The sequence below is a fragment of the Oncorhynchus kisutch genome, linkage group LG6, assembly GCF_002021735.2.
Source record: "Oncorhynchus kisutch isolate 150728-3 linkage group LG6, Okis_V2, whole genome shotgun sequence".
NCBI classification, from domain to species: Eukaryota; Metazoa; Chordata; class Actinopteri; order Salmoniformes; family Salmonidae; genus Oncorhynchus; species Oncorhynchus kisutch.
In genome coordinates this window covers 12,629,689-12,750,171 of record NC_034179.2, presented here as the reverse complement: position 1 = coordinate 12,750,171, position 120,483 = coordinate 12,629,689, and the positions used below count along the sequence as shown (strand labels likewise).

At 42.8% G+C, this 120,483-nt stretch overlaps 4 protein-coding genes and 1 pseudogene across 6 annotated transcripts in view; 3 read left to right on the top strand and 2 right to left on the bottom strand.

Moving 5' to 3' along the window:
- Positions 1-7,819: 7,819 nt before the first annotated feature.
- LOC109892335 (tyrosine-protein kinase JAK2) lies at positions 7,820-75,587 on the top strand. The gene is made up of 24 exons (XM_020484809.2): positions 7,820-10,578; positions 34,874-35,101; positions 47,634-47,757; positions 48,502-48,613; positions 51,762-51,907; positions 53,018-53,309; positions 53,697-53,816; positions 54,081-54,238; positions 55,023-55,134; positions 55,353-55,539; positions 56,672-56,796; positions 57,920-58,054; positions 58,282-58,369; positions 59,550-59,677; positions 60,537-60,675; positions 60,974-61,125; positions 61,619-61,769; positions 62,055-62,188; positions 66,070-66,259; positions 67,909-68,033; positions 69,320-69,492; positions 69,687-69,798; positions 72,043-72,156; positions 72,229-75,587. The coding sequence occupies exons 1-24, from the start codon at positions 10,518-10,520 to the stop codon at positions 72,334-72,336; spliced, it is 3,414 nt and encodes a 1,137-aa protein (XP_020340398.2). The 5' UTR covers positions 7,820-10,517; the 3' UTR covers positions 72,337-75,587.
- Positions 75,588-76,942: 1,355 nt separating this feature from the next.
- On the bottom strand, positions 76,943-78,997 carry LOC109892039 (relaxin-3-like). The gene is made up of 2 exons (XM_020484459.2): positions 78,567-78,997; positions 76,943-77,791 (listed from the first exon to the last, which is right to left on the bottom strand). Exons 1-2 carry the CDS (start codon positions 78,742-78,744, stop codon positions 77,439-77,441), a joined length of 531 nt encoding a protein of 176 aa, XP_020340048.1. The 5' UTR covers positions 78,745-78,997; the 3' UTR covers positions 76,943-77,438.
- Positions 78,998-82,055: 3,058 nt separating this feature from the next.
- Positions 82,056-86,493, bottom strand: LOC109893629 (plasminogen receptor (KT)-like; annotated as a pseudogene).
- A 10,939-nt stretch (positions 86,494-97,432) lies between these two features.
- Positions 97,433-106,258, top strand: LOC109892334 (programmed cell death 1 ligand 1). The gene is made up of 6 exons (XM_020484808.2): positions 97,433-99,853; positions 100,862-100,921; positions 101,109-101,459; positions 101,686-101,964; positions 103,406-103,519; positions 104,635-106,258. The coding sequence occupies exons 2-6, from the start codon at positions 100,867-100,869 to the stop codon at positions 104,799-104,801; spliced, it is 966 nt and encodes a 321-aa protein (XP_020340397.1). The 5' UTR covers positions 97,433-99,853; positions 100,862-100,866; the 3' UTR covers positions 104,802-106,258.
- A 12,473-nt stretch (positions 106,259-118,731) lies between these two features.
- LOC109892333 (RAB6A-GEF complex partner protein 1) overlaps positions 118,732-120,483 on the top strand; it is a 99,662-nt gene continuing 97,910 nt past the window's right edge. For 2 of the 3 annotated variants that reach the window (XR_004210184.1, XM_031826206.1), the window contains exon 1: positions 118,733-119,399. Coding sequence is in view for 2 of the 3 variants with exons in the window: in XM_031826206.1 (XP_031682066.1) it covers positions 119,259-119,399 (141 nt within the window). In the remaining variant the exon portion in view is untranslated. Of the gene's footprint in view, positions 119,400-120,483 lie in introns of all 3 variants that reach the window. The other variant, XM_031826207.1, reaches the window with a different exon arrangement.

The window sequence follows — 120,483 nt, the reverse complement described above, 5'->3', positions numbered from 1 at the left end:
GGGCGCCAACCCAGACAGGATGACCACAACAGTGAATCAACCCACTCAGGTGACGCATGATTCAGTATTGCTCTGTTCAAGTAGACTGTGATGTTGCTGTAATCTGATAGGGGTGTCAATGGGCTGACTGTGAAGACTCTGAGAGACTCTGGGTTGAGGTCAATGATAAAGTAGTCTACAGTACTACTGCCAAGAGATAAGCTATAGGTGTACCTACTGTAGGAGTCCCCTCAAAGCCTAGCATTGACTATGTACATGCCCAGCGTGCGACAGAGCTGCAGGTGTTGTGACTCGTTTTTTTTGGTTATGTTGTTATAGTTGTGCCTAGGGGGGCACATGGGGAGGGAATGCTGTCACCTCCAGGTAGGTGTTTGTCCCCCTGTGTGCTGAGGGTGTCAGGTTCTTGTCCAGTTCTGGCATTTAGGTCGCCACAGTCTAGAACATATCCCTGGGCCTGGAAATGATTAATTCCCCCTCCAGGATGGAGAAGCTGTCTTCATTAAAGTATGGAGATTCTAGTTGTGTGATGATATAGGTAGCACACAGGAGGATATTTTTCTTTGTTGAGATCATTTCCTTTTGAATTTCTAGACACATGTAAAATGTTCCTGTTTCGATTAATTAGTTAGGCAGAGTTAGGTTTGCTTCATACCAAATTAGCATACCCCTGAGTCCCTTCCCTGTTTCACACCTGGCAGTTTGGTGGATGGTACTACCAGCTCTCTGTAACCTAGAGGGCAACCAGTGGATTCATCTCCTCTAGAGGTCGACCGATTAATCGGAATGGGCGATTAATTAGGGCCGATTTAAAGTTTTCATAACAATCGGAAATCTGTATTTTTGGGTGCCGATTTGACGATTTTTTTTTTGTGTGTGTTTTTTGTAAATAAAATATAAATGGATACCTTTATTTAACTAGGCAAGTCAGTTAAGAACACATTCTTATTTTCAATGATGGCCTAGGAACAGTGAGGTTAACTGCCGCGTTCAGGGGCAGAACGACATATTTTCACCTTGTCAGCTCGGGGGATCCAATCTTGCAACCTCACAGTTAACTAGTCCAACTCAATAACGACCTGCCTCTCTCTCGTTGCACTCCACAAGGAGACTGCCTTTTATGCGAATGCAGTAAGCCAAGGTCAGTTGCTAGCTAGCATTAAACTTATCTTATAAAAAACAATCAATCATAATCACTAGTTAACTACACATGGTTAATGATATTACTAGATATTATCTAGTGTGTCCTGCGTTGCATATAATCTGACTGAGCATACAAGTATCCAAGTATCTGACTGAGTGGTGGTAGGCGCGTAAACATTAATTCAAACAGCACTTTCGTGCGTTTTGCCAGCAGCTCTTCGTTGTGCGTCAAGCATTGTGCTGTTTATGATTTCAAGCCTATCAATTCCCGAGATGAGGCTGGTGTAACCGAAGTGAAATGGCTAGCTACTTAGCGCGCGCTAATAGCATTTCAAACATCACTCGCTCTGAGCCTGTGGTTGTTTCCCTTGCTCTGCATGGGTAACGCTGCTTCGATGGTGGCTGTTGTCATTGTGTTGCTGGTTCGAGCCCAGGGAGGAGCGAGGAGAGGGACGGAAGCTATACTGTTACACTGGCAATACTAAAGTGCCTATGTTTGTTTGTTTCTCCGTCCTGGTCCACCCAGGCCATAGGTGAGGTCAAGGATAGCAGGGTTCGGTACACGAATCGGGTTCTCGGTAGGTCCAGGTCCAAACGCCAACAGGTAAGTCCAAAACAATCTAGGTCATACACAGTAAATCCCGCCAATCTCTATTGTCTCTTTCTCTATTGTTCATAGATTCTTCCAGCACTCTCTCTCCCTCTTCCTGGTTTTTCTTGACCCTTTGTCTGTGGGTCGGCTCCACCTTCTGAGGGTTCCCATTGCTTCTGGGACTTGTAGTTTTGGCGGTCGGCCATGTTGTGATCTGTAGTTCTGACAGGGGTGGCCATTTTAGTGATCGGGCAGAGCCGTTTATTAGTTCTGCTCTCACATATCTGCCATTTATCACTCGACCCCCTTCTTTGCCACACTATAATAACTACAACCTAAAACTTCTTACCTGGGAATATTGAAGACTCATGTTAAAAGGAACCACCAGCTTTCACATGTTCTCATGTTCTGAGCAAGGAACTGAAACGTTAGCTTTCTTACATAGCACATATTGCACTTTTACTTTCTTCTCCAACACTTTGTTTTTGCATTATTTAAACCAAATTGAACATGTTTCATTATTTACTTGAGGCTAAATTGATTTTATTGATGTATTATATTAAGTTAAAATAAGTGTTCATTCAGTATTGTTGTAATTGTCATTATTACAAATAAATAAGTAAAAATCGTCCGATTAATCGGTATCGGCTTTTTTGGTCCTCCAATTACCGGTATCGGTGTTGAAAAATCATAATCGGTCGACCTCTAATCTCCTCTATACCATGTTTATTGTAGGATGACAATGTCTTTATTTCTAATTTCTTTGGTGAAGTCCAGGTTCCTGCTCTTTAGGCCAAAGGCAGATGACCTCAGTCCTGGGATTTTCCAGGATGAGATAGTGAAGGCTTTGTGTTCCTCCACAGTAAATGTGAGCAGAGCCTGCTAAGCATCTGATACATGTCTCTCTCTCTCTCTCTCTCTCTCTCTCTCTCTCTCTCTCTCTCTCTCTCTCTCTCTCTCTCTCTCTCTCTCTCTCTCTCTCTCTCTCTCTCTCTCTCTCTCTCTCTCTCTCTCTCTCTCTCTCTCTCTCTCCTCTCTCTCTCCTCTCTCCTCTCTCTCTCTCTCTCTCTCTCTCTCTCTCTCTCTCTCTCTCTCTCTCTCTCTCTCTCTCTCTCCTCTCTCTCTCTCTCTCTCTCTCTCTCTCTCTCTCTCTCTCTCTCTCTCTCTCTCCTCTCTCTCTCTCTCTCTCTCTCTCTCTCTCTCCTCTCTCTCTCTCTCTCTCTCTCTCTCTCTCTCTCTCTCTCTCTCTCTCTCTCTCTCTCTCTCTCTCTCTCTCTCTCTCTCTCTCTCTCTCTCTCTCTCTCTCTCTCTCTCTCTCTCTCTCTCTCTCTCTCTCTCTCTCTCTCTCTCTCTCTCTCTCTCTCTCTCTCTCTCTCTCTCTCTCTTGTTCCACAATATCATGTTTCAGTCTGTTCTTTGCATAGATTAAAGCTAGAGTCCTTAATTGAAACAATAACAAAGTGCACACCAAACCTCTGTTTTGGTAAAAGGCTGAGGAATGGGCTTGGAGAAATGTAGCCACTCTCAAATTTATAGCGAGAGCCATGGATATAAGGACTGATCAACCATGATATCAAAATTATAGTTTTAACCATGTTTTATACAGCCTTTGTTTACTTTTACGTTGTTTACAAAAGTTTGTGTAAAAACAACATATATTTCAGGTTCTGGTGGGGTATGACAGTTGAACTAAGCTCACAATGCTTTTATAAGTTACAGTGCCTTGCGAAAGTATTCGGCCCCCTTGAACTTTGCGACCTTTTGCCACATTTCAGGCTTCAAACATAAAGATATAAAACTGTATTTTTTTGTGAAGAATCAACAACAAGTGGGACACAATCATGAAGTGGAACGACATTTATTGGATATTTCTATTTTCTTTAACAAATCAAAAACTGAAAAATTGGACGTGCAAAATTATTCAGCCCCTTTACTTTCATTGCAGCAAACTCTCTCCAGAAGTTCAGTGAGGATCTCTGAATGATCCAATGTTGACCTAAATGACTAGTGATGATAAATACAATCCACCTGTGTGTAATCAAGTCTCCGTATAAATGCACATGCACTGTGATAGTCTCAGAGGTCCGTTAAAAGCGCAGAGAGCATCATGAAGAACAAGGAACACACCAGGCAGGTCCGAGATACTGTTGTGAAGAAGTTTAAAGCCGGATTTGGATACAAAAAGATTTCCTAAGCTTTAAACATCCCAAGGAGCACTGTGCAAGCGATAATATTGAAATGGAAGGAGTATCAGACCACTGCAAATCTACCAAGACCTGGCCGTCCCTCTAAACTTTCAGCTCATACAAGGAGAAGACTGATCAGAGATGCAGCCAAGAGGCCCATGATCACTCTGGATGAACTGCAGAGATCTACAGCTGAGGTGGGAGACTCTGTCCATAGGACAACAATCAGTCGTATATTGCACAAATCTGGACGTTATGGAAGAGAGGCAAGAAAGCCATTTCTTAAAGATATCCATAAAAAGTGTTGTTTAAAGTTTGCCACAAGCCACCTGGGAGACACACCAAACATGTGGAAGAAGGTGCTCTGGTCAGATGAAACCAAAATGGAACTTTTTGGCAACAATGCAAAATGTTATGTTTGGCGTAAAAGCAACACAGCTCATCACCCTGAACACATCATCCCCACTGTCAAACATGGTGGTGGCAGCATCATGGTTTGGGCCTGCTTTTCTTCAGCAGGGACAGGGAAGATGGTTAAAATTGATGGGAAGATGGATGGAGCCAAATACAGGACCATTCTGGAAGAAAACCTGATGGAGTCTGCAAAAGACCTAAGACTGGGACGGAGATTTGTCTTCCAACAAGACAATGATCCAAAACATAAAGCAAAATCTACAATGGAATGGTTCAAAAATAAACATATCCAGGTGTTAGAATGGCCAAGTCAAAGTCCAGACCTGAATCCAATCGAGAATCTGTGGAAAGAACAGAAAACTGCTGTTCACAAATGCTCTCCATCCAACCTCACTGAGCTCGAGCTGTTTTGCAAGGAGGAATGGGAAAAAATGTCAGTCTCTCGATGTGCAAAACCGATAGAGACATACCCCAAGCGACTTACAGCTGTAATCGCAGCAAAAGGTGGCGCTACAAAGTATTAACTTAAGGGGGCTGAATAATTTTGCACGCCCAATTTTTCAGTTTTTGATTTGTTAAAAAAGTTTGAAATATCCAATAAATGTCGTTCCACTTCATGATTGTGTCCCACTTGTTGTTGATTCTTCACAAAAAAATACAGTTTTATATCTTTATGTTTGAAGCCTGAAATGTGGCAAAAGATCGCAAAGTTCAAGGGGGCCGAATACTTTCGCAAGGCACTGTATATTCCTCAAGAATAAATGGGCAAATATCATTAATTTATAAGTTCAAAAAGTTATGTTGCAATGAAAGATTCTAACTTTAAGGCATACGTCAAATAATTGGATTTGGGCCAAGATGTGAGCACAAACACACCTTTGCTTTCCTGCCATTACTTGCTTACAGTGTATGTGTGTGTGTGTGTGTGTGTGTGTGTGTGTGTGTGTGTGTGTTTGTGCGTGCGTGCGTGAGTTTGTGTGTGTCTCCATCCCATCATTCATTCTAAGCCTATGATGAATAATGCCTCATTGAGCCAAGCATGTCTGGGCTGGATGGGTTTAGTCCACCAATGAATTCAAATGGGAAATAGCACAGTAGTACACTGTAGTCCTTGTCAGTCCACAGGGCACATGACTGACTACTGCTGGGAAGAGAGTGGAAATAGGAGGAGAGAGGAAACGCCACAAGGAAACTATCATGACCCTGGTTTCACAATCTGGCTCTGATACACACAGACACACCATTTTGACACTGGTTAATCGGTCCACAATCTGGCAAAGCTGTCTTCACGTATTTGGTTGCATGTCGGGGGGAAAACCACACACCAGAACAACCCACTAACAACAAGAAGGAATCTCTTTCATCCTTATGTTCACCTTGGTGGGCTGACTGGGAACAGTCTTTGCTGTGATCAAAATCAACTTAGTGTGGGGGAAGTTTGGTGTTGATGTGAGTTAGAGAGTCATAATGGTGTGTTGTCATGACATCCAACGGTGTGCTGATAGAGAGTCATAATGGTGTGTTGTCATGACATCCAACGGTGTGCTGATAGAGAGTCATAATGGTGTGCTGGTATCACAGAGGTGTTGGTTGTCTCCCTGGGTAAACCATTTGGGGCAGCAGTGTAGTCTAGTGGTTAGAGCATTGGACTAGTAACCGAAAGGTTGCAAGATCGAATCCCCGAGCTGACAAGGTACAAAATCTGTCGTTCTGCCCCTGAACAAGGCAGTTAACCCACTGTTCCTAGGCCGTCATTGAAAGTAAGAATTTGTTCTTAACTGACTTGCCTAGTTAAATAAAGGTAAACATTCAGTTTGACATAGGATTCAGGACAGTGTTTTATAGTGTAGTAGGGGTTATATTGTGTGGAATTAGGGTGGATGCGTGGGACATGATGTTGCTCCCATAGGATTCCCAGAAGTACTTTCTCCTTTAATGTGAAGTTTATATTTTGTGAAGCCGTGCAAGGTCGATTGCATATCAGACAGTGTGTTATTGTGTTATTGTGCTTTGGCCACTTGTGTAGTATGAGTGTGTGATGGTGCAAGGAAGTATATCGTTCCTTGTGAAAAATTATGTATATTGTTATTTATGATAAATGATGAGGTATATTGTTCTTTATGATAAATTATGAGGTATAGAGTGCCACAATATAAAACAATTTAGGTCTCTTACGATGAAATAACCATTTGCTCTTACGTTAAGGTGCTACACAAACAAACCACCTATTTTTCCTGTAACAAAGCCAACAAGTACATCGAAGTTTAACATTTTCTGTTCTGACAATCAGTCAAATGTAAGCGTGATCTTTGATCAATTTGTGCCAGATAGATAATGTCTATGTATAGCCTACTCCCATGTTAACATGGCATGACAATAATCATACAGTAGGACTTTGCAAAATTGCATAAACAGATCTAGGATCAGGCTAGCAAAATGTTGACTCTCTGCACTGTTCCATTCCGTCCCCTGGACTACACACTAGCTCAGTGGTACTCATTTGTGGCTCGCTGTGATTTTCCTGTTTTCCATTCGTAATACAATTTCAATTCAATGTGTTTAATGCAGGCCTGAATTACTTAATTGAATATATCTATTGTTCCCTGGACGGCAGATAGATGGCAGTATAGCACAGCTGTTGAACAGAAAGGCCTAAATAGAAAATTTGCCGAAATAGAACGCAACTGCTCTGTAACGGTCGTCGTATGAAGGTGAGGACCAAAGCGCAGCGTGGTAAGTGTTCATATCTTTTAATGAAGTAATAGAACACTTGAACAAAACAATAAACGACCAACGAACAGTCCCGTAAGGTGAATGACAAAAAAACAATAAACAGGAAAATAATCACCTACAACTCAAAAGTTGGCTCAAAACCAGGCTACCTAAATATGGTTCTCAATCAGGGACAACGATAAAACAGCTACCTCTGATTGAGAACCATACCAGGCCAAACACAGAAATCCCAAAACATAGAAAAGGGAACATAGACAACCAACCCAACTCACGCCCTGACCATACTAAAACAAAGACATAATAAAAGAACTAAGGTCAGAACGTGACATGCTCAGCTACAGCGATCGACACATATCGGTTTGCTAGCTAATTTTGCAGTCTTGTCGACATGAATCGATTTATTGTAAAAGGAAACGGAAATCTATTGACAAGGAAAATTAGGGGGAAGAGCTGGAGAACAACGTGACAGCTAAAAACGAACAACCACTGGAGAACCAGGAAAATCACAAAGATTGCGATGGGGAAATGCAGCTAGATAACGTAGCTAACATGGTTCTGGTGGCTAAGAGAAGAATACGGTCGATTCAAGAAGAACACAGAAAGTTCCAAGAGAAATGGACAGACAAGTATTTTTTTGTACTGCATGATGGGACTAGCTCACTTTATTTTATTTGCCAGAAGGCAGTAAAAAAAAAAATATATGCAAATTTAGAGCGACATTTCCAGTCACACCCTGCCTACATTGACGAAACATATCCACCACAAAGCAACCACAGAAACAACAACATAGCTCAACTCAAAAGGACAACAACAAATGATAAACAGATCTAGCACTGTTGCAGAGAAAAAGACTGAGGCAACATATGAGATTGCTTGGATACATGTGAGAAACAAGAAGGCCTTCACAGACGCGGAGATTGTAAAATATTTTTTGGGGGCCAAGAGACAAAATATTGTATGCTGATTTCACAAACAAGGAAGCTATTTTTTAAAAGCAAATTAAGGTACTGCAACTCTCAGACTCGACCATAACAAGACGCATAAAAATGTTGGTGAGGACATCAGTAAGCAACTGATTACTGACATACCCGTGGCGCCGTGTTTAAGTATTGCGCTTGACGAAAGCACTGATATAAGTTACATTGCGCAATTATGTTTTTGGGTCCGATTCCCTCAAAACGAGTCGTTCATAAAGGAACTTTTATGTTTACTGCCCCTTCAGGGACAAACATGAGGAGAGGATATTCTGAAAGCCCTTGTTACATTTTTTTGCTGATAATAATAATAATGACTGGTCAAATCTGGCATCTGTGTGACTGACGGCACCCAAACATGCGAGGGAAGGAGAAAGGACTCATAGGCCTGATGAGAAAGAGAGAGGATATTCCCCAATTTGCTACGTTTCATTGTATCATTCATCAGGAAGCTTGTGGCTAAACTCAAAGACTGTGACTTACAGAATGTGATGCAGCAAGTGGTGCGCGTGGTGAACATTATTATTGCGAGGGCACTGAATCACAGACAATTCCGCCAGTTGGTGGAGGAATACCAGACCTGATATTTCACAATGAGGTGAGATGGTTGTCTTGTGGCAGATATTTGGAGAGATTTCTCTCTCTCCTCCCTCAATTCTGTGAATTTGTTGCAAGCAAGGGGAGAAAGGAGCCAGAGCTGGATAATCCACAGTGGATATTCAAGATGGCTTTTTTTTAACTGACATCACCTGCCACCTGAACACAATGAGTCTCCAGCTCCAAGGGAAAGCTAAAACTCTGGGAAAAAATGCTGCATTTGGTCACAATATTTCAAAATAAAATCACCACACTGTTCATACCTGACAGTTTCCAAAAACTTAGCGCAGTCACCACATCCAACCCAGACATACAGCAACATTTGAGCTATGATGCATTTGTGCGTGATGAGTTGGAGTTGGAGTTTGAGTCAAAATTCAAGGATATCATGGAGTACAAGGAGTTTTAACTTCATTGAGAACCTCTTTCATGTGCCAGTGTTATCTCTGATCGCAGCCATCACCGTCCCCTGTCCTGACGTGCTGGAATAGAGTGAGATAGTGGAGCTGCAGGAAAATTACACATTACAAGGTGAACTAAGGTGTTACCCATTCATTGAGTCCTGTGTCAGATACAGTGTATCCATTTCTGAAGCAGTGTGTACCAAAGGAGACCATTTTTTGTCAGCACTTATTCATGTGAAGCAATATTTTGAACAATGAACAGACTGACCAATCCACACCTGAGTTGCCTCACAAGGATAGCAACAGACTATACATTTAGAATGAACTCAGTCAAGGAGCAGAAGGGGTATTTTCACTCACCAAACTACTGAGGTAACCCTTAATATCAATCAAATCTCATTTTTAAATCCCTTTTACATCTGTCAAAGTGCTGTACAGAAAACCAGCCTAGGTGTGGCCAGTCCTCTTCTGGCTGTGCCGGGTGGAGATTATGACAGTACATGGCCAAGATGTTCAAACGTTCATAGATGACCAGCAGTGTCAAATAATAACCACAGTGGTTGTAGAGGGTGCAACAGGTCAGCATCTTAGGAGTAAATGTCAGTTGGCTTTTCGTTGCCGAGCATTCAGAGTTAGAGACAGCAGGTGTGGTAGAGAGAGAGAAGGGACAAGGTAGCACATCCGGTGAACAGGTCATGGTTCCATAGCCGCAGGCAGAACAGTTGAAACTGGAGCAGCAGCACGACCAGGTGGACTGGGGACAGCAAGGAGTCATCAGGCCAGGTAGTCCTGAGGCATGGTCCCAGGGCTCAGGTCCTCGGAGAGGGGAGGGAGAGAATTATAGAGGGAGCATACTTAAATTCACACAGGACACCGGATAAGATGGGAGAAATACTCCAGATATAACAGACTGACCCTAGCCCCCTGACAAACTATTATATGTGATGTAGCCTATTTGATGTGTGTATGTATATATTTATGATTTGCTGTAGGTCAAATCAATTGCATGTGCTCGATATTTGCTCTCAATTGTTATTGGAAGATAAAGTACAACAAATTAAAGATATGTGCAACCCTCTGAATGATTCTCTCAACCCAAAGTGGCTCCCAGTCATTACACATACGTTTCCACTCCTCAGACTGCTGGACTGTTCTGTAGCTACACATATCGCACCCTTCCTTCTCCCTCCACAACAGTTTTCCAATGAAGTTTGCAATGACATTTCCACTTAAAATCGTCCTCTCCTCCTTTTCACAGTCGTCACGTCCGGTTCTCGTTGCACGAGCATTTCGAGTCTTCCAATGATCGGTCTATTGCGGCATTGCCTTGTCAGTTAGTTGACTATTACATTTCACAATCGAGGTATAGGCACGTTTAACGCCTTACTGGCTTTTAATGAATGTGACACGAAGGAGCCGAAATGAATGGTGAAGCACGCGGACTGTAACCTTAGCGGTCTTGATTTCTGCAAAAGTCATGTCATTCGGAACAGCGACAACCACGATATTCAAAACGTTAACTGTTGGGCAACATTCACGTAAGTAAACGCACAGCTGCTGTCAATCGCTTATCCGTTAGCTAGATAAATTAGCTGACCAGAAAACTAGTTTAGTCCTCTTCACTTGCTACAAAGAACTTGTACAGCAGGTGATTAGCATTAGCAAGTGAGGCTGTTTTCAGTACATTTTTTATTAAGGAATTTCAAGTAATAAAAGGGGATTTTATTTTCTATTTTCTTCAGTGATTCACTGTGACAGTCAGTCTCAGTATGAACTGCATGCAAGCACAAGTGCCGCCCACACACTTGTCAGTTTTCAAACAGAGGCGCAACATCCCGATACTTCTGGGGAAACGCATTGCGAAACTGAGAGACATTGGCTGGGTTTCCTAAAAGTATCGTTGTACTAAGATCATCCATCGAAACTAGAGACGATCTTAGTACTACGATGCTTTTGGGAAACCCAGCCCAGGGGTGTATTCATGACTGAAACCGTTTAATTACCAAACGAAGAGTCACCTCAGAGGTATAATAAGAACTGAAGAATGTTTCCAAGATGTCCAACAATTGTTTAAGGTAATCTACTCAGGTTTGCATACGCGGATAAACGTACAATCAATATCTGTGATGCATCCGATTTACAGTGCATTCGGAAAGTATTCATACCCCTAGACTTTTTCCACGTTACGTTAACCGATTTAATACATTTTAGAATAAGGCTTTCTCCAGTCTACACACCCACATTGACAAAGTTAAAACAGTTTTACAACTTTTTGCAAATGTATAAAAAAAAAGTATCACATTTACATACGTATTCAGGTAGTTATTAAAGTCTTGGGTATGACACTACAAGCTTGGTACACCTGTATTTGGGGAGTTTCTCCCATTCTTCTCTGCAGAAGAATGGGAGAAAGGTTGGATGGGGAGTATTGCTGCACAGCTATTTTCAGGCCTCCAGAGATTTTCGATCCGGTTCAAGTCCGGGCTGTGGCTGGGCCATTCAAGGACATTGAGACTTGTCCCGAAGCCACTCCTGCATTGTCTTGGCTGTGTGCTTAGGGTTGTTGTCCTGTTGAAAGGTGAACCTTCACCCCAGTCTGAGGTGCTGAGTGCAGGTTTTCATCAAGGAACTCTCAGTACTTTGCACTGTTCATCTTTGCCTTCCTTGATCCTGAGTAGTCTCCCAGTCCCTGCTGCTGAAAAATATCCCCACAGCATGACGCTGCCACCACCATGCTTCAACGTAGGGATGCTGCCAGGTTTCCTCCAGACATGATGCTTGGCATTCAGGCCAAATAGTTAAATCTTGGTATCATCAGACCAAATAATCTTGTCTCATATTCTGAGTCTTTAGGTGCCTTTTGGCAAAATCCAAGTGGGCTGTTGTGCCTTTTACTGAAGAGTGGCTTCCGTCTGGCCACTACCATAAAGGCCTGATTGGTGGAGTGCTGCAGAGATGGTTGTCCTTCTAGAAGATTCTCCCCAGAGGACGCTCTGGAGCTTTGTCAGAGTGACTATCGGGTTCTTGGTCACCTCCCTGGCCATGGCCCTTCTCCCCTGATTGCTCAGTTTGGCTGGGCAGACAGCTCTAGGAAGAGTCTTGGTGGTTCCAAACTTCTTCCATTTAAGATTGATGGAGGCCACTGTGTTCTTGGGGACCTTCAATGCTGCAGAAATGTCCCCAGATCTGTGCCTCGACACAATCCTGTCTCAGAGCTCTACAGAACATTCCTTTGACCTCATGGCTTGGTTTTTGCTCTGACATGCACTGTCAACTGTGGGACCTTATATAGACAGGTGTGTGTCTTTCCAAATCATGTCCAATCAAGCTGTAGAAACATCTCAAGGATGATCAATGGAAATATGATGCACCTGAGCTCAATTTCATGTCTCATAGCAAAGGTTTTGAATACTTATTTAAATAAGGTATTTCTGTTTTTCATTTTTAAAACATTTGCAAACATTTCTAACAACCAATTTTTTGCTTTTGTCATTATCGGGTATTGTGTGTAGATTGATGAGTGAAAAATGAATTATATCAATTTTTGAATAAGGTTGTAACGTGTCCTCTCTGGAGCATGAAATCAAGAATTCTGCTGGCTGACTACTGAGTAGCAACCTAGTGGTGCCAAAAGCCCTGAGCCTGGTTTCCTAAAAGCATCTTAAATATGCGCTATGCAGAACCGCCATTTACTAAAATTCTAGTAGTCTGCCTAATTTCTGATTTATGAGACAAAACAAGCAATTTTAGTGTCATTGTACAATCTAAACCGCTGTGACATTTTTTCCATAACCCCAAATATTGTATTTTCAGCTGTTTTTAAAGCTGGTGTACAAAACTGAAGTAAAATAAATTAAACTTAAGAACAGGACGCATAGGACAGATCTACCTTTTCTAGGACTTGAGTTTAATGAGATGGACATACAGTACCAGTCAAAAGATTGAACACCTTCTCACCCACTCCAGGGTTTTTCTTTATTTGGACTATTTTCTACATTGTAGAATAATAGTGACTACATCAAAACTATGAAATAACACATGGAATCATGTAGAAACCAAAAAAGTGTAAAACAAATCGAAATATATTTTATTTTAGATTCTTTAAAGTAGCCACCCTTTGCCTTGATGACGCTTTGCACACTCTTGGCATTCTCTGAACCAGCTTCACCTGGAATGCTTTTCCAACACTCTTGAAGGAGTTTCCACATATGCTGAGCACTTGTTGGCTGCTTTTCCTTCAGTCTGCGGTCCAACTCATTCCAAACAAGGTCGGGTGGTTGTGGAGGACAGGCCATCTCATGCAGAACTCCATCACTCTCCTTCTTAGTCAAATAGCCCTTACACAGCCTGGATGTGTGTTTTGGGTCATTGTCCTGTTGAAAAACAAATGATAGTGCCTCCTGAGTGGCAGTGGTCTAAGGCACTGCATCGCTGTGCCACTAGAGATTCTGGGTTTGAGTCCTGGTTCTTTCGCAGCCGGCCGTGACTGGGAGACCCACGGGGCGGCGCACATTTGGCTGCCCCATTTGTATTTCATATGCCTTTGACTATTGGATGTTCTTATAGGCACTATAGCATTGCCAGCCTAATCTCGGGAGTTGATAGGCTTGAAGTCATAAACAGCGCAATGCTTGATGCACAGCGATGAGCTGATGGCAAACGCAGGAAAGTGCTGTTTGAATGAATGCTCTGAGTCTGCTGCTGCCTACCATCGCTCAGACTGCTCTATGAAATATCAATTCATAGACTTAATTATAATAATAATAATAAACACAGAAATACGAGCCATAGGTCATTAATATGGTCAAATCCAGAAACTGTCATTTCAAAAACAAAACGTTTATTCTTTCAGTGAAATACGGAACCATGCCATATTTTTTGCGAACGGGTGGCATCTCTAAGTCTAAATATTGCTGTCACATTACCCAACCTTAAATGTTATGTCATAATTATGTAAAATTCTGGCAAATTAATTACGGTCTTTGTTAGCAAGAAATGGTCTTCGCACAGTTCGCAACGATCCAGGCAGCCCAAACTGCTGCATATACCCTGACTCTGCTTGCACAGAACGCAAGAGAAGTGACACAATTTCCCTAGTTAAAATAAATTCAAGTTAGCAGGCAATATTAACTAAATATGCAGGTTTAAAAATATATACTTCTGTGTACTGATTTTTAGAAAGGCGTTGATGTTTATGGTTAGGTACACATTGGTGCAACAGTGCTTTTTTTGCAAATGCGCTTGTTAAATCATCACCCGTTTGGCGAAGTAGGCTGTGATTCGATGATAACATGCACCACATAATAGTTGATTATTACTAGTTTAACTAGTGATTATGTTAAAGATGATGATACAACAATAAAAATGAAAAAACATGTTTTTTTTCATTGTATTATCTAAACCAGATCTATTGTGTAATATTCTCCTACATTCAATTCACATTTACACCAAACTTCAGAGTGTTTTCTTTCAAATGAAACCAAGAATATGCATATACTTGGTCCTCGGCCTGAGCTACAGACCGTTAGATTTAGGTATGTCTTCAGGCGGAAATTGAAAAAAGTAGGGGGGTAGCTGTAAGATTAATATGGCTGCGATCCCCATACAGGGACCAACATCAGGGGTGACTACTAAAAATACAACTTCGTAACATTAAACATTCTTGAAAATGCAAGTGTCTTACACCCTTCAAAAGATTAGAATCTTGGTAATCAAACTACGTTTTCCACTTTAAAATAGCTATTACAGAGAACAAATCCCATGCTTTTGTTTGAGAAGAGCAATCAACAACAGAAACATTTTCCGCCATGACAGTTTTTACACATTCACATCTGAAGGTAAAATTATGACTTACATTCTGATATCTTGCTCTTATTTCTCTTCCTGAGGGTCCCAGTGATCAAATGAAGTGCCGTTTTCCATTTTTATAGCCTAAATCAAAACATTTTGTAAACCGTTTGTGCCGTGAATTCCATCTCTATCAATTTTTTTACGGAGCATTCGACGTGATTCCCCCCTGTAAACCATCGTTTATCTAGTCATGGTTGGTTTCAGTGCATTCCTCTGGATGTTTGCAACACAGCCAAACAACATTGTTTTTTTGCTGGGAGTATTGACCGAAGTGAGCTGATTTGACAACAACGATAAATGACTACCTTACGCACCAATAATTTTAGCGACGCTTAATTGATTGACTATATTTCTGCCCAATGACCACTGATCTTCTTGAAATCTAGCTGGGTAGATAGCCAATGAGCTGAGGTAAACGCCAGTATGTAATGGTTTGGGGTTGGACCACAATTCCTTGTTTGTAATCGCACGCGCAGGGAACTCCATTCTCGTCTTGACGATCAGAGGAGTTGCTGTAAGGCTTTTTACTCGCAGCTGTATTTCGGAAAGGTAAATCAGGTAAAGCAAAGTCTAAAGTGAAAGTGAGAGATTTTTTTTGTTTGAGGAATCTTGGAGTGTTATGATTCAAACGAGCTGAGGAGCTGTTTCTGCAAGGACAGGACGTACTTCTGGACGGGTAAGTTTTTGTTTTTTTTGCTATGAAATGTGTGGTTTGTGTGTGTGTGTGTGTGTGTGTGTGTGTGTGTGTGTATATATATATAACAATGGCCGGAGTTGAATGGAACAGCACTTCACCTTAGGGACTGTTCCCTCTGCTCTATACAATACATATCTGTTTATTTTATGTGATGATAAAAGGCTCATACAATACACATTTTTTTAAATGTTTTCTTTCACAGTGATAGCGACTCCGACTGGGAGCCCTCGGTGCCAAGCTGCCTGCTCTACCTGTGCCCCCAGTGGTGTTCATATGCCACAGTTCATTACTGCAGGCATGACTGTGCCTCAGGGCCAAAAGGGCACAGCATGGAGGCGTCGTTGTGTTCTGTGTCGCATGAAATGCACCACTTGTTCAGTTTGCCTCTGCTTTACATCAGAAAGAGACTGCTATGGGACATGGCACAGGCAGCAAAATACTGTGACGAGGACTTCCAAGGGGTGTACTGTTTTTTTACATTTTTTTATATATATATTTATTTTCTAATATTTTGTAAAACATTTTTGTTGTTGTTTGTGTGTGTGTGTGTGTGTGTGTGTGTGTTAGAATTGCTTTTTGATGTGTTGTATATAGTTATTTGCACTGCTGTATATAGTTATAGGTCATTTCACCAATTCGGCCACTTGGGTACATTTGGGCAACTTGTGTGGGACACCTGGGTGACTTCATGCTAAATGTCATGTAGCTCACTTCAAGCCTATCAACTCCCGAGATTAGGCTGGTGTAACCGTAGTGAAATAACTAGCTAGTTAGCGGGTTGCGCGCTAATAGTGTCTCAAACGTCACTCGCTCTGAGACTTGGAGTAGTTGTTCCCCATGCACAGCAAGGGCTGCGGATTTGTGGAGTGATGGGTAACGCTGCTTCGAGGGTGGCTGTTGTCGTTGTGTTCCTGGTTCGAGCCCAGGGAGGAGCGAGGAGAGGGATGGAAGCTATACTGTTACACTGGCAATACTAAAGTGCCTATAAGAACATCCAATAGTCAAAGGTATATGAAATACAAATGGTATAGAGAGAAATAGTCGTGTAATTCCTATAATAACTACAACCTAAAACTTCTTACCTTGGAATATTGAAGAGTCATTTTAAAAGGAACCACCAGCTTTCATATGTTCTCATGTTCTGAGCAAGGAACTTAAACGTTAGCTTTCTTACATGGCACATATTGCACTTTTACTTTCCAATTTTTGCATTATCTAAACCAAATTAAACATGTTTCATTATTTATTTCAGGCTAAATTGGTTTTATTGATGTATTATATTAAGTTAAAATAAGTGTTCATTCAGTATTGTTGTAATTACAAATAAAATAAAAAATATCGTCCAATTAATTGGTATCGGATTTTTTGATCCTCCAATAATCGGTATCGGCGTTGAAAAATCATAATCGGTCGACCTCTAGTTTCTATGCAGGTGCATGTTTATCAATCATTGGAAGAAGCAATTTCATAAATTCATCAACATTTATTTTTACTGCTCTAATTATGTTGGTAACCAGTTTCTAATAACAATAAGCCACCTCGGGGGTTTGTGATATATGGCCAATATACCACAGTTAAGGGCTGTTAAGCACGACGCAACGCGGAGTCATACCCATGACTCTGTGTTTTGTCATACTCATGGTATACTGTGTTATAGCATTCAATGCTCGAACCACCCAGTTTATAAATATTTATATACTGTATATCACACCTTTTCAATGAGAATTTGGTCAGGTCGCCCGAGAAGTTACATATTGTAGTTTTAAGGCTATGTTCATTGTTAGCATCATTAAATCTCTGAGCTCCTTCCCAAAACCATTGTTACTAAAGTTGCTCGTTACTCCTAGAACAGCTAAGTATGTCGTTAAATGCTCCCCCCCCCCCCCCCCTTCCGCGTCACTTATCACAATCTCCACTAAACACAAAATCGAGATGTTTATCTGTTTTTCTGTGACCGCTGATAACTTCAGAATGAACGTGACTGACTACAAATACAGTTGCCCATTTATTTGTATAACAAGTGAAGGATATAAAGACACTTCCCATGAAAACCGCGATTACTGTGTTAAAAGATAAATACAGTATAGACTACAAAGACCTATATATTTGAATGATATTAAAATCAGTTTCATGTTAATTCAACTGAGTTTTATTTAGCTATTTGTATGCTACTCTGACATTTTTGCCTCGACATAGCCTATTTCATGATGTTTAACGTGCACAATGATGTGCCAAATCTTGATTTAGTACATTGTTATAGGGTAAATATTAGAATAAGCCGCCTCAACATTTGGTAAGATTGGAAAGGGAGAATGCTGATCTGAAAGCAGTGCTTGCACCTAGCAACATTGTTGAGGCACCTGTTGTCTACGTGGTATTTTGGGAAACGCATGTTACATCTTTGGCCGTTGTAGGAAAGATGCATCTTTAAAACACTCATAAGCCTAAGTTCCATTGCTATTGGAAAACTGCCCTAGTCTGCCCTAGAAAGCTGATGTAAATTACGATTGCAGAACGGCCCAAGACATTTTTGGCCCCTTGAAATATATATATATTTATTTATTTATTTATTTATTTATTTATTTATTTCTCTGAAAGATATAACAAAGATCAGGAAACACCATTTTTTTGGGACATGTATTTAACCTGTTATTTTTGTCCCTTAACAGTCTCCATATACAGTATCAGTTAAAAGTTTGGACACACCTACGTACTCATTCCAGGGTTTTTCTCTATTTTTACTATTTTCTACATTGTAGAATAATAGTGAAGACATCAAAACTATGAAATAACACATATTGAATCATGTAGTAACCAAAACAAGTGTTAAACAAATCAAAATATATTTTATATTTCAGATTCTTCAAAGTAGCCACCCTTTGGCTTGATGACAGCTTTGCACACTCTTGCCATTCTCTCAACCAGCTTCATGAGGTAGTCCCCTAGAATGCATTTCAATTAACAGGTGTGCATTGTTAAAAGTTCATTTGTGGAATTTCTTTCCTTAATACGTTTGAGCCAATCAATTGTTGTGACAAGGTAGAGGTGGTTTACAGACGATTGCCCTATTTGGTAAAAGACCAAGTCCATATTATGGCAAGAACAGCTCAAATAAGCAGAGAAAAATGACAGTCCATTACTTTAAGATATGAAGGTCAGTCAATCTGGAAAATGTCAAGAACTTTGAAAGTTTCTTCAAGGGCAGTCGCAAAAACCATCAAGCGCTATGATGAAACTGGCTCTCCTGAGGACCACCACAGGAAAGGAAGACCCAGAGTTACCTCTGCTGCAGAGGATAAGTTCATTAGAGTTACCAGCCTCAGAAATTGCAGCCCAAATAAATGCTTCAGAGTTCAAATAACAGACACATCTCAACATCAACTGTTCAGAGGAGACTGCGTGAATCAGGCCTTCAAGGTCAAATAGCTGAAAAGAAATCACTACTAAAGGGCACCAATAAGAAGAGACTTGCTTGAGCCAAGAAACACGAGCAATGGACATTAGACCAGTGGAAATGTTCTTTGGTCTGATTTTTGGTTCCAACCGCTGTGGTGTGAGTGAACGGATGATATCCGCATGTGTGGTTCCCACCGTGAAGCATGGAGGAGGAGGTGTGATGGTGTAGGGGTGCTTTGCTGGTGACACTGTCTGTGATTTATTTAGAATTCAAGACACACTTAACCAGCATAGCTACCACAGCATGCTGCAGCGATACGCCATCCCATCTGGTTTGGGCTTAGTCCCACTATCATTTGTTTTTCAACAAGACAATGACCCAACCCCCCTCCAGGCTGTGTAAGAGCTATTTGACCTAGAAGGAGAGTGATGGAGTGCTACATCAGGTGACCTGGCCTCCACAATCACCTAACCTCAACCCAATTGAGATGGTTTGGGATGAGTTGGATTGCAGACTGAGGTAAAAAATAAAAAATAAACTGCCAACAAGCATATGTGGGAACTCCAAGACTGTTGGAAAGTATTCCAGGTGAGGCTGGTTGAGAGAATGCCAAGAGTGTGCAAGCTGTCATCAAGGCAAACGGTGGCTCCTTTCAAGAATATCAAATATAAAAACTGTGTAACACTTTTTTTTGGTTACTACATGATTCCATATGTTATTTCATAGTTTTGATGACTTCACTACTAGCCAAATTGTATCTATGATCGTATGCGATGCATTTATTTTATTTTATTTTATATGTTCTATTTGTATCTGTAAATGTAAAAAATGATATCAAGCCACACCTGGCCATGATTACAGACACCTGTGTATCCTTTGACACTATATTAACTAGTGGCCGGCAGTGTTTGTCATTGTACCCTGATGAAGACAGCTTGTTTGTCGAAACGTTGGTTATTAGGTCATTCAATTATTGCACCTGAGCTCCTAGAGTGTGCGACTCTCCTTTTCTTTTTCAAGTGTTTTACTCCACTAGCCAGCATCTCTCCTAAACAGGTGTTCTACTCCGCTAGCCAGCACCTCTCCTTAACAGGTGTTCTACTCTGCTAGCCAGCACCTCTCCTTAACAAGTGTTCTACTCTGCTAGCCAGCAACTCTCCTTAACAGGTGTTCTACTCTGCTAGCCAGCACCTCGCCTTAACAGGTGTTCTACTCTGCTAGCCAGCACCTCGCCTTAACAGGTGTTTCTTTCGCCTCCAGATGCACCTGTGTAATGCTCATGCTGTTTAATCAGATTCTTGACATGCCACACCAGTCAGGTGGATGGATTATCTTGGCAAAGGAGAAATGCTCACTAACATGGATATAAACATTTTTTTTTACAACATTTGAGAGAAATAAGCTCTTTGTGTGTATGGGGAAAATTCTGTGATCTTTTATTTCAGCTCATGAAACACGGGACCAACACTTTACCTGTTGCCTTTATATTTTTGTTCAGTATATTTGCAGCTTTCAGTTTCTATGCAAGTATGATGATCAAGTGTCCACTCATTGGTCACTTCTCTCCTATACAGCACACAATACAACTAGTTGAGTGCCAGCCCTTCGTTTCTCTCACAGGACGTCTGATTGGCTTTGTTGGCTTGCGTCAGCCAGTATAGAGGACCCACAGTATTTGTTGGACGAAGCAAACTGGCTTAGCTGTGAGAGGATTATTCTGGGTAGCAGACCTGACAACCACAGGTCAACTCTGAGATGCTGCCTCTCTTGCATGGCAGAAGTAGCCTAATCAGTACAAGTCTCAAAGCCCCTTATCCCACGTCCCTTGCCTGAAAACTAGCATGCTGTCAATGTTCCTCTGCCATTATGCAGCATTATGTGGCTTCTCCTCACCTTCCCCCTATAGCTTCCTGTGTCTAGTATAGTATAGTGCCCACAAATTCAAATCTTGACCTCCAAGCCATTTCCACTGTTCTTTTTCAGTCTTCCCCTCTTCTCATGGACTGGTGGGTTCAATTCATTATCAGGTAGAAGAGAACCAGCAATAGTCTGGATGTCGAAGGGTAAGATCTGAATATCCCTGGCTGGTATGGTAGCTATACCCAGCCACCCCTCAACCTAACCATGGAACATTCTGTCAATGTTTCTCTGCCATAATGCCTTGTGATTGACCTGATTGTGGAGTTGGTAGGGGGCCTTGCTAGTTGCTACCACCTCACCCCTACTGCAGCCTGTGAAGAAGGGTGTCATCTTTACAACATCATGCTCATGAATTCCAGTGTCCAGTGGTAGAACTCTTGTGTGAATATGTCTCGGATGCAGTGCATGAGACTCCTTTTGACATTAGGTCGGTGACAGGACCGAGGACGGGAGCATTTGTAAGAGTTGTAGACCCATTAGAGTAGATATAGCAAGCCATGTGACATCAAGGCAGGGCAGCCTACAGGACATAGTCTGGCTGCAGTGATAGTGGTTGACCCCAGTTTCTCCCAAAGCCATGATAAGCCTGGAACAAGTAGGCTAACTCTCTCTGCCTGTGGGCCGATAACAGCAAAACACCATTGACAAACTAGGGGTGTGTGTGTGATCTAAACAAGTGAGGGGGGTGGTAGTTTAGAAGATTTTTCAGGGAGAACCCCATGCAGCATGTTTTTATTGTTTCACCAAAACAGAGACTGGAAGGAACACTGAGCTAGCCTAATTGGCATGGAGACTGTGGAAGGAACACTGAGCTAGCCTAATTTACATTGAGACTGTGGAAGGACCACTGAGCTAGCCTAATTTACATGGAGACTGTGGAAGGAACACTGAGCTAGCCTAATTTACATTGAGACTGTGGAAGGAACACTGAGCTAGCCTAATTTACATGGAGACTGTGGAAGGAACACTGAGCTAGCCTAATTTACATTGAGACTGTGGAAGGAACACTGAGCTAGCCTAATTTACATGGAGACTGTGGAAGGAACACTGAGCTAGCCTAATTTACATTGAGACTGTGGAAGGAACACTGAGCTAGCCTAATTTACATGGAGACTGTGGAAGGAACACTGAGCTAGTCTAATTGGCATGGAGACTGTGGAAGGAACACTGAGCTAGCCTAATTGGCATGGAGACTGCGGAAGGAACACTGAGCTAGCCTAATTGACATTGGCATGGAGACTGCGGAAGGAACACTGAGCTAGCCTAATTGACATTGGCATGGAGACTGCGGAAGGAACACTGAGCTAGCCTAATTGACATTGGCATGGAGACTGCGGAAGGAACACTGAGCTAGCCTAATTGACATTGGCATGGAGACTGCGGAAGGAACACTGAGCTAGCCTAATTGACATTGGCATGGAGACTGCGGAAGGAACACTGAGCTAGCCTAATTGGCATGGAGACTGTGGAATGAACACTGAGCTAGCATAATTGGCATGGAGACTGTGGAAGGAACACTGAGCTAGCCTAATTGACATTGGCATGGAGACTGTGGAAGGAACACTGAGCTAGCCTAATTGACATTGGCATGGAGACTGTGGAAGGAACACTGAGCTAGCCTAATTGACATTGGCATGGAGACTGTGGAAGGAACACTGAGCTAGCCTAATTGACATTGGCATGGAGACTGTGGAAGGAACACTGAGCTAGCCTAATTGACATTGGCATGGAGACTGTGGAAGGAACACTGAGCTAGCCTAATTGACATTGGCATGGAGACTGTGGAAGGAACACTGAGCTAGCCTAATTGACATTGGCATGGCTGTGCCCCAATGTCACCCTATTCCCAATAAGGCTCTTGTCAAAAAATATATAGGCGCTATATAGGGAATAGAGTGCCATTTGGGAGACACCCTTTGATTAACTCCACCCACCTTTAGGAGTTCAAACAGCTGTAGAAATATAGATTTTAGACTAGCTCAGATGATGACGTATGAGACTGAACAACAGCCGTGTGAAGTAGTGTCAGTTCACCTTTCAATTTTGCTTAACATAGAGGAAGGACATGTTCAGCTCTTTCTGGGCTACTGTCTACGTGACGGGAGCTGTGCATTCTGGACCTTTTTAAAGAGACGCAGGAGTTCTAATAGAGGAAGTGTCAAAGTGCTGCGTAAATAGTCACACTAAGGTTAAGGCAGTATATTTACATGCCAACCTACTTATGTTCATGTCTCCCCCCCCCCCCCCTTTTGTTCCCCTGCCGTCGTCGTCTGCAGGGACACCACAGTGCAGAAGTGAAGCACAATAACAAGCTGTGGTGTGACGCAGAGGGCCTGAAACATGTTTATGTGGACCTTGTTTAGCCTGTGTGGTTTGCATCTTTATGGTTATGAAACATAATGTCAGCAAGCATAACAGCAGTAAGCATAATGGCAGCAAGCACCCGAGTGCAATGAGTTTCATTTGATTTATTTAGCCAGGATAGTCCACTCAGTAACAATTGCCACTGTTTTCCAGGGAGTCCTGGGTTCCAATGAAAACATACAGATCATATAAAATGTGTATAGATATAAACACAACATACCCTGTAAGTAACTACAGCAAAAAAAAACACAGAACCTATCCAGGAGCACACAGAACCTATCCAGGAGCACACAGAACATACCCCAGGAGCACACAGAACATATCCAGGAGCACACAGAACATACCCCAGGAGCACACAGAACCTATCCAGGAGCACACAGAACATACCCCAGGAGCACACAGAACATACCCCAGGAGCACACAGAACCTACCCCAGGAGCACACAGAACCCACCCCAGGAGCACACAGAACATACCCCAGGAGCACACAGAACCTATCCAGGAGCACACAGAACCTATCCAGGAGCACACAGAACCTACCCCAGGAGCACACAGAACCTACCCCAGGAGCACACAGAACCTACCCCAGGAGCACACAGAACCTACCCCAGGAGCACACAGAACCTACCCCAGGAGCACACAGAACCTACCCCAGGAGCACACAGAACCTACCCCAGGAGCACACAGAACCTACCCCAGGAGCACACAGAACCTACCCCAGGAGCACACAGAACCTACCCCAGGAGCACACAGAACCTACCCCAGGAGCACACAGAACCCACCCCAGGAGCACACAGAACCCACCCCAGGAGCACACGGAACCTACCCAGGAGCATGTAGTCATCATCTTTACAGAAGAAGTCAGTGTAGCCTAGTTTCGATGCAGCAATAAAAGATGTATCACTGGCCTTCATTTGTCAAAGTTGCATGTCATGGAAATCCTTGAAGACTTTCTGAAATACATTGGGGCAAAAAAGTATTTAGTCAGCCACCAATTGTGCAAGTTCTCCCACTTAAAAAGATGAGAGAGGCCTGTAATTTTCAGCATAGGTACACCTCAACTATGACAGACAAAATGAGAAAAAAAATCCAGAAAATCACATTGTAGGATTTTTTAATGAATTTATTTGCAAATTATGGTGGAAAATAAGTATTTGGTCACCTACAAACAAGCAAGATTTCTGGCTCTCACAGACCTGTAACTTCTTCTTTAAGATGCTCCTCTGTCCTCCACTCATTACCTGTATTAATGGCACCTGTTTGAACTTGTAATCAGTATAAAAGACACCTGTCCACAACTTCAAACAGTCACACTCCAAACTCCACTATGGCCAAGACCAAAGAGCTGTCAAAGGACACCAGAAACAAAATTGACTGAATCTGCAATAGGTAAGCAGCTTGGTTTGAAGAAATCAACAATGGGAGCAATTATTAGGAAATGGAAGACATACAAGACCACTGATAATCTCCCTCAATCTGGGGCTCCAGATCTCACCCCGTGGGGTCAAAATGATCACAAGAACGGTGGGCAAAAATCCCAGAACCACACGGGGGGACCTAGTGAATGACCTGCAGAGAGCTGGGACCAAAGTAACAAAGCCTACCATCAGTAACACACTACGCCTCCAGGGACTCAAATCCTGCAGTGCCAGACGTGTCCCTCTGCTTAAGCCAGTACATGTCCAGGCCCGTCTGAAGTTTGCTAGAGAGCATTTGGATGATCCAGAAGAAGATTTGGAGAATGTCATATGGTCAGATGAAACCAAAATATAACTTTTTGGTAAAAACTCAACTCGTCGTGTTTGGAGGACAAAGAATGCTGAATTGCATCCAAAGAACAACATACCTACTATGAAGCATGGGGGTGGAAACATCATGCTTTGGGGCTGTTTTTCTGCAAAGGGACCAGGACGACTGATCCGTGTAAAGGAAAGAATGAATGGGGCCATGTATCGTGAGATTTTGAGTGAAAACCTCCTTACATCTGCAAGGGCATTGAAGTTGAAACGTGGCTGGGTCTTTCAGCATGACAACGATCCCAAACACACCGCCCGGGCAACGATGGAGTGGCTTTGTAAGAAGCATTTCAAGATCCTGGATTGGTCTAGCCAGTCTCCAGATCTCAACCCCATAGAAAATCTTTGGAGGGAGTTGAAAGTCCGTGTTGCCCAGCAACAGCCCCAAAACATCACTGCTCTAGAGGAGATCTGCATGGAGGAATGGGCCAAAATACCAGCAACAGTGTGTGAAAACCTTGTGAAGACTTACAGAAAACGTTTGACCTCTGTCATTGCCAACAAAGGGTATATAACAAAGTATTGAGAAACTTTTGTTATTGACCAAATACTTATTTTCCACCATAATTTGCAAATAAATTCATGAAAAATCCTACAATGTGATTTTCGAGAAAAAATTATCCTTTTGTCTGTCATAGTTGAAGTGTACCTATGATGAAAATTACAGGCCTCTCTCATCTTTTTAAGTGGGAGAACTTGCACAATTGGTGGCTGACTAAATAATGTTTTGCCCCACCGTATATATATTTTATAGGAGTGCCAATATCTGGGATGGAGGCAAGGGAGCCTAGCTTCTTATGGCAACGCTAACATGAAGACTGGCAGTTAGGTTTACAACACGACACACACTGGGCTGCAGTAGCACTGCCAAATTTCCCAAGTTGCCTACCTCTCTGTGTGCTGAGATATATATTTTTTGGACCCATGATACGGCATGTGTTGACAGCAGTAAATCCATTTAGGCCTACTTTTTCAAACCATATGACCTCAACTCATGTATAGGATGTGTACCCTTGGACTTTGTGTCAGTGCAAGGTAGACTGAATGTGTACTGTAGGCTTACAGCATACTAAGATCAAATATGAGCCAATCATTTTCTGGTTGCATAGCCTATATCATTCATACACTCGTCCTATACATGAATTGCACACAGTCTGTTGAGTTAGATCAGCATTTCAGATACGCGTCTATATCGGTTCATTCATACTTACAGTTTATTTCAGGTAATTTCATTCCGGACCATTCGAGATCCGTCACATAATTAATCTGGCCACATAACGGTACACCACTACAGGCTGAAGTTTTGTGGGAAAGTTTGAGAATCTAAGTTTTGTGTCTATAGGGCTAGGTCTTCTTTGAGAAAGACAATTGAGCTACAATATTTGAAACCAGGGGTCGTGTATCAAGCGTCTCAGAGTAGGAGTGCTGATCTAGGATGCTTCATGTAGGAGGCCCTTTTTTTAATGTCTTGGGTCACGTACTGTAAGAGGTTTAGCAGCAATGTAAGGTAATACAGTAGGGGGAGTGCTGCTCAGCGTGAGGTAATACAGTAGGGGGAGTGCTGCTCAGCGTCAGGTAATACAGTAGGGGGAGTGCTGCTCAGCGTCAGGTAATACAGTAGGGGGAGTGCTGCTCAGCGTCAGGTAATACAGTAGGGGGAGTGCTGCTCAGCGTCAGGTGATACAGTAGGGGGAGTGCTGCTCAGCGTCAGGTAATTCAGTAGGGGGAGTGCTGCTCAGCGTCAGGTAATACAGTAGGGGGAGTGCTGCTCAGCGTCAGGTAATACAGTAGGGGGAGTGCTGCTCAGCGTGAGGTAATACAGTAGGGGGAGTGCTGCTCAGCATCAGGTAATACAGTAGGGGGAGTGCTGCTCAGCGTCAGGTAATACAGTAGGGGGAGTGCTGCTCAACGTGAGGTAATACAGTAGGGGGAGTGCTGCTCAGCGTCAGGTAATACAGTAGGGGGAGTGCTGCTCAGCGTCAGGTGATACAGTAGGGGGAGTGCTGCTCAGCGTGAGGTGATACAGTAGGGGGAGTGCTGCTCAGCGTCAGGTAATACAGTAAGGGGAGTGCTGCTCAGCGTGAGGTAATACAGTAGGGGGAGTGCTGCTCAGCGTCAGGTAATACAGTAGGGGGATTGCTGCTCAGCGTCAGGTAATACAGTAGGGGGAGTGCTGCTCAGCGTGAGGTAATACAGTAGGGGGATTGCTGCTCAGCGTCAGGTAATACAGTAGGGGGAGTGTTGCTCAGCGTGAGGTAATACAGTAGGGGGAGTGCTGCTCAGTGTGAGGTAATACAGTAGTGGGAGTGCTGCTCAGCGTCAGGTAATACAGTAGGGGGACTGCTGCTCAGTGTGAGGTAATACAGTAGGGGGAGTGCTGCTCAGCGTGAGGTAATACAGTAGGGGGAGTGCTGCTCAGTGTGAGGTAATACAGTAGGGGGAGTGCTGCTCAGTGTGAGGTAATACAGTAGTGGGAGTGCTGCTCAGCGTCAGGTAATACAGTAGGGGGAGTGCTGCTCAGCGTGAGGTAATACAGTAGGGGGAGTGCTGCTCAGTGTGAGGTAATACAGTAGGGGGAGTGCTGCTCAGTGTGAGGTAATACAGTAGTGGGAGTGCTGCTCAGCGTCAGGTAATACAGTAGGTGCAGTGCTGCTCAGTGTGAGGTAATACAGTAGGGGGAGTGCTGCTCAGCGTGAGGTAATACAGTAGGGGGAGTGCTGCTCAGCGTGAGGTAATACAGTAGTGGGAGTGCTGCTCAGCGTGAGGTAATACAGTAGGGGGAGTGTTTATCAAATAGAATGTTTTATATGCTCTCCACACTCTCGTCCTCGCAAGAACGTAATTAAGAGAAAGTCGTCAGAGAATGCACTCTGAGCATAAGACTGTGAAGCACAGTAGTATGCATATTGAGAAGCACGCTCGGTGTCGATCTGTTAATGTGGAATTGCCCTTGTATAACTTACTGTATTTATTTAAGTACAACATATACTGTATGTATACTCACCTTTGTTCCCATGTCATACCTGGTTACGATGGGGGTAGACATCTATCTGATGTGTAAAGAGCAATTTGCACATTTCTTTACTGTTGCAGTGACCAGTTAGATGTTTCACATGGTGAAACAAAGATTATACAAAAATACAATTTTAAGACCCTGTAATTACACCAACAATTATGATATCCATAATGTATAATAACCATACTTTTATAATAAGATGTTTTGATAAAACAGTGATACAAAAGCAATCCAAGAGAGAGAGGAGATGAGGCAGAGTGTATCATCCACCAACTATATCAGAGTGACTATGCAAGCCTACCGTTTGACATGATTATACTGTCCCTCTGGTGCTGTTACTCATGCTATTTCCCAGTACTTTTCTATCCTTCAGCTTTAGGCTGACAACAGTTTACCTATGAATCATCAGGTTTCAATCTGAGGTAGGTAGGTGGTGGTTGCTGACTCAGCAAAGCTAAGCAGCATCAATCTGAGGAATGTGGGGGTCGTTGACTTAGCAAAGCAGCGTCCATCTTGCTACCTGCAGATAAATGTTTGATTCACTACATAGCATCTAGAAGTCATTGAGCAAATTCCAATGAGATGCCACTACAAACAGTACACCCTAATTAGGCTACATTTTAGTTTCTGGAAAATTCCCTGGACTGTTTATTTTTTTATTTATTCAGATCTCTATCTCCGCCTGAGGCTGTTTGCTCTTGCTCATGTCCATGGTGTAGGATAGACATAAAGTGCTTCCCTGACTTGCTATTTATCACAGATTAGGCATAATTCCAGATGTCTGCTGATGCTAAATGGACTTGTCAGGCCATCCCAGCAGTACTGTCTGAGCTCTGCCAGTCGAGGCCAGCTCACATGGGCCTGTCCCCTGCACTGTTCTGTACGAATCCCAGCTAGCCACCCTCCAAATCAGGCCTGTCGCTGAACAAAGACTCCAGACATATTGTAGTTTGCCATCCCAAGAGTAGCACTGTCAGCTTAGATATGATTACTGTACCCTCCCCTGCATTTTTTAAATTGATTTTACCTTTATTTAACTAGGCAAGTCAGTTTAGAAAAATTCTTATTTTCAATGACGGCCTAGGAACAGTGGGTTAACTGCCTGTTCAGGGGCAGAACGACAGATTTGTACCTTGTCAGCTCGGGGGTTTGAACTTGCAACCTTCCGGTTACTAGTCCAACTCTCTAACCACTAGGCTACCCTGCCCTTTAACCCATTCATTGTAGCAGGAAGACGAATGGACGACTCTTTCTGGTTTTGATTGGCCTTATGTGGTATAGACGCCCGCCTATACCACAGACGCCTATACCACAGACGCACACCACAGACGCACACCAAAGTACAATGGCACATTTTTACTGGAATGTTGGTATGATGACTTGCTCCTCATACATGCTAGTATTTAACCCCCCCCGCTCTTTTACACTGCTGCTACTCTTTGTTGTTATCATCTATGCATAGTCACTTTAATAACTCTACCTCCACTCTATACCTCAACTAACCGGTGCCCCCGCACATTGACTCTGTTACCAGTACCCCCTGTATATAGTCTCCACATTGACTCTGTACCAGTACCCCCCTGTATATAGTCTCCACATTGACTCTGTACCAGTACCCCCCTGTATATAGTCTCCACATTGACTCTGTACCAGTACCCCCCTGTATATAGTCTCCACATTGACTCTGTACCAGTACCCCCTGTATATAGCCTCCACATTGACTCTGTTACCAGTACCCCCTGTATATAGTCTCCACATTGACTCTGTACCAGTACCCCCCTGTATATAGTCTCCACATTGACTCTGTACCAGTACCCCCTGTATATAGCCTCCACATTGACTCTGTTACCAGTACCCCCTGTATATAGTCTCCACATTGACTCTGTACCGTAATACCCTGTATATAGCCTCCACATTGACTCTGTACCGGTACCCCCCTGTATATAGCCTCCACATTGACTCTGTACCGTAATACCCTGTATATAGCCTCCACATTGACTCTGTACCGGTACCCCCCTGTATATAGTCTCGCTATTGTTATTTTACTGCTGCTCTTTCATTACTTGTTACTTATATTTCTTATTCATATTTTTGTTAACTGCATCGTTGGTTCTGGGCTTCTGAGTAAGTATTTCACTGTAAGGTGAAATGTTGTATTCGGCGCATGTGACTAATAAAATAGGATTTGATTTAATCTAATGCTTTCAGAACACCCTGGAGTCAACTTTAACCTTTTAGTTTTCAGAACATCACCCGTCTCTAGCTGCTAACTCTGATTGAGGAACTAACTCTTTTTCCATTGAATACTGTCAACAGTCTTCAGGCATAACACTTGCATAGACAGTGATTCACATCCCTATCAACAAGTCAGGTCCTACAAGCCCTGGTTTGGCGCACCTTGACTACTGTTCAGTCGTGTGGTCAGGTGCCACAAAAAAGGACTTAGGTAAATTGCAATTGGCTTAGAATACGGCATCACGCCTGGCCCTTGGCTGTACATGGGGAGATAATATTAATCTCTCCTGGCTCAAAGTGGAGGATTGACTTCATCACTACTTTTATTTATGAGAGGTATTGACATGTTGAATGCACCGAGCTGTCTGTCTAAACTACTGGCACACAGTTCTGACACCCATGCATACCCCACAAGAGGTCTCGTCACAGTCCCCAAGTCCAGAACAGACTATGGGAGGCACATAGTACTACATAGAGCCATGACTACATGGAACTCTATTCCACCTATTCCGCCTGAGGGCACACAGTGTGTTGCGAAATCTGTGAATATATTGTAATGTTTTAAAATGGTATAAACTGCCTTAATTTTGCTGGACTCTAGGAAAGGTAGCAGCAGCTAATGTAATAAATACAAATATTGACATTGCAGGGATTTTTCTGTCATTGTAATCTTTGTGGGTGAAGTCCAAACATTGAAAGAATTTCAATAATGTGTGATGGACAAACACTTTCCAGTGTAAACCTAAGACTAAAAGAAAGTATGTAGAAAAAGATAATGGACCTATAAACAGTCCCTCCGGAAGTATTCAGACCCCTTGTCTTTGTCCACATTATGTTACCTTTACCTTATTCTAAAATGGATTAAATCATTTTTTTTATCCCTCATCAATCTATACACAATACCCTATAATAACAAACAGAAACAGGTTTTTAGAGATTTTTGCCAAAAAAATACAATAATAATAGTAACCCGGAAATATCACATTTCCGTAAGAATTCAGACCCTTAACTCAGTACTTTGTTGAAGCACCTTTAGCAGCGATTACAGCCTCATGTCTTCTTGGGTATGATGCTACATGCTTGGCATACCTGTATTTGGGGAGTTTCTCCCATTCTTCTCTGCAGATCCTCTCAAGCTCTGTAAGGTTGGTCTCTCCAGAGATGTTCAATCGGGTTCAAGTCTGGGGTCTGTCTGGGCCACTGAAGGACATTCGGAGACTTGTCCCGAAGCCACTCCTGCGTTATCTTGACTGTGTGCTTAGGGTCGTTGTCCTGTTGAAAGGTGAACCTTCACCCCAGTCTGAGGTGCTGAACGCAGGTTTTCATCAAGAATCTCTCTGTACTTTGCTCCGTTCATCTTTCCCTCCAATCCTGACTAGTCTCCTAGTCCCTGCCGTTGAAAAACATCCCCACAGCATGATGCTGCCACCACCATGCTTCACCGTAAGGATGGTGCCAGGATTCCTCCAGACGTGACGCTTGGCTTTCAGGCCAAAGTGTTCAATCTTGGTTTCATCAGACCAGAGAATCTTGTTGTAGAAGGATGATCAAAGGAAACAGGACCTGAGCTCAATTTTGAGTCTCATTGCAAAGGTTCTGAATAGTTCAGGTTTTTCTGTATTTTTTAATTTTTTATAAATGTGCAAAAATTTCTAAACCTGTTTTCGCTTTGTCATTATGGGGTATTGTTTTAGATTGAGGATTTGTTTTTATTTGATTCATTTTAGAATAAGGCTTTAAAGTAACATGGAAAAAGTCAAAGGGTCTGAATACTTTCTGAATGCAGTGTGTGTGTGTGTGTGTGTGTGTGTGTGTGTGTGTGTGTGTGTGTGTGTGTATATACAGTTGAAATCGGAAGTTGACATACACTTAGGTTGGAGTCATTAAAACTTGTTTTTCAACCACTCCACAAATTTCTTGTTAACAAACTATAGTTTTTGCAAGTCGGTTAGGACATCTACTTTGAGCATGACGCAAGTCATTTAAAAAAAATTATAATAATGATAATTATAGACAGATTATTTCACTTATAATTCACTGTATCACAATTCCAGTGGGTCAGAAGTTTACATACACTAATTTGACTGTGCCTTTAAACAGTTTAGAAGATTCCAGAAGTTGATGTCATGGCTTTAGAAGCTTCTGATAGGCTAATTGACATAATTTGAGTCAATTGGAAGTGTACCTGTGGATGTTTTTCAAGGTCTACCTTCAAACTCAGTGCCTCTTTGCTTGACATCATGGGAAAATTAAAAGAAATCAGCCAAGAACTCAGAAAATAAATTGTAGCCCTCCACAAGTCTGGTTCATCCTTGGGAGCATTTCCAAATGCCTGAAGGTACCCCGTTCATCTGTACAGACAATAGTACGCAAGTATAAACACCATGGGACCACGCCGCTGTCATATCGCTCAGGAAGGAGACGTGTTCTGTCTCCTAGAGATTAACGTCCTTTGGTGCGAAAAGTGCAAATCAATCCCAGAATAACAGCAAAGAACCATGTGAAGATGCTGGAGGAAACAGGTACAAAAGTATCTATATCCACAGTAAAACGAGTCCTATATCAACATAACCTGAAAGGCTGCTCAGCAAGGAAGAAGCCACTGCTCCAAAACCGCCATACAAAAGCCATACTATGGTTTGCAACTGCACATGGGGACAAAGATCGTACGTTTTTGAGAAATGTCCTCTGGTCTGATGAAACAGAAATAGAGCTGTTTGGCCATAATGACCATCGTTATGTTTGGAGGATAAAGAGGGAGGCTTGCAAGCCGAAGAACACCATCCCACCTGTGGGTGGCAGCATCATGTTGTGGGGGTGCTTTGCTGCAGGAAGGACTGGTGCATTTCACAAAATAGATGGCATCATGAAGAAAATTACGTGGATATATTGAAGCAACATCTCAAGACATCAGCCAGGAAGTTGAATCTTGGTCGCAAATGGGTCTTCCAAATGGACGATGACCCCAAGCATACTTCCAAAGTTGTGGCAAAATGGCTTAAGGACAACAAGGTCAAGGTATTGGAGTGTGCATCACAAACCCCTGACCTCAATCCTATATAACATTTGTGGGCAGAACTGAAAAAGCATGTGCGAGCAAGGAGGCCTACAAACCTGACTCCTTTACACCAGCTCTGTCAGGTGGAATGGGCCAAAATTCACCCAACTTATTGTGGGAAGCTTGTGGAAGGCTACCCAAAACATTTGACCCAAGTTAAACAATTTAAAGACAATGCTACCAAATACTAATTGAGTGTATGTAAACGTCTGACCCACTGGGAATGTGATGAAAGAAATAAAAGCTGAAATAAATCATTCTCTCTAGTATTATTTTGACATTTCACATTCTTAAAATAAAGTGGTTATCCTACCTGACCTTAGACAGAGAATTTCTACTAAGATTAAATGTCAGGAATTGTGAAAACTGAGATTAAATGTATTTGGCTGAGGTGTATGTAAACTTCCGACTTCAACTGTTCAAATATATATCTTTGAGAACTAACAATCAGCTAAGTAAAAGCTAGACAGGGAGAATTGAAAATTCAAAAAACAATGAATTTAGCGGTATTGATTTTATGTTTGTGCAAATTAGTTTTGAAACAGCAAAATGTCCTGTCAGATCCATCCCAGAATATGTGTACTGAAATATAAATGCAAAATGTAAAGTGTTGGTTTCATGAGCTGACATACAAGATTCCAGAAATGTTCCATAGGCACAAATAGCTTATTTCTCTCAAGTTTTGTGCAGTGATGTGTTTACATCCCTGTTAGTGAGCATTTCTCCTTTGCCAAGACAATCCATCCACCTGACAGGTGTGGCATGTCAAGAATCTGATTAAACAGCATGAGCATTTGCACAGGTGCATCTTCTGCTGGGACAATAAAAGCACACTCTGAACTGTTTTGTCAAACAACACAATGCCAAAGATGTTTTGAGGGAGTGTGCAATTGTTATGCGGACTCCAGGAATGTCCACCAGAGCTTTTGCCAGAGAGTTGTATGTTCATTTCTCCTCCGTAAGCCGCCTCCAGCGTCGGTTTAGAGAATGTGGCAGTACATCCAACCTGGCTTCACAACCGCAGACCATGTGTAACCACGCCAGCCCAGGACCTCTACATCTGGCTTCTTCACTTGCGGGATTGTCTGAAACCAGCCACCCCTTTTTTGTGTGGAAAAACTCATTCTGATTGGCTTAAAAATGTCTGTACATCGTCAAGATGGGAGTTCTCTAAAATCTAGCTGCGTCGACGGGCCGGTGTGACAGTGCCATTTGCCACACCCCCTGCCAAGCCCACCACCTAAGTCCCTTTTGGATCCAGAAAAAACCCTAGTTTGTAAATTCTATTCTCAGCATTGGCCATAACGAACTGTAAACAATGCAGAGCAGTTCATGTTTATAGCTCACTAATGACACGCGTCATAATCATGACACTCAACTGACTGCTGACTCGCCCCTCTGCCCCTCCCCCACCACCTCTTTCTCTCTCTCTCTCCCCATACTCTTTATCCTCCCTCCTCTTTCCTCCCCTCTACACCGTATTTCTCTCCCTTCCCTGCAGTGATGGACATGGAGTCTGCATTATGTCCCCCGTCCAATCAGAACGGCTGCATCCTGAACCCACTTCCTGTCTCCGAGACCAAACAGGAACAGGAATTAGCTCCACCTCCCTGTCTGAGGGTGCACCTGTACCACCTGGGCCAGGGCGGAGCCAACAGCCAAGACCTCACCTACCCGGCAGGGGACTATGTGGCTGAGGAGCTGTGCATCGATGCGGCCAAGGCATGCGGTGAGTGAGCCAGTTGGCTCAATGTTTTTCTGCTCCAAAGGAGATGATTTAATAAAGCATGAACAATGTTGAGTGGAATTAAAGCCATAAACAAGGACTGACACATACTGCATCGGGTTAGTAGGGCTTAGTTTGGGAACGAGATAATAGACATGCTATTTTCCCCTCTGTGCTTGTTTGAGGTATTAAAGTGTGGGCAGGTTTATGAGACTTTGCCGTTTTGTTCACTGTGCTCCCCTGTCTGACTTTTTAACTCTAAAGCATCTTCTCTGGCCTTTAACCAAACCACTTCAGCGCTTGTTTCGTTAGCCTTAACGTTTGGCTAAAACACTTTAGTGACTGTTTCGTTAGCCTTAACGTTTGGCTAAAACACTTTAGTGACTGTTTCGTTAGCCTTAACGTTTGGCTAAAACACTTTAGTGACTGTTTCGTTAGCCTTAACGTTTGGCTAAAACACTTTAGTGACTGTTTCGTTAGCCTTAACGTTTGGCTAAAACACTTTAGTGACTGTTTCGTTAGCCTTAACATTTGGCTAAAACACATTAGTGATTGTTTCTAGTGTCAATAGACTGTGAGTGGTTCGGGTTTATGCCAGATTCATTTAAAATGCTTCGGCTACAGCATAGGCCTACACCAGTAGCCAAACACACACACCCTCCCCACGCTTTTCCTTGTTTGTGGCTTCAGTGGCCTGGAGTGTCTGCTTGGTGATCCAGATCCACACACACCAGGGTTTCCGTTAGGGAAATGTGACGCCGGACAACGTGACCGGGAAGATTTTAATTTACCGGCCATTTGAGAAATGTACCGGACTCGTATGCATTGGGTGCGTTGCCCATTAGGGTGTCTACCCACGGTGGCCAGAATTACAGATCCCATTTAGGTTATGGTAATGCATCTTAACGGAACATGCAACTCCTGTAATGAAATGGGAAATAACATGCCATTTAAAAAATATATTTTTTTACCTTTATTTAACTAGGCAAGATCAGTTAAGAACAAATTCTTATTTTCAATGACGGCCTAGGAACAGTGGCGGCCTAGGAACTGCCTGTTCAGGGGCAGAACGACAGATTTGTACCTTGCCAGCTCGGGGGTTTGATCTTGCAACCTTCCGGTTACTAGTCCAACGCTCTAACCACTAGGCTATCCTGCTGCCCCCAAAACAGCACGCCACTCTCTCTCTCTACCGCACCTGCTATTTCGACCTCTGAATGCCCAGCTATGAAAAGCCAAGTGACATTTACTCCTGAGGTACTGACCTGTTGCACCTTCTACAACCAATGTGATTATTATTTGACCCTGCTGGGGATTATGAACGTTTGAACATCTTGGAGAACAATCTGGCCTTAATGACCATGTGTTGTTATAAATCTCCTAGGATTGTGACTAGGATTGTGCCTTTGGCTTCTGCACAACGAAACAAAGTTGATATGAAAACCAATGGAACAGGAGAGGAATGTCGCATGAGGAAGTCTTTCATAGGCCGCATGTCTAATTAGGCCCTAAAGTAAAAAAATATATTTATATAATTACTCCTGTGTATACATAAATAAATAAAATCATCCAAAATACTTCACCAGAGAGCATCACTTGGCCACAGAGGAATGGAGAATCATTAGCTTCTTTACAAAATGAGCTGTGGACTGTTTGAAATCACAAGCTCGTAGGCTGTGTCTATTTGGGAAGCCCACATGGCAATAGGCCTAGCTGATTTGCTGTCAGTGAAAAGCATCTAAAATATATTTTAAGATGGTGTCTTGAGTATAATTTTAAATGTTGAGACAAGATGGGGAGGGGTGTGTGGCGAAGAAAAAGGCACGTCTCTCAGCTACCCAGAATGCCCTCCGCTGTCTCCCGTCAATTCTTGCGCATTCATTGTTTCTTGTGAATTGTTTGCCCTTTGTTTGTTTGTCTATTCCCCATTACATATGGAACCAGTAATAAATGAACTATTAATCCCTGTCATTTGGTTACATACATTTCTGTTAATGCATTAGTCATTTACTGTTCTCATTCTTGCAGTGGAAACATTGTTTGCTGAGTTCGGGAAGCATAGAAATAGTGCACGTAGAACAGATCTACCGCTTCTTAGACTGGCTTTCAATGAGAGTGACAAATCTATAACTCATATTTTTATGTAAATTGAGTCGGGTCGCCCAAAAAGTTACATATTGCTACTTTAAGTATCTTTTCAAGATGTATAACTCACATTGTAAAGTGGTGGGTGATGGACTGATGGCCTGTCTAATGTTGACTACACTTGAATGGTGAATGGGAGGCGCGCTTCAGTTACCAAATAAAACCAGTAGCTCTTTTTAATTGTGGCCATGGAAACCGTTTTTAACAAGCGATTGCATTTTAGAATTGTTACGCGATGACTGGACTTATGAATTAACATGTTTTACTCCAGCAGTAACACGCAGAGGAGCTGCTGCAGAAACAGTGGTGGGCGAAGTACCAAATTATCATACTTAAGTGAAAGTAAAGATACCTTAATAGAAAATGACTCAAGTAAAAGTCACCCAGTAAAATGCTACTTGATTAAAAGTCTAAAAGTATTTGGTTTTACATGTACTTATATACAGTGCATTCGGAAAGTATTCAGACCCACATTTTGTTACGTTAGACTTATTCTAAAATGTATTAAATAAAAAAGAATCCTGAGCAATCTACACACAATACCCCATAGAAATGTTTGCAGATTAAAAAGAATAAACAGAATACCTTATTTACGTACTGTACCAGTCTAAAGTATGGACACACCTACTCATTCAAGGATTTTTCTTCATTTTTACTATTTTCTACATTGTAGAATAACAGTGAAGACATCAAAACTACAAAATAACACTCGCTCTCCTGAGGACCGCCACAGGAAAGGAAGACCCAGAGTTACCTCTGCTGCAGAGGATATGTTCATTAGAGTTACCAGCCTTAGAAATTGCAGCCCAAATAAATGCTTCAGAGTTAAAATAACAGGCACATCTCAACATCAACTGTTCAGGAGGACACTGTGTGAATCAGGCCTTCATGGTCAAATTGCTGAAAAGAAACCACTACTAAAGGACACCAATAAGAAGAAGAGACTTGCTTGAGCCAAGAAACACGAGCAATGGACATTGGACCGGTGGAAATCTGTCATATTAATATAGGCAACCTTTGATATAAGGTTAATGAAGTCAATGACTGGATAACATTAATATATTAGCCATTTCTGAGACTCACTTAGATAATTCATTTTATGATACAATTTTAGCAATAGAAGGATATAACAGCTATAGAAGAGAGAGAAATGCTTATGGAGGGGGAATTGCTGTATATATTCAGAGCCACATCCCTGTAATGCGTAAAGAAGATCTTATGTAATGTGTTATTGAAGTGTTGTGGTTGCAGGTTCACCTGGCACATCTAAAGCCTTTTATTTTGGGGTGTTGCTATAGGCAACATAGTGCTAACAGTCAGTATCTTAATAATGTGTGAAATGGTTGATTGTGTATGTGATGTAAACAGAGGTCTACTTTCATGGGGACCTGAAATATTGACTGGTTTTGATCAAGTTGTCCACTCAAGAGGAAGCTTCTCACTGTAACCTGGTTCAGGTTATTAATCAACCTACCAGGGTGTTTTCAAACACTACAGGAACAAGATCATCCACATGTACTGTTTAGATCACATGTTGACTAATACTGTAGAACTTTGTTCTAAAGCTGTATCCGTAACCATTGGATGCAGTGATCACAATATAGTGGCTATATGCAGGAAAGCCAAAGTTTCAACAGCTGGGCCTAAAATAGTGCAAAATATTTTGCTGTGACTTATGTAGATGGTGTTAAAAACATGTAGGTTCGATGTGATTTAATAAGGAGCCTCCAGACGCTGCTCTTGATGAATTTATGAAATTGCTTCTTCCAATTATTGATAAACATGCACCTGTTTTTAAAAAACGGACTGTTAGAGCTGTTCAGTCTCCTTGGATTGATGAGGAATTTAAAATCTGTATGGTTGAACGAGATGGGGCAAAAGTCTGGCTGCACATCTGTCTGGCTGACTTACTGCAAATTGAGAGAATATGTGACTAAATTCAACCCGAAAGAGGAAACTGTATTGTGAAACCAAGATCAATGATATATAAAGAATGATGGAAAAACATTTGAGTACTTTTTAAATGAAATTATGGGCAGAAAGACATTCAACTCAGATGGCTTATTCATCACAAAACCATTTGATGTTGACAATCATTTTTGTGATTACTTCATTGGCAAAGTGGGCAAATTTATGCAGGAAATGCTAACAACGAACAGTGAGCCACTGTATTTATGCATAAAAAATAAATTATGAAAGAAAAGCATTGCAAGTTTGAATTCTGTAAAGTTAGTGTGGGAGAGGTGGGAAAATGATTGTTATCGATCAATAATGACAAACCTCCTGGCTTTCACAACTTAGATGGAAAGCTACTGAGGAAGGTAGCTGACTCTATAGCCACTCCTACTGAGGATGGTAGCTGACTCTATAGCCACTCCTATCTGTCATATCTTTCATCTGAGTCTAGAGGAAAGTCTTTATCCTCAGGCCTGGAGGGAAGCCAAAGTCATTCCGCTACCCAAGAGTGGTAAAGCAGCCTTTACTGGTTCTAACAGCAGACATTTCAGCTTGCTGCCAGCTCTTAGCAAACTGTTGGAACAAATTGTTTCTCTCTGTAAACCTATTAGTATCAAACTTTCAGCATGCTTATAGAGAAGGACACAGCATTTGACACATTGACACACACGACTGATGATTGGTCGAAAGAAATTGATAAGAAGATGGTGGGAGCTGTACTGTTAGATTTCAGTGCAGCCTTTGATATTATTGACTATAACTTGTTGTTGAAAACACTCATGTGTTATGGATTTTCATCCTCTGTCATAGTGTTGGGGTTCGTTTCCTTGTTCCTTGTCAATCATGGGCTCATTGGTGAAATTAGCATTATGATTATCTTTAATTAAATAATTCAAAAACCTTTATTAATGCAATTGCAGACAGAAGTTGACAAACAGGAACATGACGCATGTTTCTGAGTAAGTTCTGCAAAATAGAAAAGGTCCCAAGTTGTTTTTTATTAAACCCGAAGTCCAGCCTTAGTGATGTCACTGCCTACATCATTACCTTTTACTCATGAGACCAAAACCATGCCTACACAGCTATATAAACAAGGCTTTTAGTGTTATCTAAAAGCTTAGCAGTAAATGTCCAAGTTGATTTATAGTGGAATGTCTGACTAATCTCTTATCTCTTAAACTCCCCTGCAGAGTTCTGTCTCACAGTCACACATTTCTCAGACAGTTTCTTCATGAGAGGCAGAGAACCTAGAAAAGTACTGTGGAACCATATTAAACCTCATATAATGTGTGTATATATTGTTAATCTGTAGTCTAGGACCCTATAAATGTAAGGAGGGAGGGGTCTTATAACCCCTCCCCTTATATTAATACAACATAAGCATAATCAATTATTATAATACATCAAACATTTGGTACAGCCCCTAGCGTGGATTCAGAGATATCTTTCTAATAGAACGTAAAGGGTTTTCTTTTAATGGAAGCTTTTCTAGGTAAAGTGTGGTGTACCGCAGGGCAGTTTTTTTTAGGCCCTGTACTCTTTTCTATTTTTACCAATTACCTGCCACTGGCATTAAACAAAGCATGTGTGTCCATGTATGCTGATGATTCAGCCACGTACATATCAGCAACCACAACTAATGAAGTCACTGAAACCCTTAACAAAGAGTTCCAGTCTGGTTTGGAATGGGTGGCCAGTAATAAACTGGTCCTGAACATCTCTAAAACTAAGAGCATTGACATTTGGTACAAATCATTCCCTAAGTTATAGACCTCAGCTGAATCTGGTACTGAATGTTGTGGCTGTTGAACAAGTTGAAGAGACTAAATTACTTGGTGTTACCTTAGATTATAAACTGTCATTGTCAAAACATATAGATTCAATGGTTGTAAAGCTGGGGAGAGGTCTGTCCGTAATAAAAATATGATCTGCTTTTTTGACACCACACTTCAAAAAGCAAGTCCTGCAGGCTCTAGTTTTGATTATTATTATTGATTATTGTCGAGTGCTGCAAGGAAAGCCATAGTTAAGCTGCAGCTGGTCAAGAACAGAGTGGCACGTCTTGTTCTTCAATGTAATCAAAGGGCTGATTTAAGTACTATACATGCCATTCTGTCTTGGCTAATGGTTGTGGAGAGACTGACTGCATCACTTCATCTTTTTGTAAGAAACAATGTATTGAAAATCCCAAATTGTTTGCGTAGTCAACTTACACACAGCTCTGACACACACACACACACACACACTTGGCCGACCAGACATGCCACCAGGGGTCTTTTCACAGTCCTCAAATCCAGAACAAATTCAAGAAAGGGTACAGTATTATATAGAGCCATTATTGCACGGAACTCCTTTTCCATATCATATTGTTCAAATTAAGAGCAAACCTGGTTTCAAAAAAGAGATAAAGCAAGACCTCCCAGCACAACACCTCTCTCCTATTTGACCTAGATAGTTTGTGTGTATGTATTGATACGTAGGCTATGTGTGCCTTAAACATTTTTTTATGTAGTTTTGTTTTTGTCTATTAATGTTTTGCATTATGTCATATTTTGTGTGGACCCCAGGAAGAGTTGCTGCTCTAATAGAAAAAAATACCCAAAAGTACATTTAATTGCTCAAATATACTTAAGTATCAAAAGTAAAAGTATAAATGATTTCAAATCAGACAGCAGAAGTTTTTTTTAACCAGATTGCCAGGGGCACACTTCAACACTGACATTATTTACAAACAAAGCATTTGTGTTTGAGTCCGCCAGGCCAGAGGCAATAGGGATGACCAGGGATGTTCTCTTGATAAGTGTGTAAATTGGACCATTTTCCTGTCCTGCTAAGTATTCAAAATGTAACTAGTACTTCTGTGTGTCAAGGAAAATGTAATGTTGACACCAAAGGGCCCAGACTCGATTTGTGACTGCTGTTGACACCAAAGGGCCCAGACTCCACCGCTCATCCAAATCCACGCAACGCCCATATCACAGACTGGCCCCAGCCTCCATCAGAACCAACATTGGCTCTGAACACAAGACTAGTGTCCGGCCTGACATTATTGTCTTGGTGTGATCCTGGACAACACCCAGTCATTCTCTGCAAACATCAAGGCATTGACTCTCCTACAGGTTTTTGCTCTACAACACCTGTAGAGTACTACCTTTCCTCACACAGAAAGCAGAGCAGGTTCCTATCCCAGACAAATTAAACAACTTCTTCGCTCGCTTTGAGGACAATACAGTGCCACTGACACGGCCCGCTTTCCAAAGCCTGTGGGCTCTCCTTCTCTTTGGCCAATGTGAGTAAAAAATGTAAACGTGTTAACCCTCACAATGCTGCAACCACAGAGACGATCTCCTGCCCTACAGGGCCTAAAGTGCATGCCGTTTGTTCTTATTGCCCCTACAACAAACATCAAACCATCCCTAACCCATAAAAGTAAACCTTTTCAGCGCAGACAGAAGCACGAGGAAGAGGTTTCAATGCGGAGGGAGTGTAATCCACACAAATATCTCCTCTGACCTCTTTCATTAGCACAGAGTCTGACTCAGGGTTACTTCTCTTGAGGGCTTTGTGGAACTACAACTCTAGTCATTGTTTACTGCAGACGGGGTTCTCATTTTGTCTTGACATAGACTGAGCCATTGTAGCGGTAAATGTAAACTGAGGTTGTGGGTTTGATGCTTGCTGGATATGGGACGCTGCAACACCCGTCCAATTAAGATGTAGAGGCATAGAACATCTGGCGCAGGCAAGCGAAGGGTTTATTTGGTATTCCGCACGTGTGTAACCAGCCTAGCCACCATGGCAGTAAATCAAGCTTCATATCCCCTTGGTATAGACCTGTTTTGTGACTAGGGTAATCTGGGCCTGGAGAGGCTGTACTCAGATTCATTAGACTAATTATTTGATAAATTAATTATTTGATTCGTCAAAGACTAACGCAGAAGTATTTGAGCATTGTGCTTCTTGGCAGAGTCGTGTGCAATGTTTGGCGGTAGGTAGCGAGTGGTGTACCTGAGTTGAAGCGCAGTCTGTTCTTCCGTTAGAGCAGAACCCGCCTACTTAGACCCATCTCTCTTTGATCAGTCTTAATGTCATTTTAAACAGTTATACAGTTGTTATGGTGGTTGTTTAACTAGATGTCCAACAGTCTGTGTATTTTTAGCTTTAAAACCTATTTGACACCTCCACTTGAAGAGGTCAGCTCATCTGTGCAAGAGGACAAATGTGTCAAACTGCTATCTGTTTGGCCCGGTTTACAGAGTAGTCAAAAAATAACTTATTTTCATTCCAAATTACCCTTTTTCAATTTTGCTTCAAAGTGTAAACATTGTTCTGTATCTGTCAGTTTAATCTGTAAAGTGTAAATATGCATCGAGATGTAGTTTAAAGAGAATATATTCTTAGTCCCAACTCGGAAAAGCCTTGATAGCAGTTTTGCTTGAATTTGTCTTGGAGCCACAGTCATGTAGTGTAGTTATGTTGAATATAGCCTACCACTGACCTGGGTGTTCATACACTGACCTCAGCAGGCTGTTGACTTGTTGATTTTTAGTTCTCTATGTCTCTATCTCTCTCAAACACACCCCAGAAGGTCTCTGATATGCACCCTGCAGCACTCTCTCTCTTGCACTCTAGCTCTCTTTCATTTACTCTCTCGCTTTCATTTTCTCTCTCTCTGGCTCTCTCTCTTTGGCTCTCTCTCTTTGGCTCTCTCTCTTTGGCTCTCTCTCTCTCTCAGGCGCTCTCAGATTATTTTTAATTGACTCCTCTCACTCCCTGTCCACCTATACCTTCTGATGTTTACCTACTCCACACTGCAGTGTAACTCGACATGCTGGAGTGATTATGTTGCCAAGTCAGAGTTATTATGTTACGAAGTTTAGAGAGACTGAGGTTATTCTGAGCACCTAAGGGAGAAGGCGACAACCATATAATTAGGTCTAGTAGAATGGGCAAAGCTCCTCAGACCACAGAAATTTGACGGATACACTCAATCTAGTACTTTTATCTATATGTGGACAATCAGCCCTTTGATGACTTGTATTCTATTCTTCCTCTTCCTCTGCTCCCCCAGGCTCTCCGTACAGGCAGAAAGTGGGGCTGGCTAGCTAACAAACTTACTAACCTCCAGCATGCAATACGCTCGCCTAGGCTTCTCTTCCTCTTGTCACACAGCACTCTATTCTCACTTCCGGTTTCTCTCATCTGCTGTCTGTCACACCCTCGTCTCATAGACGTTGTTGTTGTTTTTGAGGGCTTGGCCCAAAGGGGTATACTATTATTGAAACTAGATCTAGTCAGGGTTTTCTAAGACTGTCCAGCTCCCAGCTCAGGTTTCATCTGTACTACGACGGTGGATATTGCTTGTCCGCCTGCCGCTAACTCTAGTAGGCTTGTAACTGCACGTGGCTAGTCGAACTCCAAACTCTTCATTGTGACAATGTTGAAACATCAATCCATGGGCGAATCACTGGCACATTTTTTGGGGGCCGAAATAAAAATGAAAGGATGGGCATTTGACATGTTTTACTGTTAGGAGTACTCCCATGATTTAAAAAAGAACTGGGAAAAAAAAAAATCCCTGCAGAAGGATGTATACATACATACATACATACATACATACATACATACATACATACATACATACATACATACATACATACATACATACATACATACATACATACATACATACATACATACATACATACATACATACATACATACATACATACATACATGCATGCATGCATGCATGCATGCATGCATGCATGCATACACTCCCTTTCAAAAGTTTGGGTTCAGTTATAAATGTCCTTGTTTTTGAAAGAAAATCACATTTTCTGTCCATTTTTAAAATAACATCAAATTGATCAGAAATACAGTGTAGACATTGTAAATGGTTATTGTAGCTGGAAACGGCAGACTTTTTTTTTTTTATGGAATATTTACATAGGCGAACAGAGGCCCATTATCAGCAACCATCTCTCCTGTGTTCCAATGGTACGTTGTTAGCTATTCCAAGTTTATCATTTTAAAAGGCTAATTGATCATTAGAAACCCTTTTGCAATTATGTTAGCACAGCTGAAAACTGTTGTGCTGATTTAAAGAAGCAATACAACTAGCCTTTAGACGAGTTGAGTATCTGGAGCATCAGCATTTGTGGGCTCGATTACAGGCTCAAAATGTCCAGAGTCAAAGCACTTTCTTCTGAAACTCGTCAGTCTATTCTTGTTCTGAGAAATGAAGGCTATTCCATGTGAGAAATTGCCAAGAAACTGAAGATCTTGTACAACGCTGTGTGCTACTCCCTTCACAGAACAGCGCAAACCAGCTCTAACCAGAATAGAAAGAGGAGTGGGAGGCCCCGGTGTACATCTGAGCAAGAGGACAAGTACATTGTCTAGTTTGAGAAACAGACTCCTCACAACTTCTCAACTGGCAGCTTCATTAAATAGTACCCGCAAAACACCAGTCTCAATGTCAACAGTGAAGAGGTGACTCCGGGATGCTGGCCTTCTAGGCAGAGTTGCAAAGAAAAAGCCGTATCTCAGACTGGCTAATTAAAAGAAAAGATTAAGATGGGCAAGAACAGAGACACTGGATAGAGGAAGATTAGAAAAAAAAGTGTTATGGACAGACAAATCTAAGTTTGAGGTGTTTGGACCAGAAGGAACATTCGTGAGACGCAGAAAAAACAATTACCCAAAGAACAACTCCAAACTATGCAAGAACTATTTAGGGAAGAAGCAGTCCGCTGGTATTCTGTCTATAATGGAGTGACCAGCACAGTCACCGGATCTCAACCCTATTGAGCTGTTGTGGGAGCAGCTTGACTGTATGGTACCTAAGTAGTGCCAATCCAACTTGTGGGAGGTGCTTCAGGAAGCATGTGGTGAAATCTCTTCAGATTACCTCAACAAATTGACAACTAAAATGCCAAAGTCTGCAAGGCTGTAGTTGCAGCAAATTAAGGATTCTTTGACGAAAGGACACAGTTATTATTTCAATTAAAAATCATTGACTCTATTTCCTATTCATTTTGCAACTAATTTCACATATGTTTTCATGGAAAACAAGGACATTTCTAAGTGACCCGAAACTTTTGAAGGGTAGTGTAAATATATACATTTTAAATGTTTGTATATAACCAGGCAAGTTAGTTAAGAATAAATTCTTATTTGCAATGACGGCCTAGGAACAGTTGGATACCTGCCTTGTTCGTGGGCAGAACGACAGATTTTCACCTTGTCGAGCCACCAACCTTTTGGTTACTGGCCCAATGCTCTAACCACTAGGCTACCTGCTGCCCCTGTGGACACATTGCAGCCCGAAGCTATAGGCCTACATACGTGGGAAAAACATACATCTATTAATAACTTTAAAGCTGTTGAAATGGCTAGTGTGTTTAATGCTCTTTACAACGTTATTTCCATACTGAGAAGAGTGCCATTTCATACAGTAGGTGCCTTTTGGCCAGTTAATCAGATTTCACTCCCAGAGCCCAGACCAGACAACACAGCTGAGAGTGATTTCACTCCCAGAGCCCAGACCAGAGCACAGCAGATGTCACTCCAAGATTCCAGACTAGAGCACAGCTGACTGAGGCCCAATACTATCCACTGAAATGTCTCGCCTCAAGCTTAAAATCCTAAACTCTAAACCCTCACAACCCCAACCCTCTTACAGGGACCAGTTGACCATAACCACCTGTGTGTTTGTGCATGAATAGGAGTGCTGATCTAGGATTGGCTTTGCCTTAAAGGTCATAATGAGGAATGCTTTTCCAACAGTCTTGAAGGAGTTCCCACATATGCTAAGCACTTGTTGGCTGCTTTTCCTTCACTCAGCAGTCCAACTCATCTCAATTGGGTTGAGGTCAGGGGTTTGTGGAGGCCGTTGTCCTGTTGAAAAACAAATGATAATCCCACTAAGCGCAAACCAGATGGGATGGCGTATCGCTGAAGAATGCTGTGGTAGACATGCTGGTTAAGTGTGCCTTGAATTCTAAATAAATCACAGACTGTGTTACCAGCAAAGCACCATCACACCTCCTCCTCCATGCTTCACGGTGGGAAGTACACTTGCGAAGATCATCTGTTCACCTACTCTGCATCTCACATAGGACAGATTTCCACCAGTCTAATGTCCATTGCTCTGCCTCCCATTTCTGTAGGGTGAGACACCCCCTGGACAGGACGCTAGTCTATCGCAGGGCCTTACCCCCAATCCATCTCCTAAATACTAAAGTTCCAAGCATAGAGGCATCAGGTCCCAATTTTGGTGACTTTGGTATGACTTGACAGGGGATCAAATCCCCAACCTTCCAATCTCAGGGCTGACACACTAACCACAAGGATACATATGGCTCTGCTTATCCCTATGGATGTGTTTGGTGTCAATGTTGTTATTATTCTGTTCTCTCCTGTCTCCCAGGCCTGTCGCCGTTGTATTGCAGCCTGTTTGGCCTGATGAGGGAGAGCGACCGCATGTGGTTCCCACCCAATCACATCCTCAAACTCGACCAATCAGCAAATGACAGTCTCCTCTTCAGAGTGAGGTAGGATGTGGCGTGTGGTCAGGGGTCTAGTTTTTATTTTTCTGTTGAAAAGGAAACAATTAGATTGACTATTAAAAATATAAAGGAATTAAAGTGTGAAATATGCAATGCTGTTTAACTAAAGTGTCATTGTACGGTAGTAGTATTAGACACAATGTGCTTGTCTTTTATATAGTCCTCTTCTTTATCTTCTCTCCTCTTCCTGTTTCTTCTCCCTTTCTGTGTCCCCCCCCAGTGATAAAATAATTTATAAGGTTTATCTTAAACCATTAGGGATTAAAGGTTTTGTAGCATGGATAAGGAGTAATTAAAAATATTAAACGTAAGTCCGACTAGGTTAGACTGGGAGTGAGAGGAATGTGTGTATGCCTAAGAAAACACCTAGAAACAATTCAACTATGGTTGAACTGACCCGGCTATAACTCTGGGAACGTATGATTGTACCGGGAGTAACCCCTCCAGGTTTCCTTTTTCTGAAGGGACTGGAACTGTCAGCTGGGTAGTGATAAACAAAAATTCTAGAGAAGAAGATGGCTCTCCTAATGTTAGTGTGCATGTGTGTGCGTAGGTTAGAAGAATGTTATAAAAGGAACACCTTTGTATGTGAATGGGAGAGCTCTCGTGAATAAACATTTATTTGACTAATTGTGAGCTGGGAATTCTGTCTGTTTCATTTAAACCAGAACTTTACACACATTTAATTGAAAATGAAAAACATTGATAATAAAATTCTACATCACCCAGGTACTACTTCCCTGGCTGGTATGGAGGCTCCTGTTCCCACCGCTATGGGGTCAACAAGGGAATGGACAGCCCGGTGTTCGACGATAACGTCATGTCCTACCTCTTCGCTCAGGTTAGTCTTGGGCTATATTTTTTACCAGGCAAGTTTTCTTAGTCTTGTAGTGTGAAATTCAAGAGTGTAGGCGTGCTGATCTTGGATCAGCTTTGCCTTAAAGATCATAATGAATGAGCACGACTCTGAGTTGCTTTGTAAATGTGGGCTCTAGTCTGACATGTATGCTACAGACTCCGCTAAAATAGCCTACCTGTAAAGCCACCTTTCAGTAACCTGAGGTATTAAGTAACCTCATCCCCTGGCTCAATTGCTACAGAGAGAGAGCCAGCTGGTGAGACCAAATTGATTTTGCCAAGCAAAATCAATTTTGGGCAACTGGTTTCTATAAACCAATCACCAATCAACGAAGCTGTAAAGTCTGTGTGGTGTAAATAACTGCCTAATCTACCCGTGTGTGTGTGTGTGTGTGTGTCCGTACATATGCTGAAGAAAAGGGGAAGTGGTGTTGGGAGGGTGAGAGGCAGTGATGAAGGCTGTGGCTGGTAGGGTGTTTGTGTGCACGTGTGTGTGTTTTTAGAATGTCTGTGTGGACTGTGGTGTCCTTTTCAGTTTTTATCTTCACATTCACATTGTCACAAAACACACTGGGTGGGAGAGATTACCCTGTATACGTTAGTTACTATGTGAGGTCCTGCTGTCATTTTAAAGAGCAAGCCGCAATTGCTACATCCATTGATTGTTGAAGAATATAACTTCTAAATGCCTTATGAGCTTAGATCAACTGTAATACTCCATCAGAACCTGAAACACAAGCTTGTTTTACTTCAATATTTGTAAAGATTGAAAATGTAAACAAACACTGTATACAACTGCTTATAACTATAATGTTGATATTTTGGATGGTCAGTCCTTGCATCAATACCTCCGCTTATTAATTCAAGAGTGGTTCCATTTCTCCAGGCCCATCCCTCAGCTTTTTACCAAAACAGAGGCTGGGGTAGGATCCCTTAGTTTATTGTTTCAATGGTGGATGGCCCCTTTAAGTGTGTATTATAGAAAAATGGAGGCCCTGTGAGGAAAGCGGTGTTGACTTTATTCCACAGTTCTAAGAACTGAGGTACTTTGTTTCCATGTAAAAAAAAAGAAAGAAGTTTTCTTTAGTTTCTATTCTTGGAAATGTGGCTTATGTTCCTCAAGACATTCTGTCTACTGACGTGTTGTTTGTATAGCCGAGACCAATGTCTCCTGTGGTTTCACTTGATGTTTATCCCCAGAGAGAATAGAAGTTCAACTGGACTGGCCATAGTTCTAGAGCTCACACACACACTAAGATCCCTATCGCTTTTGGTGCAGAACAGAAAGTTGTTGAGCAAAACAATGAAAGAGGGAGTGTAATACTTCAGGAGTAGCTTGTGGAAACATGGCTGCATGTATCCCACGTACCATGTCAGGCTAGAAAAGGCAGGAAGACGAGGGATGCAGAGATGCAGGGTGTACGTGTTTGAGATGGACAACATTGTAGTCGGAATCACTGAACTGCAAATCTCCTTGCGTCTTAAATAGCATAACTAATCATTATGTAATGAAGTGGTTGTGCCTGCATCCTACCTTGGTTAAATGGACCTCCTCAAACACACAGGCAGTCTTTTCTCCCCAGTTAGGTTGTAACCCTGCCTGTGGGGACCTCTTCCTTAGCCAGCATGAACAGACAAAGTGTACATCCCAAATGGCACCCTATTCCCAATATAGTGCACTACTTTAGACCACGGCCATAGGGCTCTGGTGCACTACTTTAGACCACAGCCCATAGGGCTTTGGTGCACTACTTTAGACCACGGCCCATAGGGCTTTGATGCACTACTCTAGACCACGGCCCATAGGGCTCTGGTGCACTACTTTAGACCATGGCCCATAGGGCTTTGGTGCACTACTTTATACCAGTCTGGGACTAAGGTCTAGTTTCAACACTATATGGAGTCTGGAACACCTGACCCTAGGAAACAATGGGACTAAGGTCTAGTTTCAACACTATATGGAGTCTGGAACACCTGACCCTAGGCAACAATGGGACTAAGGTCTAGTTTCAACACTATATGGAGTCTGGAACACCTGACCCTAGGCAACAATGGGACTAAGGTGTAGTTTCAACACTAAATGGAGTCTGGAACACCCGACCCTAGGCAACAATGGGACTAAGGTCTAGTTTCAACACTATATGGAGTCTGGAACACCTGACCCTAGGCAACAATGGGACTAAGGTCTAGTTTCAACACTATATGGAGTCTGGAACACCTGACCCTAGGAAACAATGGGACTAAGGTCTAGTTTCAACACTATATGGAGTCTGGAACACCTGACCCTAGGCAACAATGGGACTAAGGTCTAGTTTCAACACTATATGGAGTCTGGAACACCCGACCCTAGGCAACAATGGGACTAAGGTGTAGTTTCAACACTATATGGAGTCTGGAACACCCGACCCTAGGCAACAATGGGACTAAGGTCTAGTTTCAACACTATATGGAGTTTGGAACACCCGACCCTAGGCAACAATGGGACTAAGGTCTAGTTTCAACACTATATGGAGTCTGGAACACCTGACCCTAGGCAACAATGGGACTAAGGTCTAGTTTCAACACTATATGGAGTCTGGAACACCTGACCCTAGGCAACAATGGGACTAAGGTCTAGTTTCAACACTAAATGGAGTCTGGAACACCCGACCCTAGGCAACAATGGGACTAAGGTCTAGTTTAAAAAAATAACCTCAGTGATCTCCATCTTGCTATTGTAGTGATTCAGTTATACTGTATGTAGGCATTGATGTAGGGACATAGTTCATCTATTCCACGGGTGCATCGTTGAACTGAGACCGTAGTCACTGTGTTGCCGAAGGTCCGATTTATTTAGACTACCCTATTTAGGGTGCCACTTGGGACATGCCCCAGAGACCGGGGCATGCCCCAGAGACCGGGGCATACCCCAGAGACCGGGGCATGCCACAGATAGGGGTGTGTACCAACTGCCTCATGCATTTAACAGACATGTGATATGTTCGGGGTGTCTGCTGCTGCTGTCTGTCATATGTTAACGTTACCAACCCTCCTCTCTCTTTCTCTCTACTCTCTCCCTCGCTCGTTTGCCTTGTTTGTTTTCACCTTATGGCACTTCTATCCACTACATCTCCCTCCCTCCCTCCTCTCAGTGGCGTAGTGACTTTGTGCATAGCTGGGTGATTATCCCAGTGGACCATGAGACCCAGGAGGAGTGTCTTGGCATGGCTGTGTTGGACATGATGAGGATGGCTAAGGAGAGTAGCCAGTCCCCTGTGGACATCTATAACGACACCAGGTGAGTAGGCTGGTAGGAGGAAGATGGCGCATGTTGAACCGAGAAGAAACTGTCAGAGCTGAAAACCGTTTGATCACAGAGCAATGTGTACACAACGGTCAAACCAGGTGGAATATATGGATATTGTAGTGGGAAATCATATCTGATATGTGTACACTACCGGTCAACAGTTTTAGAACACCTACTCATCAAAGGGTTTTTCTTTATTTTACTATTTTCTACATTGTAGAATAACAGTGAAGACGTCAACACTATGAAATAACACGTATGGAATCATGTAGTAACCAAAAAAGTGTTAAACAAATCACCTCACTCCACTCCACCCCCGCCTCACTCCACTCCACCCCCGCCTCACTCCACTCCACCCCCGCCTCACTCCACTCCACCCCCGCCTCACTCCACTCCACCCCCGCCTCACTCCACCCCCGCCTCACTCCACTCCACCCCCGCCTCACTCCGATCCAGCCCGCCTCACTCCACTCCACCCCCGCCTCACTCCAATCCACCCCAGCCCGCCTCACTCCAATCCACCCCAGCCCGCCTCACTCCAATCCACTCCAATCCACCCCAGCCCGCCTCACTCCAATCCACCCCAGCCCGCCTCACTCCACTCCACCCCCGCCTCACTCCACTCCACCCCAGCCCGCCTCACTCCACTCCACCCCCGCCTCACTCCACTCCACCCCCGCCTCACTCCACTCCACTCCACCCCCGCCTCACTCCACTCCACCCCCGCCTCACTCCACTCCACCCCCGCCTCACTCCGATCCACCCCAGCCCGCCTCACTCCACTCCACCCCCGCCTCACTCCAATCCACCCCAGCCCGCCTCACTCCACTCCACCCCCGCCTCACTCCAATCCACCCCAGCCCGCCTCACTCCACTCCACCCCCGCCTCACTCCAATCCACCCCAGCCCGCCTCACTCCACTCCACCCCCGCCTCACTCCACTCCACCCCCGCCCGCCTCACTCCAATCCACCCCAGCCCATGTTCTTAAAATCTGTATTGTGTTTGTTGTATCACATAATTCAGCTCTTTGCTGCTATTGATACTTGTATGTAATGGACCCAATTGTAACTAAACCAATTCTTTCACCTTCCCTCCCTAGCTATAAGTCGTTCCTACCCAAGGACATACGTGCCCATATCCAAGAGTACCACTTTGTGACCCGGAAGAGGATCCGCCATCGCTTCAGGAAGTTCATCCAGCAGTTCAGCCAGTGTAAAGCCACGGCTCGTGACCTCAAGCTCAAATACCTGGTGAACCTGGAGACGCTGCACCCAGCCTTCTATTCAGAGTGCTTCCGTGTCACTGAGTCCTTGGAAGGAGAGGTCACCATCGTCGTCACAGGAAACAACGGCATCCAGTGGTCCCGGGAGGAGGATAAGGAGGCAGACAAGGTAGGGGGGAGTAGTAGCGTTCTCTTCTCTATTCTTCTTTCACTCTCTCTTCCTTTTTATTCTTGTTCCTTGTTCTCCTCGTCTTTTTCTTTCCTATTTTTCCTTCTCGTCTTCTCCTTTTATCTTTCTATTTTCTGAAAGCACATATGACCTGTTGAGACAACCACAAAGGGGCTAGAGTTAGTCATGTGTTCAAATAGTCTCCTGTAATAATGTCATAGAGAGTTAGAGAAAGGATGTTTGAAACGGTTGTGCATTCAGGGTGGCTGCTACTACTCTCTCTCTCTCTCTCTCTCTTTCTCTCTCTCTCTCTCTCTCTCTCTCTCTCTCTCTCTCTCTCTCTCTCTCTCTCTCTCTCTCTCTCTCTCTCTCTCTCTCTCTCTATAGGGTTTCCAGACGTACTGTGATTTCCCTGAAGTTATTGACATCAGCATCAAACAAGCCAACAAGGAGGGCTCTATCGAGAGTCGCATTGTCACCATCAACAGACAGGACAGTCAGACTCTGGTACGATGATTCTGCTAACCTCATAACTCAGACAGGGACAAGGACATAATTTGTGTCTGAAATGACAAGCTATTTCCAATATAGTGCACTACTTTTGAGCAGGGCCATATGGCGAAGTGCACTTTGTAGGGGAACAGGGTGACATTTTAGACTCAGACCAGCTGTTATGCTAGATCAGAACAGGAACATGTCTCATGTATTATGTGTAACAGAGGACTGATCCACCCCTCCTCTTATCCTCCTCCATCTCTCTCTGCTACACAGGAGCTGGAGTTCCGTTCCCTGTCGGAGGCTCTGTCCTTTGTGTCTTTGGTGGATGGCTACTACCGGCTCATAGCCGACGCTCACCACTTCCTGTGTAAAGAGGTGGCGCCCCCTAGGCTGCTGGAGGCCATTCAGAGTTACTGCCATGGTCCAGTCTCGTAAGTCTAGACTAGGCACATATACTGTACAAACACAAGAACATCCACACACACATACACGTGTACTAGAGGTGTGTGGCTCAGCAGGTTTGTTCAACCGCCCGACCTATATGTGATAACATGACAATCTGAGGCCTGCACCCTAACCCGCTAATATCGAAAATGCACAACAGTTGGCTAGTCGGAGATGGCGTAGCGATTTGATATTATGACGTTTCTGTTTGTTTTGGACATCGGTTAGCGTTTTTTCGGCTGTTCGGACACACATTTTTCTGGAGGCAAGCCGAAGTTCGGGGTTGAAGTCTTGCGTCCCTTCGTCGGTGATTGGTCAACATTAGGAATTCTTCAATAAATTATGTGTTGTCATTCAACGAGAGACGACTCGTTTTCATATTTGGGGATTGGCGTGTAGGCTATTTGGGGATTGGCGTGTAGGCTATTTGGGGATTGGCGTGTAGGCTATTTGGGGATTGGCGTGTAGGCTATTTGGCGAACGTACTGTTAGGCTCTAAAGTTTAGGCTTAAACATTAATGACAGATAATCTAAAATAATTCCATGTAGCCTATAGATATAAATTGCACATTTATGCATTTTTAAAGGCATTGTCTTCTGTTTTTATTCAACCCGCTCTTCATCCACACAAATTGTCATGACCCTAAACCCGTTTGTCCCGCGGATATAACCCCGTCAACCCCCCCATCACTAACTTGTACATATACAAGCACATATATACGCACAGTACGACCATGACTGACCATATCTGTCCTGTCTCTCTATCCTCAGGATGGACTTTGCTATCGGTAAGCTGCGGCGGTCTGGGAATCACAAGGGTCTGTACATCCTCCGTAGCAGCCCTAAGGACTACAACAAATACTTCCTGTCCTTTGTAGTGGGCGTGAGTATAATACCATACAGGTTGTTGAAAGACATGGTGCTAAGTGTGTTTAGTCCAGACCCTTCAGTGTTTCCAGATCTGAACGGGTCTGGATAGGTATGCAGGCGTACTGGTGCAGCTTTCACCATATTGCTAACACCTTGCACATCTACAAACGTTGAAGGGTAAGGACCAATAGGGAGTGGTAGGGTGCATATCTGATCTGTGTCCCCCTGCAGTGTGACAGCCTAGTTGAGTACAAGCACTGCCAGATAGTGAAGACCGATCAGGGAGACTACATCCTCTCTGGGGCCACGAAGAGTTTTGCTTCTCTGAGGGAGCTGCTCCACCGCTACCAGAAGGAAGCTCTGCGCTCTGACGGACACATCTTCCAGTTCACCAAGTGCTGCCCGCCTAAAGCGAAAGGTAAGGAGGTCAGGGAATAAGGGTCATAGCTGTGTTTTGTGATTAAAACAATATCATAAACTGTGGGCTGACTCAGCTCTCCAGCCACACTCAACACTAAGTCTATATTCTCACAGTAGTTTGATTAACAATGTTGTCATGTTGTGTTGCTACCATGCTGTGTTGTCATGTGTTGCTGCCATGCTGTGTTGCTGTCTTAGGTCTCTCTTTATGTCGTGTTGTGTCTCTTGTCGTGATGGGTGTTTTGTCCTATATTTATTTACTGTATTTTTAATCCCAGGCCCCCGTCCCCGCAGGAGGCCTTTTGGTAGGCCGTCATTGTAAATAAGGATTTGTTCACAACTGACTTGCCTAGTTAACTATATAAAAAAGAATGCACTATTGTTTAAAAGGAGACATGGTGCTAAGTGTGTTTAGTCCAGACCCTTCAGGCAAATTCTTATTTTCAATGACGGCCTAGGAACAGTGGTTTAACTGCCTGTTCAGGGGCAGAAATGACAGATTTGTACCTTGTCAGCTCGGGGATTTGAACTTGCAACCTTTCGGTTACTAGTCCAACACTCTAACCACTAGGCTACGCTACCGCCCCGGGCAGTATTATAGTTCGAGCTCTTGTAAAATGATCATCATCTAGGTCATAACGTTCAAGAGGGTTTATTTTGGTCACGTATGTTCACCATGATGTTCAATTCCGTTGTCTATAGTCAAACACAACAGAAACACTTAGGTTACACGTACTGTACATAACATTATGTTGTGTCACATTCAGTCCCAGTCAAAAGTTTGGACACACCTACTCATTGAAGTGTTTTTATTTGTACTATTTTCTACATTGTATAATAATAGTGAAGACATCAAAACTATGAAATAACACATATGGGATCATGTTGTAACCAAAAAAGTGTTAAACAAATCAAAATATATTAGAGATTTTGCAAAGTAGCCACCCTTTGCCTTGTTGACAGCTTTGCACCCTCTGTTCAGGGTCTACCTAAGCTGTCCAACTTGTTTTTGTTTAGTGTTTAAAACCTTTTTTTGCTGCGGCCCTAATGAATACGACCTATAAAGAATACTACATGATGTACTCCTAACTCACTTAACGTCCTCATCTCTGTGTTCCCTGAATCTGCAGACAAGTCTAACCTGTTGGTGTGCCGCAGTAACCAGGGTGCTGAGGTTCCCCTGTCCCCCTCTCTGCACAGACACAACATCAGCCAGATGGTCTTCCACAAGATACGCAAGGAGGATCTTGTCATCGTAAGATTACCTCTCTGTCACTCACTCTCCTCCTCCTTCAGCCATGACTGAAAGGTCAGTTAACATCCATTCCAGACGACACCATTCTGTAAACTTCTGGCCCTTCTTTGGACACTGTGTTAACAACCCTCCAGACGACACCATTCTGTATACTTCTGGCCCTTCTTTGGACACTGTGTTAACTAACCTCCAGACGAGCTTCAATGCCATACAACTCTCCTTCCCTGGCCTCCAATTGCTCTTAAATACAAGTAAAACTAAATGCATGCTCTTCAACCGATCGTTACCTGCCCGCTCGTCCAACATCACTACTCTGGACGGTTCTGATTTAGAATATGTGGACAACTACAAATACCTAGGTGTCTGGTTAGAATGTAAACTCTGGTTAGATGTACATAGCCCATCTATAATTTAGCCCAAACAACTACCTCTCCCCCTACTGTATTTATTTATTTTGCTCCTTTGCACCCCATTATTTCTATCTCTACTTTGCACATTCTTCCACTGCAAATCTACCATTCCAGTGTTTCTAATTGCTATATTGTATTTACTTCGCCACCATGGCCTTTTTTTGCCTTTACCTCCCTTATCTCACCTCATTTGCTCACATTGTATATAGACGTATTTTTCTACTGTATTATTGACTGTGTGTTTGTTTTACTCCATGTGTAACTGTGTTGTTGTATGTGTCGAACTGCTTTGCTTTATCTTGGCCAGGTCGCAATTGTAAATGAGAACTTGTTCTGAACTTGCCTACCTGGTTAAATGAAGGTGAAATAAATAAATTAATTAACATTCTTATCATGGTGTAATGACCTCTTTCACCTGTGACCTCTTTCACCTGTGACACGGTCACATACACCTGCATGTACCTGCAGACATTGCCACTCACACACATGATAGAGGACTTCAATCAGAGACTGAATTGTTGCTCCTTAGCTGGTTCAGGTGAAATGGTGGCATCTCAACTATGACATGAATAATGTAGGTTAATAAAATATACATAGAAATAAACACTCACAAATACAATTTAAATAAGGGGCGGATGTGTTGGCATCATCACTACATGTTTTGGATGACCAGGGGAGAGGATCTCAGACCCGGTGTTCCCTGTGTGTTACAGAAAGACAGTCTGGGTCAGGGGACGTTTACTAAGATCTTCTGTGGCGTGAGGAAGGAGCTGGGAGACTATGGAGAGATTCACCAGATGGACGTCCTTGTTAAGATCCTGGATAAGGCTCACCGAAACTACTCTGAGGTTGGTCGAGAACCACTCCTCAACTCCAGCCAACAACATGTAGTGTTAAGGAGATGGACTTGGGAGTCTTTTTGCATTGGTTCTTGAAAGGGACATGACTCTTCCATTGCAGTCATTTTATTTAGCACAATGTTTTGCCAATTAATGTGTTCATTTTCTATGTTTGGTTACCTTTCCTACGATACAATATTTAACTGTCTGACGGCTCTTCTCTCTCTTCTCTCCAGTCGTTTTTTGAAGCCGCCAGTATGATGAGCCAGCTATCCCATAAGCACCTGCTCCTCACCTATGGCGTGTGTGTCTGCGGAGAGGAGAGTAAGTGACATTACCAAACTAAATTATACCTCTCACCATTTTACCTCTGTTAGCCTCCCTCTGTCTCCATCCCAACCTTTTCCTCTGTTAGCCTCCCTCTACCTCCATCCCAACCTTTTCCTCTGTTAGCCTCCCTCTACCTCCATCCCAACCTTTTCCTCTGTTAGCCTCCCTCTACCTCCATCCCAACCTTTTCCTCTGTTAGCCTCCCACTGTCTCCATCCCAACCTTTTCCTCTGTTAGCCTCCCTCTGTCTCCATCCTAACCTTTTCCTCTGTTAGCCTCCCTCTGTCTCCATCCTAACCTTTTCCTCTGTTAGCCTCCCTCTGTCTCCATCCCAACCTTTTCCTCTGTTAGCCTCCCACTGTCTCCATCCCAACCTTTTCCTCTGTTAGCCTCCCTCTGTCTCCATCCCAACCTTTTCCTCTGTTAGCCTCCCTCTGTCTCCATCCCAACCTTTTCCTCTGTTAGCCTCCCTCTGTCTCCATCCCAACCTTTTCCTCTGTTAGCCTCCCTCTGTCTCCATCCCAACCTTTTCCTCTGTTAGCCTCCCTCTGTCTCCATCCCAACCTTTTCCTCTGTTAGCCTCCCTCCATCCCAACCTTTTCCTCTGTTAGCCTCCCTCCATCCCAACCTTTTCCTCTGTTAGCCTCCCTCCATCCCAACCTTTTCCTCTGTTAGCCTCCCTCTGTCTCCATCCCAACCTTTTCCTCTGTTAGCGTCCCACTGTCTCCATCCCAACCTTTTCTTCTGTTAGCCTCCCACTGTCTCCATCCCAACCTTTTCCTCTGTTAGCCTCCCACTGTCTCCATCCCAACCTTTTCCTCTGTTAGCCTCCCTCTGTCTCCATCCCAACCTTTTCCTCTGTTAGCCTCCCACTGTCTCCATCCCAACCTTTTCCTCTGTTAGCCTCCCTCTGTCTCCATCCCAACCTTTTCCTCTGTTAGCCTCCCACTGTCTCCATCCCAACCTTTTCCTCTGTTAGCCTCCCACTGTCTCCATCCCAACCTTTTCCTCTGTTAGCCTCCCTCTGTCTCCATCCCAACCTTTTCCTCTGTTAGCCTCCCACTGTCTCCATCCCAACCTTTTCCTCTGTTAGCCTCTGTTAGCAGTTTTAAGCCCCTTTAGTAGATGTGCTACACTGGTCCAGCTGTAATTTGTTGAATTCTAACCCTTTCAGACATGATGGTGCAGGAATATGGGAAGTTTGGCTCCCTGGATACATACCTGAAGAAGAAGAAGAGCTCTGTGAACATCACCTGGAAGCTAGAGGTGGCCAAGCAGCTGGCCTGGGCTATGCATTACCTGGTAAGACCAATCAATCAATCCATCAATTAACCAATTACCTAGTAAAACACCCTAATCATAATAATCTGGAAGAAGCTCCATTCATAAGGCCCCACACGGTTCACTGATTGGATGCACTCCCTGAACAGTAAATGGTTTTGGAAAGAAGCCGTCTGCTATGTGTCCTGGGTGGTCTAATGGTCAGCGCTGCGGCCTACATCGCATATACCAGCGTTTTCATGGGTTCGAATCTGACCCAATTCTCATCTTTTTCCACCAATTGATCTTTTGGCCAATCAGATCAGCTCTTTTGCCAATAATTCGGCAAACGATCGGAATGGGCTGCCTGTGTTAAAGCAGCCTATGTGATGCACCCCCCCCCTTATCTTTCCCACTTTCTCTCTCCTCTTTCGCTCTCCTCTTTCTCTCTCCTCTTTCTCTCTCCTCTTTCGCTCTCCTCTTTCTCTCTCCTCTTTCTCTCTCCTCTTTCTCTCTCCTCTTTCTCTCTCCTCTTTCTCTCTCCTCTTTCTCTCTCCTCTTTCTCTCTCCTCTTTCTCTCTCCTCTTTCTCTCTCCTCTTTCGCTCTCCTCTTTCTCTCTCCTCTTTCTCTCTCCTCTTTCTCTCTCCTCTTTCTCTCTCCTCTTTCTCTCTCCTCTTTCTCTCTCCTCTTTCTCTCTCCTCTTTCTCTCTCCTCTTTCTCTCTCCTCTTTCTCTCTCCTCTTTCGCTCTCCTCTTTCTCTCTCCTCTTTCTCTCTCCTCTTTGTCCAATAAAACATATTAAATACAACTGAATCTGCTAAGTGGCAGATATCTCCGTAATGGTGTAACTTTTGTGTTCAATATGCCACTAATCAGTCCGCAATGTTCAATTTAATAACAGGAGGACAAGAGCCTGGTCCATGGGAACGTGTGTGCCAAGAACGTCCTGTTGATCCGAGAGGAGGACAGGAACACTGGGAACCCCCCCTTCATCAAACTGAGTGACCCTGGAATCAGCATCACTGTGCTGCCCAAAGATGGTGAGTACCAACCCTTGTATTAGTTATGACAAAGAGATACTGTACTAAGAAATTGTACTTTACTGAACTTTTGCATGTTGTTTTGCAATACTATGTGTAGACTGTTTGGCTTGGTTACACAGCGACACATGGTGCAAGGCGTTTTGGGGGGTTTGTTCCTAATGTTTTATACACTAAAACCATACAACGCACAAACAAACAAGAACAGCAGCTCAGGAAGTCAGGAAGGGAGTATATTTAATGTCTGTGTGCTCTATGTATTCCCATCCCATCGTCCTGTCATCCACTGTCCCTCCAGTCCTTGTGGAGCGCATCCCCTGGGTACCTCCAGAGTGTTTAGAGGAGGACAGACATCTGACTCTGACTACAGATAAGTGGGCCTTCGGCACCACTCTGTGGGAGATCTGTAGTGGAGGAGACAGACCACTCAGCACACTGGACTGCTCCAAGGTAAGGAGGTGCAATTAACACTTTTCATGGAATATTTATATTTTGCTATATATATATATTGATATATAATTCTAATATAATTTAATTTAGTTAGTAATGGTAAGCCTTGTGCGAGCCAGAACAGTCTATAGGGCAGGACTCCATCTCCTGTTTCTGTCTCTTTGTTGGTATAGCCACACTGTAAATTACAGCCAAATATCAAGGTGGTTCTTACAAGCAGGAAATTAAATCAAAGTCGAAGATGTCCAACCTGAGGGTTTTGTGCCTCAGTTTACTGGTATGTTATGTTATGTTTAGAGAGACATAGTTGATGTACTGTTCTCTTGTCTGGACACTGGGACTAAAACTGTCTTCTGACATTGTCTTCATCAGGTTATTTGTCTTTGTCTTGTTAAAAAAACACTATCCAACTGTCATGCACAGCATAATAATCCATTATTAGTAAGGTATTAAGAGTTCCTCTGTTTATAGTTGACGTTATTGTCCTCTGTAGAAACGTCTGTTCTATGAAGACCATCACCAGCTGCCTGCTCCTAAGTGGACAGAGCTGGCCAACCTGATCAACAGCTGTATGGACTATGAGCCGTCCAACAGACCCTCCTTCAGAGCTGTTATCAGAGACCTCAACAGCCTCTTCACACCTGGTCGGTCGTCTCCTCTCTTTTTAGTGCTCTGCAGACTGACAAACATGTCCTACTAGTCATTTCACTGATGCTGTTCCAGTGGCTCGGTGTGTTAAACCATGGCACTGCCAACGTCAGTTCCATTCTCGCATGGACTGCAACATATACTGAATGTAGGCTATTAGGTCACTGTCAGTGTTGACAGTTCTCTGACACTTTTGGGTAAAAATGTATGCTAGATTAGGATGTATGTATGTTTCGATTTATTTCCAGAAGGTGTTGATTGTGTCCTGTCTCCTGCTGCAGACTATGAGTTGCTGGTGGAGAGTGACATGGTGCCCAACAGGGCCAGAGGGTTTGGGTTCCCAGGGGCCTTTGAGAACCAAAACCCTGCTCAGTTTGAAGAGAGACATCTCATCTTCCTCAAGCAGCTGGGCAAGGTTAGACAACACACACGCCACTTTCTCACTCACTCTCTGTCTCTCACTCTCTGTCTCTCACTCTCTCTCTGTCTCTCACTCACTCTCTCTGTTTCTCACTCACTCTCTCTGTCACTCTCTGTCTCTCACTCACTCTCTGTTTCTCACTCACTCTGTCTCTCACTCACTCTCTGTCTCTCACTCACTCTCTGTCTCTCACTCACTCTCTGTCTCTCACTCACTCTCTGTCTCTCACTCACTCTCTGTCTCTCACTCACTCTCTGTCTCTCACTCACTCTCTGTCTCTCTGTCACTCTCTGTCTCTCACTCACTCTCTCTGTCTCTCACTCACTCTCTCTGTCTCTCACTCACTCTCTCTGTCTCTCACTCATTCTCTGTCTCTCACTCACTCTCTGTCTCTCTGTCACTCACTCACTCACTCACTCACTCACTCACTCACTCACTCACTCACTCACTCTCTCTGTCTCACTCACTCACTCTCTGTCTCTCACTCACCCTCTCTATTCAATTCAATTCAAGGGCTTTATTGGCATGGGGAACATATGTTAACGTTGATAGGGAAGCTGAGATTGGCATGGGGAACATATGTTAACGTTGATAGGGAAGCTGAGATTGGCATGGGGAACATATGTTAACGTTGATAGGGAAGCTGAGATTGGCATGGGGAACATATGTTAACGTTGATAGGGAAGCTGAGATTGGCATGGGGAACATATGTTAACGTTGATAGGGAAGCTGAGATTGGCATGGGGAACATATGTTAACGTTGATAGGGAAGCTGAGATTGGCATGGGGAACATATGTTAACGTTGATAGGGAAGCTGAGATTGGCATGGGGAACATATGTTAACGTTGATAGGGAAGCTGAGATTGGCATGGGGAACATATGTTAACGTTGATAGGGAAGCTGAGATTGGCATGGGGAACATATGTTAACGTTGATAGGGAAGCTGAGATTGGCATGGGGAACATATGTTAACGTTGATAGGGAAGCTGAGATTGGCATGGGGAACATATGTTAACGTTGATAGGGAAGCTGAGATTGGCATGGGGAACATATGTTAACGTTGATAGGGAAGCTGAGATTGGCATGGGGAACATATGTTAACGTTGATAGGGAAGCTGAGATTGGCATGGGGAACATATGTTAACGTTGATAGGGAAGCTGAGATTGGCATGGGGAACATATGTTAACGTTGATAGGGAAGCTGAGATTGGCATGGGGAACATATGTTAACGTTGATAGGGAAGCTGAGATTGGCATGGGGAACATATGTTAACGTTGATAGGGAAGCTGAGATTGGCATGGGGAACATATGTTAACGTTGATAGGGAAGCTGAGATTGGCATGGGGAACATATGTTAACGTTGATAGGGAAGCTGAGATTGGCATGGGGAACATATGTTAACGTTGATAGGGAAGCTGAGATTGGCATGGGGAACATATGTTAACGTTGATAGGGAAGCTGAGATTGGCATGGGGAACATATGTTAACGTTGATAGGGAAGCTGAGATTGGCATGGGGAACATATGTTAACGTTGATAGGGAAGCTGAGATTGGCATGGGGAACATATGTTAACGTTGATAGGGAAGCTGAGATTGGCATGGGGAACATATGTTAACGTTGATAGGGAAGCTGAGATTGGCATGGGGAACATATGTTAACGTTGATAGGGAAGCTGAGATTGGCATGGGGAACATATGTTAACGTTGATAGGGAAGCTGAGATTGGCATGGGGAACATATGTTAACGTTGATAGGGAAGCTGAGATTGGCATGGGGAACATATGTTAACGTTGATAGGGAAGCTGAGATTGGCATGGGGAACATATGTTAACGTTGATAGGGAAGCTGAGATTGGCATGGGGAACATATGTTAACGTTGATAGGGAAGCTGAGATTGGCATGGGGAACATATGTTAACGTTGATAGGGAAGCTGAGATTGGCATGGGGAACATATGTTAACGTTGATAGGGAAGCTGAGATTGGCATGGGGAACATATGTTAACGTTGATAGGGAAGCTGAGATTGGCATGGGGAACATATGTTAACGTTGATAGGGAAGCTGAGATTGGCATGGGGAACATATGTTAACGTTGATAGGGAAGCTGAGATTGGCATGGGGAACATATGTTAACGTTGATAGGGAAGCTGAGATTGGCATGGGGAACATATGTTAACGTTGATAGGGAAGCTGAGATTGGCATGGGGAACATATGTTAACGTTGATAGGGAAGCTGAGATTGGCATGGGGAACATATGTTAACGTTGATAGGGAAGCTGAGATTGGCATGGGGAACATATGTTAACGTTGATAGGGAAGCTGAGATTGGCATGGGGAACATATGTTAACGTTGATAGGGAAGCTGAGATTGGCATGGGGAACATATGTTAACGTTGATAGGGAAGCTGAGATTGGCATGGGGAACATATGTTAACGTTGATAGGGAAGCTGAGATTGGCATGGGGAACATATGTTAACGTTGATAGGGAAGCTGAGATTGGCATGGGGAACATATGTTAACGTTGATAGGGAAGCTGAGATTGGCATGGGGAACATATGTTAACGTTGATAGGGAAGCTGAGATTGGCATGGGGAACATATGTTAACGTTGATAGGGAAGCTGAGATTGGCATGGGGAACATATGTTAACGTTGATAGGGAAGCTGAGATTGGCATGGGGAACATATGTTAACGTTGATAGGGAAGCTGAGATTGGCATGGGGAACATATGTTAACGTTGATAGGGAAGCTGAGATTGGCATGGGGAACATATGTTAACGTTGATAGGGAAGCTGAGATTGGCATGGGGAACATATGTTAACGTTGATAGGGAAGCTGAGATTGGCATGGGGAACATATGTTAACGTTGATAGGGAAGCTGAGATTGGCATGGGGAACATATGTTAACGTTGATAGGGAAGCTGAGATTGGCATGGGGAACATATGTTAACGTTGATAGGGAAGCTGAGATTGGCATGGGGAACATATGTTAACGTTGATAGGGAAGCTGAGATTGGCATGGGGAACATATGTTAACGTTGATAGGGAAGCTGAGATTGGCATGGGGAACATATGTTAACGTTGATAGGGAAGCTGAGATTGGCATGGGGAACATATGTTAACGTTGATAGGGAAGCTGAGATTGGCATGGGGAACATATGTTAACGTTGATAGGGAAGCTGAGATTGGCATGGGGAACATATGTTAACGTTGATAGGGAAGCTGAGATTGGCATGGGGAACATATGTTAACGTTGATAGGGAGGCTGAGATTGGCATGGGGAACATATGTTAACGTTGATAGGGAAGCTGAGATTGGCATGGGGAACATATGTTAACGTTGATAGGGAAGCTGAGATTGGCATGGGGAACATATGTTAACGTTGATAGGGAAGCTGAGATTGGCATGGGGAACATATGTTAACGTTGCCAAAGCAAGTGAAGCAGATAATAAACAATAGTAAAATAAACAAAAATGAACAGTAAACATTACACTCACAGAAGTTCCCAAAGAATAAAGACATTACAAATGTCATATATATATATATACACAGCGTTGTAACTATGTACAAATGGTTAAAGTACAAAAGGGAAAATAAATAACCCATATTTATGCTTGTATTTACAATGGTGTTTGTCCTTCACTGGTTGACCTTTTCTTGTGGTAACAGGTCACAAATGTTGCTGCTGTGATGTCACACTGTGGTATTTTGCTCAGTAGATATGGGAGTCGCTCTGTCACTATTTTTCTCTCTTTTCACTCCCTCTGCACATTTTACTCTCTCTAACTCCCTCCCTCTCCACACTTTTTATTCCCCCTCTCTCTCTAACTCATTCTCTCTCTCCCTCTCTCTCTCTCTCTCTCTCTCTCTCAGGGTAACTTTGGCAGTGTGGAGATGTGTAGGTATGACCCTCTGCAGGATAACACTGGGGAGGTTGTGGCAGTCAAGAAGCTGCAGCACAGCACAGCAGAACACCTCCGAGACTTTGAACGGGAGATAGAGATCCTCAAGTCCCTTCAGCATGACAACATCGTCAAGTACAAGGGAGTGTGTTACAGTGCGGGTGAGATTTACCATCATCATAACTAGAGAAACTTAAATCACCAAAGCAGGGATTGGCCCCTTTTCTCCCATTTTCACCTAAAATGATATACCCAAATCTAACTGGCTCCGGACCTGAACCAAGGACATGCATTTTCTTGGTACCATTTGAAAGGAAACACTTTGAAGTTTGTGGAAATATATATATTTTTTAACCTTTATTTAACTAGGCAAGTCAGTTAAGAACAATTTCTTATTTTCAATGACGGCCTAGTGGGTTAACTGCCTTGTTCAGGGGCAGAACAACAGATTTGTACCTTGTCAGCTTGGGGATTTGAACTTGCAACCTTCTGGTTGCTAGTCCAACACTCTAACCACTAGGCTACCCTGCCGCCTCTACACTCTAACCACTAGGCTACCCTGCCGCCTCTACACTCTAACCACTAGGCTACCTGCCACCTCTACACTCTAACCACTAGGCTACCCTGCCGCCTCTACACTCTAACCACTAGGCTACCTGCCACCTCTACACTCTAACCACTAGGCTACCCTGCCGCCTCTACACTCTAACCACTAGGCTACCTGCCACCTCTACACTCTAACCACTAGGCTACCTGCCACCTCTACACTCTAACCACTAGGCTACCCTGCCGCCTCTACACTCTAACCACTAGGCTACCTGCCGCCTCTACACTCTAACCACTAGGCTACCTGCCACCTCTACACTCTAACCACTAGGCTACCTGCCACCTCTACACTCTAACCACTAGGCTACCTGCCACCTCTACACTCTAACCACTAGGCTACCCTGCCACCTCTACACTCTAACCACTAGGCTACCTGCCACCTCTACACTCTAACCACTAGGCTACCCTAGATCTGGTAAAAGATAATACAAAGAAAAAAACATGCTTTTCTTGTTTGTTTCTTGTTTCATCTTTGAAATGCAAGAGAAAGGCCAAAATGTATTATTCCAGCCAAGGCACAATTTGGATTCTGGCCACTAGATGACAGCAGTGTACGTGTAAAGTTTTAGACAGATCCAATGAACCATTGCATATCTGTTCAAAATGTTGTCTCAAGACCGCCCAAATGTGACTAATTGGTTTATTAATACATTTTCCAGTTCATAATTGTACACTCTCCTCAAACAATAGCATGGGTGAATTACCAAGGCAGGAGATCAGTGCATCGTGTCCATTTTGTGAAAGACAGGCCAGGGTTGTGTTTAGTAGCGCAGAGGTTTTCAAACCTTTTCCTCTGGGACCTCCAGATATTTCACAATGTTATTGTAGCCCTGGATTGATTTCCCTAATCAGGGGCTTGTTAATTAGCTGACCAGTTCAATCAGGAAGGCGTACACTGTAATAAGACATTTTGCAAGGTAAAACAAACATCTGTTCTTATTGGACAAGTTCAGACTGTAGCTCTCCATAAAAAGAAAAATAAATGGAGTAAGACCCTGATCTCCTCTTCCTCTGTTGTGTTCCTCTCTGACCCTCTGTTCTGTCTGTGTCTGTCTGACCCTCTCTCTCCCTCCCTCTGTTGGGTTCCTCTCTGACCCTCTGTTCTGTCTGTGTCTGTCTGACCCTCTGTTCTGTGTCTGTCTGACCCTCTCTCTCCCTCCCTCTGTTGGGTGCCTGTCTGACCCTCTTCCTCCCCTATTCCTAGGCCGGAGGAACCTGCGTCTCATCATGGAGTACCTCCCCTACGGCAGTCTGAGGGACTACCTCATCAAGAACAAGGCCCGCTTCGACTACAAGAAGCTCCTGCACTACGCCTCACAGATCTGCAAGGTACACTACTTCTCTACTCCTGTAATGCTGTACTCCTCTACTCCTGTATTGCTGTACTCCTCTACTCCTGTAATATTCTCCTGTAATGCTGCACTCCTGTAATGCTGTACTCCTGTAATGCTGCACTCCTGTAATGCTGCACTCCTGTAATGCTGTACTCCTGTAATGCTGTACTCCTGTAATACTGTACTCCTGTAATGCTGTACTCCTGTAATGCTGCACTCCTGTAATGCTGTACTCCTGAAATGCTGCACTCCTGTAATGCTGCACTCCTGTAATGCTGCACTCCTGAAATGCTGCACTCCTGAAATGCTGCACTCCTGTAATGCTGCACTCCTGTAATGCTGCACTCCTGTAATGCTGCACTCCTGTAATGCTCTACTCATGTAATGCTGTACTCCTCTACTCCTGTAATGCTGTACTCCTCTACTCCTGTAATATTCTCCTGTAATACTGTACTCCTGTAATGCTGTACTCCTGTAATCCTGTAATATTCTCCTGTAATGCTGTACTCCTGTAATACTGTCCTCCTGTAATATTTTCCTGTAATGCTGTACTCTACTCCTGTAATACTGTACTCCTGTAATGCTGTACTCCTGTCATACTGTACTCCTGTAATACTGTACTCCTGTAATATTCTCCTGTAATGCTGTACTCCTGTAATACTGTACTCTTGTAATATTCTGCTATAATACTGTACTCCTGTAATAATGTACTCCTATAATACTGTACTCCTGTAATACTGTACTCCTGTAATACTGTACTCCTGTAATAATGTACTCCTTTACTCCTGTAATACTGTACTCCTGTAATAATGTACTCCTTTACTCCTGTAATACTTTACTCCTGTAATACTGTACTCCTGTAATATTCTCCTGTAATACTGTTCTCCTGTAATACTGTACTCCTGTAATACTGTACTCCTGTAATCCTGTACTCCTGTAATATTCTCCTGTAATACTGTTCTCCTGTAATACTGTACTCCTGTAATATTCTCCTGTAATACTGTAAAAACAGCTATACGGAGATGGTATGTAACATCAATCAATCAAATGATGATGATGATAATTGATGTTATGTCATCACTGCTGCTCATCATTACTGAGGTCAAAAGAAACCGGTGGAAAGAAATGTCTCTTACAATGAATTGACCCATCAGTTAATATGTATTTCATCAATATCTATTTGAGAAGTATGTATATAGATATATTGTTGAGGTATGTGGAGCATCCTTAGGGTTTCCCATGGTAAAACAACAGCCTTACCTCCACCTGTGTGTTCTGTAGGGCATGGACTACCTGGCGACCAAACGCTACATCCACCGCGACTTGGCCACTCGTAACATCCTGGTAGAGAGTGAGCTGAGGGTGAAGATAGGAGACTTTGGCCTTACCAAGGTCCTGCCTCAGGACAAGGACTACTACACTGTCAGAGAGCCGGGAGAGAGCCCCATCTTCTGGTGAGAAAAGATACCACAACTTTTCTCAGCAGACCGAGGGGAGAATCATATGTTTGTTTCCCTCCAACATCTCTTAGTCTTTTGAATGAGTCTGCATATTTTTTTCCTGATTTTAAAGTAATCTGGATTTTTCTGACACAATCCTCTATGTAATTATTTTGTGTGTGAGTTTATTTGACTTTGTTGTGTTGAAGGTATGCCCCGGAGTCTCTGACAGAGAGTAAGTTTTCAGTGGGCTCTGACGTGTGGAGCTTTGGAGTGGTCCTCTATGAGCTGTTCAGTGACAAGAACTGCAGTCCTCCGGCAGTACGTATCTTCTTCTGCTCCTCTTCTTCCACCTCACACTTTCATCTGTAATGCTTTAATGCCTCCTCTGTCTGTCAACCTTTCTCTCTTTAATGCCTCCTCTGTCTGTCAACCTTTCTCTCTTTAATGCCTCCTCTGTCTGTCAACCTTTCTCTCTTTAATGCCTCCTCTCTGTCAACCTTTCTCTCTTTAATGCCTCCTCTGTCTGTCAACCTTTCTCTCTTTAATGCCTCCTCTGTCTGTCAACCTTTCTCTTTAATGCCTCCTCTGTCTGTCAACCTTTCTCTTTAATGCCTCCTCTGTCTGTCAACCTTTCTCTTTAATGCCTCCTCTGTCTGTCAACCTTTCTCTTTAATGCCTCCTCTGTCTGTCAACCTTTCTCTCTTTGATGCCTCTTCTGTCAACCTTTCTCTTTGATGCCGCCTCAGTCAACCTTTCTCTTTAATGCCTCCTCTGTCTGTCAACCTTTCTCTCTAATGCCTCCTCTGTCTGTCAACCTTTCTCTCTTTGATGCCTCCTCTGTCAACCTTTCTCTCTTTGATGCCTCCTCTGTCAACCTTTCTCTTTGATGCCTCCTCTGTCAACCTTTCTCTTTGATGCCTCCTCTGTCAACCTTTCTCTCTTTGATGCCTCCTCTGTCAACCTTTCTCTCTTTGATGCCTCCTCTGTCAACCTTTCTCTCTTTGATGCCTCCTCTGTCAACCTTTCTCTCTTTGATGCCTCCTCTGTCAACCCTTCTCTCTTTGATGCCTCCTCTGTCAACCTTTCTCTCTTTGATGCCTCCTCTGTCAACCTTTCTCTCTTTGATGCCTCCTCTGTCAACCCTTCTCTCTTTGATGCCTCCTCTGTCAACCCTTCTCTCTTTGATGCCTCCTCTGTCAACCTTTCTCTCTTTGATGCCTCCTCTGTCAACCCTTCTCTCTTTGATGCCTCCTCTGTCAACCTTTCTCTCTTTGATGCCTCCTCTGTCAACCTTTCTCTCTTTGATGCCTCCTCTGTCAACCTTTCTCTCTTTGATGCCTCCTCTGTCAACCTTTCTCTCTTTGATGCCTCCTCTGTCAACCTTTCTCTCTTTGATGCCTCCACTGTCAACCTTTCTCTCTTTGATGCCTTCTCTGTCAACCTTTCTCTCTTTGATGCCTCCTCTGTCAACCTTTCTCTTTCATGCCTCCTCTGTCAACCTTTCTCTTTGATGCCTCCTCTGTCAACCTTTCTCTTTAATGCCTCCTCTGTCAACATTTCTCTCTTTGATGCCTCCTCTGTCAAACTTTCTCTCTTTGATGCCTCCTCTGTCTGTCAACCTTTCTCTTTGATGCCGCCTCAGTCAACCTTTCTCTTTAATGCCTCCTCTGTCTGTCAACCTTTCTCTCTAATGCCTCCTCTGTCTGTCAACCTTTCTCTCTTTGATGCCTCCTCTGTCTGTCAACCTTTCTCTCTTTGATCCCCCCTCTGTCAACCTTTCTCTTTGATGCCTCCTCTGTCAACCTTTCTCTCTTTGATGCCTCCTCTGTCAACCCTTCTCTCTTTGATGCCTCCTCTGTCAACCTTTCTCTCTTTGATGCCTCCTCTGTCAACCTTTCTCTTTCATGCCTCCTCTGTCAACCTTTCTCTTTGATGCCTCCTCTGTCAACCTTTCTCTCTTTGATGCCTCCTCTGTCAACCTTTCTCTCTTTGATGCCTCCTCTGTCAACCTTTCTCTCTTTGATGCCTCCTTTGTCAACCCTTCTCTCTTTGATGCCTCCTCTGTCAACCTTTCTCTCTTAGATGCCTCCTCTGTCAACCCTTCTCTCTTTGATGCCTCCTCTGTCAACCTTTCTCTCTTTGATGCCTCCTCTGTCAACCTTTCTCTCTTTGATGCCTCCTCTGTCAATCCTTCTCTCTTTGATGCCTCCTCTGTCTCCGTCTGTCAACCTTTCTCTCTTTGATGCTGCTTACTGTGGAAAGAGCTTGAATAACACTTGTTATATTCATAATTATATCTATTGAGACGTTCTTATCCCACTGTGGTCTCTGTACAAGGTTTATAGATAATTCCACTAATGCATTTCTCTTTGCAAATTTGATTAGTTTACCTGCCATCCTGCTGTAATTAACACAGCTCTTACCGCCACTTCCCACTCTCCCCCTACTCCTCCTCCCTCTTCCTCCTCCTCCTTCTCCCTCCCTCTCCTCCCCTCATCATCATCATCCTCCCCCTATTTCTCATCCTTCTCCTCTTTCTCACCCCCCCCTCCTCCTCTCCAGGCGTTCATGGATAAGATGGGCCGTGACAAGCAGGGTCAGATGATAGTGTATCACCTCATAGATCTCCTGAAGAAAGGATACAGACTGCCTGCTCCCCAGGGATGCCCTGAGGAGGTGAGTCTGTCTGTCTAATTTAGTGTCCCTCTGATTGCAACGTAACCTTGAGCCTCCCTCTGTACCCCTCAGATCCAGCACATGATGACCGAGTGCTGGAACATTGACCCAGCCCTGCGGCCCACCTTCAAGAAGTTAGCCCAGACCGTGGACATGTTCCGGGACAGTAAGGAGGGCTGAGGAACCCTTCCTGGAGGTCTCTGCTGGAGGGGCCTGGCCCAGCCCACACCGATCACCTGGGTTGTGTTCATTAGGCACCAAACGGACTGAAAGGGATTACCTGGACTTGTCCAATAAGAAACGCTCAGTTTCCTTTTCTGTTGCAAAGCGCTTTGCTACGGTGTGCCCTAATGAATACATCCCTGACGACGCCTCAACTCTAAAAGACGACGACATTGAAGTCACCTGACCCAACCGTCTTCTGGAGCAGAGCGCAGAAAACGGGGGACTATTACCAATGGCATTCTGGGACAAGGCTCAAAAATGGTCTACTTTGTGATCAAACCTAGCCACTTTCTCAGGGATTCTGGGGATCTCTGAAATGACCATATGCTGTTCCTTTGTTGCCGTCATTTCGCCATTTGGAGATGTTTTCACTGTTTGACTTCTTTCAGACTCTGACTCTCTCCAGCACAGAACACCCAGCTGTTGATGCTGTGTTAACGGCAACACAGAACACCCAGCTGTTGATGATGTGTTAACGGCAACACAGAACACCCAGCTGTTGATGCTGTGTTAACGGCAACACAGAACACCCAGCTGTTGATGATGTGTTAACGGCAACACAGAACACCCAGCTGTTGATGATGTGTTAACGGCAACACAGAACACCCAGCTGTTGATGATGTGTTAACGGCGACACAGAACACCCAGCTGTTGATGATGTGTTAACGGCAACACAGAACACCCAGCTGTTGATGATGTGTTAACGGCAACACAGAACACCCAGCTGTTGATGATGTGTTAACGGCGACACAGAACACCCAGCTGTTGATGCTGTGTTAAAGGCAACACAGAACACCCAGCTGTTGATGATGTGTTAACGGCAACACAGAACACCCAGCTGTTGATGATGTGTTAACGGCAACACAGAACACCCAGCTGTTGATGATGTGTTAACGGCAACACAGAACCCCCAGCTGTTGATGATGTGTTAACGGCAACACAGAACACCCAGCTGTTGATGATGTGTTAACGGCGACACAGAACACCCAGCTGTTGATGCTGTGTTAAAGGCAACACAGAACACCCAGCTGTTGATGCTGTGTTAAAGGCGACACAGAACACCCAGCTGTTGATGATGTGTTAACGGCAACACAGAACACCCAGCTGTTGATGCTGTGTTAACGGCAACACAGAACACCCAGCTGTTGATGATGTGTTAAAGGCGACACAGAACACCCAGCTGTTGATGATGTGTTAACGGCAACACAGAACACCCAGCTGTTGATGATGTGTTAACGGCAACACAGAAGGCACGTGAGGGAAAGCAACACAGAATATGTACTGTACAGTTAGTAAAGGATGTTCAACTGCCTACATCCTTAACTCAAGTGGATTATGTCAAACCACATTTCTCTTTTTCACCTTAGGGAAGAACTAATAAAGCAATACTGCTTTTAGAGACACAAAGACGTGGGAGGAAAGGGTGATGAAAAAACAATGAAGGGAGATGTTTGACAAAGGGTGCAGCCTGTATTTCTGTTTTCTCTAAGCACCCGCCTACTTATCGTCGTACCCTGAAATCTTGGGCTATTGCAAAGTAACATGCGGAAGGAACTGTCCATGTGCCCTTGAGCGAAGTACTTCATTTACTCCAGGGGCGTTGTACTACTGTGGTTGACCCTGTAAAACAGCACATTTCACTACACCTATCTGGTGTGTAACAAAACACATAGTGCCTCCCTGTGACAACACACATAGTGACCCCCTGTGACAACACACATAGTGCCCCCCTGTGACAAAACACATAGTGCCCCCCTGTGACAAAACACAGTGCCCCCCTGTGACAAAACACATAGTGACCCCCTGTGACAAAACACATAGTGACCCCCTGTGACAAAACACATAGTGCCCCCCTGTGACAAAACACATAGTGCCCCCCTGTGACAAAACACATAGTGCCCCCCTGTGACAAAACACATAGTGCCCCCCTGTGACAAAACACATAGTGCCCCCCTGTGACAAAACACATAGTGCCCCCCTGTGACAAAACACATAGTGACCCCCTGTGACAAAACACATAGTGCCCCCCTGTGACAAAACACATAGTGCCCCCCTGTGACAAAACACATAGTGCCCCCCTGTGACAAAACACATAGTGCCCCCCTGTGACAAAACACATAGTGCCCCCCTGTGACAAAACACATAGTGCCCCCCTGTGACAAAACACATAGTGCCCCCCTGTGACAAAACACATAGTGCCCCCCTGTGACAAAACACATAGTGCCCCCCTGTGACAAAACACATAGTGACCCCCTGTGACAAAACACATAGTGCCCCCCTGTGACAAAACACATAGTGCCCCCCTGTCCATACAGAGTCATCGTGAAGAACATGCCCATAGAGATGCAATGTAATGCTGTCTTTAATTCTGTCAGAGTGACTCTATGATCTGTAACTGTAAAGCAGCAATGTGGGCTGACAGGCTTTGCTTGTCCCACTACTCTATTGTAATAATGGAGTTTAATCCAGGGATCATCAACTAGATCCAGAAGCAGGCCGATATGTTTCGTTAGAGGGTTGGAACATAAGTACAAATCATTTGTGAACAGCAAATTGACCGCAAGAAGCACAAACAGATGTTTGTCTAAAACATAATCATTTCAAACCTTCCTTAAATTAGTATATGATCACATTGTGTCTATTATGCATGGGAATACAGATTTCTTACACATTTTTTACAATATTTTTGCTCAGAATAAAACCACCCATGGTTTAAATTTGGCCCACGGGCCGCCAGTTGGGGAACCCTGGTTTAATCTGTCTGCTTGTTTGTTGCTGTCTACCTTTTTATTGAATGTTATGGTAGCTGTGCTGACAGTCATACATGATGCCGTCATGTCAAGGTCAGTGTTTTGTGTGAACATGGGTTTTTTTTTTTCATAAAAAAATCATAACATGATCATGAAGAAGTGGGAAGTATTTAGAAAAAAACATATTTTTTATTTTTTATATACAAGCCAGTATTTCCCTGTATTTGCGTGTTGAATGTAAATCTGCTGTTGTTGAATATGAATAATAATCCAATGGCTAAATTGATTGTAAACTATCAGCTATTTTATATCAAAGCAGTCAATGTTATTGCAGAACTGTTGCTATGGGTAACCTTCGTGTTTTTTATTTATAAGAGAGCCACTATTAAAGTTGAACTGCAATGTTATTTGGTTGTAGTCATCCTGTCTTGCCTCACATTAAACATATTAGATTGATCAGTGGCTTGTCTCTGTTAACATCTCCGTCCACACTGTACAGTCAGCTCTCAAATATCATTTACACATGGTGAAGATGCTCGCAGTTCCTCCTGAGAGAGACACATGGTGAAGATGCTTGCAGTTCCTCCTGAGAGAGACACATGGTGAAGATGCTCGCAGTTCCTCCTGAGAGAGACACATGGTGAAGATGCTCGCAGTTCCTCCTGAGAGAGAGACATGGTGAAGATGCTCGCAGTTCCTCCTGAGAGAGAGACATGGTGAAGATGCTCGCAGTTCCTCCTGAGAGAGAGACATGGTGAAGATGCTCGCAGTTCCTCCTGAGAGAGACACATGGTGAAGATGCTCGCAGTTCCTCCTGAGAGAGACACATGGTGAAGATGCTCGCAGTTCCTCCTGAGAGAGACACATGGTGAAGATGCTCGCAGTTCCTCCTGAGAGAGACACATGGTGAAGATGCTCGCAGTTCCTCCTGAGAGAGACACATGGTGAAGATGCTCGCAGTTCCTCCTGAGAGAGACACATGGTGAAGATGCTCGCAGTTCCTCCTGAGAGAGACACATGGTGAAGATGCTCGCAGTTCCTCCTGAGAGAGACACATGGTGAAGATGCTCGCAGTTCCTCCTGAGAGAAACACATGGTGAAGATGCTCGCAGTTCCTCCTGAGAGAAACACAGTGAAGATGCCCGCAGTTCCTCCTGAGAGAGACACATGGTGAAGATGCTCGCAGTTCCTCCTGAGAGAAACACATGGTGAAGATGCTCGCAGTTCCTCCTGAGAGAGATACATGGTGAAGATGCTGGCAGCTCCTCCTGAGAGGGACACAGTGAAGATGCTCGCAGTTCCTCCTGAGAGAAACACAGTGAAGATGCTCGCAGTTCCTCCTGAGAGAGACACATGGTGAAGATGCTCGCAGTTCCTCCTGAGATAAACACAGTGAAAATGCTCGCAGTTCCTCCTGAGAGAGACACAGTGAAGATGCTCGCAGCTCCTCCTGAGCGAGACATGTCTCCTCAATGCCTTACAGGTAAAATACAGGCAATTGTCTTTCATGATCGCTTTGAGACTAAATGGGGTTGAATCGTCATGAGTAAACTAGCTTTGAGGTCTGTCACAGGTACACCTGGGTAGTGGTGCTAAGTGTAACCGATGTTCTGTAGAAGCGTGGTAGTCATTGCAATAACCATGATTGTGACTGATGGATCAGTGGTTTTACCTCTGGTAGAATGCACGTATGAAATCATTCATTTTTATTAGAATAATAAATATCTTCTTTTGCAATAGCATTATATACATTTTTTTTATTTTTTAGCTTTTCCATTGAGTGGATGAGACATTTTGACATGGACAAGATGCGATTTCCAAAAGATACTTTATATTGATATTTGATTAGTTTAACATTTTATATACACAACATATTTTCTCAGTATTGTAATGGGGTATTTGTGGTGGGTTGTTACATGTTTCACGTCATTCAAACTATTTTATTTCTCAGGGAAGTACAATGATGCTCTTGCTTCAGTAGCAAAGTCATGAATTTAACGATGAGACAAAATTTGAGCAATTAAAATTAAATGTAAACTATTTTCCTTTCACAATATACAGAAAAGTATACAAAGCCGTTTTTAAAGTTCCCCCATCAACAACCCAAACCTTGTGATTATCTGGAAACACTGAAATTAACATTTAAAACTGCTGTCTCTCACACCCAGTCCATCAACACAGAGAGAAGGCGGAGCTCTCCTCACCCTGTACAGAAAGGAGAATTTGAGCAACGTTCTCCGTTCTGTACAGGGGGAGCTCCCTCAGCCAGTGTCCACCTCCACTACCTCTGTACTACCCCAGTCTCACTCAGCACAGACGCCCAATGTCATTCTTAGTGCAACCCTGGTTACAGCACATGCCAGCTAAGCCCAGGGAAAAGTTCCTCTTTTGTCTGTCGCGGCGTGGCCAGTTGATGCTCGGGTTCTTGGCCACTCCTCCCAGCGCTGAAGCCTGGTTCTGAAGCCCCTCGCTGGGGTTGACATCAACCATTAACCCCCTATGGTCTCCCACTCCGCCCAAGAGTGAGAGGAGGTCTGCCAGGGAGGAGGAGAGCTGGAGAGGGTGGTCTGCTGCCTGGTCTAGACCATGTCCGTGAGGCCAGTTGATTCTGCTGTCCTCACCCTCTGTGACATCACTGTAGGAACCGGGCTGGAAGGGATCTGGAAGGAGTCAGAGCAGAGGGAGTGGTACAGTTGGTGTTGACACCCGTTAAGATCTCCACTGCATAGACTAATGTGAATACTGGTACAAAGTGAATAAATAAAATGCCTGAAAATCCCTCCAAAATACAAAATGAGTTGGGTTCTTTTTTTAAACTTTTCCCACCATGTGTCAAGACACCTTTAACAATTAATATATGGGAAAATCAGAGGTCCTAGACTGTTTCTGCATGGATAGCAATCTCAGAAACCATGCTGAGTGCCATGCGGACACACCTGGCTAAATTAATTGAAAGAGCTCTGAACAACCGTTGAATAGGAAATTACAAATTAGCCTAACTGACACAACAATTAACCTATGACTGCATTTCAATTAGGCTACTTCTCAGTAATCAGGGTACCCTTTTCTTTGAGGCAAAAGTAGGGCACGCTCATTTTCCAATCAAGGAGCTGTCTGTGGTGCTGAAGTGGCATTATCAAGCAGATTAGGTTTCTTCGGCGTTCTCGGACAAAATACTACTTCCAAATATGTGACTTTCGAATCGTTAGGAAACAACCTTGATTTTAGAATATACCTACTGTTTTAACTTTAACACAATGGAAATTAATAATGTAGCTCATGTTAAAGTTTTTTTTTAAATCAGCTTTCAAAAACGTTCGCATGAAAGTAACAAGATTATACAGCAGCTGCGAATAAAAGTCAGTTTTACCAGTTCAACATGACCGACGAGTGTTTGCATTTAGAAGACCGTAAATGATGTTTTAGCAGACGTACCCAAGTGTTCATCTAAGGATCGTTTCCAACGGGACCCGCCGCACGTGAAGATAACGGCTCTTATAAACTCTCTGCCGCACAGTTTCACCCCGTAGTCTCGTGATAGGCTTTGAGCGCTCGCACACAAGAACAAACTACCAACACACACAAGGATCACAGTAGTAAGCTTTAGAGGCATTTTCAGTTAAAGAAGTAGAGCTGGTTTCGTTGTAGAGATCAACTGAAGTCGCCCTAGCGTGCAGTCCTGGTGCAAGTGTGAAGAGTTTCTTTAGATGCTGTTGCTACTCTATCAGTCAACGTTTTCTGTCAATGTAGACGTCAGTAGGATATCATGAAGTGACTCTCTCGCTACCATTTGCAGCTTCTTATAGTCTCTACCCCTCACCATCTTGTGTGCGAGTCATGATATCCTACTCTCCATACACATCAACCTGATGCCAACTCCCCTTCCTCCCCAACATGCTCGCTCACACACGCATGTGCACACATACCACGCATACGCGTACATTGCATACACACCTACGCACGCACACACTTAGATGCGTAATAATTAATGACCTCATATTTTTGTTTTTCAGTATACCGAGTATAATTTCTTTCATATGGCAGAATTACAGTGAAATATCTGTGTTTGGGTCGTTGTGGTTCTAGAGAAACAGCTCAGAGCTAAACACCTGAGACTGGCTCCAATCAAATCTTAATCTACAATAAACAACTTGTGTTGTAAATGATGACAGGCTAATAACTGACCCTGTGTGTGTGTGTGTGTGTGTGTGTGTGTGTGTGTGTGTGTGTGGAGATGGTACTATGACAGCAGAAAATGAATCATTTCTGTATGATTTTTTTCTATTTGATAAAAGTAAACTTTGTCAAGAGAAATATCAGACCATTGTCTTTTATTCAAGTTAGGGAAAGTATCATCATCATGACATCAGTACTGAAAAACAAATGTCCATGAATAGGTTACATACTATGTTCAATGTACTGAGATACAGTGGCTTATACCGCTGCACCACTCGGGATCAATAACTTCTTTAAATGTCCAAATACAATAAAGAGACTATGAATGTAAAGCGCTGGTACTTTGGCAATACTTGTTAGCCAAAAGAAGGTACATGATATGATATTTATAGTGTACATGTATTAAAAGATAAATTAGACTGTTCTTTTTACAAACACTGTGGACAGTTATGCATGGATGACTATTGACTTCAACTGGTGAGCAATTGAGGTCACTTGTAATGTGGGCACATTCTAAGGGTTTCTATATCTGGGCACCGTTGGTGTGGATTATTCTAAAACAGTACAGATTCTGATCACAACAATCATTTCTCGTTCACCTCAATAAGTGTCCTCTATGGATGGGTGGCTGTAATATTTGACCTTCGGAACGATCGGAAACTCAATATCTATCTGGGTATGTTGCTAACCAAGTTTCCAACACGTATTTAACACTTGCAAGGTCATTTTGAACAGTTTTGGACAGCTGAATGTTATGGGAGTTTTACAGGACAGAGTTTCAGATCATTCCAATCAGTGGAGGTTCCTCAGATGAGGAAGGGGAGGACCATCCTCCTCAGTGAATTTCACAAAAATTGTAAAACATTTAAAAAGTTATCCTTTTTAGATAACTACACTAACTATATTCACCATGTTGTGCTGCTGCCATGTTGTTGTCATGTTGTGTTGCTAACATGTTGTGTTGTCATGTGTAGCTGCCGTGCTATGTTGTTGTCTTAGATCTCTGTTTATGTAGTGGTGTCTCTCTTGTTGTGATCTGTGTTTTGTCCTATTTTTTTTTTTTATCCCAGCCCCTGACCCCACAGGAGGCCTTTTGCCTCTTGGTAATCCGTCATTGTAAATAAGAATTTGTTCTTAACTGACTTGCCTAGTTAAATAAAGGTTATATTTAAATTGTTTAAATATATATTCACGTCACCAAATAATTGATTAAAACTGTTTTGCCATGAAAGTCTAAAGTAGCCTCAACAGCACTCTGTAGGGTAGCACCATGGTGTAGCCAGAGGACAGCTCGCTTCCGTCCTCCTCTGGGAACATTTACTTCAGTACAAAACCTAGGAGGCTCACCCCCTTCCATAGACTTACACAGTAATTATGACAACTTCCGGAGGACGTCCTCCAACCTATCAGAGCTCTTGCAGCATGAACTGACATGTTGTCCACCCAATCAAAGGATCAGAGAATGAATCTAGTACTGAAAGCACAATCTACAGCTAGCTAGCACTGCTGTGCATAAAATGTGTTGAGTATTTGACTGAAAGAGTGAGAAAGACAATAGTTGAACAGTTAAGAAATTGATTTCTTCAAAAATGAAGGAGAAGTAAGAGAGCGAGATAATTCATCATATTTTTTTTCAGTTTCAGTTTCACTTAGTTAGCTAACAAATGCAGCTAGCTAGTTAAGCATACTCAAACACCCTGCTCAAACAGAGGGATGCTATGTTAGCTATCTGGCTATGGCTATCCAACACAACACTGGAACTCTTCCAAGTCAAGGTAAGCTTTCGGTTTTACAAATGTATTTCCACCGGGAACTGCCGATGTAACTGCTTACTGACTATACACTTTAACGTTACTGCATGATTGTAGCGGGCTTACTAACGCATTAGTTCTAGTATCTATGTTGACTATGACGTTACTTTAACTAATATGGTGACAACGATGTAGGCTGTGTAGCAGTTATGATATGGTTTGGCTTGGAAAGGTCACATACGCCTGGCTACATACAGCTGATGTGTTGTGCATTGAAGTCCACAAACAAAGGGAAAAGGTGAGAGGAGGAGAGCACATAGATGTGAGGAAAACAACGTGGCTACTATGAAAGTGAACTGAGTTTACGTGTAATTAGGGCTGTATATGAAAAACTTTTCTTGAACAGAAGCAAACGTAGCGAAACAGGGATAAACATACCTGAATTTGTCCAATAGAAACTCTCGTTTGCAACTGTTGGAATAATGATTACAGCCTCGATCAAGTAGATGCAGGCAAGAGTGAGCAGGGCGGTATTGAATGTGTCACTGTCTGTCCATGTGTTACTGTCTGTCACGTCACATTTTTCTCTCAACCTGTGTGCACATAAGTTGTAAACTTTCATTCATAGGCTAGGTTGTAGCAACCTTATAATGGGTATAGAGAAAATTAGAGTATCATGTTGTAGCCTAAACCTATCAATGTTACTGTACATAGAACTAGGTGAATGGAATATAAATGACAGCCATACAATATGCTGTAATCGAAATAAGGCCATGCTCATGAAGAAAAAAATATTGTCCTCCCTCATCATAAACGGCACGACTGACACTGATTCTAAACGCAACATAACTGAGGCGAAGACTTGATGAAAATTGATCTTGGGGACAGAGGAGCTTCACTCACTGACTTCCAGGGGTGGAGATCAGAGGTGTGAACAACCCTGAACAACACCCACCCATGGCAGGACAGTGTTTGTGTCATTTCTCAAAGACGGAGCTCAGGGAGCTCTTCTTACCTTCTCAATGCTCACGAAGTTGGGCACACCACTTGGAATGTCCAATCGGTCATGCTCTGAGACCATGATGCTCTCTGCCTCATCTGGGGACACACACAGACAGAAAGTGACATCAATCAGAGAGCAAAGAAAACAAGCAAGCAAAGAAAAAGATCAGGAAAATGTGTATTTTGCTTTCAATGAGGATACTGATATTAAAATGAATATGTGGTGGTCTGGCCCGAGTAATGTTGAAATTACAGCTGCCATACTGTAGTAACTGACTACAATAATATTGTTTTCTCACGTTCAACTTAGGCTGAGGCTGCATTTCCCACGGTAACTGCCCCCTGGAAGCCATTTCCCCAGAGCAAAACATCTGTATCACATTCTGCATGATGTTTCTTTACCTCTACTTTAAGCACACATTTTTGTGCTCACCCTCCACATTTCTCACTGTCAATCGTGAATGACAATTCTTCAAGTTGCCAACCATTTGATCTCAATCAGTTACATGGGAATATGCATTTAAGTACAGTGTTGTTTTGCATTATGTACACTGAGCGAATTTTCGAGCAGATGGTGTTGACAAACTGTATCATACCTGTGTTTTGTTTCAATCAAAGCATATATTTTGCCTATGTAACCGATGTGACATGGCTAGCTAGTTAGCGGGGTGTGCGCTAATAGCGTTTCAATCAGTGACGTCACTCGTGCTGAGACGGAGTAGTTGTTCCCCTTGCGGCGGCTTTTGTGGAGCGATGGGTAACGATGCTTCGAGGGTGGTTGTTTGTGGTGTGTGCACAGGGTCCCTGGTTCAAGCCCAGGTACGGGCGAGGACAGGGACGGAACCTATACTGTTACACCTAGAGTTGTGTGCTGTTGTGTTCTGGCCGCATGAGAGAAACATGCGACCGTTCGCACAATCATGCAAAAAATGTCATAAGAAATTAGGTGATGTTTTTCATCTTATAGTTACGTTGTGCTATTATGTTCGGTTCAGTTATGTAGAATACTATCGTTAGTATTGTGATCTTGTGATCAGTTTTGATCTAACTTAAACAAGCCCCATTCGCCAGAATACCTTGTTCTCTGGGAAGCCGAGCGAATAGAGCAGAGACTGTGCGTAAACTATAGAATCGCGAAAATGCTCAGAAGTTTAGAATTTTTAGTTATCGGGAACCGACTTCCGGAGAATTGAGAAACGCAGCAACTCTGTTAAATGTATCCATTCAATTACGTTTGAGGACTGGTATGCCTAGCAAGGTTTCTGGTTTTCAGAATGAAAATCAAACTCTTTCTGCTTGAGGCGGTTTTAGTCTTGAAATTGGGAGATTTTAATCCTCATTTGTTCAAATCTTTTGGTGACATCACCATTATAGACGTGATTGTGTGCTAAAATAGAGGGGACTAATACCATTTCCCCAACACTGAGCTGAGCCTAGCTGTACTGCGTTGGTCTGGTTACGCATCCAGCATAATTTCTGGAACCTTGCTGGAAAGGACAATGTGGAAAATATATCGGAGTGTACACAGTACGTTTCAGGTCAGCTGTCAGTACACGTGGTAAAGAGAGAAGGACGTACTCCCCATGTGGTTAGACAAGCGTTCCATTCGCCATGTCCATCTGATAGGCCAGAACGAAGCTGAGAGGTATGACGGGGACAGAAAGCCCGCTTCCTCTTCTTAATAGCACTGCTCACGTGGGGATAGAGGTACATTAGACAGTCACAGAGATCAACTAACACCTAAAACAATCATTCAAACGCGTGAAACCAAACCAATATATACATTTGTGTATGGGTGGGGCACACATTTAGCCTATATTATCAACATGTACAAGGCTTGTGTTGGCATCCAAAGACAGAGATTCTGTATTTTATTTTATTTCACCTTTATTTAACCAGGTAGGTTAGTTGAGAACAAGTTCTCATTTACAACTGTGACCTGGTCAAGATAAAGCAAAGCTGTTCAACACACACCAACACAGAGTTACACACGGAATAAACAAACTTACAGTCAATTATACAGTAGAAAAGAAAAGACTTATAACAATCATGATTTGCTTAAAAACAATTGATATGATTTATTTTTAAATCACACTAGCTAGCTTCACTCAGAACATTATGGGCAACGTATTTATACGTTTGTTATGACGAAGATGTTGTCGATGGGCAGAAACTACATCTGCGACCCTGCACATGTGACTATTAAACACTTTGAATCTGAAACTACTGAACCATAACCTGTATGTGAATAGCAGGTAATGAACTGTGTACACACATCACACTGCTGTAAATAAAACAGTAGTTTGGCTTTAAAAGTCCACTGCACTTAACATGAATCAGTTACCCCTCTAATCCTTTAGATCAGTGAGCATCTCACACCTAACAGGTAAGAAATATAGTCACTCAGCTCGGCAAGAAATGGCAACAGCAGTGGTCCTAGGTACATTTCAGAAGATCCAACCATCTGTTAACACTGAAGCTTCCTGCCATCCAGGACCTCTACAGCAGGTGGTGTCAGAGGAAGGCCCTAATAATTGTCAAAGACTCCAGCCACCCTAGTCCATAGACAGTTCTCTCTGCTACAGCACGGCAAGCAGTAGCGGAGTGCCAAGTCTAGGTCCAAGAGGCTTCTAAACAGCTTTTACCCCCAAGCCATAAGACTCCTGAACAGCTAATTAAATGGCTACCCAGACTATTCGCATTGTCCCCCCCCCCCCTTTTACACCACTGGTACTCTCTGTTGCTATCATCTATGCATAGTCACTTTAATAACTCTACCTACATGTATCAGGTATGAAGGTAAGACCCAGATGCAGACAACGTCTAATTAACAATGGTTTAATAATCCAACAGGGGCAACAGACAGGTCAATGCAGACAAGGGTCAGTAAACCAGAGGTGGGGTAACAGTACCGGACGGCATGCTCAGGGTCAGGGTAGCCAGTGGTCAGGCAGGCGGGCTCAGAGTCAGGACAGGCAAGGGTCAAAACCAGGAGGGCGAGAAAAAGAGAGACTGGGAAAAACAGGAGCTAAGACACAAATAGCTGGTTGACTTGACAAACTGGCAATGGACAAACAGAGAACACAGGTATAAATACACAGGGGATAATGGGGAAGATAGGTGACACCTGGAGGGGGGAGGAGACAATCACAAAGACAGATCAGGGTGTGACAACATGTACATTTTTACATCAATTACCTCGACTAACCGGTGGCCCCGCACATTGCCTCTGTACCGGTACCCCTTGTATATAGTCTCGCTATTGTTATTTTACTGCTGCTCTTTAATTACTTGTTACTTTTTTATTTCTTATTCATATTTTCTTTTTAAGTAATCACTGTACCTGTTGTCTTCAGCGCATGTGACTAATAAAATTTGATTTGATTTGAAGTGTAAGTCATAACAGCAGCACAACAGTGTCATCATATTGTCATCAACAATATCACTGTCATGATATATGGCATGTTATGTCATGTTATGTCATGTTATGTCATGTTTATGACAGTATTGTGACACTTATGACATACAGTTCAAACAAAGTGTTACCTCATCTTTTTTGTCAATCCATCTTCATTAGTCTCTTTATTAACTAAACATACATTTTGCAATGTTATAATTGTATTAAAACATTATCAATCATCTATGTCTAACTATTGAAGAACCCTGGCTTAATGTGAACTAAAATAATGTAGGCCTAGAACCCACCCGATGGTGAGACCTAGTTAACTCTGTGGAGGACCCACCCGAGGGTGAGGCCTAGTTAACTCTGTGGAGAACACACCCGAGGGTGAGGCCTAGTTAACTCTGTGGAGGACCCACTCAATGGTGAGGCCTAGTTTACTCTGTGGAGGACCCACCCGATGGTGAGACCTAGTTAACTCTGTGGAGAACACACCCGATGGTGAGACCTAGTTAACTCTATGGAGAACACACCCGATGGTGAGACCTAGTTAACTCTGTGGAGAACCCACCCGAGGGTGAGACCTAGTTAACTCTTTGGAGAACCCACCCGAGGGTGAGGCCTAGTTAACTGTGGAGAACCTACCTGAGGGTGAGGCCTAGTTAACTCTGTGGAGTACCCACTCGATGGTGAGGCCTAGATAACTCTGTGGAGAACCCACCCGAGGGTGAGGCCTAGTTAACTCTGTGGAGAACCCACCCGATGGTGGGACCTAGTTAACTCTGTGGAGGACCCACCCAATGGTGAGGCCTAGTTAACTCTGTGGAGGACCCACCCAATAGTGAGGCCTAGTTAACTCTGTGGAGGACCCACCCAATGGTGAGGCCTAGTTAACTCTGTGGAGAACCCACCCGATGGTGAGGCCTAGTGTGGCCAGGCTGAAGAAGTATTTGAGGAACTCCCTGGACCAGGCAATCTACATGGCCATTTGCCTCTTTCTCATCTGATTCTGCATCAGGGTCTGTGTCTCCATCCGGGCAGGGCAGGAAGGACAGGAACATACTCAGTCAGAGCTCAGGGAACACATCCCAACGTGCAAAACTGGTTCAAATTATGTTATTATGACGTCTTTTATGACGTTACACCAAGTAAAAGGATGTAAAAGGATGTAAAAGGACGTTTAGTTGATGTCTTTTTAGCAACCAGAAAAATCCGCATTTTTGGTTGTAATCTCGTTATCTGCTGCAAAACTCTGATCTCAAGGCACACACCCTATAAATTAATAGACTATAGCTAATGTGCATTTCTTTGACACAAATAGCAGGATGTATTTGTTGTTTCAAGAGATATGAGTGTGAAATGAATGATAGGAACAAAGAGAGGTGGAGAAACACGTATGAACACCCTTGAACACCAGGCTCTTCTGGTGCGACTTCCTCTGTGGGGCATCGTGCCTCCCTGACAATAGATGTAAGAAGAGGGTGATGTGTAGGGGTCAGAGAGAGGGAGGAGACATATTGATACTCTAGTGACGCAGGACTGGGAGAGTGGAGTGGAACCTGCGGCCATCACATCCTGGCTTGGATTGAACTGTGAGTCACTCAATCTAGGTATCATCGCCATCATTATCATGACAATTAAATTATGAGACTGTGGGACGGGACACTAAGACTAAGTGCCTTCAAGATATGACAAAGCCTCAGACCTTCAGGGTGGATAAGAAAGGTTGCTGTTTCACCTTCTGTCACCTCAGTGAATATTAAAACAGATTAAACACATTCTCTAAAAACGGCTGTAAATTTTACATAGCCGGCCTTTAAATGCATTCCCCTCACATCCTTTGAAGGCAGTCAGACACCCTTTGATTCAGTGCTGAGACACACGCACTGATGACTGACCAGGGTCTCGGGATCACTCGACCCCTAGCGCCATCACACTCTTATTCCTAGGTGAACTCTTTTGTCGGGTCAAGTATGCTTTTTTTCTACGTTGTTTCCCGTTTATGGCCGCAATTATCATTCGGAGAGAAGAGAAGAGAGAATGCATGGCATTTTGTATGACAGCTCTTTATTCCCTAAAAGTCATGTCAAAAGATGCCACTTGCTTTATGAAATATGTAGATAGATCATAAGGCTGGCGGTTGATTAGGTTGGAAAAAAGACGATTCAATTGACATTCAAATATGGCAGTATAAAAGGGACGTAAATTATAGTGTGTCATGCGAGGATGATTTTCGTGACAATTATCATTGGTCATTGGTGGCAATACATTAAATATTCTAACAGTAAGTGGCCCAAAACAGAAGGAGTGGGAGACAACATCAAAAATATCAAATGAATATATATAAATAATGTATGCCATTTAGCAGACCCTTTTATCCAAAGAGTCATACGTGCATCCATTTTAGGTACAGTGGTCACAGCAATCGAACACACTATCTTGCTGTTGCAAGCCACATGCTCTACCAACTCATCATCTGAGTACAAAGCACAATGTAATGTATTCATGACTCCAGACAATTGAATGGAAATGGTATTCAATTAAAAAAGACGCATATGTCAATGTACCTACAACTATCATTTGTGCAACTCTTCAAACAACTAAAATAAATACTCTGAAGGAAGTGTCTGGTGTTTCTGAAAGACAAGGGATGGAGACTGATTGGCTCGTTTTGTGACTTGTTAGTTAGTCATCATCAGTCAATTGATTACACAAGCCAGTATGTTACATAACTCTAAATCAATCAAAACCTTTCACCTTAAGGAGAAGCACTTAGTTGTGGTGATTAGAGAAGACCACTTGGCTTTTCTTGGGAGTACTACAACTTCTTTGGTATGAAAGCATCAGGCATGTGGCCATTCAGTAACACCTTAACATTAGCTTAAAGAAATCATTGGGAAAACATAAAAATCAAGAGCTACTGTTCTGTATTCGTGACTGCAGAGTTCTCCTCAAATACTCAGCTGGTGCTGAGTACGGCTGCAGGTTTGACTCAGAGAATTTAGAATTTTTAAACATATGTAACTGCCATTTCCTGCAATCTAGAGCAGAACTGGCCTTAAATGATAACAAATAATAATATATATATATATATTTAATTTAAAACATATTTTTTATAGTTGCGCAGCCAGTCCACAAGGTGGCGTAGCGCCCTCGTACCTTCCTTTGGGGAGAACCCTGGAGTCTATATCCTGCAGAATGGGTTGAAATAGGACTGCTAATTGTAATCGTTAAAATACTTGTGAGCGTTTGCTATAGCCTGCCTGTAGTGCTATAGCCTGCCTGTAGTGTTATACCCTGCCTGTAGTGTTATAGCCTGCCTGTAGTGTTATAGCCTGCCTGTAGTGTTATAGCCTGCCTGTAGTGCTATAGCCTGCCTGTAGTGTTATAGCCTGCCTGTAGTGTTATAGCCTGCCTGTAGTGCTATAGCCTGCCTGTAGTGCTATAGCCTGCCTGTAGTGCTATAGCCTGCCTGTAGTGCTATAGCCTGCCTGTAGTGTTATAGCCTGCCTGTAGTGTTATAGCCTGCCTGTAGTGCTATAGCCTGCCTGTAGTGTTATAGCCTGCCTGTAGTGCTATAGCCTGCCTGTAGTGCCTGATAACCATCAGACAGCTAGGGAATTCTCATCTGCAGTCATTTCAATGGGTCTGACACGTTAGACCATGTGGCCACCAGAAATCGATTTCAGCCTTTGCCACCAACGGCGCCGCGTCATCAAACCGGAGATGGCTTTTAAGGAAGCATCATTTTGTTCATTGAAAAAAAAGCAAACATCACAGATCTGTTGGGAAAAAAATATGTGCAGTTAGGATATAAAGTATAGTGTATTTTAAAGGCTTAGACCTTCAGCGGAGTGTGTCATGTATTTTATTAGGTCCTCGTAAGGTAGTGGCCCCACTAAACTGTTTATCTACCTCGGAGAGTGCATAGGAGCTCACAAGAGCATTCTGGCAGACAGGAAAGATTCCTTCCAATGTGTCCCTCATTGGATAACATTGGTGTCTCTGACTAAGGCACTAGGCCAACGTCTGAATCTCTGCAGCTAAGACATATCAAGACCCTTCACCTTCACCAACTCAGGGCTTAACTGCAAAATCATGCTCAAATGGAGTTGGACGTCACCAAGAGACACCGTTCTTAACGTCTGCTCTGACTCCCCAGGAAGGGGTGACTCAGCGGGAGAGAGGTGGGCTGAGGAGAGTCGAGGGACAACAGAGGAGTAACATGGAGGTGACAAAGATGATGAAGTGGAATGGGTGCTGAAATGTGTGGAGGAAGTTCACTGACATTTCCTAAAGGCCGTGTGGAATGATGTCCTTTACTGAGCAGTAAATCAAATGGAAAACTCAACACTCAAATAATCAAAACCGGACTCAAACCAATGAGACAACTTTTATTTTAGTGTGTTGAGTCTAGTTATGAGCTCTAACTTTTGATTGCTATATGGTTTTCTCATCTCACATTACGTCATACACAGGTAAACAACATGAGCTTCGTGAAAAAGACAGTGGGGGGGGGGGGGGGGTCAATGACTAGGCCTATCTTAAATGACAGACTAACCATGATAAGTGTAATACTCATCTATTCTATTTCACATTCCTCAGAACATCAGGATCCACATCCCTATAATTTGTAGGCTATATTTAATTCATATTTTGAAAGTGGATGAATTGAAAATGTCATAAGTTTCAATCACGCACGATGTACCCATACAAACTGACCATCTCCATTTAATCATCAAGTCATAGACAATAACTTAAAACGTTGTAAGACTCCACTACAATGACCAATGACGTTGTTGATCATGCGGTCCAATTCAGGCGAGCAGTGAGCCAACAGTCATTTACTTTGATATGACTTGAAAAGACACTCCTCCTCTGCCTGACATGCAATGGGTTTGAAATCCTAACGTAGGAGAGAGGGAGAGGCTTCATGAGCCAGATATCCTTTTAAATTGCCAGGTGGATTCCATCTATTACCATTCCAAGTGTCAGATAGTACTTTACAAAGAGAAGAAGATGGTAACATTAATGTTTTGATTCTATGCGATCGATTGTGTCCAGAAAATACCTTTTTTTTCTCTTCATCTACAGTCGTATTAATGTCAGCACAGTATTAGACACTTGATAACACAGCGGTGTCGGTTAGAGATGTACCCACCACATTTTACAATGATGGTGATGTGGCATATGGTAAATGGTGCATTACACATGAAAAGCTTCTGAAGAACATGTGCTCTGCTGATGTACCCTACTGCCACATCTCACAAGGACAGTTAGGAGGTGCCAAATTTGTGGTCAACAAATGCCATTGAATATCTTAATCTTAATCTGAGATACAAAAATAATTATAAAGTACATGCATTTACTTCTGAGTCTGAGCAAATTGTACATTACACACTTATACAGAACATGTAGTCTCAGCTGTCATGAAGTCACGATGACATACGGAATTACTATATGTGATTCATTTTGGGATATGGGACGGCTATATGTAATTATATGGTTAAAGATGCCATACTTGTGGAAAAACATCATAGAATACCTGAATTCCCTCAAAAAACCTGCAGGAAAATTGTATATCTACATATATTTGTTTCAATCTGAGTAATCCAAATGACCTGAACCAGAGCATAATGCTGAAGCCCCAATCTCGATCTGGAAAGCTTGGGATCAATCAACCAATCATCATTAGTCATTATTTATTACATTTGCGGAGGTAAAAGTGGGGAGAAAGTGGGGGAAAACAGAACAATATTTTACAGTAATAAGTCTGTCACCCCCAATGGGCTATTGTCTGATAATGACATTGGTCTGCCACAACCACAGATCACAGGTGCTGATTGCCTCGCAGGCAAAAAAATAAATCAAAAACGTATTGGGCCACAATACGGAGAGAGAAAAAGCTTTTGGTCAAGGCTTGTTGCACAAAAACTACCCCTTTTTAACGATTCCAATCAAACCTGTTTTACACCCTGCTTCAGCCCCGAGCAAAAGGAAGCACCTCACTCCATCTTCAAGACGGTGTTACTGTGTTACTGAGATGTTTTAGAATCTAGGGGAAAATACTGAGTATCAATAAAATGTGTGTTACCCAGTGGGCAAAAAAATCGTTTAAATGACGTCTTTACAACCAGAAACCAGGCAAAACTGGTTTTTGAAGACGTCATTGGTCATTAATAATGTCATAATGCTGTGATTTCAACAAGTTTTGCCCCAGTTTTACAGCTGAAACATATATCCTTTTCCTCCTCCAAGAAACAGATAATGGCCACACATTGTATAGGTTTATACAGGAATCTTTGTTATGGCTTTTGGATTTGTGCAGACAGGCATAACAGACCAGGGCTGTCATCACTTTGGGCCTTTTACACTTTTCTAATGTCAACAATGGGGAAATGGTGAGTAATACTGGTTGAGTATGTCAAATCCTCGAATTAAATAACACCATAAAAAATAAAAAATACTATTTTAGGGAAGACTCATGTTGAGCCCATTGGAATTTAATCCGTTGTTTTATTAGAAATGCCTTGTTCTGACGATGGTTAGGCTATAGCTAGACCTTCATCTTAACTCTCAGTTCCATCACATCACACATAAGAGTCATTGGACAAAGGCATCATTAGGGGGAGTTTTGTTATATTTTTGAATATTGACATGCATTGCTTGCGATACGATTTTGCAAGAAATAGGACCTTATCTTTCATATTGGAGAGAAATAATAATAACGAAGGTTAAATTGATACACCTTTTATAGGGTTAGGGTTCCCACGCGGCCATATTTCCATGTTAGAGTGCTTGTTTACGGAAAACAGACAGAAGAGAGTGGACTACAGTCAGACGACAGAACGATTTTTTGATGGGGGGGGTGCAGGATTCTTTTGCCTGATTTAGATATGTTTCTGCTTATAATTTCCGAAATTTTGGTAGACTATTTGTTAGTCAACTTGTGTTTAATTAGATACTGTAGATGCAGCGTATCTTCTGTCATTATATGTTGACCTAGAAGACTAGTTAATGCTTTAATAAAACGCTCAAACAGATGCTGCGGAAGGTCATCGAGCAGGACGGGAAGAACTGGAACCAGCTAATACCCCACCTAATGTTCTCAATCCGAGAAGTACCCCAATCTTCCACTGGGTTTTCCCCGTTCCAACTCCTCTACGGGAGGAAGCCACACGGCCTACTGGACCTCGCAAAGGAATTGTGGGAAGCCCAACCGACCCCATTACGCAGCATGGTAGAGCACGTGGAGACGATGAGGGAGCGGATTACAGCCAAATGGCCCATCATAAGGGAACATATGGAGAAGGCCCAAAGCGCCCAAGCCCAGGTTTACAATCGGGGAGCCCAGCCCCGAGAATTCCAGGTGGGAGACAGGGTGCTGGTCTTAATCCCCACGGCCGAAAGTAAGTTCCTGGCAACATGGCACGGACCATTCGAGGTGGTTAGCAACCGGGGAGACGGAAACCTCAACAGATTTGCCACGTGAACCTATTGAAGAAGTATCACGAGAGAACAGCCTTGGCTGTGTTATGGTCGGGACCCAGGACGCCAATGGGACCAGGGGTGGTCCCGAGCAATGAGGACCTCGACCCTGCCCAGAAGCAAGAGCTCAAGGAGCTGGTCGATCGGAACACGGCGGTGTTCTCTGAGAAACAGGAAGTGGAGGCAATGCTGAGGATGGGGGTCATAGAAGAGTCCCACAGTGCAGGGTGCAGCCCCATCGTGTTGGTGCCCTAACCGGACGGAGCCTCCGCTTCTGGAACGATTTCCGGGGGGTGAACGACATCAGCTTGTTCAACCCAGCACAGCCAGAAGTGGACTGGCCACCCCTCATAGCCTGGTTCCTCTCTAGGTTTCTTCCTAGGTTCTGGCCTTTCTAGGGAGTTTTTCCTAGCCACCGTGCTTCTACACCTGCATCGCTTGCTGTTTGGGGTTTTAGGCTGAGTTTCTGTACAGCACTTTGAGATATCAGTTGATGTAAGAAGGGATTTATAAATAAAATTGATTTTGTATTCAGAACCGTTGCTATGAGACTCAAAATGGAGCTCCGGTGCATCTTGTTTCCATTGATCATCCTTGAGATGTTTCTACAACTTGATTGGAGTCCACCTGTGGTACATTCAATTGATTGGAGATGATTTGGAAAGGCACACACCTGTCCATATAAGGTCCCACAGTTAATAGTGCATGTCAGAGCAAAAACCAAGCCATGAGGTCGAGGGAAATGTCCGTAGAGCTCCGAGACAGGACTGTGTCGAGGCACGGATCTGGGGAAGGGTACCAAAACATTGCTGCAGCTTTGAAGGTCCCCAAGAACACAGTGGCCTCCATCATCCTTAGATGGAAGAAGTTTGTAACCACCAAGGCTCTTCCTAAAGCTAGCCACCCAGCCAAACTGAACAATCAGGGGAGAAGGGCCTTGGTTAGGAAGGTGACCAAGAACCCAATGGTCGCTCCAGAGTTCCTCTGTGGAGATGGGAGAACCTTCCAGAAGGACAAACATCTCTGCAGCACTCCACCAATCAGGCCTTTATGGTAGAGTGGCCAGATGGAAGCCACTCCTCAGTAAAATGCACAACTGGTCTGATGAATTATTTGGCCTGAATGCCAAGCATCACATCTGGAAGAAACCTCGCACCATCCCTACGGTGAACGATGGTGGTGGCAGCATCATGCTGTGGGGATGTTTTTCAGTGACAAGGACTAGGAGACTAGTCAGGATTGAGGGAAAGATGAAAGGAGCAAAGTGCAGACAGATCCTTAATGAAAACCTGCTCCAGAGCGCTCAGGACCTCAGACTGAGGAGAAGGTTCTCTTCCAACAGGACAACAACCCTAAGCACACAGCCAAGACAACACAGTAGTGGCTTCAGGACAAGTCTCTGAATGTCCTTGAGTGGCCCAGCCAGAGCCCGGACTTGAACCCGATCTAACATCTCTGGAGAGACCTGGAAATAGTTGTGCAGCGACACTCCCCTTCCAACCTAACAGAGATTGAGAGGATCTGCAGAGAAGAATGGGAGAAATTCCCAAAATAAAGGTGTGCAAAGCTTTTGGTATCATATCCAAGAAGGGAAAAATCCACAATGAAACTGACATTAAATGTGAGAATGATGCATTTGCGAAAGAGCTCTGATCACAGTTGATAACTTTCAAATTAATTAACTAAACATGGCCATTAATAATTGCATAATAAAACAATTCTACAACAACAAACTGAGTTATAGGCTATTTATTAACTATGTTTGCCAGCTCCAAGTAGGCTACACAAGTGGCACAAATTGATTTGCAAGGACTCCATTGATATCGTCATTTCAACCTATTTATTGTATCAAATGGTAGGCTACAGTAGCCTACAATGGAATAGAAAATAATAGTCTACTTGCCGGCCAACAGTACTCTATCATGAATGTTCCCTCTAATTTCTTTCCAGCACTAAGCAAATTTCAGGTCTGCTAAGCGCAAACACCGAGTCTGTGTTCACAGTAAATGCATCCCATAACATTTTAACATGGAAATAGCTGTTCTGTCACTCAGCCTATAGAATCAGTCAATGTGTGGTGTTCAATGTAGGCCTACATTCCATGAGACCTTTGAAAAAAAAACATGCAGGGCTTGACATTAACCTGTTTATCCACTTGTCCTTCAGACAAGGATGTAACTGAAAATGTTGTTGTTTAATGCAATAAACCACCAATAAAATGCATAATTATTTCCATACCATTATTACAGAGAATCAGACATATTATGCTACCCTCTGCCTGTTGGCTACTAAACTTATTCAAGCCTTTCTCAAAATACAACACTGCCCCTTTTAGACAAAAAAAAACTCTTTACCTGACTTGCTTTTCAAAGATGACTAGAAATGTACATGTTTTGTGCTCTAGTAGGAAGCAATCACTCCCCTGTTTTTGACTACAAATGATCTATAACTTGGCTAATAACTCACTAACTAGCAAAGAATATGAACAAAAAGTGCACAGGTGGCTACATGCAGCTCTCGCTTTGATCTCAAAACAAGCGCATCTACTCAGAACTGCTCATGCTCTAAACACAGTCTAGTTCAAAGTAAATGGCATACAGTGCCTTGCGAAAGTATTCGGCCCCCTTGAACTTTGCGACCTTTTGCCACATTTCAGGCTTCAAACATAAAGATATAAAACTGTATTTTTTTGTGAAGAATCAACAACAAGTGGGACACAATCATGAAGTGGAACGACATTTATTGGATATTTCAAACTTTTTTAACAAATCAAAAACTGAAAAATTGGGCGTGCAAAATTATTCAGCCCCCTTAAGTTAATACTTTGTAGCGCCACCTTTTGCTGCGATTACAGCTGTAAGTCGCTTGGGGTATGTCTCTATCAGTTTTGCACATCGAGAGACTGCAAAACAGCTCGAGATCAGTGAGGTTGGATGGAGAGCATTTGTGAACAGCAGTTTTCAGTTCTTTCCACAGATTCTCGATTGGATTCAGGTCTGGACTTTGACTTGGCCATTCTAACACCTGGATATGTTTATTTTTGAACCATTCCATTGTAGATTTTGCTTTATGTTTTGGATCATTGTCTTGTTGGAAGACAAATCTCCGTCCCAGTCTCAGGTCTTTTGCAGACTCCATCAGGTTTTCTTCCAGAATGGTCCTGTATTTGGCTCCATCCATCTTCCCATCAATTTTAACCATCTTCCCTGTCCCTGCTGAAGAAAAGCAGGCCCAAACCATATATGGAAATGGCCAATTTGCATCTAGGTTGACTGCAGCTCTGATTGTTTATGCCGCTCCAGTCTGTGTGGAGTACGGACTGAGTAGTGCGTGTCAATGCAATAGAATCCTACTCCGATGCATTCAGCCTACAACAAAATCTCTTGCATAGTTTGTTTTGTTTCAGTATTTTGCATTGAAAGTGGCTAATATTGCATTGATTCGATCACAATTGCCACAGTAAAAGGAAACATTGATGGTGTTAACAGGGAAAACTCTAGAACGGTTGTCACCAACCTTTTCTGAGTCATGATCACTTTCTGAGTCAAAATGCAAGCCGAGATCTGCAGTTCAGATTTTTTTTAAACATGACTTAAAAAACGTAAGCCTATGCAACATTAACCAATTAAAAACAGTTCTGTAGTAATGAGGTTTGTGCAGTGCATTATCACTGCCAATGCACTGTTGTTCAGGCCATTTAAAAATATATATATTTAAACATTTGAAATAGGCTATATGATCACGCTGGTAGTAGATGTGTTGTTTTATTACTTGTGAGGAACAGCTGAGTGAGAATCCGTTTCAATAATTTCCTTTTCATTTTTAATTTACTGGGCTGATGGTGCCTCCATCTGATGGTCAGTCTCTGCTGAAGGAGAGAGCGGCAGGCTGAGTGTCTGTCTCTCAATATCCCTCCGCTCTCCCTTTCCTCCACTGACACTGACCAAAAAAGGACACCGTCTTCCAGCTGATGGTGAAACTCAAGTCGCACCACATTATTTCTGCCTCATGCGCAAATTCATGTTGTTACTCCTATGAACAGAGAAAGTGAAATATTCCTTGATATTAAAAAAGACCCAAGCCGTTAATAATAACAACAACGCAAACCTATGGATACACTTTCCTACTCATTCATTACTGCTTGTTGTTGCTCATGGAAATAGGAAGAACACATTTTATGGCCTATAAAAGTGTTGAATACAAAGTGTTGACAGTGCTGAGTAAGAACTTAAACATGAACTCACTCAGCTCTTTGCTGTATTCGTTGACAGTCTCTCTCTAGTCATGGTTTTAAAGGTTTTGAAATCTCACAGTATCAACTTTCCTGTAGATTTCTTATGCCTGCTACGATAATCTGAGCCATCCGATTGGCCAGTGGTAAACAAGACTAAAGTGCACTAGGTTTGCTGTCTGGGCCCGCTGCCTGGGCCCGTTAGGGAATTCTTATTCTGTGAAGTGCGCGTGTGCAGTAACTTTCTTGCGCTCCTTCTTGGTTGGTGACTGCTGCTCCACAAAGTTAAGTGAAGTTCAAACTCGTGTTTCTCAATTCAAATCAATTCAAAGGGCTTTATTGTCATGGGAAACATGTCAACTTTGCCGAAGCAAGCGAAATACATAATAAACTAAATTGAAATAAACAATACACATTTACAGTAAACATTACATTCACACAAGTTCCAATGGAATATAGCCATTTCCAATTGTGTAAAGTACTTATGTAGAATACTTGAAAATACTACTTAAGTCGTTTACTCTACTACTTAGAATTTTGACGTTTACTTTTTCTTCACGACATTCCTTTAAAAAAGTATGTACTTTTTACTCCCTACATTTTCCCTGATACCCAAAAGTACTCGTTACATTTTGAATGCTTAGCAGGACAGGGATATTGTATAATTGACATCCCTGGTCATCCCTACTGCCTCTGATCTGACGGACTCACTAAACATATGCTTGGTTTGTAAATTATGTGTGTTGGAGCGTGCCCCTGGCTTTTACTTTTGATACTTAAGTATATTTGAGCAATTACATTTACTTTTGTACGTAAGCAGATTTAAAACCAAATACTGTTAGACTTTTACTCAAGTAGTATTTTACTGGGTGACTTTCACTTTTACTTGAGTCGGAGTTCCATAAAGCCCATTTCAAATTTCCATTAGCGCTGCGCTCCAGACCCTAAAACTGATCATGAGTAAAACCCTTCGCTTTATACGGTTATCCATAAGAAAAGTTGACATAATGCAGTTTACTTTAAATCACCTCTGAGCGAATTGATCAAAAGTACCAATTTGACTGGAAAAACGAGAACACGTCAACCCTGAATGTCCCCGAAACAAGCGTGCCACGACCACAGCTCGCGGGAGACTCTCTCATTGGTCGGATTTTGGCCACGGAGGAAATTCGGTTAAACTGAACCGTGGTGCACAGGCTATGATATGAACAGGCAAAAGCGGTGAGGGAGGAACGCTTTTCTCCAATCGAACAGTAATTTGCGCCACTCATGTTGTTAACAAGGCAGCATGATGCATAGTTCAGAAACATACATTTTTTTTCTCCATAAAATGTTCAAACTAGTTTTTATTGAGTAGGCAGATAAAGCATTTTTATCCAAATAAATCACTTGTGCATGTGTGAACACAAACTCCTATGCAAAACCGAAATTTAGGAACAGTGCACATAGAAATAGCACACAGAGAACAGATCAACCGCTTCTAAGACTTGCTTTCAACGAGAATGACAGATCTATAACATGTATTTCTATGTGAATTTGGTCGGGTCCAATGAAGCCATTTTTATCTCAATGTAAAATCATTTTTGGGTAACAGTTAAGCACTTACTGTGATTGTTTTCAATTAAAAGGGTCAAAAATAAACAAAAATAGCTTGTTAGCGAAGAACAATTTCTCAAGCAAGAATTGTGCTAGGACTGTCTGGGAGTGGTCTGAGTTGGGAAAACTCAAAACTAGCTGTTTTTGACAGAGAAGTTTAGAACTTTCTTTCTTCCTGATTTGTTCACTCCTTTGGCCAGGCAAGCAGGCTGACATTTCAAGAGTCGTTTCAAACGGCTCCTACATTAAAAGGGCATTATCATCATTTTCACAATTTCACTGTATTATTCCAACCAATATATAAAACATAGCACATCACGTTTTTGACTGCACTGGGCCTTTAATAAATAACGTATGGAAATGAACAAGGAAGTAGTATGGGCTGGGGTGTTCCTTTGCTGTAGTGGGTATTTTGGCTCATTGCCCGAGACTATCATAATAGACTGCCAGGTTTACCCCTTTACCGTAACTTCCAAGTCCTTCCTTGTTGAGTAAATAAGGGGTTAAATAACTTTTTATACCCTGACAGTAAAAAGTGTGTAATTTTGGGAGGGATTCGATGATTTCCTCCTTTAGCCTACATTCGATATTACAAAAACCCTACAATTATTGTGCAAGATGAAAGGAGGATTGTAACAATAAATGACTCTGATGAACGTTATCATTATGGCCAAGACTATTTACGACAAAAATCAACAATAAAAATTAAGAGATCTGTAGAGACAGATATAATTTATCCAGATTCTACGATCGTACTCAATCCCAATCTCCTTTTTTTTAATCATGAATTCTCCTGGCCCTAAATTATAATAGTGTTTATGTTAATAGTGATAATTTATAGTAATAAATGGCTAATGTTGTTATACTAGGTTATTCACCTCTTTGTTCCCAGATAAGTAAATGATCGCATCTCGTATGCACAGTCACTATCAGGAAACTGCTCGGCTTTTGACGGGAGGATGTCGAGAATGACAGTAGAGGGAGAAGATCGAGAGGAAGTTGCACTCTTAAAAAACAGAATATATGACTGATGTGATGTGAGAGGAACTCTGAAACAACAAGCAAGACTTCAGCAAAGGTAATAGAACATTACATTTAGTGCTTTTAACTTCCTTTAGTTTATGTGCCAATGCTTTATTACTTTGTTTTAATCCATTTCTAGTATTTTAAAGCTTTTATTTGCTCATCAGAAACTTAAACTTGATATATTGTGGAGACTAATAAAGTTTACTTTAAGGATTTATTTTTATTTTTTATCTTATAATATATTTGTCTCTGCCAGGACATTTTGAGTTGACTTTTGCTGAGAAAGGCTTTCCCCAATCCACTATTTGGGTTAAATAACTAAATGAATGTCCCATAATAACCTATTCGCTGTAGCAGAAAAGCTCTTGTTATGTTTCAGTATACCCTCTGTTATACACAAATGCATTTACCATGGTTTACTATGCTGCGGCGATAAAACCCTCAGAAGGGTGATTGATTTCCATGATTTAGATGTATTATTCTTATTGATTGAAAGTGGAATCTATGAAATCAGAGCTGCACTGAACCTGGTGTTATCAACTCCATTTATTTACACCCCCTGTTCTTAACCAGAGAGAGCCTGTACGTCATGCAGAATGGTACCCATGATCAGTAGTGGTATTATTTAAATATATATTTTTGTCATTAACCAGACGATTTATCCAGAGCAATTATAATTAAGAGCCTTGTTCAAGGGCACATTAACAGATTTTTCCTCTAGTCGGCCTCTGGGATTCAAACAAGCAACCTTTCAGTTACTGGCCCAATGCTCTTAACCGCTAGGCTACCAGCTGCCCTATAGGAAAGTAATATGCTCTATTTCTGCCAATGCTGCTGACTCATACCAGTCTGGTCTAATCAGGAGATAAAGTTAGACTACACAGCAACAAATGAATACATATTCTTTCATGCCCTTTCTCCATTGCATCAGTTGCTGAAGCACCCTAGTGTGCCAATTTCTGTTATATTTCAAAGGACTGACTCATTTTTTATTTAACTCAGGACTCCACTTGCAAAAGCTATTGTTTGCCAAAATTCAAACATGTCATTCCTTCTCTAGGTCAAATGGAGCAGGCTTTTCTTTTGGTTTTACATGTAGTCTTATGGCCAACTCTTGCAGGTATGTAATTGACTTTTGAAAGTACATTCACGATAACACAATAGACTCAAAGCCACATTCATATTTTTTGTCCATTGTTTAGAGCACACTTTAGACTGGTTATTGTGACTTCTGACTGACTGTTGGATATCTGATTTCAATATGGATGATAATGTCAATGTTGCTAATCTAACTCTGACCCCCCCAGCCTTGTTCACAGTGGAGGTGGACAGTCTCTCACACGTGGCAGAGTTCCACGGTGATGTCACCATGGGCTGCAGGTTCCAACCTGGGGGCTGGGACCCGAAGCTGTCAGTGGTATGGCAACGGGTCCAGCCTCTTCCAGATGTAGAGGTGTACAGGATGGATAACGGACAGGAGGACCTCACTTCTCAGAATCTCCAGTACCACGGCAGGGCACGGTTGGTGTCGGAGGAGCTGACCAATGGCTGGGCCAAGCTACATGTGTCCAGTCTGAGGATTAACGACTCTGGGGTGTACCGATGTCTTGTGGAATTGGGGGGAGCTGATTATAAACAGACCACTTTGACTGTCAAAGGTGAGTTAAAAGCTCTTTCATTGCAATAGCACAGTACTGTAGTTTTTATAAGCAGTCAATCAATATTAGGTAATGAACTTGTCTGAAAAAGATGTGGTAACATTTTACTTAGTTTTTCTTATACAACACTTTAATTACACTGTATTCACATGTTGTTACACATTATAAGCACTGCATTGTAATAGAGTTGAATGTTTTTTCATTCTACTTTCATTGTGTCCTTTAGCTACCTATAAGACTATCATTAAAAGCATGCAGAGACGTGGGGGAGATGAGGTGGAGCTGGCCTGTGAGTCTGAGGGCTATCCTCTTGCCACAATCAACTGGAGAGACAAGAGTCTCAGGAACATCAAATCCAACGACACCGTTGTGAAAACTCCAGACCAGCTTTTCCATGTCACCAGCAAGATAATGGTCAAATACTCTGAGAAAAACAACTATACATGTGCCTTGGTGGAGAAAGGTGAAGCTACAAAGGGTCCATCAGCCAGGTTTGACATCCCAGGTATGAAGTGGGTGAATTTACCTGTTTGGTTACACTATTTGAAGGGCATCTACAGAAGGACTTCATAACACATTCATAACTCATACATAACACATTTATAACTCATACATACCACATGTATAACTCATACATAACTCATACATACCACATTTATAACTCATACATAACTCATACATACCACATGTATAACTCATACATACCACATGTATAACTCATACATAACTCATACATAACACATGTATAACTCATACATACCACATTTATAACTCATACATAACACATACATAACTCATACATAACTCAACCATAACACATTCATAACTCATACATACCACATTTATAAATCATACATAACACATTCATAACTCATACATAACTCATACATAACACATTTATAAGCAATACCTTGTGACATTATAGTGTGATATTATAGGGAAAGCACAACAAGGTCAATTTAACCTCTGAATGGAAAGTGGGGGTTAGAGTACGTAGATGTGTTGTTGATAAGGTGCTTTAACGCGGGTGCTTTCCTGAATGAGCATAGTGCTGTAAAGCGTAGGTGTCGGGGCGTAGGTGTCGTAGGTGTCGGGATGATGTTTACCCTTCCATTCAATGAATCACATTGTAGGCGTCATAAGTCAATATGAGGAAAAAAACATGGGCTTTGAAGATGACTAGCAGATAGTGTATATATCTTTTCATGAAGACCTCATTTTTGTCAGAACTTCTACCAATCATCGTTGCTTGGTAGTGGTGCTGTTTTTATTTTTTATTATTTTTTATTTTTTATTTTTTTTAACCTCGTTTTCTCCCCAATTTCGTGGTATCCAATTGTTTAGTAGCTACTATCTTGTCTCATCGCTACAACTCCCGTACGGGCTCGGGAGAGATGAAGGTTGAAAGTCATGCGTCCTCCGATACACAACCCAACCAAGCCGCACTGCTTCTTAACACAGCGCGCATCCAACCCGGAAGCCAGCCGCACCAATGTGTCGGAGGAAACACCGTGCACCTGGCAACCTTGGTTAGCACGCACTGCGCCCGGCCAGCCACGCTGGTGCGCGATGAGACAAGGACATCCCTACCGGCCAAACCCTCCCTAACCCGGGCGACGCTAGGCCAATTGTGCATTGCCCCACGGACCTCCCGGTCGCGGCCCGTTACGACAGAGCCTGGGCGCGAACCCAGAGTCTCTGGTGGCACAGCTGGTGCTGCAGTACAGCGCCCTTAACCACTGCGCCACCCGGGAGGCCCTCGCGGTTTTTAGTTTGACCAATTTCTGGAAATTCTCTGAAAACCCTTTATCTGGTGTCATATTGTTCTCTTTCCTAAATGTTTTATTTTATGTTTAGAAATTTTAACTAAGAACATAGGCAGTATTATATACAGTTTATGATGAAAAATAAAATGGTTTCACTCTCCCTATCTTTTGTACCCATAGATGAAATACCTGTGATTGAGAGTAAACCTAACACCCTTTCTATTGTATTGGGCACGACATTGACGGTGGCTATGATCATTGCAGCTACCATCTTCGGGTATCGCAGACAGAAAGGTAACATACACTTAACTTTTCTTCAGTTCTTAATTGATTTGCACACATTTTTATCTCAAGTTTGCTACAAGGAGTTTCCACTGTTTCATGTTGCCTGAGATAGACAGCCTAGAGAGGAAGTATGTACTTTGTACTCTAACCTCTAAAGGTGTAACTGATGTTGAAGCCAGAATGATCGTGTACAGTTAGTGTGAGACTGGAAAACAAAAATCTGAATCTTGTGACAATGACTTAGCATGTAATGACTTATCATGTGAGAACATGAGTATGTGCTTTCTAAACCTATCTAAACTGCCACATGTGGAAACACCCCCACAGTTTGTTTTTGTGTTGCGGTAAATTTTGTGGTAAATCATGTGGGTGGTTTACTACTACTAATATAAATAACAATAATAATTTATTACATTGGTAAAGTACTTTTTATTTAAAAAAGAAAAATTTCAAAGTGCATAAAATAAAATGGAAAAAATATATTTTTTAAACGAAACAAATATATCTAACCATATCATGAAAGCAACCATCAAATTCTCATAGGAAGGGTAGCCGATAGAGATGAGTATTAAGGCCTACTTTAAAAGTCCCGGCAGGCTGATATAGAGCTAGTCATTCCTTATTTTTTTTTGAAAAGTCCCCTATCAGTCTCGATCAAGTTTACAACACAGGAGGTTGGTGGCACCTTAATTGGGGAGGATGGGATTGTGGTAAGGAACAGTCAAAAGGGGATCCTTGGGATGTCCCAACTCTGACAACACCACATTTAAGTTGGAATTTAAAAAACGGTTAAGGTAAGGGTTATGGTAGGGTAACACTAACACGTGTGGTAATGGCTGGAATGGAATAGTATGGTATCAAATACATGGTTACCATTATGAGCCATTCTTTCCCTCAGCATGGTTTTTTACCTCCTATGGTTTGTACTTACAGTATTACTGCAATAGCATTTTGAGAAGTCAGCGTGTTAAAAACCAAAGAGCGAGAAAGAGGAAAGTCACAACCTTAGACACTAAAAGTGTTACAAAATGACTTTCTAAGCAATAACATGAATAGGTTCAGCAGAACATCTCATGCAACATTCGGACTGTAAACTATAACCCGCTTTTATGTTCTGTTCACAGGGAGGCTCAGGACCCTCAAGCTCTATCACCCTCCTGGGCTCAACAGAGACGTGACCTCTGACCTGCCTGGACCCCTTTTGGCAGCTCCAACTGATCCTGGTGATAGACTGTTTGTGACTGTCAGTGACCTGTACCAGGAGGCAACAGAAAAAGAGACTCCTCACTGAGACTGTTAACTGCCAGGAGAAGACTGAGAACACAAAAGACTCATGTACACACATTGTCAACGAAAAGTTTAATCATGCTACATTTTCTGTTATCTAAAAGTTACGCCGGTTGGCGTTTCCACTGACGACCAATTATGTTAATGAGAGGAAGCCCAGTTGCCGGAGAAGATGGAGCGAGATGGATTTTGGCCAACATTGCTAATTTTCTCATTGATTAAACATTTGATCTCCATACAGTTTTCTGTTACCAAAACTATAATCTGTAAAAAACAGAGTGGATTTCATTTTATAGACTTGAACTTTTGCCAATTATTATTTTTTTAAATGGCATTTAGGAGTGCAAGGGTGAATTGAGCACTTCACAGAGTAGGTGTTTCCTAATGGAAATATGGAAATAGGATCTCACTAGCTCGCTCTTGGCACTGCCCACCTCCTTGCTTGTTCTGCCCACTATGATTAATTTGCTCCCATTGGAAAGACAGGCTGTGGTCAATCTTGGGTTAGTAATAAACATCTTTGTCTAGGCCTTCTCATAATGTCATCAAAAAGCATTGCTTCTCCTTCACTTAGAACTAGAATGGTCCATCTACAGAAGTTATTATGTCAGGTGCATTAAAGATGCACTATGCAGAAATCGCTCTGCCATTTCCTGGTTGCAAAAATACTAATTGTTCGCCTAATTTCAGTTTGTGACAAAACAAGCATTCATTGTGTAGATAATCATTGTACAATCTAAACAGTTGTGAAATATATTTTCCATAACCAAAAATATTGTATTTTCAGCTGTGAGAAGCTGGTGTACAAAACCGAAAGTAAAAGACACAAAAACAGAACTTCAGAATGGGGAAGCATAGAAATAGCTCATATAGAACAGATCTACAGCGTCTTAGACTTGCTTTCAATTAGAAAGATAGATCTATAATGCACATTTCTATGTGAATTTGGTCTGGTCGCCCAAAAAGTTACATATTGTAGCTTTAAGTGATGCTCTGTTTTGTGTTATTTACTAGATTTTTACATTTCATACAACTTATTGGAAGATTTTTGGTCCCTCTGAAGGCCTAGGTCCTATGGTCATGGTTCATCATTGCATGTATTTACTGTATATCTTGTACAGTTACTAAGTGTAATACAGAGATAATAACATGTTTATACAGAGATGTCCAACTTTGGGGGATTTTATTGAAAAAACAGTTCCCTTCCATGCTTCCCATGAAACCCCAGAAGGCAAATGAGTGATTCCAGCCACATTTTATATTAACACAGTTGTTTACTGTACTCCAGGTATTTGATACTGTTTGATACTCTTTGTGAGTCGAACCATTTGATGACTTAGACCTTGTGACAACGCAGTTTCACTTTCTGTCTCAGTCATATGGCAACTCTACAGTAAGAATGGATTGAGTCAGTCCATTGCACAATTTCCTAGAAAATAAACATTGTCTAAAGACAGGAAAGACGGGTGGTGTTGATGGGAAATGCTGATGATGATTCCCGCTTAAAGAAATATCTCGGTCATCAAATTGAAACCGAGTCATCAACTCTGGTCTTTTTTTCTAATTCACATAATAAGATATGCTCACTAATACATTGTAAAACATGTGCCATGATAATGATTGTATGCTATTTGTGACAATCTATACCTCGCAAAATCAATTCTGGACCCTTAAACCAATTGCACAGCTTTTTTCCCCCTTCTTCTCCTCTAATCAGGGATTGATTTAGTCAAAGATGATGGATATACTGATATACATGTTTCTCCGTCCTACCAATGGGAGTTGTTGTCCACAAAGCGGCAAGGCGCGCTGTGTAGCTTTCGCCTATCCTTTCTTTGGATTGGTGGATACATCTCATTATTGTGATCCTTTTTGAAATATTCGATGAAGTTGACGTCAACCGCCTGTAATCAATGTAGAGTGATGCTATGCTACTAGCCTTATGCCATGAATATGCATAGCCTGTCATGTACTTCTAGAAGTAATGGGTGGAGGAGTCAGGCCCCTAGAGCAGGGTAGTCAACGCCACACACACGGGCGCAATAAGACCCAGTCCAAAACAACAGGACAAAACGGTTCGAGAACAAAAAATACTTCCACAGAAATCACACACATCAAATAACAGAAAACAAGCCAGCACAAAAGCCGGCGGGCCTACCGGGTTTAAATAACCCAAAACCTAAACAAGAAACAGGTGCAACTAATCAGACAAAACTAAATGAAACAGAAAAGGGGATCGGTGGCAGCTAGTAGGCCGGCGAAGACGACCGCCGAGCGCCAACCGAACAGGAAGAGGCACCATCTTCGGTGGGATTCGTGACATAGCCATCTCGAGACAACACCGATATGAAGTTTTTGTTTTACTTACAAGTTGCCGGGATGTCACGTGTCCTACTATATCAGTACACTAGTAACAATAATACATTTTAGGGGTACCAAATTCGACACTCTCTCATTGACCTCCATAAAAAAACTCCTTGCTTGGTGGGCAAAACAATGAAACTCTGCCGAGAAGGGGCTCCCTCTTCCTATTCCTCTCTCAGTGGCTCCACCCTGAGGATCTTGGTGTGTCTTACCTCAGATACCAGTTTCTTCCTTCTGTTGTCCCAAACGTATCTGTTCTACCATGGTATTAAATAACATCTGACATTAGTTTGGAACGAGGCTCCTTTGATCAAAATTAAAATGTTCTCTCACCTCAAGTGCAAAGATTGGGTCTGTGCTGGGTAGTGCTGAGTGATTAGTGCTTTAAAAAAATATATATATACAGTGCCTTTGGAAAGTATTCAGACCCTTTGGAGCTCAGGCACATCCTGTTTCCATTGATCATCCTTGAGTTGTTTCTACAACTTGATTGGAGTCCACCTGTGGAGCATTCAATTGATTGGACATGATTTGGAAAGACACACACCTGTCTATATAAAGTCCCACAGTTGATAGTGCATGTAAGAGCAAAACCAAGCCATGAGGTCGAAGGAATTGCCCATAGAGCTCTGAGACAGGATTGTGTCGAGGCACAGATCTGGGGAAGGACACCAAAACAATTATTCAGCATTGAAAGTCCCCAAGAACACAGTGGCCTCCATCATTCTTAAATGGAAGAAGTTACGAAACACCAAGACTCTTTTTAGAGCTGGCTGCCCAGCCAAACTGAGTAATCGGAGGAGAAGGGCCATGGTCAGGGAGGTGACCAGGAACCCGATGGTCAGTCTGAAGAAGCTCCAAAGTTCCTCCGTGGAGATGAGAGAATCTCCCAGAAGGACAACCATCTCTGTAGTACTCCACCAATAAGGTGGTAGAGTGGCCTTTATGGTAGAGTGGCCAGATTTACTCCTCAGTAAAAGGCACATGACAGCCTGCATAGAGTTTTCCAAAAGGCACCTAAAGACTCTCAGACCATGAGAAACAAGATTTTCTGGTCTGATGAAACCGAGATTGAACCCTTTGACCTGAATGATGTTTTTCAGTGGCAGGGACTGGGAGACTAGTCAGGATTGAGGGAAAGATGAACGGAGCAAAGTACAGAGAGATCCTTGATGAAAACCTGCTCCAGAGCGCTCAGGACCACAGACTGGGGCGAAGGTTCACCTTCCAACAGGACAACAACCTTAAGCACATAGCCAAGACAACGCAGGAGTGGCTTCAGGACAAGTCTCTGAATGTCCTTGAGTGGCCCAGCCAGAGCCTGGACTTGAACCCAATTTAACATCTCTAACACTAAACATACAAATATGTATTTTACATTGATAAGGAAGGTGAAATCTTATAGATAGTGGTTTTATAATTTGATTATACTATAAATGGAAATATAACGCCTTTTAACCTTTCTTGGAGTATGCAGCATTACTAGTTATTGTTTATGGTCCTCTCATGATAAATATTATTATCATTATTTAATACTTTCGGGGATTACGTAGATTACATTTTAGATTACATGATGTAGTTACATTTAAGAAGTTTAAAGTTGAGTCCATTTTTGGAATGATAAATTAATGATATATACACATAGATTTTTGAAGAATATAACTTATACATGCCTCATGAGCTTAGTTCATCTGTCACACTCCATGAGAACCATAAATATAAACTCTTTTACTGCAACGTTTGTAAACAAAGTAAATATAAACAAACACTATATAGCTTCAAAACATGGTTAAAACTATCATTTTTATATCCTGGATGGTTAGTCCTTGCAACCATAGCTCTGTCTATGCATTTGAGAGAGGTTACATTTCTCCAGCCCTGAGCTTCTTACCAAAACAGGGGTGGGGAAATCACTTTGTTATTGTTTCAACTGCTGATGGACAATTTAATAAAATATTTATATTGTTGAGTATATTACATTGGTTTTATTTGATTACTTTATTATTTAATTCTGTCACGACTTCAGCCGAAGTTGGTGCCTCTCCTTGTTCGGGCTGCGTTCGGCGGTCGTCGTCACCGGCTTTCTAGCTTTCTTTTTCTACTTGTTATGTCTTGATTGTACACACCTGGTTCCCATTACGTTATTATTATTTCCCTACTTAACCCTCTGGTTCTCATTATGTTTTGTGCATGATTGTTCCTGGTTTTGTGTTAGTCTTTTGTGTTAGGGTTTGTATTCCCTGCGTGGATTTATTGGCTGTTTATGTTTCAGAGTAAAGTACGTTATTTTACTCAGTTCTGTGTCCTGCGCCTGACTCCGTCCTCACCTCTGCACAACTGACACTTGACCAAGTTATCATCTCATCCTTATAGAGCTGTTGCCTATGCTGTCTAACAAAATCACAATTTTCATAGTTCTTCAAAGTAAATAAGGCATATTTTTATGCCTGCTGAATACCAATTATTAATTGGTGCAGAAACTGCTCTCTGTGTATCCTCTCTGGATCAAGCATTCTTCTGTCTTTTGTGTAGAAGGCATAAAACAAACAATAGACCAGACAAGTAGCCACGCAATGGATTATGGTCATTGAGTTACTTATCACATTTTTTTTGCGCTAGACTATGTAGAACATTGGCCTGATGGAAACTACAACTGCCTACTTGCTGTCTCTGCCTGGCCGGTTCCCCTCTTTCCACTGGGATTCTCTGCCTCTAACCCTATTACAGGGGCTGAGTCACTGGCTTACTAGGGCTCTTTCATACCGTCCCTTGGAGGGGTGCTTCACTTGAGTGGGTTGAGTCACTGATGCGATCTTGCTGTCTGGGTTGGCGCCCCCCCTTGGGTTGTGCCGTGGCGGAGATCTTTGTGGGCTATACTCGGCCTTGTCTCAGGATGGTAAGTTGGTGGTTGAAGATATCCCTCTAGTGGTGTGGGGGCTGTGCTTTGGCAAAGTGGGTGGGGTTATATCCTTCCTGTTTGGCCCTGTCCGGGGGTGTCATCGGATGGGGCCACAGTGTCTCCTGACCCCCCCTGTCACAGCCTCCAGTATTCATGCTGCAGTAGTTTATGTGTCGGGGGTCTAGGGTCAGTTTGTTATATCTGGAGTACTTCTCCTGTCCTATCCGGTGTCCTGTGTGAATTTAAGTATGCTCTCTCTAATTCTCTCTTTCTCTCTTTCTTTCTCTCGGAGGACCTGAGCCCTAGGAGCATGCCTCAGGACTACCTGACATGATGACTCCTTGCTGTCCCCAGTCCACCTGGCCGTGCTGCTGCTCCAGTTTCAACTGTTCTGCCTGTAATTATTATTATTTGACCATGCTGGTCATTTATGAACATTTGAACATCTTGACCATGTTCTGTTATAATCTCCACCCGGCACAGCCAGAAGAGGACTGGCCACCCCACATAGCCTGGTTCCTCTCTAGGTTTCTTCCTAGGGTTTGGCCTTTCTAGGGAGTTTTTCCTAGCCACCGTGCTTCTACACCTGCATTGCTTGCTGTTTGGGGTTTTAGGCTGGGTTTCTGTACAGCACTTTGAGATATCAGCTGATGTACGAAGGGCTATATAAATACATTTGATTTGATTTATTTACTACATCGCACAGTTTGTGCATGATCTGATTTATCTCCAGAGAAACTGCAGAGCAATGTGCACATTGAGCTAAAAACGAAATTGAAATCAAGTGATTGAATGATGTCAGTCAATTAATTGTTAAAAAAAACTAAAAATAACTGACATTTGATACACCCGAATTCAAACTTGGGAACTCTGGCCTCTTTGTAGTAGCGATGGGTTATTCGCGAACGAGTCGGCTCTAAGAGTCGACTCTTGTAGGTGAACATTGGGAGCCGACTTGCATATCAGAAGAGCTTAATCTATTTATAAAAATATATAAAATAAAATATATGAATAATCAAAAGATTTAAATGAATAGAATGACTAATTCAAAGAACAAAAACAATTATAAAATAATATAGGCCTAAATGCTCAAGTGCACACACTCGTTCTGACTGTCTGCTCAGACGAACAGCCTCACCTGTTGTTCCTGTCAATCAGATATGGAGTGTCAACCAATGAACGTGAGGCAGGGCCGAGCCAACTCAGTTCTATTTGTGTTTCATCAGACGAGAGGACATTTCTCCACAAAGTACAAGCTTTGTCCCCATGTGCAGTTGCAAACCGTAGTCTGGCTTTTTTTATGGTGGCTTTGGAGCAATGTCTTCTTCCTTGCTGAGCGGCCTTTCAGGTTATGTCGATATAGGACTCGTTTTACTGTGGATATAGATACTTTTGTACCTGTTTCCTCCAGCATCTTCACAAGGTCCTTTGCTGTTGTTCTGGGATTGATTTGCACTTTTCGCACCAAAATACGTTCATCTCTAGGAGACAGAACGCATCTCCTTCCTGAGCGGTATGAAGGCTGCGTGGTCCCATGGTGTTTATACTTTCGTACTATTGTTTGTACAGATGAAAGTGGTACCTTCAGGCGTTTGGAAATTGCTACCAAGGATGAACCAGACTTGTGGAGGTCTCCATTTGTTTTCTGAGGTCTTGGCTGATTTCTTTTGATATTCCGATGATGTCAAGCAAAGAGGCACGGAGTTAGCCACAGCTAGCGGTCTTCACCTTTTTCTCGGTCGCCAGCCAGCCTTAGCTTGGACAACACCTGCCTGTCTGCTCAGCGCAATATCATCCCAGAGCATATCGGACTGTTTCTCTCTACCAATCACCAGATTCCTGCCGCTCTGGATCATTACACCGGATCATCACAGATAGCTAGTTGCAAACGAGTGGCTACTGTTAGCCTTGAGCTAGCCTCGAGCTAGGCCCATATACCATCTAATTCTAGGACTACAACACCTCCTTTGCCAATTGGCCAATACCCTTTATTGTCGACACGGAGCCCCGCCGATACATCACGACTGGACTGCCGGCGTGATCGCCCGATATGGTCTCAACAGGCTATTTTGTTACGATGTCGTCGAAGAACTATCTACTAGCCCCGGCCCGCTAGCTTTTCAGAACGCTGTGTCCCCTGCTCGCCTAGCATAGTAATGACTACCGAACAGCACCCTGCCTCACCTATCGCTGCTCTTTTGACCCTATGATCACTCGGCTACACAGCTGATGCCCCCTGGACTGTTTCAATAACATGGTGACTGATTTTGTTTACCTGTCGGCCCCAGTCTCAAACTCAGGTCCTGTATGTACCTAACTGATCCGCTCTGCCCATTCATTGCCATTTACCAGTTGATGTCTTAGCTCTCCTGATCAACACCTGTGTTTGCTTTATGCCTCTCTCTAATGTCAATATGCCTTGTCTACTGCTGTCTTGGCTAGTTTTTATTGTTTTATTTCACTGTAAAGCCTTCAGTCCCGCTAAAAATGCCTTAGATAGCTCTTATGTCCCACCCCACACACATGCAGAGACCTCACCTGGCTTAACTGGTGCCTCTAGAGACGAAACCTCTCTCATCGTCACTCAATGCCTAGGTTTACCTCCACTGTACTCACATCCAACCATGCCATTGTCTGTACATTATGCCCTGAATCTATTCTACCAGGCCCATAAATATGATCCTTATATTCTCTGTCCCCAACGCACTAGACGACCAGTTCTTATAGCCTTTAGCCGTACCCTTATCCTACTCCTCTTCTGTTCCTCTGGTGATGTAGAGGTTAACCCAGGCCATGTAGCCCCCAGTTCCACTCCTATTCCCCAGGTGCTATCATTTGTTGACTTCTGTAATCGTAAAAGCCTTGGTTTCATGCATGTTAACATCAGAAGCCTTCTCCCTAAGTTTGTTTTATTCACTGCTCTAGCATACTCCACCAACCCTGATGTCTTAGCCATGTCTGAATCCTGGCTTAGGAAATTTCCATCCTCAACTACAACAATTTCTGCCAAGATAGGACTACCAAAGTGGGTGGAGTTGCAATCTACTGCAGAGATAGCCTGCTGAGTTCTGTCATGCTATCCAGGTATGTGCACAAACAGTTTCTAACTAGCCATCAATCTCACACAAATTATCAAGGAACCTACCAAGTACAACCCTAAATCCGTAAACACTGGCACCCTCATGGATATCATCCTGAGCAACCTGCCCTCTAAATATACCTCTGCTGTCTTCAACCAGGATCTCAGCAATCACTGCCTCATTGCCTGCATCCGTAATGGGTCCACGTTCAAACGGCCACCCCGCATCATTGTCAAACGCTCCCTAAAACACTTCAGCAAGCAGGCCTTTCTAATCGACCTGGCCCGGGTATCCTGGAAGGATATTGACCTCATTCCGTCAGTAGAGGATGCCTAGTTATTCTTTAAAAGTGCTTTCCTCACCATCTTAAATAAGCATGCCCCATTCAAAAACAATTGAACTAAAAACAGATATAGCCCTTGGTTCACTCCAGACTTGACTGCCCTTAACCAGCACAAAAACATCATGTGCCATACTGCATTAGCATTGAATAGCCCCCGCGATATGCAACTTTTCAGGGAAGTTAGGAACCAATATTCACAGGCAGTTAGGAAAGCAAAGGCTAACTTTTCAAACAGAAATTTGCATCCTGTAGCACAAACTCCCAAAAGTTCTGGGACACATGGAGAATAAGAAAACCTCCTCCCAGCTGCCCACTGCACTGAGGCAAGGAAACACAGTCACCACTGATAAATCTACTATAATTGAGAATTTCAATAAGTATTTTTCTATGGCTGGCTATGCTTTCCACCTGGCTACCCCTACCCCGGGCAACAGCTCTGGACCCCCCACAGCAACTTGCCCAATCCTCTCCCATTTCTCCTTCACCCAAATCCAGATAGCTGATGTTCTGAAAGAGCTGCAAAATCTAGACCCCTACAAATCAACTGGGCTAGACAATCTGGACCCTCTCTTTCTAAAATTATTTGCCGTAATTGTTGCAACCCCTATTACTAGCCTGTTCAACCTCTCTTTCGTATCGTCCGAAATCCCAAAAGTTTGGAAAGCTGCCGCGGTCATCCCCTCTTCAAAGGGGGAGACACTCTAGACCCAAACTGTTACAGACCTATATCCATCCTGCCCTGCCTTTCTAAAGTCTTTGAACGGCAAGTTAACAAACAGATCACCTACCATTTCGATTCCCACTGTACCTTCTCCGCAATGCAATCTAGTTTTCCGAGTGGGTCACGTGTGCACCTCAGCCACGCTGTCACGCCCTGACCTTAGAGAGCCGTTTTATTTCTCTATTTGGTTAGGTCGAGGTGTGATGTGGGGTGGGAATTCTATGTTTTGTATTTCTATGTTTCGGCCGGGTATGGTTCTCAATCAGGGACATCTGTCTATCGTTGACTCTGATTGGGAATCATACTTAGGCAGCCTGGTTTTCCACGTTAGGTTGTGGGATGGTGGTTTTTGTTAGCTCTGTAAGCCTACTGAATGTGATGTTTGTTATTCTTTTGTTGTTTTGTTTAGTGTTCTGAGAAAATAAAGAATCATGAACACGTACCACGCTGCACCTTGGTCTACTTCATACGACAAGTGTTACACACTCTCAAGGTCCTTAACAATATCATAACCGCCATCAATAAAAGACAATACTGTTCAGCCATCTTCATCGACCTGGCCAAGGCTTTCGACTCTGTCAATCACTGCATTCTTATCGGCAGACTCAACAGCCTTGGTTTCTCAAATGACTGCCTCGCCTGGTTCACCAACTACTTTTCAGACAGAGTTCAGTGTTTCAAATCGGAGGGCCTGTTATCCGAACCTCTGGCAGTCTCTTTGGGGGTGCCACAGGGTTCAATTCTTGGGCCGACTCTTGTCACTGTATACATCAATGATGTCGCTCTTGCTGCTGGTGATTCTCTGATCCACCTTTTCATTGGACACTGTGTTAACAAACCTCTAGACGAGCTTCAATGCCATACAACACTCCTTCCGTGGCCTCCAACTGCTCTTAAATGCAAGTAAAACAAAATGCATGCTCTTCAACTGCCCGCACCCGCCCACCCGACTAGCATCACTACTCTGGACGGTTCTGACTTAGAATATGTGGACCACTACAAATACCTAGGTGTCTGGCTAGACTGTAAACTCTCCTTCCAGACTCACATTAAGCATCTCCAATCCAAAAATTAAATCTAGAACTGGTTTCCTATTTCGCAACAAAGCATCCTTCACTCATGCTGCCAAACATACCCTCGCAAAACTAACTATCCTACCGATCCTTGACTTCAGCGACGTCATTTACAAAATTGCCCGTAGCACGTGCTCCAGCAGGTATATTTCACTGGTCATCCCCAAAGCCAACTCCTCCTTTGGCTGCCTTTCCTTCCAGTTCTCTGCTGCCAATGACCGGAACGAATTGCAAAAATCTCTGAAGTTGGAGTCTTATATCTCCCTCAATATCTTGAAGCATCAGCTGTCAGAGCAACTTACCGATCATTGCACCTGTACATAGCCCATCTGTAAATAGCCCATCCAACTTCCTCATTCCCATATTGTTATTTATTTTTTTGCTCCTTTGCACCCCAGTATCTCTACTTGCACATTCATCTTCTGCACATCTATCACTCCAGTGTTTAATTCCTAAATTGTAATTATTTCACCACTGCGGCCTATTTATTGCCTTACCTCCCTAATCTTACTACATTTGCACACACTGTATAAAGATTTTCCTATTGTGTTATTGAATGTACGTTTGTTTATCCCATGTGTAACTCTGTGTTGTTTGTGTCGCACTGCATTGCTTTGTCTTGGCCAGGTCGCAGTTGTAAATGAGAACTTGTTCTCAACTGGCCTCCCTGGTTAAATAAAGGTGAAATAAAATAAAATAAAACAAAAATGCTAGAGCGATTGATGAGGCTCTTCAAAGAATAACCTCAGCAGCAGGGAGGGACAGCCCCAACAGTCAGCTGGCTCAGCCACCAGGGCACCAGGAAGAAGAGGGATCAGATAGAGCAGACGCACCAGCAGTAGTGCCTCAAACGTCTGCTGTTTGGATGCTGTTTGACGAGAGAGGATCTTGGGATGCAGTACGAAGGAATAATGGAGGTCCAATCCTATTTGGAGGAGCCCCTCCTCCAAAGATCTGCAGATGCTCTGAGCTGGTGGAAGAACAAGGCCTCTGTCTACCCACGGCTTACTAATGTCCTGACATAGAGACTCTGCATAGTGGCCACATCCGTTCCCTCTGAGAGGGTCTTCTCGAAAACGGGACAAATAATTACTGAGAGAAGAAACCGCATCAGCCCCTTGAAAGTGAGGCAGCTTGCATTTCTGAATGCAAATCTCTCATAAAAGCAGAATCTGGTCAGCATTGCTGTGTGCTGCTGGTTATAACATGGCAGTAAAGAAGAGAGAGAAAAGAGGGACCAGTTTAATGTTTTAACTGGGATGCTGCAGTTGTGCACATTGTTATTTATTTTTATTTGATATGGTGCAATATTCTAGTATTATGTTGTTCAGATTGTATTCGTTTTGAATTGTTACATTTATATGCACTTTGTTAATATACATTAAAAGGTTATACTTTAAATGCAAATGTTTAATAGCATTCTTTTTCATAACAAACCAATGCAGTTTTAAATACATTGTGGTTAAGGTAGAGTATGATTTATTTTAATAACTTAATTAGAATTGTTTTAACACACCAATCATAGTCAATCTATCGCAAACTGACTTGAAAAAATACAAAACATATTTTTTTAAAGAGCCGTTTGCGAGCCAAAAGAGCTGGCTCTTTTTGGTGAGCTGAGCCGAACGAGCCGGTTCACCATAAAGATACGGAATGCCCGTCATTACTTTGTAGAGTTCCGACTTTCCGACCTGAAAATCACTGACGTCATATTTTGGCTCGTATTTTTTCGAGTCCCCAGTTGTCTTGAAAGCGCCAATAACTGACAACCAAAGAATCCCTATTTTGGTTATCCCATGGAAAAGTCTGGGAGTTTCCAGTGCGTCAAACACTAACCTTAAAACATATTTTTGGGGGGAAGTAGAGAGCACACACTAGTTGTCATTTGTACAATGCTAAACTCAAGAGGGAGCATTGAACTACAGAAACAACATCTGTTTGATATTTTTGATACTTTGTCCCAGGAGGTGAATTCCTACATTTCTGTTTAATTGTTGTGTGTCTAGGTTGAGTGGTGAAGGAAGTTACTGCTGTGCCACCAAATATCAGAAACGTACATTGAGACAAATATTAGTACACAACCCTTATTAGATCTATCTCAAATTATTGTTGTTTTTTCTGTTGAAAAGTGAAGTATAATGACGCACTTCAGTGTTAGAATTTATTTCGCAGTTGTTCGATTTGAAGAAAATTACATGTTAGATGGCGTAGAGAGCTTGTCAGGTCAAATCAAATTGTATTTGTCACATGCGCTGAATACAACCGGTGTAGACCTTACAGTGAAATGTTAACCTTAACCAACAATGCAGTTTTAAGAAAAATAGCTTTAAAAAAAGTAAGAAATAATTAAAGAGCAGCATTAAAATAACAAAAGCTAGGCTATATACAGCTGGCTACCGGTACAGAGTCAATGTGCGGGGGGCATCGGTTAGTCGAGGTAATTGAGGTAATATGTACATGTAGGTAGAGTTATTAAAGTGACGATGCATAGATAATAACAGAGTAGCAGCAGTGTGAACAGACTATATTTAGGGCCTTCCTCGGAGGTACTTCATTTGATACAAAGTATATAAATGTGAGATAAAATATAACCAGAAACACTCATTCTAAGTGCAACAAAAGATTACATTGAATTACAGTACATTAGTTTCTCCACTGCACTGTCGGAGCTAGAAGCACAAGCATTTCGCTACACTCGCAATAACATCTGCTAATCACGTGTATGTGAGCAATACAATTTGATTTAGTCTCTCTTGTGCAAGCCTCCTTTATCACCACCAGAGTGCAGCAACGAGCCATTCGGGTGAGTTCGTAAATTAATTCTGGAGTGCCAAAGTGCAGATTCGGTGCTTTTTTTGTTTAGGTTGTCCGTTCGTATATTCGGGGCGTTCAGAGCGCACACTGAACGCTCTGGCCGAGGAGTAAGGATGATCCAAGCGTCATGACCTCACGATGGCAGTCAAGCACCCAAGCTAACTGGCTAAAGTGTGCTAGTTTGCTATCTACTGCCAGAAACAAATGAGAGAACACCCTCACTCTGGACATTTTACTCTGCCTAAGCAGAGCTGGTTAGAGTGTTTTCTTGTTATCTAGAGGGTTAGTGAGGGTTATGGCAACAATTTAATTGCGTTTTTAGTCGATGTTTACTTGCACCTGTCATCACCAATTTTAGGGCGTTCGTAAATTCCTCAATTACTATCGCTAGCAAACCAGAGTGCTCTGAAATTGGAGCCGATTACCAATGTGAATACGAACGCACCCCAAATTTGAAGTGCACGAAAAAATTACGTCAGATGTCTCGTTCTGCGCAAACTTCTGCCACGTTCAAAACAACTGGGAACTCGAAAATCTCTGACTTCCGAGCGTTCAAGATATCTGAGAACGCGGAAAAAGACGAGCCTCGACTGGGAAAAATCGTTTGAGCTGTCATCCAACTGGGAACTCCAAGTCTGGAAACTCGGACATTTTTCTAGAGCTCCGACTTTCCGACCCGAAATTAAGATCACCGACGTCATGAGTTGAACTCGGTTATTTCTGAGTTCCCAGTTGTGTTGAAAGCACCATTCACACCGGGCAGAGGCCTCTTCGGGGATAGCGAATCGGAGTGAGGATAGCAAACATAATCGCTAAAGATGGCGGCGGAGAGAGACACCGAAAAGAATACTGCATGTATTATCATCGCTAAGCAATGTTTTTTTTAGATAGATGGACACGCAAAATACCGAGAGCTTTTAAATTGAAGTCCGGTGTTGCGCACATGAGTTGTTTCCCCCCCCTGGAGCACCCACGTTCTATGTCAAGTTAGCAGTGTTGGCTAGCTAGCCTGATTGGATTGCACATAGATTTGATGAGCGATTAAATGTGCCACAAACTGTCCATGAAGCTATTGGACAACATCGTCTCTTACTGTGGAATACAGCTTGCCAGCCTTTCAACTGGACCCGCGACACGGCGAGTGTTGAGTCGAAGTGACTGGCCGTCATGTATTTTCTAACTGGCTGGCCTCGGAGGCTACTTTGTCCACTGAAAAGTGAAGAAGAACCGTTTCATGTTCAACCCAGCTCCCAGAGGTTTTACTTCGCTGTATTGTCCGAGACTCAACTAAGCGTCTGGTTTAGTCGGGTAAGCACCGAGGGAATTACTGACGAGCTGGCTAGCTGCTAACGTTACTTAGCGGTTACCCGGTGATCAAATAGGATAGTTCAGTTTTTGGTCTGTACACTTTGGTTGCCGCGTCACTTTTTAGTTAATGGCATGGCATTTAACTAAGGTTAGCTGTCATGCGTACATGAATTTGGAAAAATAACAAACAGGTGGTTGTTTTTTAACTGTTTTGTATTTTAACAGCAAAAGTGTTAGTTAGTTACACACCAATGTATTCTGTTCAGTATACGTTAAATGCATGTGCCAAACTACATTAGCTAGCCAGATAAAGACATGTCGAAAGCACAGCATTTGGGACTAACAATTTACTATAATGTAGCTAACTTTAGCTATATGAGGAATATGTAAAAATGTAAGAATACTGTAATCTTCGATCATATACCGTCAATTATTTAGGTAGGCTTGTAAGAGGTGCAAATCAGAACCATAATGTAGATCTTTGGCACAAATTCCGTCACTATCACTGGGTGGCACATGACGTTTAAATTGAAGCAGAGCGTTGTTATTTATTTTGACAACGTGTAAGTTACGCAAGTTGCGTTCCCATGGACTTCAACCTCCATGTTCGTCATTCTTCAGCACATATCCTCTCCCATATATTTCTAACAAAGAGAGCCTCACACGCCTGTTGAATCCTCTGCTTTGAGTGCTAGGAGACACTTGGTGTTAGGGCAGTTCACACCGTACTGCCACTTCATAGGTCCATATTTTCCTTGCCCCAGGGCTTCTGTTGATATACGATCTCTGGGGCTTTGTGACCCCAGGGGCAGACTTTCATCAAGACAAAATATAGCAAAGAAAATCTCCATATATTCACTACATGGGTGAACTTTGATTTAAACTAGGCTATATATTGTTTTTTTTTCATCTGTGATGGATTGGTTGTTTTCTCTGTTTAACATCAATGCAGCTTTAACTTTTAATCTGGTGTCCACATAACATCTGCAATTACAGTTGTCAGCTGTGGAATTATCTCTGCATAGTAGTAGTCAATGACTGCATAAGAGTATAAACACGAGTGCTGCTGCAAATATAATCGCTG

Coding starts and splice junctions, on each gene's coding strand:
- LOC109892335 (XM_020484809.2), top strand. CDS start 10,518: ATGTCATTCGGAACAGCGACAACCACGATATTCAAAACGTTAACTGTT. Junction 47,758..48,501: donor AGTCTCCTCTTCAGAGTGAG/GTAGGATGTGGC, acceptor TACATCACCCAG/GTACTACTTCCCTGGCTGGT. Junction 55,135..55,352: donor TCCTGTCCTTTGTAGTGGGC/GTGAGTATAATA, acceptor GTCCCCCTGCAG/TGTGACAGCCTAGTTGAGTA.
- LOC109892039 (XM_020484459.2), bottom strand. CDS start 78,744: ATGCCTCTAAAGCTTACTACTGTGATCCTTGTGTGTGTTGGTAGTTTG. Junction 77,792..78,566: donor ATCCTTAGATGAACACTTGG/GTACGTCTGCTA, acceptor GACTCCTTCCAG/ATCCCTTCCAGCCCGGTTCC.
- LOC109892334 (XM_020484808.2), top strand. CDS start 100,867: ATGGAGCAGGCTTTTCTTTTGGTTTTACATGTAGTCTTATGGCCAACT. Junction 100,922..101,108: donor CTTATGGCCAACTCTTGCAG/GTATGTAATTGA, acceptor TGACCCCCCCAG/CCTTGTTCACAGTGGAGGTG. Junction 101,965..103,405: donor AGCCAGGTTTGACATCCCAG/GTATGAAGTGGG, acceptor TTGTACCCATAG/ATGAAATACCTGTGATTGAG.